Source organism: Neolamprologus brichardi, chromosome 5 (genome assembly GCF_056152115.1).
Source record: "Neolamprologus brichardi isolate AB-2024 chromosome 5, ASM5615211v1, whole genome shotgun sequence".
In the NCBI taxonomy this organism is placed as follows: domain Eukaryota; kingdom Metazoa; phylum Chordata; class Actinopteri; order Cichliformes; family Cichlidae; genus Neolamprologus; species Neolamprologus brichardi.
The window spans coordinates 5,866,517-5,987,164 of record NC_142108.1 but is presented as its reverse complement, the minus strand read 5'-3'; the positions used below and the strand labels follow the sequence as shown (position 1 = coordinate 5,987,164).

General features: G+C 41.0%; 1 protein-coding gene across 7 annotated transcripts; it reads right to left on the bottom strand.

Annotated features, from left to right (window-relative positions):
- Window positions 1–6,174: 6,174 nt before the first annotated feature.
- On the bottom strand, window positions 6,175–66,373 carry sema3fb (sema domain, immunoglobulin domain (Ig), short basic domain, secreted, (semaphorin) 3Fb). 7 transcript variants are annotated; one of them, XM_087840544.1, is made up of 19 exons: window positions 65,949–66,373; window positions 63,849–64,030; window positions 28,168–28,328; window positions 27,750–27,812; window positions 27,151–27,270; window positions 25,795–25,884; window positions 24,007–24,100; window positions 21,048–21,167; window positions 20,653–20,792; window positions 19,518–19,632; window positions 14,599–14,668; window positions 14,353–14,497; window positions 13,901–14,123; window positions 12,735–12,823; window positions 12,566–12,607; window positions 11,768–11,925; window positions 11,335–11,402; window positions 10,947–11,095; window positions 6,175–9,045 (listed from the first exon to the last, which is right to left on the bottom strand). In XM_087840544.1, the coding sequence occupies exons 2-19, from the start codon at window positions 63,964–63,966 to the stop codon at window positions 8,593–8,595; spliced, it is 2,418 nt and encodes an 805-aa protein (XP_087696670.1). In that variant the 5' UTR covers window positions 63,967–64,030; window positions 65,949–66,373; the 3' UTR covers window positions 6,175–8,592. The 7 variants fall into 7 exon arrangements, with proteins under 7 accessions (XP_087696670.1, XP_087696671.1, XP_087696668.1 ...); XM_087840545.1 differs by having other exon boundaries at window positions 10,962–11,095; XM_087840542.1 differs by having other exon boundaries at window positions 11,335–11,418; window positions 11,769–11,925.
- Window positions 66,374–120,648: the final 54,275 nt, after the last annotated feature.

The window sequence follows — 120,648 nt, the reverse complement described above, 5'->3', positions numbered from 1 at the left end:
CACAGCACAGGAAGCTGACCTCAGTTACTGGTGTCATCTATTCAGCAGCGTGGGACTCCCAACCTAACACCCTTTACATCCTCTGCTGTACGCTGGTAGGAATCAGATAAGCAGTTGGAACAGAGCCCTGTCTATAAGGGGAAAAAGAGACGTCAGAAGTCTCTAGAGCCCAGACGCCATCTGATGCTCTCTGAATGCACTGTGATGGTTTTTCAAACAATCTGATATGTTGTTCCTTGTATCCTGAAACAAATCCACCCTGTTCTAAAAAAAGGAGCAGGCATGTTGTCATTGTCGCTTATTCAGATGCGTCATTTAGTCTAAACTGAGCAAAGAAAGTTCTTTTTGTAGAACGGTCTCAACCACCTTTGTGACAAGCACTAACAGTCAAATGTTTTAGAGCGCCCCAATTTTTCTAGTTATTTATTGCAGTACAAGTCCAGTGAATAGTTTGAAATGGTACAAAGGTAAGTGGAGAACTGCCAGCGGTTCTGCAGCAATGAAGCTTGATCAAGCCTTAAAAGCTGGTGTTCCAACTTTTCTGGAGTGCTTATGATCCCCTCTGTCTGCATAAAAGCAGTGGTGGAACACACTGTAGTACCATAGCCTCGTGAGCATCCGTTGAACATTATTGTACTGCAGAAAGTGTTGTGTTGCTACAGAAATGGCAAGAAAAAGGCAATTAACAATGGAAGAGAGACTGACCATCATAACACTTAAAAATGTAGGTCTTTCCTACAGAGAAATTGCAAAGAAAGTCAAGGTGTACAGTTCCCTTCACCATCAAAAGGCACTCAGAAACTGGGGCAAACTCTAACAGGAAGAGGTCTGGCAGATTCAAAGCCACAACTGAATCAGAGAACAAGTTTCTGAGAGTTAACAGCTTGCGTAATAGGCAGCTCACTTGCCAACAGCTTCAAACACAGCTTAATAGTGGTCACAGTAAGCAAGTCTCAGTTTCAACTGTGAAGAGAAGACTTCGAGCTGCAGGTTTGACAGGACGAGTTGCAGCAAGAAAGCCATTGTTAAGATGTCAGAATAAGGCAAAGAGGCTTGCCCGGGCCATTAAACACTGTCATTGGACTACTGAAGACTGGAAGAAGGTGTTATGGACCAATGAATCAAAATTTGAAAACTTTGGTTCATCACGCAGGATTTGTACGCCATCAAGTAGGTGAAAGGATGGCTCCACAGTGTGTGGCACCAACTGTCAGACATGGAGGAGGAAGTGTGATGGTCTGGGGCTGTTTTCCTGGATCCAGGGTCAGTGAGAGGCAAGATAATGACCCAAAACATAAGTCCAAGCTATGCCAGAACTACCTCAGGAAAAAAAGAACACGATGGTGTTTTAAAACATTTTACCTGTAGTGTACATGTATGCACTTATGTATGAACATCTGAGAGCAAGTGTTATCTGCATTCTGATCTTTTTTTTTTTTAAGTCAAAGCAAAATCTTCCACATCACTGACTTTGCTTGTTTGTTCATTATGATTTAGCTCCCATCAATTATGAACCCTTTGAGTTTGTCTGAGCATCAAAGGGACATGAAGCCTTCTTTATTTATTTACATCCTTGCTTGTCTTAGTATTCATGGGGAAAACGTTCCTACTTAAAGGTGTGCTTGTACTGTATAACACTGGCTGCCAGAGAACAACCGCAAACATCAACCAGGCTTTTAATTAGTTAAACCTCACTATGACCCTCTTGGATATTCTTTTCCCGTCAGAACTGCTTTAATTCCTCATGTCAGAGATTTAACAAGGTGCTGGGAACATCCCTCAGAGATTCTGGTCACATATTAGCATGATAGCATCACATAGCTGCTGCAGATTTGTCATCAGTTTGAGGTTATCTGAGCTTTGTGACATGGCCCGCTATCTTTCTGGAAGAAACCATTAGCAGATGATTACACTGCGGTCATGAAGGATGGACATGGTCAACAGCAATACTGAGGTTGGCTATTGCATTTAAATGATGCTCAGTTGGTACTAAAGGGCTCAGAGTGTGCCAAAACACATGCCCCACAGCATTATAACACCAGCAACAGCCCGAACTGTTGATACAAAACAGAATGGATCCATGTGGTCATGTTGTTTAAACTAAATTCTGACTCTATTCTGTCACAGCAGTGACTCATGAGACCAACATTTTACTAATCTTCTGTTCTCCAGTTATATATATAGCCTCAGATTCTTGATCTTTGCTGGTGCCCAGTGTTATCTTCAGTGGCTGGAGCCCATCTGCTTCAAGGTTTAATGTATTATGCTTTAAGAGATGCTCTCATACATACCTTGGGTGCACTGAGTCTTTATTTGAATTACTGCTGCTTTCTATCACCTCAAAGTCTGGCCATTATCCTCTGGTTTCTGGTATTACCAAAGGTTTTCACCTAGAAAACTGCTGATCAGACCATTCTCTGTAAACCCTAGAGATGGTTGTGTTCAAAAACTGAACTTCTGCAGTTTGTCCTCAACATGTCTACATACTTTAATGCATTGAGCTTCTGCCATGTGGCTGTCTGAGTAGATATTTGCATTAGTAACCAGTTGAATAAATGCACCTAAGGGTGTCCTAGGTGACTAATGCATGTATATCTAAAGCCCAGTATGTTTGTTCTTCTTAACCACAGAGGTCCACTGTTACCCAGAATGAATCCCAATGCTAACCCTGACCCACAATCACTAAGTGACAGTTTCTCAGTACATCACAGTAAATGACTTAACTTCACAAACCAAGTATATAACATAATTCATTAAGTGTGTGATGTTGGAAAACATTTTCTGTCCTTTACAAAATAATATGTTGTTTCATGCACTTTCCATGTTTTATATATTTAAATATATAAAATGCTAATTTGATGCTAATTTGATGCTAATTAGCATCAAAAAGCAGGGAAGCTGAAAAGAGGATGGATGGATGCAAATCCTGTGAGGATGCATATGAGAGGTTTTCATCATCCAGTTATTGTATTACTTGCTTTTACTTGTCTTGTGTTTGTTTGTATAGACAGTCATTTTCTGTCTTGGGTTTATTTTCTTGTCTTCTTCTATTATATCTACTTCCAGCTACCTGCCAGCTCCTCCAGTGGCTTTTACTCTTTGTCCTCTTTTACCTATCTCTGTTTCTTCCACTGCCACTTTATTCTGACCTAGATTGTTGAGAGAAAAAGCGAGTCACTGTTGGGCTGATCGGAGGTCAGCTGTGCCATTAAGGCTTTTATGAGGTGCAGAAACTCTGGTCTGATGTAACTGACACCGCTCTGGCCTGTTCCCCTTGGGTGCTGTGGGTCAGTTTGCCTCCATGAACTTCCATTACCTCGTAACATCTGAGTCATTATATGATGGAAATATTAGTGCTGAGTAAGGGGACTTGAGAGAGCTGCATTTAATGAACGATTGCACAACAGATGAACACAGAACAATGGCAGCTCATAATGCCCTCATGTGGTCTGAAAAATAAAGGGTACAATTCTAGATGAAACCTTTTCTCAAAGGGCAAGAGAGTCATTTCTGATTATTACTAGTGACCAAAGATTTCATATCATGTCATATGAAGTTTGGCCACATCCCTTAAAATGTCTGAAAACCAGTGATGGAAATAACGGCGTTACAAGTAACGGCGTTACTAACGGCGTTACTTTTTCCAGTAATGAGTAATGTAGCTAATTACTATTTCTATCGTTACAACGCCGTTTCCGTCACTAACAACAAAATGCGGTGCGGCCGCGTTACTATTTTTCAACAAACAGACAGTTGAAGCTGTCTTCAGCTTACCGCACCTTATATCAGTTAAGCGGAAGTTGCTGTCTATGTAAGTAATCCGGGCGCTACAGCTTTAAGCAGCTGCGCGCGCTCCCGCGGACGGCAATCGCTTTCTGCCCAACGATCACTTTTTGGCACAACACCTGGAGCTAAGGGGGAAAAACAATCGCATGAGTGCTGCTGTTTGATTGAGGAAGAATAAAGTAGTCATGGTAAGCCAATCACACGACCACTTTAAGACAAAGCAACAAGGTGAGATGTACCAGTTTTTAAATTGTGTTGATAGGCCACGTAAAACCAGAGTCATGATAAACAATATATACTCAGCGTTTTTTTCCTCAATAGTTTCGTCAAGTTTACCGTCTAAGGACAGCGCTAGCAAGCACTCTATGCTTATGAGCAAAAAAACCCCAAACCTGCCCTTTCGTGTTGGTGGAAAAATGCACCATGTCGACCAATCAAAAAATGATATGGCAACATGACATGACTCTGTTTAGGAAGAGGTGGAAGTTTTAGGAGTGACGTGTTGTCTTGTGTAGTTAGTGTGTAGTGTTGTGGATAGTTTTGTGTTGTGTGTCAGAACAATGAGGCAACTGCTGTCTCCAGGTAGAAAACAGGAGTGATACACCTGCTTGTGATGTTGTTTGCAAAACTTGTGCATATAATTTTAAAATTGTCAATTTATATTTGCATTTAAAGTTATGAAATATGATTCATTAAACATGTTTGTGGTTGTTACAGTAAAAAAATATAACTTTTTATACTCGTATTTTATGTTTTTTGTCTGATTTTAGATCAATTGTGTTATTACAGTATGTCAAAATGAAAACATAACTGTAAATTCAGACACGTGAGGTTGTGCTGAAAAGGATGAAACAAGGCAAAGTAAATAGTTTTCAAAGGTGAAATGTAGAGGTAAAATCAAAAGTAGTTAAAAATGGCCAATTATACCCTGGACCCCAGAGGGTTAAACTTTTTTTTAAAAGTAATGCAATACTTACTTTTCAAGTAGTTAATTACTTTTAGAACCTTGTAACTCAGTTACTAACTCAGTTACTTTTTTAAAGAAGTAACTAGTAACTATAATTAATTACTTTTTCAAAGTAACTTGCCTGACACTTTGACAGTTGACTCAAACATGATCTTATCATTACATGATGAGCTCACTGTATAAGGTGAAATCTTGCTGCAACTTATTTATTAAATAGAAAGTAGTTAATAAAAAATAAAAAGGATTGCAATATACATTCTTAGATCAGTTTTTATAGCAAACAGCACTATGTTACAGATATTTTAAGTCCTGAACAAGTTCATGTTTTGAAATGAGAGAAGTTAGCTCTTGGCTCTCAATAGTTTTTCTGCCATGCCTTCCTTAATGCAAAACGTTTTCTCTCCATCCTCCACAATGTTAGACATGAAGCAAGATCCAAGCTGTTGTTTAGAAGAAAAAGTATGATGACATCTGTAGATTTTTGTCTGTTTTCTCTTCATATTTCATATTAGTTCAGTTTACTTTTGCTTCATAGTTTTGTATTGATCCATTGAAGACTACAGCTCTAAAGAGAGAGACCCAGACCCACTCGGTCTCTGCAACCTTCTTGGATAAAGTTGGACTAAGCCTTTATCAAAGCAGGTATTCTTGTTCAGCTCTATTTAAGCTTCTTAACTCAGAGCAGTATCACAATGAGCCGCTGAATCGGCTAAATAGAAAGCAGCCATCATTAAACTGTTCACACATCTGCTTCTTTCTACAGTGACACATCAAAAGCGCTATTTTAAACAAGCAAAGTGGTGGGTTTTCTCATTTAAGTTCAGATATTATTGTTTGAAAAGTCTAGTTTTAGTTTACTGGTTGGTTTCAGTATTAGTTTCAGTCTTTTTACTTGTAATATGGGGGTATTTGTTAGTGGCAGATTTAAGAAGTTCAGAAGCCATGTTACAATACAAATAGACACACTTTGTAAAGGCAGTTGACTCAGAGTCATGCAGGCTTCCTCAAGTCTCAATAAACAATTTCACCAAAGCCTCCTCAGGTAGGTTGTGCTCACAGATGTGACCAAAGCCTTTAACTAAGGCTATTTCTGATTTTCCTCTTTCACCAAAATAGATTACATTTTTATTTTTCCTAACTTTAATAACCTTGTTTTGGAGTGTCTGTCTTTCTCAGGAAATAAGCATTGATTATCAACCCCTTAAGGCGCTTGCAGTGTTGTTGACTGTCTAGCACTTTGTTAATGAGCCTTTAAGTACCGATCGAGCCTGGACATATTAACCGATGCGGATTAGGAACTTGCATAATCCATACTTATTAGGCCCTGAGGTACAGATGCACAGATATAAACAGAGAACAAATGTACTTCATTGCAAACTCAAACGAATTGCGTACATTTTATAGAAATGTGCATACATATCTCTTTTACAGGTACAACTTTATTCCAAGGATCCAGAGGGTTCTAGGCAGAACATGGAAAACATTCAGTATCAAGCGAATCACAATGAAGGGGGGGAGCATTCCATTCTTATAAAATATAGAGCTTTAATTTATTAGTCAGCAACAACAATGGAAAGGGAGGATAAGAGTAATTTACACGAGTCATTACAATAACATCACCTTTGTGCATTTTCTTTTTCTGTTTTTTTTTGCTTAATTTTTTTTTCATAAAGTCTGGATGATGCAGAAAGAAAAAAACATACAAAACAAACAAAACACTCAAAAACTAAAGACACTTTTAAAAAAACAGAAATACTCAACAAAAATGGTACAACCTTTCTTTGCATTTTTTTCATATTTCGTCTCCTCTCATTTAAACAAGATGATCAGGAGCTTTGATTGATTCCTGGGAATACAGACAGATCCCAAATTAAGGAGCAGATACGGATACCCATGTATGAATTATAGATGCATCTTCCCCGAGGCATCCACACTGACTTTCACACTGCCTAAAAAGAAGATATACTGGAAGCCCCTTAATGTTAAAGTAACATGAAAATAATATATTTTAAACTTGTTCCAATTTTTTTTTTACAGAGGAGACTCCAATAGTTTTACTTCCTGTAGATGTGCTGTATTAATGTTTTCACCAGAACTGTCTAATAGAGGCTTTCTGTAATTAATATGATGCTTGCTTTCTATTCCCACTTAAATGACTCTCACACATATATCCTATCCAAACTTATGAGCAACATAATTTTACTTTACACTTTGACAAGATCTATAACGATGTCAATAAAAAGATGTATCGTGCTTTTTACAGGGAATATCTGAAATGACGGCATCTTTAAAGCATTTATTTTCCCCATTTTGCTGTAGTTAAGTTGGTCAGACTGCACTGTACACCCACAGAGATGAAAATAAAACGGAAGAAAAAATCCAAAACAACCACACACTATCGTATTATCTCAGAATTACAGTACAAATACAGGTTCATGCACACAATGAAAGCCAGCTTCCCAATATTCAATATTTTGGTTAGTGTCACAACATTGTTACAATGCTCTGTTGTGTATACGGGCTATTACTTTTTTTTTCCACACATGAATGTCAAAGAGAAAAAAAAAAAAGATGTCTTGTGTGCCAAGAACTGCTAACAACTGCTGCCTGATCCGGGCACTTTCCTCTAAATGCACTGCAATTGTTTCTTCCACAATTGTGCCATGCCCGAGTGTGCTTGTTGCATATGGCCCCAGCCAATGTCCCCTGAAATGTAAAAGAATAATGCCCAATGTGCAAAATCCTCAACCCCGTATTGCACCTCGGTCTCAGTTCAAAGGAGGTTTGCATCGGGAAGAAAAAGTATTTTTATTAATAGACTTGCAACATAACTGATCTGATTTTTGCCTTGTTTACTTTAAAAAAAAAACCTTGGATTCATAGCCAGAAGAAACTGCAGGTTACTGAGAGTAGAGTACAGTAAGATTGTTATCACTGCTAAACAAATGGAAATCATTTTCAGCATGATCAGTGTCTCTGCTGGCATGTAGCAGTGGTGCTGCAGATATTTTACAATCCGTCCTCCAAGGAAGAAAAAAATAGAAGAAAAAAGCAAAAACAAAAACAAAGGGCAAGCACAAGATTCCTGTAAAATGACCCAGTTACAACTTTGATAATATTCGAGTAGTCTTCTGTAAGTCTGGGTTCCTATGGAGAAAATACTGTTTCTCCACAATGACCGGGACCATAAGTCAGTGGTCCCCTTGCAATATGAAGTCTCTGTCTGCGTGCAGCCACAGGGAGCGTGCATCACAGGTGTTCCTGCAGTGTCCGCATATACAAAACTCCCGGTACTTAGTCAAAGCAAGCGAAAACAACAAAAAAACAACAGAGATCCCGTCACCTCCCGTCAGGTAGCTCAATTCCCCGTTACTCAGAGCTGCCTGTAGCTCTACCCTAACAGCTCAAGAGCCTCATAACACGTTTCAAAGAGTTGCCAAAGTCATACGATGCTGGCAGATGAGTTTTGTAATGACAGTAACAGCAACAATAAAATTAACAATATCAATAATAACAATATTTGCCCCAAAGGTACCTATACACAAAGAGCATGTTTTTTTCTGTAAGTACAAAGAAATCCACAGAATGATACTATATACAACCTACAATAAATACTGTGTATCATATATCTTACTGTTTGAATGGATGTAGTGGGTGTAGTGGGGTTTACTCGTAAGCCTCTTTTTTTTGTCAGTTTCTCAGCTTTTTTTTCCGGTTTGTGGATTTTTTTTTTTCACGCTGCTACTTTCATTGAGTCGCTCCCAGTTTTCATGGGGTGGGGGAGGGTTGTGTTTGGGGGTGGGTTTGAGGGGGGTGCTTCAGACACAAAGTCGGGCTCCTCATGTCTCTACTCCCTGCTGCTCCCTTTCCTCCTCCCCGTCCCTGTGATGTCGGCGGTTGCGGGGCTTCTTCTGCTCCTTGAGCTCTTTCAGGTCTTTGGCCTTAAGGGGGCCCAGCAGCGGGTCTCCAAACTGCCAGTAGTCCTGGCAGTACTGATTAATCAGGCTCATCTCTGGCTGGCTCAGGATGGTCAGCAGGTCCTTGTACTGGCCTGCGCTGGGGGTCCACTGCGTGCTGCCGGAGTGGAAAGAAGATGCCATCAAACCTGCACCGCCCTCCACCAGTGCACTGTTGACAGCCCGGCTTGACAACACCACCAACTGCAGCTTGATCAGCGTGTGTTTGAAATTCTTTTCTGTGGCCGTGCATTGGTACAAGCCAGAGTCAGAGGGCTGCAGAGATCGCACGAGCAGACCTTGTTCTGTCTTCAAAATCCGACCGTCTGAGCGCATCTGCAAAGGAAGGATTACGGTCCATTAGCAAAAGTAGTGCGATAACCTGTGCAAAGATACATGCGTATTTACTTGGTTCACAAAAATAGTGCTATATATATCTTAATGAGGTTTTGTTTATGTAGCATGTTTAAGTAGATGTAACCAACATCATCTAGATTGTGTCATTTGTAGTCATCAATCTTTTGTTTCATTAATAACTGTAGCTTAATTTTCCCCCCCTATTGTGTTACTTACATGTCTAATTGTCTAATTTGTAGAAGTAGCGGCATGGCCAAGTGCCAAACATGCAGTTCCTCTAGTGGCCACTTGAGGTTGCCTACAAAAGTGAGTCACCTTTAGACCTTAGCTTTAAAAAAAAAAAATTAAATAAATGAAATTAAAATTCTTTGAAAATGTAAAGTTTTGCATCATCTGGGTCTTTTCAGTTACAGGTGCAGACTATGCTGTTAACTGTCTGCCAGGCTTCACCTCGGTTACTTCAAGTCACTAAACCAGATCTTTTGAGTGTATTTGTGGTGTTGGAGTCTTTTGAAACAATTTTTCTTACAATTTAAAAAATAAGTCTATGCGCTGGTTTTGGAGGGCAAAACTCTTGTTTTATGTTTGCCTGTTACTTAGCAAAATCAATACACTAAGTTTTCTAATCAAGCCTGCTAGCCTTAGCTGATAACAATAATCACAGAGGCCAGAATTAGAAAGGCTTCAAAACAGCAGTCAACAAACCAATGGGAGACAGTCGGTATGTTCATATCAGTATATCGAACAATTTGATCTCCATCTATTGCTCCAAACCTCTGCGACTGCTGGAGGTAGTGCTATTAATGTGCTAGTTTTAGGTTTTAAGATAATCAGCAGAAATGAAGACGCTTAAATTTGAAAGCATGTTATAGTGTCACATAATAACAGCAAACTCATCTTCCTGGGACTAATAAGTATAAAATTGAGTATTTGATACTATCAGCATAACTAAATATAGGCTTTTATTAAATATTAATAGAAACAGGTCTTATCCTTTAAAATGTAACAGGTGGAAACGATCCATTATGATATGCTGAGTCTATCATGTACAACAGACATGATATCTTATTGATTTAATTGCGTTATTAATTGCATTTCTCCCTTTTGCACTTCAGGCTGAATGTGTGAAGCTGATCCTATTTATTTGTTCCAGCATTTGATCTGAAATTCACTGTTTGTATTTTTATATCAGGTGTCTTCACCATTAATGCTGGTCATGAGGTAAAAAGAAAACAAAGCCAGCAAAAATTGTGAATGAACTGTAACTACATCTGTATCTACATATAGAAATCTGATTGGATAAGAGGAGCTTTTTTTCTTTTCTTTTGTTTTTTTTTGCTCACCAGCAGCAAAGACTGCTCTGCTTTTGGGAACAGACACCATCCAACAGAATAGTCAATAAAAGAGAGGCAGCAACATTACATAGCTTCACAATAAAACTTTAACTAGATCCTGAGGGTTGTATATCACAACAGAGAGCTTTTTTTTCACAGCTCCCCTTTATGTGTCCTTCCCTCCGTGCCTCAGGACAGCTGGAGGCCTGTGCAAGAAATCAGGCATCGTTCAATCACAGCCCAAAACACTTAATCACGTTAACAGATAATCAAGAGGAAATTACACTAGAGTTATTTTTCAAATGTGTCACACTGCACATAAATCTCTCCTCTTCTCCACAACAACATAGTGAAGAAATTAAACATTGTGGTGAGCATGTCGAAAAGGAAATCTGGAAATTGTCATGTGTTACCAATGAAGGGAAATCCAAGCAAATTCAGTGCTTCGGGAAGTCTATGTGACATTAAAAATGGATAATTATGTATTTGAGTGAGCTACCCTGCAATATAATCTGCTTGTATAACAAGAAAAATTGAGAAACACACTGTTAGGCCGCTCACTTCTTTCCTGCGGTCACTGTTATCCCTCTGCACGTGCCATTTGATGAGAGCGTGTGGAGAGCGGGCCTGACACTCCAGGAAGGTACTGCTCCCCTCCACCCCGTACTGCACCATCTCCAAAGTGTTCTTACTGGCTGCAGGGCACAGAGAGAGATTTCCATGGCAACCAAAACACTCATTACCATGAGCTCCGTAGAACCAAAATCTCAGTTGTGGCAAATTAGAAAAAAAAAACATCCCGCCTTTGTAATTACTTTAACAGGTGCCGGGATACAGTTGTACAGTTAGCAGCAAAAATGAGCCGAAATGTCAACTGTCTAAATTTATTAATAAGGTAACAGCAACCCAGGAGGCACAGGAACACATGTCTTACCCTTGGAATTGAAGCCTCTGCACTGGCGGATGGGGTTCCCGTACTTGACATCCTGCCTCCGGCTACGTCTAAATGGGTCAGACCAGTATTGCCAAATAAGGAGAGAAAAACATCATAAAGCAACTGCAAGCCATTCAAAGCTGTTTGACAATACAGAAATGCAGTAACGTACTCAATGCACATTGAAATTACCACAAACCATCGTCATGTTAACATCTTTAACATCTGTGTTTTTACTTGTTAAAAGAAGATGATTTATTAGTGTCATCAGCCACAAAGACCGGGACATGAACACAACTGATAGGAATGCCACTGAAACAGCCATTCAGCCATCCAGGCAATCTCAACCGAGCGTCACTCAACACGCACGTTAGGTCAGTCAGTTAGTTATGAAGTTAGCGTAGCTCATGCTAACAGCGCTGTTGGTGCTTACCTTTTCTGTGAGGCGGAGTAACGGGAGCAGGACTTGCCATCCCAGGCGCAGTAAGGATCTCTGGCCAGACAGCAGTCAGCGCAGGCCTCGCCGTACATGTCACAGCGATGCAGAGCCAACTGGGTCAGCCCTACTGCAGATGACACATACAGCTGTTGCTGTTGAAAGAAAGAGGGCGAGAGAGGTATTTAGACTTTTATAGGAGAACTGCAAATCGCACACATCAGGTATGTTTTTTAAAAAGTGCTCTATATTTAGAAAACTACACTTCAATGTAAACGCTGCTGAAATTCCAACATTAAAGCAACAGAATAATTTGTGTGACAGCGTTTCTTTTCTTTCACATAAAGACCTAAACCCAGCTGGATGTGATGAGCATCCATCCCGCACTAAAACAGCAGCAGTCCCTGGATCATCGGGGGCAACACTGAGCTCATCTCTATCAGGTTGCCATCATAATTTTATGATCAGCTGTTGACATTCATCAGTCTGGCAGGCTTTGTGTAACCCTAACTCCGTCTGCAGACTCGTGTCATAACGTGCAGAAGAGGCCAAGTATCTGAATCATTTTGAAAGACAATACGGAGCTTTTAATGTCTTTTCCATCTTTTCTTCCTTCATTGTCTCCCAGACTTTTCTATGAATTATGAGGGAGGGGGGACAAATAACGGGAATACAGCTGTAGGCATGTAGCTTGTGACCTTTTTCGAATCACATCATTAATTTCTTTGGAGGGCGGGTTCCTTTTCTCCTCTGTGAGCAAAGGTTAGGTAAATCAGTTAGTGCAGACGGGCTTACCCTTTTGGACGAGATCTTCATTGTAGTTATAGGAGTGGGGACCTTGATGTAGAAAATGAGAATGGGGAGCACAGTGTGTTACAGTCAATTTTAGCACAACAGACACACATAGCAAAACAGAAATAAAAAGGAGGGTGACAGAGAGAGAGAGCGAGCAATCAAAGCTGACCTTGAACACCTCGACTTCCTCCAGGACCAGCTCCTCTGTCTGAAGGTCATCTCTAGGCAGCACAATGACTTTCTGTACCGTTCCCTTGTCTGTGGACCACAACACACACACACACACACACGTCAGTTACACACCGACATCCTCACGCCCCCGCCGCTTGTCAACGGGCCCTTGGATTTCCATTTTATTTTCTCAGCAACCTTTAACAGGAGATAATCCTCATATCAACAGGCTGCACTGTACTCTGTGTTTCTGTCACACGGCTCTCTTTGGTTCCCTCAGTGACACGAAGCTCTGTTCTCCTTGGAATACTGACCGCTGCCGCCATGACAAACCTTTCCCGTCATTCTTCCCTTGACCTATTCATTTGGATGCCGTGAGATGTTCTACAAAGAGTTCCTGTGAGAGGGGACACCTGAGATTTATTATGACTTCTGCTCTAGCCCCGGTGCAGGACTGAAAGGCTGCCTCTGACAGCAGCTGAAAGGACACACATTCCTCCAAAGTGGATGCCGTCACACGCAGGCCCATTAGTCTCTTCCTCATAATGCACAGACGCACAAAGAAACCGGTTAGGAGGCGTCGCACACGACATGTAAAGGCAGCATACTGAGCTGTGGCGGCTGTCACACAGGGCCTTATTAAAGGCTCACAGACAAATCTCTTTGACACCAGTGGGCAAGATTAAGGTGATGCGTATGCTCACTGTACCCCTCCTTCCTCCCTACTTTTCTGTTTCTCCGCTTTACTCCCCCCCCCCCTCCCCCTCCACCCCCCTGCTGCTGATCCACCCCCGCCCTCCAGGTACAAATCTCCTGTTGTTTACTCCACGAGAAGACAGCGAGGTAAAAACCCTTTGATTGGTTAAAGTTCCACTCAAGCACAAAAGGGGAAGAATGCTTTTCTCCTAATGATAAATGATTGCAGGGGAGCCAAGCCCTCCACTTACATGAGATATATTTCCCGGGGGCTGGGGCATTCTGCTCTCCATTATTCAGTGTCCCACTGACACTGTCAGTCACCATTCCCCGACTCTAATCAAAGGGGTCGCGGGTTCAGACTGACTTCATTTATACACATTCGTTACAAATGACCCACAAATGGAGAGCTGGCTCCACGGATCATTTCTAACACATAAAGTTATTGCACTTTTAGAAAGCACTCACCAGTTCCTAAGAAGAGCACTTCATAGTTGCCGTCTGCAGCTGCCACCTGGTCCACTGTAATAGTGGTGAACTCATAGTCCACGTTGGTCCGAACCACCAGGGGGCGCTTGTGCACTGGGTACACTGCGTTGTGCATGGCAGGGTGATTCCTCATAAAGTTAATCACTTCATCTGGATAGTCCTTAGTGGACTTCATGTTGGGGGTGAACGTACCTCCGGGGCACTGGAAGGGAAACATTAACATTCTCTGCATGAGTAACACAAGCCGAAAAAACTGATGTGAATAAATAAAAAAAATGCCCGGTGAAGAGCCTGTCCTGCAGTAATATTTTAAGTTTGCTTATGCTGATGCTTGCATCTAACTCGAGCGGTTTCTTAAGTTAGATAGAAGGCCCTGTTATGCCAGCTTGCCATGGGATTTATGTCCAGGGTCAGCGAGAGGTGAAGCTCACCGTGCCAGGTCGAGGGTAAGGTATCTTCCCGGTGTAGGCCACCCACTGGTAATTAGGTCCCTCCTTGTGGGCAAAGGGGCCATTGAAGACCATCCGGATGTCAGCCATAGAGTACACACAAACTGCCGAGCCTTTGAACACAGAGCTGTGGAGGAAACACAAAGTGAGCCAAAGACAAAAATAAAAGGGTAACTTAAAAAAGAAGCAGGAACTGAGTCTGCTCAGGATCTGCTGTGGTGCACTAACCCAGAGACAGAGAAGACTCCATATATGACAGGATTTTTTATATCCTGTGTTGGTCGTATGTAAACATCTCCTGTGATGGAAAAAGAGAGAAGTCAGGTCAGTGCAAAGCGCAAGCACTCTTCTTTACTAATATTTACAGTTGTTTCAGTGAGTCCAATCACTCTCAGCTAGTGGGGGGGCGACGCCTCCCCGGAAGAACCGATGCCCAAAAAAGATGAACTTTCAAGCAAAATGTGTACATGCTACAGGATTTGAAACCAACCAGCTTGTGTTAAAAAAAAATACACAACTGCATTTTTAGGTCTTAAGCATGGCTATAATAGTTGATATTAAGACATCTATAAAATCCATGTTAGTAGTGCACATGATGTGTTATTTTTTTATTGCATAAAGCTGGAAAATCTGTGCCGGTGCCTTATATTGCATGCATTTACACATCCAGCCTTTACGTAATCAAATAAAATGACACGCAGGAAATGAATCTAATGTAGTATTTACAAAACTGCGGGAGCATTTTACAGCTTCAAAGAACTTTAGCAACCACAATATTATAACCTATCACCTAATCATCCCATATGAAGCAATCCAAGCCCCAAACAGGCATTTAAAGTCAAGCTGTGAAAGCAAACAGTCTGGATATCTACAGTCTAGACTGGAGGATTGCTAAACCCCGAGAGATTTCCCAGTAAAATTTATACACGGTTTTCTATCCTTTTCCAGCATCCATAGCTCACGTCTTTCAATTTTAGAGAAAGGAAATATCTCTTCTCTCCCAAAGGAGAACTGCATCATACAGTATGCGTTTAGGCCAGTTTTAGAGGTATTTAAATCATAGATGCTCACCTCCAGGCCTCTGACAGCAACAAATAGGAAGTAAATGCATGATTAGTGATGAGTCTCTCTGCTCTTTAGTACCTGGCCTAAATAACAGTCCCAGGAGGCATATTCAGTCTACAATAGGACATGGCCTTCAGTTTGAAAACGACCAGGAATAAAACTGAGAAAATCCTCAAATGTGGCTGTTAGAGCTTGCAACGTGGGAGAAGATAGGGTGAACTATAGAAGAAGCTATACCAGTCAAGATTTATGCACTCTCAGTTCCATATAGACCAGCATGAGAAATTAGCTGTCAGACTGTTATGTAGATAGAATGATACATGGGTGAGATAAGCTATCTTTGAATCTGAACTGCAGGGTTTTGGGTTTGTCCACATTAGCGAGGCTGTACAGTCTTCCTCTGGGGACTGCGTGCAGCTGTGAACTCATCTCAGGAGGAAAAGGATACAGCTCAAAGATAGCGAGCACTTTGCCCTTCTTTTTGAGTGGCTACCAGTTTCACACCCATCCACACACCCACATCGCCACGCCATCTTCCGCAGCTGCCAGAGGCAGAGCAGGGAACGGTCACGGCTTTAGCGCGTTCACAGCAAGATGGGCCGTCACGGGTGTCACACAGCAGATGATCCTTGTCGTGACACCCAGCTGGCGCTGTTTTACTTTCACGCAACGAGATACAAGTGCGTGCACATGTAGACAAGACAGCACCGAGGCCAACATACAGTAGAGTTATACAGTCGCTAAAAACAGATCAAGGCTTCAGGGGAGAAAAGCTACGTGATTTCCAATAAAAGCTAGTCTGACAGGACAGGAATGAGTTTGCTCCAGGGAATGTAGCATGTTAATAACAACTAGGAAAGGATCCACATACCACAACCAGCTCTTTTTATTTTCATTTGGCAATAATATCTCAGCCGTCACGCATCCAATTTTATTTTAAAAGAAACAAAAAAAACCGAAAGGTTTTCTGTTTGAGGGAACAATTAGTATTCTTCTCTAGCATATCTCACTCCTTCACTCGTTTCCTCTTGCTCTCTGGCTTTTCTTCTCCCCACCTATTGATAAGAAATGCGTTTTAAAGCATTGCCTGTATAAAACATAGAAGCTTTATCATGGTTAACACAATTTTAGATCATTGTGGGTCATTTAGGTACAAACTGAAAGACAGAGCAAAGAAAATGTTACATGTTCCAACTGCAAAAACTCCCAAGGTCTCAGACGTGATTTGCCAAAAAGTTCTACATCAAAGACAAACAGCTGCTCTGGATGTTTGAAAAACTCCTCAGTAAATGGAACGGTACTTACGCGGGGTAATAATAAGTTATACATTCATATTTTAAAGACTCTTAGAGAATGGCAGGGTTAAGAGTCTCCTCACTCAAGGATATCTAGCTGAACTGAGAACGTGTCCCGGCTTGAAACCATTTTCAGATGCGCAGTTGCAGTACTGCTTTTATTCGACATGAGAGTGGATGTTTGTGCAAACTTTGGAAAAAGACTTTTGGCCCAATAAGATTTCATGTCACACAAGAGGTCGGCTCAACATAGGTAAATAAACAACACACTGCACAAAAAAGACATTGTTTAGATGTTTATGTTGTAGTCACAAACTTGTCTGGAAGACATTAATAATACAGTCCAGCAGTCATAAACAAAATCTGGATCTGACAAAATGTTAACAGGGACTGAATGAACTGTGGGGTTTTTTCTTCTTTCTTGCAGATGTTTGTAGGAGTCTTTCATCTGAGTTTATTACATAACTGCAACTGGATCTGTAGAGAAGTCATCTAACTAAAAGAGCTGTGCGGAAGAGTTTGAACATTTTTATTTTATTCATAGTAACAGTCTTATTCATTTACTTGAGATTCTTAGATTTATGTTCCGAGCTCTACAATAAAAGGTGCTGGGCCTTTCTGAATGGAAACGACATGTTCTCCCTGTGCCTGCAGGAGTTATCTCCTGGTACTCCAGCTTCCTCTAACAGCCCAAAGCTTAACTGTTGGATGTAGGTGTGAATGTGAGCGTGAATAGGTGTCCCTCTGTGTTAGCCCTGCAACAGATGAGAGGTGTCCAGGGTCTACATGACCCATGAAAACTGAAGAAAATGGATGGGTTTAGTATTTAGTGGTTCTAGTAAGTGGATATTTGGGCAGGCTAGTTACTTTCCCTGTTGTTTTTTTAATTATTTATTTTTCACCATTATAGAAGTGGATGTCATATTCATTCATGAGAGTTGCACAAATGTTCTCATCTAACTTTTAGGAAGAGAACATTTTGTTGTATTTCCCAATGATCTCCATTGTGCTCAGTAGTTAAAGGCCCTCTTAACATCCTAAAATTGCCCCTTTTGTCTGCAAAGACTAACTCCCCAGCTAAAGAGCTTTTCAAACATTCAAACTAGACAGTAAATGTGATGCCATTTGCATGAAAAAATTGTGTCCCATTTATTGTCTCCTCTAGGAGTCCTTGGCAGGGATGCTTGTGTAGCCGTTCCTTCTCTCTGGGCTACTCTGGCATGCCCGTCCTTGTTCATTCACCAGCCTGTTCCATTAAACATTTACAGCCTTATTCAAGAAATATCCAAAAGATTCATCATCGGCGCCAAACACTGACAGCTCCCCGGCTCTACAATGCACAGTGTCTGTTTCAACACCGACTGAACTAGGTAGAGACAGAAGCCTTATTTGTAACTGCAAAGGCAGCTCATTCCTACTTGTGATTTGTGGGGAAGAGGCTGCACAACACAAAAAGGCCACCGGGTTTTCAAGTGTCACTTTCCAAATCGTTCAGAGGTATAAAATAAATGTCAACAGTAAAAAGAAATAGGTGGGTTTTTTTTGACTGCAGTCAGGTGATGATAAAAGCAAGGACTGCAACGAAGAGAAAAAAAACTATCATGGCATATCACTGTTCTTTCTTAAAATTAGTTCAAAAGCAACAGCGGGCACACAGAAAAGCCCCCTATCAGTCTTTGTCTCCATTTCCAACCAGTGGTGACGGACAGAGGACGAGTTTCCCTCAGACAGTCTAATAGTCTCACAGTCACAGACATTCCTGCTCGGTGACCCCATTCGTCCACCATCAGGCCGCCGCCTCCTCACTCACACACACACACACACACACACACATGCACACAGACACACACACTTACTTTTGTTTTTAAAAAAAATCTCGAAAGTAAATGACAACTACAGTGGTGGGGTTATGGGTGTCAGTTCTATTACAATACGGTGAATGGGCCTACCATATGGTTCAAAGATTGATGCGTGTGGGTGTGTTTGCACTCTTGGCAGGTGCTGCAATAGAACCAAATCCTGCAGAGAACTATTGTCTACTCACTATTTCAGTTGCGATTGTACATGACAGAAAATGAAAATGAGCACGTCTCAAATAAATCCAGTCACGCCATTTTTTCCTTTGCCATTCGATACCCAGTGTCAGAATGATTCACTGCACAAAGAAGAGGCATGGCTTCTGTCAAAACGTCGGGTGTAACTAAAGTTGTGGGAGGATGCGTAAGTAATGCTAACTTTTTTCTTTTTTTTTTGTTGAAAAAGTGGAATTTCTGTGTCAAAACGACTACATTTAAACACACACATTTAATTTTTACAGTGTGTAATTAGAGCGATTACAACAATTACAACTTGATTTAATAAATCAGGTGCACTAACTATTTCAATCATGAGTTAATGACTTCCCTCATATTACTTGAAAAGTGCCAAAAGACTTACGTGAGATTTAGGAAGGTGATCCAAATATGTTTTTTTGTAACTTTTTTAAATGTGTTTTTCTGATTCACACAGCTACACTGCTGATAGAGATGCTAATCTGCAGACTAATTGCTAATAAAAAAAATAACTGTGAGTTAGCAGCCCCAAATGTGTAGGATGCAAACTGAAAAATAAGCAGTGAGCACCACCGCCCACAGAGAAGGCATTGCGGAGCTTGCAGCACATCTGATTGACAAGGAAGTCTATAAAACATCACCCCACCCCCACCATGTAACCTACTCATTTCCACATCAACAAAAAACAGTGGAAAGAAACCCAGCGTGATGTGGGTTTACAGTCCTTTGTACTCACTGAGCTCGTCGAAGTGTGTCTCCATGCCGTCGGCCCCGGGCACAGAGCAGATGAGCCTGGCCTTCAGGAAGGTGCTCCACTTGTTGACCAGACAGCAGTGACCTCCGTCGTCGTTCTATTTTTTGGGAAGGGTGGGGTGGACACAAAAATACAGTTTCTCCATCAGTTGCATCCTCATTAGCCCTCAGCCCACCCCCTCCTGATTTAAAAATAAAAAAAAGCCCAGGTGGAGCCTCCCACACATACGTGTCTCTGATTTGCAAAGACAGGAAGCTAAGGGGGGGGGGGGGGGGGGGGGGGGGGGGGGGTGTGCTGCTGATGGGGTTAGGTAAACACAGTTTCCTCCTATTTAGGCTCTCCCATCTGCGATGGAGTGAAGCCAGAATCCATACCAGGATATTTCGAGAATGTGTCACACTTTGTAAGAAATTGTCTTTTTTATAGTAATTTTTTAAGGGTGGCCATAACCTTCACTCTCTTTATGCTTTCCCATTTGGGAAGTTGAAATGTTTTCATACTCTCTACCATAAATGAACCAAGTGTAGTTTTGATGGTATGCACGGTGCGAAGAAATGCAAAGAGCATCCAGATGTGTGGCGAAGTAAGAGTGACAGGCCGGGGTCTCCATAGCCCACCGAGAGGGGGATGAGTGTTTGTCTGTCGGGTCAGCACCTGACCCCAAATAAATACAACAGTGAACAACTGAGGCGCACATTTAGTACTCCTAACCATTCTCATATTCCTGCTGTTAGGCTCACACGTACACGCAAACTTGTAAGACAGGAACGTTTAATGTGTAAATACAACCAGCTCAGTAAGATGACACAGTGTGCACGCCTTGTGATCCTGTGTCTTAGGACTACTAGTGACAATATCAGTGCAGAGGGAGATCCTGTGATCAGAGGTCAGAGGGCAATCTGACATACAGAGGGATCCATTGTTAGCATGAAGGTTAAAGACACATGTGGAGTCCAGCAAGTTAACAAGAGGTAAATACAAGTCCTTAGCCCATACACATTTAAAGACAGTAGGTGCTTCTCGCTGGGAGACTCCAGACTTTTATTAATCACGCTGCAGTTTCTCTTTTCATCAGGATCACACCTCAGTGGGAAAATGCTCCTCAGTGTATACACACCAGGCAGATACGACCGATACGGGACTGCGTCACAGGAGTCTGGCCCATCTCAGAGGACTTCTCTCGGAAGAAGAAATACAGCTTGTCATCATTTCTCTCGGCACTATCCGGGATGAGGTGTATGTGGACAAAAGTGGGGTCTGTGGGGAGAAGAAGTGGTGAGATGTTTATGTGGACAGTGATCTGGGGAAAACATCTGGTTTGAGATCTTTTCTAAACTTTCAGCCTTTCCTGTTTATCACTTGCTGAGGCTTTCTAAACATCTTCAGAAAACAGCAATCTTTACATTTTAGCTATATTTTATAAGCTTGTTTGGATAGCACGATAAGGAGCTGTGCACAAAAGGCCGCGATTAGAGTCTTGTGTATCATTTATAGGCTAAATAGGACTGTTACCGTTCAGCCATCTGGAGTTGTACTGATCTGTTCGCATGGCAGTCTTTGTCCCCATAGTACGGAAAATGGCAGAGTCTGTTCCCATAAAGTCAACATAGACCCCAGCGTACAGTTCTCCATCTGAGAAAGAGAGAAAACACTTGAGTTTCGTGAGATTCCTCGACTCTGACATTATTCCAGCACCACCCGTGGCACGAACCACCAGCTTTTATTTCAAAAAGTATATTTAGAAAAATCGTGACGCTCTTCAGTTTCACAACACAGAAGCAAAGCATAACAAAGTCATCATCTGCACATGCGAGTGGTCAGGACGTTGTTGCAACTTGAGACGTAAGCAACTGACATTTAAATGGCTGATAAACAAGGTAAGCCTCCACTGTTCTCATGGCCTCCTAATAATATGTCAGCATTTTGGGGCTGTACTGCTTTAAAACACTATAAGTAGCTTGTATTCTTGTACCAGTACAAAGCGCTCGCTTAAAGGATTAAGACAAAGAAAATTATCTTATGACACGAAGGAGATAAAGCTACTCAAGCGTTCAACAAAATTCTCATTTACATACTTTTGGGCCTCTTGTGTGGTACTCAGACTTCAGCCCACTACAAATGTCTTTTGAATTCTCTAAAATTCATGTGCTCTACAGCTTTTAGCAAACATTACTAAAATAGGAGTATATAGTTCATTTCTTGGGGATTTTTTCAGCTGCAAATTAACAATCAGTTTGCTGATCCGCTGAACACAAACAACAATCGACACTGTATCAATGGTGGTCAGATCCACTATAAAAATGTCTTATTTTTAAAACATTAAATACATTCATATTTTCTCTTATTTCAGGGTATTAACTGTGTGCTTCTATCAATACAAACTTTTCTGAAACAGCCATCAAATGCACTTCATTAAGACATGAGATATGAGCACTCCCGTGTGCCGCCGTTACGTATTTAAAATACAAAATATGAGTAACTGTATTCCGTTACAGTTTAAAAAGGTGGTATTTAGAATACAGTTACTTTGTTGAAATAAATGGATTACACAGCGGTACTTCCCTGTTTCATATTATCGCAGGTCAGGACTGTTTGGGTTTTGTTTGACAGCTACGTTCTGTTGTTCCAGGCGGCAGCTTTATGGTTGCCATGGTTACAGGGTGACGCTCTCTCTCTGCGTGTTTCCTGGGTGAGAGAGCGCCTGTTGTTGTTGTGCTAAGCTAATAGGCAGAATGCTACAGGTATAGCTCTAAAGAATGTAGCATCATAGGCAGTGTAGTCCGTGCTGCAGGGAGAATGGACTGCTGTACACGTTATGTGTCTGTGAGCGAGGGAGGGAGAAAAAGGAAAAGTACGAGCTGTCATCGAGCAAAAACGGGAGCTGGAAGCATGTAAATATAATAATAACCACTGCAGCCAAGAAGAGTGCCTGACGAGCCCAGTTGTAAGTAAGCTATTAAGACTCGACTGTACACCGTGTTCGTGTTTTCCTCCAAAAACAATAAGTTCTGTTGGAGCAGCCTTTCAACGCCTCTCTCTGTCTCTGCTAGCAAAGTTGACCCAGACAACAAAGTAAAGCTAGTTTTCAGCTACGAGCCCGACACAGAACCCACCGTATTAGCCAGAGGTCCCTTTACTACGGTTCGGAGCCGCGGACCTTCAGTAACAGTAATAAATCACAGCAAAAGTACATTCATGTAGTTGTAAACAGCATGATAATATATTAAGTAATCCAAAGTATTCAGAATACGTTACTCTCATTGAGTAACGTAACGGAATACGTTACAGAATACATTTTGGGGCATGTATTCTGTATTCTGTAATGGAATACATTTTAAAAGTAACCTTCCCAACACTGCCCGTGTGTGACGACTGACAAATGTATAAAAACAGCTTTGTTAAGCCACAGGGAGGAAAGGTGTTGGTCTGGAGAGCAGGTGTACCTCTCAGGAGGAACAGGAAACACTGTTGTACCACCATTAAACTCAATGTCATGGTCCCCGGCAGTACTATAGGGAGATTGATGATATATCATTAAAATGTCCACGGATGATAGGATGCCTAATGCGGTGGCGCATCGAGCAGTCAGCGGTCAATGGTGAATCTATTGTTGTGGTACAGGGTTCTTAATCCTTATCAACACTAACAACAGTGTCCCTTACATGACGCTAACTGGTGGATGTGGGAGGTAAATCCATCTTGGATGACAGTACTGGTTCCATACTGGTCATCTGGCACTGCGCTAATGCGGGAAAGCAGTGCCAGTGATTTACACCCGCCGCCTCGACCCACAGAGAGAAGATCGCCTTTCGCTGGTGGCAACTGTGCGGCCTGGACCTGACTAAATGACCTTGGGCAGTGGCACAGAGGACACTGGCTCCATGAGTGAAACAACAGATGATAAGACATTTCATCCAAACCTAATCTCACTGAAAACGGCTGAAACGTGAAAAAAGCGAGAGCACACAATCGTTTTGTTAATATTTTGCTTCACTGACTTTGTTTGAGGCATTGATCCCACATATCAGCACACTGCCAAATTAAGTCAAAGTTTTCGTTTTTCAAATGGTAATACAATAACTAATTTTTTTTTATTTTTGCATGTCAGACATATTTAGATCTGAAGCCACTAATTCCTCAGTGGAGGATATAAATATTAATAGTCACATATTACTGAGCCCATCGCAGTCCTAAGAAGGAAAAATTCCTAGTGATTCAGCCCATTCGGCTAAACTGTGGGAAAAAGGCAAAGTGACAAGGACACTTGACCTGACCTTGTGGTTATCACTGGCTAACAATAAAAAGCTCTTTACAAAGTATGCCAAACATAAGCCCATTGAAGATCATATAAGGAGAAATGGAAGAAAAGATGAAGAATCCATATGAGATGACACTGCTGTTACTAGAAGGAACTGTGCTGGACCGTGCCTGTGCCTGCAATCCCATGTGACCAAACCCAGATGATACTTACTGATCAAAGCTGACACGCTGTTGAGCTTCGGGTCATAGGAGCACTTTCCTTTCCCAGATTCTACTTTGCCCGGCTCCAAATGGAAGATTTCTTCCTAGAATGGAAAAAAATCATACAGAGATGGCAATAAATTCAACACTCTCCATCTTGTCACTGTGATTCCCTTGTGTGGGGAAAATGAGGCAGCATATGCGCCGCCTCTGACTCCTGCGGGACCTATAGGTCCTGATGGGGGATGAAGTATCAAAATAATGAGTGTGTGTTCACACAGAAAAAACACATGCAGGAAAAGCGATGGATTTCTAATCCATCTCCATGCCACTCCACTGTAAAAAACAATGTGCTGCGGTGCTGCTTCTCTCGGCATAATAAAGCTGCATGCCAAATATCTCTCAGCTTCTCTGTGCCTATGGGTGTGCAGGTCGACTTGTGACACCTGCAATCCAGCAAAGTGAAAACAAGTCTGCGATGGAGGCTGGATGACTGATGCTCACTGCTCATGGCATCCCAGCACGCAAGCACTGAAAGGTGATTAGCAGGAATTTGCGTATGATAGTGGGGAAAATGAAACAGTGGCATGCAATGACATGTCCTGTAGCTCCGCCGCAAAAACCAGAGCACATCCAATCCCTATTTTTTTACTCCCAGAGGACCGAGATGAAGACATCTCTGTCGGCGTCCATCAGCACTTATTTAGGAGCGCTGTGCCAAGCTCCCTTCACTAGATCATACATGCAACCCTTTACATCATCTTTGATTAAAATCACCACTTGCGCTGATAAGTAGATGCTGGCAGCTTACTCAAAGCCATTCTGGAGAAAAAAACCCAAAAACGGTCACAAATATTTATGTGTACCGGAGGGAAACTGTGCCCTGAATGTGTTTTTACAACCCTGCTATAAAATATGACCCTTGAGAAAAGGTTGAAACACATGTAGAAAAAGAATCGGCCTGAAAAAAAACCCAGTTGAAACACTTTCAAAGTGTCCCACTTCACATAAAGCCCTGTTGTCCTTCAAAAGTCCCTCTCTGCTTTTTAAAGTGCTTGGAGAGCTCAAACAGAGAAGACATGTTGAAGTATGTGACTCTTTTATTTCCTCAGCTCCATAGCTAGTTGGCTACAGATGGCTGGTGTTTGCTCTAAGCTAACAGAGCCTGCTGTGGGAGTGGGTCAGATGCTGACTAGTCTTGTCGCCTCTGTGGGAGAGCCTGAATAACATTCCTACAGAAGGCGGAGGGCTCTTTGGGGTGAAGAACTGCTGGGTGTGACACCCTCGATTGTCTCATATGATGAAGAAGAATGATTCGGAAATCTGCTCTTTACAGCTCCAGCTAAATGCTAAATAGAAATGACCGTGTCATGCATTGAACAGCAGCAAAAGCCTGTTTAATTAAACGTGGGCCGTGTATCTTTTGTTTTTTTTTACAGCCTGATAAGCCATTTCCACTTGATTAGCCAGCTCTCATGCAAAATGTGGCATTTAACACAGAGGCAAAGCACCAAAAGGACAAAGGCTAATAAGACAGGGCGCTCAGACAACAAGACTTACACAAAGGAAATGTGAGTGAAACATGGAGAAAACGAAGCGACGTGAAATGAAATGCATTTTCAAATTACACTAAAAATGTCGAGATCGTGCAGGGACTGAAAAACAGTGCATGGCAAATATTACAGAGATGAACAAACGATGGCCAGGTTAAAGATGGTATCGACAAAATGGGCACAGACACAAAAAAGGGGAGCATGCTGCTGGTGATCGGTTCGTGCAGACAGGGCCCGCACCGCACCTTGAGTCCGAGTGTCTCGTGCACCGCGCTGGGTTCAGCTGCGCGGTTAGCCCTTCCTCTGGCTTGGGCCATCTGCAGATACATGGACGTCTAAAACAGGAAAAAGCAATACATTCTCGGCGTTACACTACTGATGAGGAGGGATCAAGGCCTTTCATGACCTTGCTGCAGATTGCTTGAGCCTGTTTTGACCTCCAAACATGAGACATGAGAAACTCCCTAAACCCTGAACTCCTGAGATCAATATAATGCAAGCGCGTAGGGAAAGGATAAAGAAATATGGACGCGAGACTGTGCAGGGAATGCGGGTTTCTTTATTGGACCAGATGGTGGAAAAGGCAACAATAACAGTCCTCTATTCTGTGGTTTAGTCAGTAAAGGCTGTCACAGTATGCCGCATACACACCCCTAAAATCTGCTGGCATTGCAAAACATTTAGCTACGAGTCTTTAAGCGCATCTTAGGAATGTTTCTTGCGATGGTAAAATCTATTGATAGAAATCCATCTGAATTAAGAATGACAAGTGTTCCTACAGTATGTGTGTCAGGATATGTGTGTGTACATGTGTCCGTGCAGAGTTTACCCCCTCTTGTTTTTACAGTTGTGGTTAACTCCACAGACCAGCTGAGAAAGGTGCTCAGGGGTGTATGATTTGGACCTGTCAGTGTGACGGAGAAAATAACAGCCCTCTCATTAATCCACTAGAACTGGAACATTCCACTTGCACCCCATAATGGGAGCTCCCACTTGCAATTACCCAGCATCTCACATGGTAGAGGCTGGCGGGTGGCCTGGATGGATGCATGAAGGGGTGGAAGGATAGGTGAGAGACTGGGTGGAAGCCCTTCATTACTAACGAGCTGTATGCAGCAAGGGGCTCGAGCAAGCTGTGCTCGCTGTTGCGGTTTCTCTGTGATCACAAGGGAAAGTCAAATGGGAAATTTACTTTTTATTTATTGCCTTTTATAAAAGTCCCCTGGTCACAATTAGGGAGCGGGTGTGATATTTAAAGAAAAGTGAGGTGTTAAAGAGGAGTACGGCAGCGTAAGCGGCCTGGCTAGGTTTACGAAATTCAAGAGGTCCCATTAAAGATTGAGACTAAACAGAGTAGCTCTAACGGCACACTGGGGACAACAGCTGTGTGCTGGTGAGGCTGGTGTGCTGGCTGCTTCGCCATATGGGGACACAGGGTACCACAAGCGAGCTTAATGATGGAGCAAAATCATCATAAAGGGAGCTTAGTGTAGGGCGGATGGAGAGTAAGGCAAACCATATCATTCACGATGTAGATGGAGGAAGCTTTTAATGCTGCTAAGATCAACTTCTCGGCCTCTACATTCCTTTGTAATTCTAACCTGAGGTTTGCGTCCGCGGTTGACAAAGGTGCAGACTGGATTGTAAGCTCCTGTCCCACAGATGTACAGGTGAGTCCGGTTCCATGGCTCAATTAGACGAATGAAGTTTGCACACTCCTCCTGGAAACACAGACATTGAAGGAAATTAAATAGCAGTTCATAGTTAATCTTTACTGCCGGACCTCCTGCTGATTTACTGAATGCTCACTGATTCTTATTAAGACTTAAAAATCTGCCAGTAATAATGTGCTTCTATTTGTATTTGGGCAATATATTAAACTATCAGCCAGCAGTGCTTGGTTCCTGAACTCAAGCTGGCACAAAGAAGGATTCTGGGCTTCTCTGCTCCATTCCTGTCTCATTGGCTAGACACGAGGGAACCAGAATTTTACTGGGCCAGGTCCAACTCCGCAGGTAATACCATTTAACAGGTTCATCACATTAAAACTGATGGGAACAGATGAGGGAATTATATATTTTAAATGCAATTTATTTAAAAAAAAGATATATTCTATTTTTTTAAGCGATCAAGTTTAAGGAAACAACTTTACTCGGGCAATCCTGCTCTTGGTGTGTGCGTTTTCAACACGCATACTTACATTGGCATCTTTCCCACTCACGAGGCACTCCATTCTTCTTTGTTCAGCCACTGGCCAGTGGATCTGCAAGAGTGGGAACACAGGACATTTTATAGCTCCAGCCCAAAACGTTATACATCACTGGCATTTATTGCATATTTGGATTAAAATTTTAAAAGGGATATCCACCAAGGCTAATATAAGTCCTGTTGGGATTGTCATAGCCCAGTTACAGTGTTTTAATGAGCCGCACCAGAAACAAAAAAAAAGAAGAGTAGTCCAACAAAAACTTGATGTGAACAAACCAAAATGTCTGCTGCTGGAGCAAGAGTGGAGAACATTTCACTTTGGGTAAAACTGCTGTAAAGGTGCTGGCTTTATCCCACGGTAACAGCCCATTTTAAGGCCCAAAGGGAGAAAAGCATGGGAAAGGTCTTACAATACGTGGGTTCTTGTTGATGTCATGGAGGTCCAGGGACAGGATGTGGTCCTTGCTCCCAACATACATTCGATCATGGTCCTCATCCATACGAAGGATCCGATAGTCAGATGTGTTGATGAGGTAGGCGAAGTGATGAGCGGTACCAGTGGATCTCAGTTCTGTATGGAAACAGAAATGCATTGGTTACCGACAGCTGCAGCTACATGTGCGCATATTCGCGCGCACACGTGCATGGGCAACTGACACATTCCTCGTGCCACTCCTCCGTGGACTTACATGATGGTTTTTCACCGACACTTGTGTAACAGAACACCACTCATTAGAGACAAGTGCTACTGAGTGTCTGTCAAACAGCACTGATGGCTTAATACCTCCTGAGTGGATCAAAGGATCTAGAAAGTCACTCGTTAGTGGCAGTCTGTGGGAAGCCAGCAAACACAGAAACAGTAGACTGGCAGTTAGCCATGATGTTCATACTACATAGTTCATGGAATAGGGTAAGGCACAACATTTCATTGCATGCTTGGACACCATTCTCTGAAGGTCAGACAAGTGTGCGCTTTCAGCAACACAATGCAGTTGACACGTCCTCGCATGTCTACAGTAACCCAATCTCCCTATAGACTCTGTGCTGGAGTGTTTGTTTGATATGTTCTGCTTCGTTCAGCAACCAAGTACAGGCAGAGCAAAAGGCCACTGCTAAGACAGCAAAGGCCCCGTGTCCCACCATACATAAACACACTCCTTTGCAATCTATAGGGTAAGAGGCCTTAGACGCTGGCATTCGTCTGTTGGAGAAACAGAGAGGTTTCACTCAAACAGCAGGAAAGTTCCCATTCTCCATTTAGCCTTCTTCTATAACCGAGAGATCACAGGCACGATTTGAGGTTAACCCAGAGTTAGCCACCAAAACGTGGCAGAAGGAAACCAAAGGATAAACTGTTACATGCAGTTAGCTGCGTTTGACTGGTTAAATGTGACATAGTTGAACACTGGTGTGCCGGCGTATTATTAAAGAAGCAAACGCACTGCCAGTGTGGCATATCAGACCTTGAAGGAAACACACTGTAGCTTTATAATGGCCAGTTTAAGATTTTTTTTTTTTAACAAGCTCTGTATGTGTAGTCATGTATTGTGGGTTTGACGTTACTACGAGGTTGTTAGGTGTTTCTGAAGAAGAGGTCTGGCCACCCAAGCATGCAAAGACATCCACATGTCCACCACTGGTCCTTAAAATAAACACCATCTAGAGACCTTTTTAAACAGACTCCCTATGGAATCTGATATTGCCAGTCTTTTGAGCCAGATCTAAATTTAGCACGGGGGTTACGTCAATAAGCAAAGATTAATAGCATTAGATATTCTATATTTATACAGTTTGATTGAATAACTGTGCCCACCAATGGAACGTTTACAGGTCAGCAGAGTGATTGGCAGCTGTCAGCCCCGCGTAGAGGAGCTGCAACATGTGGCTGGACCCTGTGATTATTTGTGTTGAGTCTTAAGTTGAATGATGAGTCCCCATACACTCTAGGCCAAGTGCACACTGGATAAGAATGCATTGTGCGCACACACGCACACATATACACACACACACATTCCGAGGGCCAGTCGGGGCGCCCCCCTTCTGAAGCAGGTTGTCAGCGACTTCTCAGTGTGTGTTTGTTGTCAGAGAGAAGCTGGACGGGACCATCTGTCAGCCGAATAGGAAATGTGAACAACAACACGCCCTATTGAGAGGCGCACATTAAGAAACAAACGCGTGTACTCTAATCTCATAGTTATCTGACAACATGCAGACAGGCCAGACTGGATTCTATGTCACAGGTAGAATTCACCCCAAACGTTGTGCCTTTCCTCGTGACTTATCCTTCATATTTGCATGTAATGTGGTCTCCACCATAGACATCATCTTTTAGAAATCCAGGCGATTTAACTACAACAGAACCTGGTTACAAAAAGGCGCGCCACTCCACCTACTGGATATCATTGTCTTTTCTGTCAGTCCCTCTTAACTCAATCCCAAAGTCAATCTTCACCTCAGGCGGGGCCACATGGCATTGTGCTCGTTTGACATGTTGATCAAGGAAGTATAATGGCAGCAGACTGAGCTTGGCTGCAACTCTGCTCCAGAGGTCAGGCCGCACAGCATGTCTCTGGGCTGAGATTGGTGCCAAGCAAACACTCAATCACAATCAGCTCGAAGAGACATGCAGAGAGGCTACACTTTTGAAGAATGCCAGTTTGGAGTGTGTGTGCTTTTTCTTTTCTTTTTTGTTTATGCCCATACCTAAAAGATGAAGGGGGAATTTGTGGGGTTGGGGTGTATTTCCCAGAGAGTAACAAAATCTTATGTTTGCTGCACGACTCATTTGTCTTAATTTTCTGGCACTGAGCTGAATCTAATTTGCAGACAATCCCCCGATGTTTTTCAACCAGTCACATTTTATTGAGCTCGGATATATTAGGCTGCACACTCAATCAGCTGTTTTCCCAGACTTACTTACAGATTTGCAGCCGCAGATTACAGTTTCACACAGGACAGGCTCAGAGAGGCTGAACTACTTGTGATCTTTTGTCAGCCACATTAGAGCATGACAGCATTTTCCACATGCAGACTTATCCGAGAGATTTAAAGGCTGGGAGCAGAGTGTGAATATGTCTATCAGAGCCAGATAAACTCTTAGAGTAGCCCATTACTGCCTGTATGGCTTAGGCCCACTCTGGGGGGTCTGCACACACGCACACGCATGCACGCACACACACACACACACACACAGCAGGGGCTTTGTTTCAGGACCACACTGCTTCTCCCTTGTGAAATTGCGATGGCTCTATTAGGAGGTGAAAGTAAGCCGGTGGGGCAACCTGATCCTCAAGCTCAGTGTCTATCCCATACCTCATTCACTTGGGTTTTTACAGTAGCATGCCTGCACCTGTGCACAAATGAGAGAAGGTCACTTTATGACATTTTTCCTATTTTCAGTCTTTCTTGTTCATGAAAGAAATGCAGGTGTAGCATAAAGGCAGAAAGTTAAGCTATTTCACAGTAGTGACCTCAGGCATCTCGGTTCCTTTGTGAGTGGCGTTCCGGTCCACACTCTTCAGTCTGCTGAACACAGACAATCCGCTTCTCTCTCCAAGGAACCCAAGGTGCTCTTGGCTCAAACAGCCCACTGCCCGTTTCCTGCTACTCGCTGCACTCTGGCCTCAAGAAAGCCCTTTGCTGATCTTTGAGAAACTGGACGCTGAGCTGAACGAGACCTGAAGAAATTCTAGCTTAGTGGCATCAGAGCAACCTGCTAAAGATGCTGGAGATCTACCAACAATACAAGGCCAAAAAGCTTTTGGTAAGTTGATATGATGTATATCTTGACACGAGTACTACACTTAAACTTAGTGACGATTTAGTTGTACTGTCCCCTCTTTTTTTTTACTGCTACTATATTTTAACTGTAAGGGAACGGTGTACTTTGTACTTCACTAATTGTGTGAGACAGCTGTAGTTACTATACTTTACTTTACTTACTATGATTTGACATAATGTAGCAAAGATATCAATATAGATAACAACCTTTTTTGCATTTATACATTTATGTTGGAGCTAAAAATGGAGGATAGAATGAAGACTTCAGAACCAAATGAGATTACGCATTGACTCTAAGCGCTTGGGATTACTGGTTTCTGCATTAGCACTGGAGACAAGCAAGATACAATCACAGCCAGTTATATCTTGGATCACGGAGCCATTATCCTTACGCTCAGTATACCAAGTTCAATATACTTGGTCTATATGGCATATTACTACCAAGTAGGCCAATCACACTTGTTGTGGTCATGCAGCTGAATTTGACATGCTTGCGGGTGAATGTCAGGCTATGGTGTAGGTCGAGTCATATGGTATGCAGCAACATTACAGCGACAGCACAGATTGAACGCAGTGTTAGAAATTAAGTGGCAACCTGGGACGTCTTGTCATGTCAAGTCAAGTGGCTTTATTATAATTTCAACCATGTGCAGTTGTACAGTACACACTGAAATGAGACGGCGTTCCTCGGAGACCATGGTGCTACATATAACAGACAACTGGCACAGGACCACATAAAGTGCAAGTGTGCAAAAATGTTGTAGATATAAATTAATCATTAATTATATTTTAAATAACTGAGGTAAAGCTATCCAGCGGTTTACAAAAAACAGAATACGATTTGAAAATGTCAAAAGATTTTTGTAGCAAACTTTAGTTTTTCTTTTTTTTTTTTTTAAGTTTTGTTTTAATATATTCTCCCCTCTCTGGAGGGTCATGACCTATGGAAAACTATTGTACTTAAGTACCAAGTATTTACTTGAGTATTAAAAATATTTACTTCTACCCAAATCAAGAAAGTAAAAAGTACTATTCAGTTTTGTGTGAATTTGACATAATCAGTACAACCATCCTTGTCAAAACTCAAATTCTGTGACCATTCTGCAGATTAATATACCAAACAATTTGCCACTAGCAGTAGTAGCACTGAAGCTCAGTGAAGCTCCTGTTTGCTGTACATTTGTCAGTATCAGCCATTTAACTATTAGCAATTACCTGATACCAAAATTAACCAGCTGTTACCATTGAGATAGTGGCAAGCAGAAAAATGACTATGACTAATAACAAAATGATTTAGCAAACATTATCAGTGCTGCTGGTCAGTAATGTTAATAGTCAGTGTTAATTTAACAGCAGAGCACAATTATTTGTGCCTAATAAGTGTTCTGTTTCTTTTAAAGTTGTAGTATGAAGCTGAAAGTGTGAGCCTTTCTTACCAACTCTGTTTTAACAACAATGCCAAAACCTGAGCAGAAGCTCAGCACTACCTCAGACAGACAAAAATAAATTCCTCTGTTTATTTTTGTTTGTTTTTCTGCACTACAAACTGATATCGAGTTTATAATTCTAGCATTTTCCTGCAAAACTGCCATTGTTCAGTACTTACAGATGTTATTAGTGGTTGTTTCATCATGCAGTTCCCATCAGACTCTACTGTAAAAACTCAAAACCTTAAAGAGCACTTCATTTTCGAAACCCATCTTCACTACCAATGTGAGTCCACTCTAAAATTGGTGATTGGCTAGGAAGAAAATTGTGTTTCGTTGCACTAAAGTGCCAAAGCAAGACATATATCGAACAAAGCACAGATTCTTTATTTCTTTCTCTTTGCATTCATCAGGTTAATTAGCCGAGTTTAAATGCAGGTTGATGTGACTGATTACCTGAGTTCCTCATTCACTCAAGGTGACTACATGTTCTGCAGGCTGCAATACAATACAGTTGTTGTTCTGGAAAATAGTGGATGTACCTTGACCGCAACCCTTTCCTCAGACCATTAGAAGTACAAATGTATTTTTATAAGCTTACCTGGTTAAATGAGGTATAGAAACATAGGGGGAGAAGCATGCCTCACTGTCAGACGGAGCCAGCCCTTTTCCTCCTGAGAGAATACTTGGCTGCTGACGGTGATCTCCAGGGCTGCAGGCCTGCATGTTATAGCGTATCTCCTGATCTTAAATTAATAGCCAACGGGCCGAGTTTACTTTGGAAATATGTTTGGACAGGCATGGAGCGCACTCACGAGAGTTCATCTCCAGAAGTAAGAAAGTAAGAAAGCGCAGTGGTTAATGCCGACTTATATGAAGTGATTTCCCACCATGCCGTACACGAGGGAGAGAGGAGACGGGATTTCACATATCATATTCAGCTTTTAATGCGTCCTACCTCGCAGTGTGCTTCGGTAACATAAGAACTTCCTCTCATTAAAGCAGCGATTACTGTATCCAGCGTAGCTTAACAGTACGCGGCCCGTCCCACTCATAACTTTCCTGGCAAATTCGCAGCAAGCGTCGGATAAGTGATTGGATCATGGAAAACTTCAGACTGTGTGTTTAAACAAAACAGTGACAGCGAGCGAGAGAATTGAGGGGGTCTAAATACACATCCTGGCACTTGACAGCGCAGTGGCCACTCGCTACTTGACACTGATATGGGCGTTCCACCCCACTGCATATTTCTCTGGTTTCAAATTGGGTAAATTAAAAGTGGAGGCCACTGTGAGTGTCAGTGCATGTTGCTGCTTGAAGCCTGCAGTACTCCCTGTAGAGAAGTATGGGAGGTGAGGAGGAGGAGGAGGGGGATGATGATGGGAAAAGACAAAACTTTGCAGTCCGTCGCTTTGACACTGAGCAGGAAGGGAGCAATGAACAAAGCGGACGAGCGATGTGTGGAGCAATGATCTACTCAGTTCACAGCTCAGTGGTTTTCAATTGGGGAACATTTGTGGCTAATTAGAAACTATTGCGGCGGCCTGTGCTTCTATCTAAGGAGCGATGCATGATTAGAGATGGAAAATGCTGGTTATGATCTATGCAGATCAAACAAGTGTAAATTAAAATAAGTAGGGTTAAATAGGCTTGGATTAAATGTTCTGAGGTAGTGCAATAATAGGTAGTGCAGAAATACCCCAGTAGCTCCTGGCATATCACAAACAAGCTGCACTACCTGAGTATTGCCCTGAGGTAGTTTCCAACCCGTCAGAAAGGTGTGTCGGTTCACACACACACACACACACACACACACACACATTCGTGATAATTAGGGTGATTAAGAGGGGGTGGGAGAGGTTGCATGCTCTCACACATCAAAGGCAGCACTTGTCAGGAATCCTAGCCAAATATTTGAATGCTGTCAATGCAAAGAAGGAAAACTCCAGTTAAGACACTCTTATTACTCCTCACAAGGCACGCTTCGTTGCAATGATGGAGCGGCACAAAACAGCTTCAGAGACTTTTCTGGGGGGTGAAGGGGAAAAAAAATGCAGGGTTTCCTAGTTGGCAGTTGGGTCAACTTTTAACAAGGCGCATTAATGAGTTGAGACGCCACAGGCGACAGTGCCACAGGTTTAAGAGACTTGCTCGACATGACACAATTCTCATTAATTTGTATGAGTCTAAGTCACTGAAATATTCATAAGAACCACTCCCTGCTGAGCTGCATAAAGGTGCATTTTATTCTCGCGGGCACGGTTGTGCACCTTGTTTATTATGTTTGCCAATAAAGTGGAGATGAAGCTGAGAGTAAGAGTGGAGATTGGGCAAACAAGCTGCTATCTGTCTAAGAGGACTGTGTCAATCTATGCTCATCCTGCTGCAGCATGACCTCCTAAAGCCGCTTCTGCAGATTTCTGTTTATCTTCTCAGTCAGGAGAATATGCTTGGCTTTTCTATGAGGACGTTCATGTGTTTGGAAAGAGTTCAGAACACTTTCTGCACTTTATTTGAGCAATTACCTCTAAGCTGGAACATTACTGTTTAACTATTGACTTACGATGTGGTATTTAACTGTTTGGTGGAAAAGAATTGGCACCTCTATGCAAAATAGCCACAAACAACACATTCAGACTTTTGTTTTACGCATATGTTTAACATGGGAGTTTTTTCTGTAAGAAAAAGTCCAAGAAATGACTGAATTTGCACAGTTGTGAACAGAGTTTGCCGATATCCAGATGCCTGTATGAAAGAGCGGCCGTGTTTCCTCTCTTATCTTAATCTAGCACAACTTTCTCACAGCGATTTCCTGTATTTATAGAATAAGGAAGCCTTAATATAGGGGCACTAACATAGCGATGGAGATTAAGAAACCCTCTTCTGCTTTAGGACAAGCGGGTGCCCACTGGAGGGTCTGACTGCCTCCTGCGCGGCCGTCTTTTCAGCAGACTCACTTTAAATGAGCGACTTTCGGGGCCCAGAGCGCCTTCTCTCTCTCCTTCGACAGCCTCTTTCAACTTGCCTTCATGTCAAACATTTACACGACTTATTTGGGTTTGCGTGAGCTGCATGCTTCAAAGCCAGCAGAGGAGTGACAGAGTTGTTAAAGAATGCCTGTGTGATTACTGGAGAGTGGGTCTGAGGTGAGCTGGGCTGCTAAATGAAAAGGAACGATAAGAGCATGAGAACGCACCAGCTGCTCGTCTTGGCTCCGTCACTGTGAGGGCAGAGGATAATAAAGGCGGTCAAAGGCTTGGCCACTGTGTCACATCAGATAGGACATCATTCAGCGGCTAGCAAATATGCAAGGGCACAGAATCTAGAGATATGATCTGACCCACTGGTAATGCCAAAGAGTCTGACCCGCAGAGGAATGGCAATCTATTGTGATGGCCCCAAAGCTTCACTGCACCCTGTGCGTGTGCGTGTGTGTTTGTGGAGAGGCAGGCTCTGCAGCTTGCTACTAGGAAAGAAAACACAGACATAACAGCGTGCCTGTACAAACACCTGCCCCATATGTGCAAAGCATCACCAAAAGCGGTTATGCTTGCCATCAACTCACTTCAAATTTGAAACTGACAAGGCATGGCATTAAGATGACAAATCAGTCATTAGCAGTCATGTTATTTTTGCCTTGTTGTCTTGGTTGTCTTCTTTTCTCGTACATGTTGCAAACACCAAAACATTTTGAAAATTCTCAGAATACTTTGCACACGATCCCCGTATCATCCGATCAAGCTAACGGCAGAACTGGAATATGGTTTCAAGTTAGGACAGCAGAACAAAATTACATACACAAATTTTCTGCACTCATGTTTATAGTGTTAAATCTATTTGTGGATACAAAGACCTCAAATAGATGCAACTTTAAAGGAAAAAAGGGAATTTAAGAGACAAGTTCAAATGCGTGGCTGCCTATCGGTCATGAAAGCATCTGGATACAAAAACTAAATCCTTGCTTCCTCTCCCTGGAAAATCAAAGTTCTGCAAGTTTTATGGTGTTCTTTTGTGAATTCAAAAGCTGTTACTGTAAGCACTGTATTTGAACAACTTGATTCCTGAAAAGCAGCAGTAATCCTAAATCTTAAAAAAAAAGGTCCAGCAGCTGGGGCGCCAAAATAATACCATAAAATAACAGAAAATAACTTTCTCATAAAAATACGGTTATTTTTCAGTAATGACAATACAGTTTGTTGCCCTAATTTTACATGGGATTCTGCCTTTTTCAAGTGCTTTTAAACATTAAATTAGGAACAATTTAATGTGATTAAACAATGAAATTACCTGTAAACAAGGTCAATGAATGCGGCAATATGAATAATAACAGAAATATACAGTTAACAGCTGGTTTAAATAATAATGGATTGCATTCATAAAGCGCTTTTCGAGACCCTCAAAGCACTTTACAATCCCACTTTATAATTCCCCTCTAGCCATCACCAGTAGGCGGTAGGTGAAGTGTCTTGCCCAAGGACACAACAACCGAGAGTGACCGAGCCGGGGCTCAAACCGGCAACCTTCTGATTATAAGGCGAACTGCCAACTCTTGAGCCACGATCGCCCTAAATAACAATAATAATTATTATTATTATTTGATGTAAAAAAAGTTTATAAGAATCATGTTATATACTTTTCCATAGCATTACATTTGAATTTAACAGTTCAATCTTTCAAATAACGGACAAATATTTGTGAAATTATGATGCATTTGTGAATGTATTTTAACAATCTACATATGCATATGTACAGACAGATACATTTAAAAAACAAGAAAATTATGTTTTATTACATTTACAGTGATTTTACGTTAATTTACATTTGAAATGTAAAATCAGTCTATTTATGTAAATTCAATGGTATTCTAGAAGAACAGTACAACACTGTAAAATACACAGTAAAATACGTTTATATTACAATTTTTTTTACAGTGTAGAAACAGGAGTGTCACAAAAGTATCTGATACTCCCTGAAATTATTATTGCCATAAAAAACAAAAACACAAATGACAAATGAGTGTGTGCGGAGCTTTGGCGTGATTCCATGCCAGGGCTTGCCAGCCATTAAAACCACAACAAAGTGAAGCTACTTGGCTATTCATGGCATGCTGTTTGTATTCTGTTGCTGCGAGCTCCCTCGCTAGGGAAAAGGTGTGCCCCCCTCTTGTCTCGACATACGTTGAATGTGATCCGTCATAATGGATACGCACTAACAGCGATCCCATATCACACATCATTAACCACCACGTCTGTCCTCACAGTATCCAGAAATCGCACCGCCATCGTCTGTGTCGGCGGGAACCGTGACACCCCACCGTCGTCACCTCGTTACTACCATGCCCCATGCCCCTGTCGACCTAGGGAGGCTCACCCACTATATAATTAGGAGCCACTGTCGTGCCCCACCCCTCCTACATCCACACCCCCTCCTCGCTAATGGCATCAATTTGTATTCACTGTCAGCTCTGATGAGCTCTCATGCGGAGAGATGGCCTTATCACAGAGCCTCTGGCTCCCGTCACCTAAGCCTCTCTCCTGCTCCCTGCCAAGTCCGGCGTGCTGATGGACAAGCAGAATGGGTGAGGGAGGGGTGAGGAGGGTTGTGGTTGAGGGGAAAGAGATACACATTTATCTCCATTCTCATGTAAACTCTTGTAACAGCAGACAGATGTGCTCACGGTGCAGAGGCAATGAAGAATCCGTAAGTCTGACTCTCTGTATCTTCCCTCGAACTAGGATCTGCTTTTGGACCCTGCGTTCTCTCTCCAAACAAATGAATGTCCTTCCCTCTCGGTCTAGATGAAACACATGAAAGCAGAGCTTTGGCTGAGGATGATGTCAAATGTGGAGAACTAGTAGGGAAGGAGATCCTCTCTGGAGAGCCTTGATCTAATCGCACACATCTGCACAAACAGGGCTCTGTTTTAACAGACATGTGTTTTATTATCAGCTTCTACCTCAACGGTGACACATCAATGCGCCTGACCCGTCCTGCGCGTCAGTTCCTGCAATACTTTGGCAAGCTCTGCAGACCTGTTTTGCTCTAAATAAACTAAAACTGTCACCTAATAACTTACTGGTTACTTAAGTAGTCTGGCTTTCTGAGTTATCTCTGGGGTTATTATTCAGCAGCACAGATAAAGAAGCCCTCATTGGAATATACCTGGCTAAAATCTTTGCAAGCTCCTTCTAGCAGTGTTGCTGCAGCCTGAGCTGGGAGACGTGCAGAGGTCAGAGGTCACTGGACAGCAGTGGCAGTGCTTTATGTTCTGGTTTAATCTGGGATTAGCTCAGGGTCAGGGTTATCTCTCCACAGCCTGAGAGGAATCAGGAAACAGGGATTGCCTCGGGTAAACTGGCATTACTCGATGGCCCGTCCAGAATCTCAATGAGTCCGCTGAACAGGAGCAAATTTAAAAAAAGGGAGTGTGTATGTCGAGAATGGCTCAGTGGGCTTCGGGTTGTAACCTCTCTGCCATCACTCCAGCTTCAGCTCAGTGGAGATAAGAATTGCAAAAAGCTCTGAATTACTACACCCGGAGAACCACTGAATCACAGGGTTGTGGTCTAGCCACAGTTATGTGCATACCTTCTGGTTTCCTGAGGACATTTAGCATGGTAAATTCATTTTAACACTACTTTTTGTACAAAGGCCAGAGGAGAAGGCAGAGCACACGCATTTATAGCAGAACAACAAAGACAGCCCACTGCAGAATTAGCAAAGGAATTTAGGGCGAAGCAGCCACAGAGACTAAACGTGAAACCCTGACTGAAGGAGCCTCATTACCTTTAGCCTTACCGTATCGTAATCTGCCATACCTCAGATTCATCTCTGCCCGAGCGTTCTACTGTCTGCGGCCAGACGGTGTGTGCACCTGGGAGAAACAGTCAGCTACGAGACCAGAACAGCCTTAATGTAATGGAGATGGATCTGTCTCAGTCTCACTCTCTGTTTAATGTTGTAGAAAGTCTCTGTGAGAAGGCTGAAATTAATTTTACTGAATGTGTGCCACGCTTCACCAAAAGCAGAAGTGGAACAGAAACAGGTACTGTTAAAGAACAGCAGCCCATAGAAACTCAGGCTTCACAACACTCAGTTCTACAGACTGAAGCTCAGTTCTGTTCAAACATCCTGAAAGCTGCTGTCAAATTTACGAACAAAGAGATTTTTTTTAAAGAAGCTGAATCTGTGATGGATCTGTCGTTTTTGTAAGAATCTGCTCAGAGGTTTCACTAAAAAAATATTTACTTTTCTTGTCATGAATGACACAGTTTCTCATAAATATTATTAAATGCTTATGTGTGTAATATTTTGAGTGTGACAGGCACAAACAGTTGCATCAAAGGGCATCAAAATTCAGGTTTCAGCTGCCATGGGCTGACTTCCAGCTAAGAGGTTCTATTTTCTTTTTGCTGCTGATGTTTTTCATGCTGTGCTATAAAGTAAATCTTCTGCAGATTTACCATTAAATATCACAATCATCAGATTAAGAATAATTTATTAATACCCGAGGAAATTATGTGGTCGCAGTTGTTCCAAGACAGTAAGAACAGTAAGTCACTAAACTAAAGTATATAATAGAATATATTACAAAGTTACAAAATATAACAAAATAGCTCTATTATATATAATAGCTCAATTATAAATATTCAATTTATAACCCATATTTCCTAGTAGTTTTCATCCAGTGAGCCAATAATTTGATTTGCACGAGCAGGAGAACAACTTTGTCTTGAAAAGGGCTTTCAGAGCACAGCAGGTCCACCACATAGAAAACTGTCAGAAAGACGTCTCAGTGCAACAATTTGTCCCAGCTCTCTCAGGTGCATCCTGACAGGCTACATGAAGATTCACAGTTGAAGAGGCACAGGATATAGAAACCTAATGTATCTGACACCAGTGTCTCGCTGACATGCCCCGTGGTTATGAATGCTTTATTTGTCGAGCCAGTGTGGGGTCACCGTGTGGGAAGCCAGTTGTTCCTGCCCCTTCCTGAGAATGACATGAAGGCAGGACAGCTTGTGACAGCAGCCATTGTGGCTCTGCTCCAGGTCTCTTCCTCCCACCAGTCTCCCACTGCTCCCTCATCCTGGGTAAGTGCGCACGGTGCCACCTCAGTGCTTGTCTTCCTGTTTCTTGGGTGGGCAGGCTTAAACAGAACTTGTAGGCAGGAAAGCTTTTGCCATTTTCTTTGCCATTTGGAGCCTGTATAGTCATCAGTCACCCTCGACATGAGCCACATGATGTTGATAGAAGCAGGACGTCCCCCCCTCTCCCCGTCGCCTCTTTGAACAGGGGCAAATGATCAGCTGAGTTCCAGTGTGCCCCTGATTCCCAGGCCTTGGGGACAGGAAGTGGGATTAGTGAACAAATCCCGTTTTTCCACATGTATGTCAACAGCTTCATTGCATTTTGCCTAATCACTTACTTTCTCTATTTAAAGGGCGCTCATCTGAAATGAAGGCGATTAGCCTTTATAAACAGCTTTGTGTTTTCGGCTGCCACCGCCTCACTGGGACCGTTCACTGGGCTAAGCTTTAAATGAGCTGTACCCCCAAACACATGCACCCATGGGAACCAAGGGTCACAGGGCTAACTCCTTCTGAACTGAACTAACAGTTTGTTGGCCACTAAAGGAAACCCGCGTAGAAGTTACAAGTCAGCAAGAAGCTAAACTGTGACTTCATTATGCTCTCTGGTGCTATAAGCCTGCTGTTCCTAAACCGTGTTGTTTTAAAGGGGCTTCTAAGGCTCTGCAATCTTATCCTGCTTCTAAGTCATAACAAGATAATAGGTTCCCTTAAGACCCTAGGAATCAGTGTGGTGGGTTACGCTGTCCCCAACTGACAATTTGCATTTTACGTCAAAAAGGCAAAAAAAGAAATGAATAAATAAGTAAAACAAGTTATTATGATATCAGGAACAGTTCATTTCACGTCGCCTGGTCAATGAATTTGTACGGTATGCATGCCTACTTGGCCTGATCGACTTTTGTAGGGAGTTTGTTCTTTGCAGTCTTCTCCTACATGCTCCCTCTGAGCTTTATCTGTGTTCAGACTGTTATTTTGGCCAACCGTGCTCTATTCCCATGTAAGGTGGTGTTAAGGAGATAGCGGCTCAGAGGGTGGGTGGTGGTTTGCAGGGTCAGCGAGTTTACCAAGCCGATTTAGCCATCCCAGTTTGTCACTGGTAATCTCCCGGCAGCTAACAGGATGTTAAAATCAGCCTGATAACTGCTGAGATGGATAGAGAGTGAAGCAGACCGAGTGGGTGCGAGAGAGATGTGTTCAGCCTCCTCCCTTTGTATCTTTCAAACATACTGATAACATGTGTAGCATGCACGTATACACGACGGGCCACAACTTTGACAACACCTGGCTCAAGTAGTGTAGGTCTTCCTCTTCCCCACAAAAAAGCGATGTCATGGTCCTGGGCCATGTTGGCCCAGTATTCTTAGTTTTTGTGTGTTTTGTATTTTGTTCTTTATTTATGCCTTGGTTCCTAGGTTGTTTAGTTAAGATGTTCCTTATTTGATTACCCCCTGTGTGCCCCTCTGTCTATCTGTGAGCCCTCGTTTCCCCTCCTTGTGTTTCATTTAATGTTTTCCCCAGCCCGTTATGTCTGTGCTCTCTCCTCCTGTCTGAACCTCTGTGTACTTCCTGTTTTACTTTGACAGTCTCTCGTCAGTATGTGTCAAGTTGTGTTCACTCCTGCCCTGTCTCGTTACGATTATCAGCGTCACCTGTGTTCCCCGTGTGCTCCCACTTCCCTCATTAACCCTCTGTGTATTTATGTCTGCGTCTCCCTCCGTTCTGTGTCGCGTTCTCCCTCATGACTGTGTGCCCCTCCGCGTGTTTCCTCGTGAGTCAGTTCCGTAGTACTTCCCAGTTTAGTTTCATATTATTTTGTATCGCCTTTATCCTCTGTCAGCAATAAAGCCGTATTTTGAGTTCAGTCCTGTTTTCCCATGAGTTTGCGTTTGGGTCCTCTCCTGCCTGCACACAGCCTGATCATGACAAGCTCTGACCCTTCAGCGGATGGACACAAACATATCTCAGGGTGTCCTGTGGTGTCTCTCATCCACTTCACTGGGATGTTAGAAATCGATCTTTTAGTTTCTGGGGTTGCTGTTTGGAGCCCCAGAAGATCAGATGTGTTCTGAATAATTCTGTGCATGCTTGATCAGACTGAGATCTGGGGGTTGTGGAGAGGTCAGGTCAATAGCCTTGGTTATGTTTCTTGTGTTCTTTGAGCTCTTTCTGAGCAGTTTTTGCAGTAAGGGGAGGTGCCCTAGCCTGCAAGTAGAGGCCACTCCTGGTGTGTCATGTTGTTTCAAACATCACTGCACACAACATAATCAAACGATGCAACAACGCTGTAATGGATACAAAACCAAGAGTCTCCATTAGAGCAGTTTCTCTACACATGCAAAACCACAATGCAAACTAAGGATAAATGAGGTAACTCCAGATGGAAGGTGCTGATTAGGCGAAACCAAGAAGTGTGTGAAAGGTTCACATCAGGTCCTCTGTGGTGGAATATGGAGGTGTTTGCTTTGGCAGTGTTGACCAAAACCTCAGCCCCAGAGGCGAAAAGAGGAACGTGAAGCCAAATCATCTTCGTACTGCTCCTCCTTTATAACCCCCCCTCAGTGCGGCCTCTTTTTGCCCCACCATAAACACTTCATTTCTTTCCGAACTCAGGAAACATGCTTTCTAAATCAGGGGAGCCTTCTCCTGTTTTTTCTCACAATCCCAGCCAAACAGAATTAATCTAAAGAGCTGGGATGTTATGAGCATAACTCTACCAGTGTGTGACCTGTAATAAGGAGCTAATAAGCTGTGAACTTGAGTGGTCTTACGTTTCGCTTCCAGCCCAGCAGGACTTCATTTAGAAACGAGCTTTTATTTACACATGCTACATGAAACGTGCTTGTCAAAATATATTTAATGACTTCAGGTGCAACCAGGTTTAAAAATCACATGTAGAAACTTCAGGGGGCGAAATTCAAGTCCACAGATTGTCTTGGCTAAGCCTGACTACATGGCTATACATCTTCTTTTCAGCAATAAGTGTATAGTACAATAATCAAACGGGTGAGAAATACACACCAAGAAAGTGTGTTTTATAGATTCTGACTGAACTGAACTGCAAAGAAAACCAAAAAAAAAAAACCTGTGGTGTCCCAGGTGAATTAGCTGTAGCTGTAATTGCAGACCGAAAAAGTCCATCCCAGCAGCATTACATGTCTAGCGGAGTGCAGATATGCTAGTGGCACAAAGATCGATATTCCCTTTTCTCCTTTAAGTTGTGGTCTACCGAGCTCTCGCAGCTGAAGTACTTCTGTGATTGAAAGTCGTGCTCTGCGCTCGACCTCCCTCTGGTAAAGCCAAATCTGAAGAGACAAAACAGCCTCTCTTTCTCACATCTCTTGATTGTCCTGCAGCTCTTCCACACGCTGAAATTGGCAAGGTGACCTTGATGAGGGGAAATGCCAACTGTCAATCATTGATTACCAGGACTTTTTACACATTCACTTAAGGGCTCCCCTTTCAAGTTTGATCAATATCAGCCAAAATGTAGTCAGAGAGTAACACAGAGGACTGTCAGCACTGTGCCTCAGGTAAGAGTGGGCATTTAAAATGGGTAGTGGAAAAACACAAAAATGGGATCACACCACAAACCAAAACACACTAAACTGCACCAACGTATTTCTTTCTGAGGCTTTGCCGCAACTATCAACATAATAAAACCACAAGTGAGATAGATAATGTTGTTTTTTTGTTTTGTTTTTGTTGTTTTTTACAACCCCAATTCAGAAAAAAACGTTGCTGTGATGCTGTGAAAAATGTTAATTAAAAAAAAAGATTCACAAATCTCACAAACCCAAATTTTATTCACAATAGAACACGGAAAACAAACCAAATGTTCAAACTGAGCTCATTTTGACTTTAATTAACTTCCAGGATTTTATAAGAGTTACACTCAGTTGGAGAAAAATGGATGTACGATATTTTATCTTACTTTAAGAGCTAAATCTTCTTCGCGTGAACAAAGACCTGAGACCGTGAAGCATTTTCACAGAACAGCAGAATCCATAAATGTGTTGCTCTGGAGATATGAAAATGTGTCAGGTGAAAAGGTTGTGCCCTGTCTCATTATTCTTGGATAGAACATTTGACATGGACTCAACTGTTAATCCAGAGAAAATCCTGCAGGGTTTTCCTACCCTGATGGTCGCTCCACGGATTGGTAGGAAGTGGTTATGGGAATGCTGGGCTGTCCTACTGCTAAGCCATGAATGTAACCATCCCACTCGGGCCTCGAATCCTCTGCACTCCCCATAATGACTCATTGATCTCAGCCTCTCAATCCCTACCTGCCTTATCTCAGTTAATGGGGCGGCATCGTGTTCTCTGACAGGGCTGCAATCTCTCCGAGAGCCTGAGTGCACTCAGAGGTCGGCGCTTTTGCGCTCTTGCAGCCCCGCACCACAACCGGGAGGAAGAAAAATGTAGAATGTGAAAAGTGTTGTTTCTGAAGACACCCCCCTCCTCATTTGAGAAGTCCACAATCCCTCAAATACCCTTTGTTGTGTTTGTTGAGTGGGATGATATACAGTCCCTATAGGACTTCCTTTATCGTTTCGATTACAAACTCGCACTTCACACATCAACAATTCTTTTGGTTGCTTTGGTTGATAGCCTGGCTTTGACCCCAAACATTTGAAGCTTACAAAAGGGACTCCCCTACACAAACCCATGAAAAGGCTGCAGAATCCACAGTGATTTATAACTTTTGAGGCTGGCATGACAGCAGAAATCAGCAGGGAGTAGGCGGGAGGGGAGGAGAAGAGTGAATGAATGGTCTAAATGGAGCAAACAAGTTCACTGTACTGCTATACATGCTCCTTAGCACGCTCCCTTTGCCTGTACTCCCTATGGGCCAATACCACTGAGATTGCAAAATTGACAAAAAAAAATCTGAAACTTATAAATCTCATACTGTACAGCATCAGATAAAAACTGGAGCAGGATTTTATTTTCCATATTATACTCCTTTTGGGGTCTCTTGAACATGAGAATACATTTCTTTTATAATCATTTTATATCCTGTGGTTGTGGAAGTTTATTTAATCAAAATTTCTTTTCATTCAGCCAAAAGTCTGGATATCAGTCCTATATATGGGATACGCATTGGGAAACACGCCTGGGAGAGTACAGTGAAGTCTTCTATAGAAGAAAAAAACAACACAGAAAAGAAGAGCCGGTCACATTTCAACTCATCTATATCCCAACATTATTATATCCCTTGCTCATTAATCCAGAGGAAGCCTGTTTCTCTCTTACTTGACTGAATAGTGCCTGAGGTGACATCTCCACAACGCAGCAGACATACAGACACCTTGACAGCTGTGGAAGTATACTGAGCTTTGGCAAAACCCAAAGCTCAGCCTCCCTGGGAGATTTTTAATGACCAGTCAGGCTTTCCCCGATTTGGGTTTAAAATCGGAGACACCTGACAGCCTTGACGTTTGACTGACATGCAGGATATCCTGTTCTGTGACCCCGCAGTCGTCCTCTTGAACAGTCTTGGCAGTAGGTAATAAGCTACAGGAGAGGTCGGAGGTATGGATTGCAAAGTGGCTAAAATACTGCACTGTTGAGAGTGAATTCCTAGATGGTAAAGACAAGAAAAGCAGAGGGGAGGAAGCCGAGTGGGAAGGCTTTCACGGGATTGCTGTGAAACAGACACAAATAATGGGCGAATAATCACTGGAATAAGAAAATGAGAGAAATAAATTATGGTAGTTGGAAAACATTTAGGGGCCCAGTGTAACCGCGACATGTGTAGCTAGCAACAGCTGATTCCTGTTTGAGGCACCATTCACCTTTACTGAGTTTGAGAGCTCCTGTTTTGGAGGTTCAGCGTTTGTGAATTCAGGAATTAGTTTGAGTGATGGGTCTTTGGCTTGAAGGTTTTTATCTGAAAGCTTATTAGTTCTGTAACACAGACACTGATATTACTACTCTTCTTAGAAACCTAGACAGTTGTTCCTTAAGGTGGCACTTCTTTTGTCTTGCTGAGGTTCAGGTAAACATCCTTTTTATGGATTGAAGCGACTGCTTCTTAAAGGTTCCAGACATGTGGTTAAGGTTAGGAAGGAGCTCGGCCAAGCTTAAAAAAAACAAGTCTTGGATGGATGGGCCAAGACTGTAACGCAGTCCATCCATCCAGCTTAACTTCCCCCGTACACAAACTTTGTCGCTCTTTAATAATGTATTCTGACTTCCTTCATTGCTCAACATGATTAACGTGATAGCCGGAGCACTACGTCACTCGTGTCATTTTTGGTTCATGTTACATGTCCTGATGCTGTTGTTCTTCATGGGAGGATGCTCTCAGCCGGCATATCTGTGCAGGAAAGCGGCCTCGTTCTCACAGTCATCTGTGGCCCTGTAGCACCCGGCAATTACCCGTTAATTTCGTACGAAGCCCATCGTGGGTCACGTCCTTCACGTCCCAAAGGAGACCACATTAATATATTACACATCGCCAAAGAGAACAAGATTCAGCTCCAATTTTAATCCTGTTAATATCGTATGTTGTCATTGGCTCCACTCTTAATAATAAACTCGCAGAGCGCCATGGTGATAATTTAACATCATTTCAATCATAAGGCTGCAACTGATGCTTTTTGCATTTAGGTGACTTTTTAGTCTATTTCTTTCGCTATAAAGCCTAACTACATCCAAATATTTGTGTTTACATTTTGATAACAGCGCTCGTTGTTTACTGCGGGCAGGAGCGCGCACCTTATGCCTTTGTTTGGCTGCTAACCGCTTGAGCTCCCCGGCAACTCAGCCTCACTTCCTCTCACTCTCCCTTCATCAACACTGCAGGCAACGCACAGCTGTGAACAAGCCGGAGCCTCTAGCAATTCTCCTGGCCCTTGCCCAGCTCACACAGTGTTTCTGAAAAACATTTTAATTGACGCAGCAATTAAGCCAGACAAGTCAAAACAGAGCTCTTGCGGAACCTCTATATGAGCAGAGTAATCTGCTTCCCCGGGCAAGTTTATCTTGAGAATGTGGAGTATTCATCCAAGATGTATTGCTTGTATCTCAGCCAGGGAGAGTTCACTGCAGAGAAAATATTTGGGAATAATGTGCAGTTAACTGCAGTGTATCACCGCTGGGAGTAGTGGGAGATTAATTAGTGTACATCAGCATTAAGGGGTCGTGCCGGATTTTAACCCGTGTAAAACAAATTATGCATGTTTGACATACACATGAAAAAAGGGCAGTTAGATTATTTTGTATTTATCAGTGCTTCTTAAACCTTCTCAAGAAGGTTTTATTTCAGTAAGAAAACATGAAACAATACTATGTGAAAATTATTACGTATAACGCTCAGTTTATTTTTGAAAAACATTCAACTTCTAGATAAAGGACAACCAAACAGACTTGTTTCAGATCAGCAGGTCAGCTGCTGTAATTGCTCTAAAACTGAGGCTACGTCCACACGTACCTGGGTATTTTTGAAAACGTAGATTTTTCTATGTGTTTGCACCTTTCATCCACACGTAAACGGCGTTTTCGGTCACTGAAAACGGAGATTTCTAAAAACGCCTGCCAGGGTGGATAATTTCGAAAACTCAGTTTTTGCATTTACGTGTGGATGAGAAAAACGGAGAAAACGCAGCGTCAAAGGTGTGCACGTTTTTTGACGTCACACTGTGCGCCACGTTATTGTTTCAGTGAAATGAATTTCTACAATACTGTTACTGTTAATTGTACTCTCTGCAGTGTTTAAATGCTTACATATACACACACAGTTACTGTCCCTCCACATATACAACTCAGTTCTGCTTCTATGCCCCATCCTTGTTTACTATTTCCCACCGAGGCTTCTAGACTTCTGATTGGCCAACATTTCTACACGGTTAGGAATATATCGCCACCTGTTGCTTTGGCATGTTCCTAGCAGCGTTTTCCTTCATTTCTGCCTTTACGTGTGGACGGGATTATTTTTTAAAACGAAAACGGAAAAATCTCCGTTTTCAAAAATACCCGTGTACGTGTGGACGTAGCCTGAGGCCGGCAAACAAAAATCTTTTGTCAAGATTCGTCTCATGTCACATGTTGTAACCTTTACCTAAAGTTACCAGAGCATGAGTGTCACGATTATGTGACATTAAAAAAAACAAAGGGGGGTAATTAAGAAAACAATTTGTGTCAGTGTAAACAGCATGTTTTTAAAAAGTAGGGTAAAAGAAAGTAATAAAAAATAATATAAGGGTTCTGGTTAAAGCATACAACTCTGGTAAAGCTGCCCCTGGTCCTGCTGGAGGCTTCTTCCTGTCAAAAGGGATTTTTTCCTTCCCACTGTCACAATGTGCTTGTCATGGGGGAGAAGGTGACTGTTGATTTAAATTTCACGCCCTGTAAATAAAACTGAATTGATTGAAATTGAGTGAAAGACTTGGAAACTTACAGAAATATGCATCTATCAGTTATCTTCCCCTTAACCTTGTCTAGGTTGCAGAAATGAGCATACCTTATTTTGTCAGATGTTATTTCTCACAATAAACCTCAAGGCCCTTTTTAAATCAAAACAAGCAAGAGTCAGATTGAGAACCAAGGCTGCAGATGGAAGCTTTACTAAAAAGCCTATTTCACAGGCACTCGCTAAACCTAATTTATCAAAATATATTTTGAGCCACATTAAAGATATGAACATTATAAAGGTTTAGTGGCACAGTTTGGTAACTTACATCTCCATTGGAAAACATTTAGATTAGGGCTGTGCGATATGACCAAAATGTCATATCCCGATATTAAGACATCTATCGTCCCAATAACGATATAAATCACACAAATGTAACATTTTCTGTAAATTCAGAATCTTGGGCAGCTCGTCTTGTCTCCAGCTGCGCATCATGTAGCTGGAGTCGAATGTTTTAACAGATGCATGAAACTATACATTTTTAGACAAAGGTTGTAAAAGCCGCCGTTTTCTTTCTTTGTATTTATTACACGGCGTCCTCCAGGGAAAAGCCTGTTCTAACGTTTGAGTCTAGGGTTTATTTTTTAGCACCTGGCGGCTCTTTTTCACTTCTCATCCGTAAATAATCTGCTCTTTCACGTGATTCAGTTTATTTTGAAAAGTCTCAACAGGATCTTGAGCTTTATTGTGAAAGGTTTATGTGCAACATAAACAAGTGGACACGCGATGGTGTTACCATCATTGTTGCTAACGACAACGCATAAAAACAGGCGCTTGTCCGTCCGTAGTGTGGTTATATTAAATATAAGAGAAAGAGAGAACTTTAAGAAATTAATATAGCCACTACAGTGACCATCAAAACAATGAAAAAATATTGCCGTAAACAGTTTATTTTGCGACGCCATGAAACAAACGATAGCGTAAAATGAAACGATAGACATCCGATATATATCGTTATATCGAACAGCCCTAATTTAGATGACATTATTAGAGAATGTTAACAGCAGACCTTGTGTGTGAAGCCCTAACGACAAAAGGAACGACAATGTCTGCAGGCATATCAACAGACATTTAACAGGACATGAAAGCATCCTTCACAATGAAGGCACGGCTCATAAAGGAGAATTAAAAAGGAGAGGAAACCCAGGTGACAGGTAAAGTATCAGGTGTGTCAGTGATTGTTTGGGGTCATGACAGCTCTTTTCACAGCTCGCTCAGACTTCCCGTCTGATTAATTCATGAAAGTGAATTTTCTTGACATCTCGAGAGGTGTTGCCGAGCAGCTGAAGCACACTGCTAAGAGAAAGAAGTGTGGATGTGTTAAACCTGGAACGATACAGAGGCAGAGGTAGGCTTGAGCTGTGAAAAGACTCATCGCTGCATCTATCAGCAACTCTGGTGTCTGCGTGTTAAAAGCTGTTTCAGAACTTGATGTAACTTGGTTGTTAGATTTTGCAAGTTTCTTTGGCAAGAATAGAAAGAGAATGGAGAGCCGATAATGTGCAACTTAAACTAGGTATAATTTAAATATCCCAGGTTTTATCATCTTCTGTTGATTTTATTTCACTGAGCTTTCATGTTCTGTTGCCTTAGTTTTAGCCAAAAGACACTCCTGCTTTTCCCTTAACCATGCAAATCATAATAAACTGAGTCATGGTGTAATTACTTCTGACTGCGATTTTAGTCTCTGATGTTTTAAGGTGCAATATGAGGTGCAACTAAAATACCCTATGTCCAAACTGATGACCACAACCACCACAATAGCACATGTGCAACAAGTGCTTCCCACATCATTGCCAGTCTAAGCAACACGCAACTTTTTTTCTTATTTCTGGCGTAATACTTTTGTGGAAACAAACTGCATCCTCTAAAACAACTCAAACACTTTGCTTGAACGTAGAGTAGATTTACAGATCGTCTCCACAGAGTCCAGCACTACTGCTAATACGGCAAACACAGGGGCGAGCTTTACCACGGGCTTCAACGCAACAGTTAATTATGCCCAGAGCGTATCACCAGAAGCCCAGCATCTCACCTAGCCGTAGTTTATCTTTCCGCTGCTAATTTGTTCCGATCAATTACCTTTGGAAAAAGGAGGCTTCCAAATTTACGGGGACAGGAAGGGGCTGTTTATTCATTCCTGCGCTTTTTTGTTTTGTGCCAATCTTTTAAATATTCCCTCAGGTTGGTTTTGTGCTGGGAGGCCTCCATTAAAAACCCATCGCTCACCATGGGGTTCAGCGTGTGACAGAGAAGGGCGCCTGGACCCCCTGGAACCTCTCTCTCTGGAACCTCTTGGAACAAAGGGGAGGTTAACTGACTTAATTACAGGCTTTAAAACAGCAAACACTCATCACAGCTGAGCAGGATTACTGAGATCTGTCTGACAGCGTTTTGAGTGAAGAGAAGAAACACTTTCAAGGTGGGTTATGATATCAGTGGTGACCCACCTGAGGTGGACCTGAGAGCTTTGTCTTTTTTTCTCTAGAGGAAATACAACTACAGTGACACAGAAATGCATTCACTGCTCCCTGAATCTACACCACTGAAGCTCAACTCCAGTTAAATGACAAAATATGGACACATCCCATGGTGTGTGATTACTGACTGGGTTTTCTGTGTTTATGTTTTTTCTGTGTCTATCCTGGAGAGCTCATCCATCAAACTTTCTGCAACTCTATTCTTGACTGTGCAGCCTTACTGTGCTTCTTTTAATTCCACCCTGAAAGATAAAACATAAGCATGTCAAAACTTGGGAAGGTGGAAGAAGACAAGCGGGCTTAAAACCTGATCCACACTGTAGCCCATGAGAGGAACTTTGGACTGATTCAGAGCTCGGAGGGAAAGAAGTGGGAGTGAAATCCTAGCTCACTCTGTGCCTGCCTCTCTTCCTCTCATCCCCTTTTCTCTCTCCCGGCCTCCCTCTGTCAGAGCGCTTCATCTTGGACTCTAGGCCCGTTTGTCTTCTCACAGAAAAGAAATGCAAAGTAGGCTGCGCCGAAACTCTGGGAAACGCCACAGGACGTCCCTCGAGGGGGGAGAAATTAAATACGGCCACTAAGATCCACACAGTAAAGTGGCAATAAAGTATTCATTAACCCACCATTGAAGGGCTAAGCAGGAAAACAAGCAACTGAGTTAAGAAGTCAAACAGGGACTTAGAACACACAGTAACACCACGCTCTTTCATCTGAAGATTTACAAAACAATAAGAGGCTTGGAGAGCTCATGAGCATGTACATCTCGCCGAGAGAATCAAAGAAAAGGATGACAGAACAAAGATAGCAACACCAGGGCATTACCAAATAGTTTCACAAATATTTCCCTTACTACTCATAATCCTCTCTGCTTTTATACTGCAACACATCTCCCACTGTTGGTCTGGCAGCGTGCCAGGTGGAGTGCAGGATGTAAACAGTCTCTTTTCCTCTTGTTGATTTTCATTTTCCCATCTGAGGACCTCATTTTTCACCTCCACTCTAAATTGCTGTCCTCCCTTTGGAGCGCCACAGCGGTGCTCCTCGGACCCGGACTGAGGAATCCTATAGGAAGCATGGTAAAAGGCCTGCGGGGATCCTGTGTGCGGCATTCATTGACAAAAAAGGCCTGATGCCAGTTTGACGTCCACCCCCAGGTCTCCCAGAATGTGAATGAACTTCTATGAATAAGAGGCAAACCTACACAAACACCCCTGCAGCTATAGGACCTTCACAGGGGGAAGAGTGTGTGGGCGACGCCAAACAACAACAACAACAAGGGGACTTGCATGCCAGGGTCCCCCCTTTTTCATCTCCCTCACCAATCAAGAGGACACAACACCGCAGGGGGGACATTTACAAAAAAACAAGCCTATCAGGGGGTCACTGCCGCCCCGGCCCATCCTCAATGGGTGGGATCAAAAGTCCGTCCCCACACTCTGCAATTAACACCTACTCCACCAACATGCAAAAGAGAAATCTCCAAATCAGCATTTCAAAACCACACCACAACAAAGACATCAAAGTGCATGCATTGTATTATGCCCGAGTGCTCTTATGGGTTAAACTCTTCAGTGTGTCTTCCAAACGGCCTCATTTCCCCTTACCGACGTGGAATAATGTATGACCTCATCAGTGATCGGATGAAGAGGTGGGAAGCAGGGTCTAAACATGGTGAAAGGTTTTAGGCGGGAGGTGAACTGCTGACTGCAGTTTGTGAGCTGAATAGCGCACAGTTTCTGTGTTCTGCACTCCAATCTCACAGACGACTTTCTCTACTTTGTCCTAGCAGTATGGGTGACTGGTGATTGATAATGAACATTTGTTTGTCACTAAATGCGGATCTGAAGAGGTCAAATGGATTTACTTACTATCACTTTTTTTTAAATTTTCTGAAACCCCAATAAAAAGTCACAGCGCAGCAGAAATAATCCAGTTTCATCACTGCAGCCAACTGCACTGATACATCATGAATGGAGCCGGGGCTTCAGCTGAAAAAGATATTCATGGATGTATGCTCTTCTTGTACACCGCACTTTAAAAACTCTGTGTTATGACTTAAACTACATGGCAGCGATTACGTCAGCTTCACTAACATGACCTAATGTTTGCAAAACCTTTTTTTCAACATTAATCTCCATCAAGATTATTATGACAAAGATTAAGTAGGAGCCAAATGTAAACACTTTATTTAAAACTTTACTCAGAAAGTAGCCGCTTGCTTGTTGAACAGTCTAACTAATCCTCATATGATCAAATGTAAATATAGCGTATTGTTAGAAAAATAAATAGGTGAAAAGTAACCACCTTTAAATATATTTGCAAACTTTATGGTTTGTTCTCAAGTTGGAATTTGAGCTACTTCCACTTTCACAGCATATCAGAAATAAACATTATTTTCATTCCAGTAGATTTTATATGACAGCTTGTGCTACTAGGTGCTTTTCAGATTATTTAATTTACATGCAAAACACACAAAAATCTCAAAATACGCTGTTTTTTTAAAAATCTTCAACTAATTCCAAGAGTAAAATGCTGCCCCAAAGTCAATGAATGAGTAACAATAATCGATTTGCAATCACTTTTAATACTTAAAATATTTTTTACCTTATCATGGTTACTATACATACTTTACCTGAGCACTAACTGCGTCCTATCAGTGCTTCTACTTAAATAAATGGTCTACAGTATCTTTTAGTTGTAAAACAAATCATTTCATACTGTACATAGTAAACCTATGATTGTCCAAAGTGCTCAAGTACTTGGACCGACCTCACACACAGAGAGCTGCTATGAAAGGTAGCGGCCTGACCATCGGGAGCAATTTGGGGCCTCATTGAAACCATTGCACCATCTCAGCTATGGTGGATTTACTGCAGGGACGAAAAAAAGAGCTCATCTTAGGAGTTCCAAGTCTGCAAGAGGCATCTGAAATACTCCCCCCCAGCGTCAGAGGGTGAGAAATAATGTTGAGGTTGTAGATCAGAAGGTGACAGTGGCCTTGACCTCCCGTGTCTGGGTCACCCCCTCCCACTTGACCTTCCTGAGCAACTCCTGTTTACTTAGCGTCCTGATATGAGGGTGATATGAGATACCTCGTGAAGAGATAACGTTAAAAGCCTGCAACTACAGACATGGACTGACTTTACTGTTTAGGCTAGAGTGAGGTAACCATTCGGAAGCCTTAAGTAAGGAACAAGAGCGAACAAGTGATGATTTGGCTGTTTGCAGCAAAAAGCGAGCCAAGTGTCTTTTTGCAGCTTACCCCAGGGAAGTTTGGGGTGGTGTGCAGGACTAAAGTCACAGACCAGGAGGTACAAGGCAGGAGAGGAAAGGGACTGTTACCTTCAAAAGCTGGTATGGCAGAACTGTGCTTTGAATATGATATGAACGTCTACATACAGCCCCGGTAGGGGGTTGGCGTTGGGGGTGGCGGGGTGAATTTGCAGAGGTTGAAGACAAGGTGGTTCAGTGTTCTGGATGAGCTGCAATGAAAAGAGTGCTTTGACAGGCTGGCTTCAAGGGAAGTGTTCAGGAGCAGATAAATGACTCAAACCTGAATACCATCCACAGTTTCAAGTCTCAAAAAGCAACGACAATTCTCTGTCTGATGATCTAAGATAACAGAAATTGGTGAGTATTAGACCATGATAGGGATCAAGTCATCCATCTGCCAGATGACAAGACAAAGAAGCACTTCAAAGCAGGTGCCATTCACCTGGACAACCACTGAATTCATTTTACCCATCTCATTATCTTACTCCCACACCTCTGTGTAAAGCTTCCTGTCTTTTTTACCATGTTTCTCTTGAGTTACATTTTCCTAAAGGAAAACACACAATGCCAAATTCGAAACCGTAAACCTTTTGTGAAACTCGGGCGCAGGTTGAGCTGGATCCAAGAACTTGTGTAAGCCGTCTGGACCATTATTCTCCCTGACACCTTAATCTGCCACAAGAGAAACACTGGTGCTAAGAATATACAATGTTCAGCCTCAGCAGCAGTGCAAAGACAAAGCTAGTCTGAGTCTTCAACCTGTTCATCCGGTCTCCGCTAATGCCCTGTTTTCACAAGCGAGAAAAGACATGAAGTCCCACAGGAAGTCTTAATTATGCCACCTGGAAAGGACGAGCCTAGAAGACTGGCAGGTGTGCTAGATACCAACCAGGTAACCAAGATGTCAAGGCTGGGAATGCTACATCATTATCTATTATCAGTTTCCTCAACAAAGGAAAATGTAGTACAATGACAACAAAGGGTGACTGATGGTTTTCTCCTTTGAGAAGTTTTAGGTTACTGTTGGCAGTAAAACCTTACCCTGGCAGCTTGTTGTGATTACAGGAACTAACAAAGTACATCATCTAACCTCATTACTTGGTTTTAACATCCAAAATAATTTACGACTCCAACACATTTGTCCATACTGTGACATAACCACGTCCTCTGCTCGATTTGAGATCTCTAGTGCTCTAAACCTGCATATTTTGGCAATTTCATAAAAAAATGGAAGAGTGTACAGTTCCATAAATAGAAAACATATGTGCAACAGATACTGGTGGAAAGAAAGAAAAAATTACAACCATATCTGGACAGTTTGGTTGGTATTTTTCAGTCTTGTGAGGAGAGTCAGGGTGGCGGCATTGGGTGGCGGCATTAGATGCAGCAACATGCCCTTGAAAGACAAGATGGAGAGACAACACTGGGTCCTCATTCATTTTGAGAGACCATCTCGGTTTCACTGGCGAGTCACTGACAGACCGCGTAACCTGACTCAGAAGGCTGCTCCACAGGTGAAACCCTGACCAAAGCACATACGCCCCGCTCTCGATATGACAGATCTCATACTGCAGATGCAAAAAGAGAGCGCCGCTGACACGCCAGGAATCCAAAACACCCAAGTCCCCGTGCATTTACTGTAGTTCTGATGCCAGAGAAAGTTAGCTAAGTAGTAGAAGGAAAAAGGACATTAAGGCATAAGAGTTCGATTAGAGCTGAGCTGAAATTAATGAACAGACTATGTGGCAGCTATTTTGATATGTTATGGTTAGAGTGGAGTTATTTACCAGTTCAGGCTTCTAAAATTAGTTCAGGCTTTTCTTTACCCAATATGACCAGTAGCTAAACTGTTAATTGGTTACAGCAACCATTTTTAATTCAGTTCAACTCAACTTTGTTTATATGGCACCAAATCACAACAACAGTCACTTCCAGGTGCTTCATATTGTAAGATCCTATCAATCAGACCCCTACCCTAAAAACAATATTGTTTATTCTCATAAACATGAAGCAATAATTTTAAGAGTAAAATGCAACTGAAATATATAAAATCAAAAGTTTATTTATTCAAATAATAATAATAAATAAACAACAATAATAATCAATATGCTTGGAAAATATGCTTCGCATAAACTGCATACCAATCAAGTAAATTTCATTTGATCAGATTCCATTAAATTAATTAATATTATACAGACCTATTGTAAAATAAATTATGTATGTATGTATTCAACTAACTGAAAGAAGAAGAAGAACAGTCCTTTATTGTGATTATATGTTCACACGTAAAGAAATTTCATTTGGTAATTCTCGGCAGACATAAAAAGAAGCACACACACACACACATATATATATATATATATATATATATATATATATACACACACAACCAACACTATAAAACAATTGAATGCATACTATCCATATGAGCAGGTTTGCAGTATAAATATGTGCAGAAAGTCACAGATAGAATTTGGTAGAACTGAAAGTCAGCATGTTGGATATACTTTTTTGAATGAATGACCACTTGATGACAGTGGGAATGAAAAATCCCCCTTTTAACAGGAAGGACACTCAATGAGAGGCAGCACAACTGGTTGTGGATGGGAGTGGTGCGTGGGGGATCAGCTGTCACCTTCAGTGGTTGCCCACAATCATTAGAAGCATAAGAACAATGTTCTCTCTTAACAACTCTGCACCTGCACACACACACACACACACCTGCACACACACACTACATCCAGTAACCATATGCTGAAGAAAGAGAATCCCAGCAATGATACTACTCCCTCTTTTATCAAACCTTAGGACCACCCAAGCAGCATGTGATACTCTTTACAACCTCACAGCCATATGGCATTAGAATCAAGCAGAGGTGCCAAGCGGCTATATTCAATAACACTGAAACACAATGAGTCAATTCATGGACCATCATAAAGAAAAGCCTGTACGCATTTAACAGCGATTGGCAGTGAGAGGATAAAACACATATTCCAGGAGGCGCAGCATCAGCGCCGGGTGGGAGGCTCAGACAGAGCTAACGGTTGGCTATGAGATGACACTGTGAACGCGAGTTTATTTGCAGAAGGAAATTGGCACCGATAGAGACGGGGCATCAGCTTACTGCTGGATTCAGGGGCAACATGCTGAAAGGAGCCAACAGACTCATCTTTTCAGGGAATATCACACGTCTGTCCCACACATATACCTGACAAGTAGAGGGGTGATGGTGGCAGGAGCACTGTCTCCTGCAGTACTGCAGTCTATGGCCAACAGATGAATACATTCAATTGCAAAACTTTATGAAGATAAATTCTTAGCACATTTAAGAGCTATTATGCATTACAGATTACATTACTTTTCATTACGGATGTGAGTAAAACTTGGAGAAAAGAATAATAAGAACCTGCAACACATATTGATTCATTGCGAATCACATTAAAATATTATCCACAGACACGAATTCTAATGACGCTGTGCTTTAAGTGAAAAGTACGCTGTTATTTTTCATCTTCAGTGCATTCCAATCAAAACAATAGAATCAGTGGTCCAGAAATAAAATGTAATCACAGTACCATCAGTCATCCACCAAATAGGGGGCAGAGTTAAGGTTGCAGGGGTGCAGAGACAGACAGATAATCGATCCCAGAGTCTGACCTCTCAGTCTGAGGCCGTTGGACGTATACCGCTGTGAAGCGTTCACTGATTACCTGTGACCAGACAAGCATTCATGCCTAAAGTTGGATGAGGACTGCTGCAGACCAGCAGTCACATTTCATTTAAGCCAACTGCTGAAAAGATTTAAATGAAGTTCAATGAAGTGAAAATAAACCATGCTGTGCTCAGAAATTAGCTTGGCCAGAGAGATAAACAGATTTCAGGCTGAGCTGCATCCTATTTTAACATGAACTCAGCTTTTAATTGCTTGAGCACAAATCCCCACTTAATGTGTTTCATCACACGCGTGAAGTTATAGAAGTTATGTCCATAAATTAAAACAAATGTGTGAATTCTAAAGTCCTCAGCAGTGATTATAAATGAGAGACAAATTTTCCCCATAAAGTTTAAGGAGCGGCCGTTACAAATACAAATGTTTTGAAGTCATGTACATCGCAGCGGAGGATTAACACCGTTTCCTGGAACACCGGGCTCGGGCTCAGCCTCATTTTGCTTTAATATACACACTCTTCTCTACACCTACTCCATTAAATTAAAAGTCAATGGTTTCCAGGCCAAGTTGGACGTTACAATTAAGTGACACTTTTGACAGCTGGATCGCAGCAGAGCGCAAGTTGCTCCGGACCAAGCTACACTTGCACTTAAACCACCGTCACCACTTGGCCGTTTGCGTTTAGTGGTTAACCACAGCGCCACAAATGACTTCTGTGTGGCTGCCGAGGGAGAAGAGAGTTTTACACTAAATATAACTGAGCTTAGCTGCTGTGGAGACAAGCTGAGGTCTGGGACGTGGCCAAAGTAATAGTGGTTTTCAGTGCTTTTTCAGTCATTACTCTACTGCCGTGGGGTTATATGGACTCAGGCCTCGCAAACAGTAATTAGAGATCACAGCAAAACATCAGCAGCAGCCCCAGACGACAGGGTCAGTGGTTTCGTGGCTTCTGCATGCGGTCGGGCACCATTGCAATATTACTGCGAGGGTGAAATTCTACCAGTATGCTTGAAACAAGTCAGACGTGCATCAAGAAACTGAAAGGGAAGCTGCAGGTTGTTATTACAGTCAGCAAATACACAAGTAATAATACAAAAGATCAAAGGTTTAAACTGCATTTGTCACTGAAACAATCAATGCTGAATAAACACTTAAGGCTTCAGACTCAAACATGCACGCCGATAAGCCTGGGTTCATTCGGGCCACTAATCTATAGCTCCAAAGAAGAAAGTGACCATGGGAATGTGTTGTGTGAACAACAGCAATAACAGTTTAAACATTTACTAGACAAGTGACAGGCTGGCTGTAAAAGGCCGAGCCCAGAGTCGAAGCGATATCAAACTACTGACTTATCAAAGCAGCTACCTCCCTGCTACGCTGCTTTTTGCATGACAGTTTCAGATTTGATCCTCATCTGTTGTTACTCGATGGAATTAAAAGCTAAACAGAAACATAACCACCCCATAACACGGGTTGACACATACCAGAATGCCTGGCATTTAACCTCAAAGGGAAGTTTCTAACCCTCTACGCTGCCACCCACCCACCCACCAAAACACACATGCACTCTCACCCAATATAGACTACAGACTTTCCTGGGGGGTAAAAATAGTAGCCCGCTGTTTGCCGTTCACAGGAGGGCGTGCAGATGAGAAATATGTGGCTTAATGATGAGCCAGAGTGGCTTTCTCTTACTGCCACCTGCACTGCCTGTGGCGAGCCTGTTTATTGTAGCGGAGCTGACCCACATTCTGCCGTCATCCCGGTGGCTTTGGCCTCATGCGCAGTCAGAGGGAGGAGGTGGGGGCTAGTGTGCTGTAATCCTGATGATGTTATGGCATTTAAAGGACTTTTTACTTGCACTGACGGGCCAGAGTGGCATTGCTGAAGATAAGTGTGAGAAGCTTGTTTCCAAAAGGTGATAATTCTGAAGTGCTCTTTTGTGGTGCAAGACATGGCTCCACCCTCAGCGGTAGATTATGTTGGCCTGACTTTTCAAAGTGAAAATTTGCATGGAGACTCTTGACCCCGTGCCTCTGTTTGTTCTGAGCTGACGTTTGCCGTCTGCCTTAGCAATTAAGCAGACTAAGAAAAACTTTACATTAAAAGGCTTCTTCTTCTCTCTTTTTTTTCGTAATCACCGGTCACGCCCGTTATGTCAACAACTGCATTTAAAGCATTTGAAGAACACAGCACAGCCTAAGTGATGTTCTGCAATTATTTTAAGCGTATGAACTCACAGCAGCCCAGATGAGGCTAAAGTTCATGTGCCCAGAATAGCAGAGCCATTAGTATGGATTTAGATTTGGATCTACTTTATGCAGGAACTGAAACATGTTATAGCAGAAATGTGGGCCAACAGAAGCAGCATGACTTTTTCCCTCCCCCTGGAGTGTTTTGCCCATTTAGAAAATGCCATGTTTTCTGGAACACAGCGTGATATAAGCAGAACATTTAAAAGATAAAAAAAAAAGAAAAAATGTAACTCTTAAAAACGCAAGATCTGTTGAAACTCAGATCTTGCGTGACTTGGGAGTCTCAGAGAAAAGGGTAAAGCACATACACATCACTTCACTAATGGACACATTTTCAAACTGTTCTGTATCTGGTGTTAAACAAAGACTGGTTGCTTTATTTAAGATAACTTAGCTCAAAGATGCCAGAAAGTGATTATTACAATAGACAGGTTTTCATCTCCACAGGGTGCATGTCTCCATTAAAATCATTAAAACAGAAGAAAACGTGCATTACTGTGTGTTAAAAACTGTTATTGAAACCATAATTGATTCAGTCCCCAAACAGGAAGATATTTTAATATAAAACTTTCACTGTGTAAATAAGCTACTTATCTGATATGAGTCTATCATGCCAGTCGACTTAAAAAAAAAAGTCACTTGATTAGTTGTTATGGGTTTGCTTTGTCCCCAATTTGCTCATCTGACACTGACTACAGCTTTTTGCTGTTTAAAGTGAGGAAGGCTTCTTCAGCCAGAGTTGCCCTTTCTCCTCAGCTGATAATCCTGAACAAAGTCTACTTGCAAAGTTTATCCGTTAGACTTTTTATCCATTCGATTTTGCAAACACAAATCTTTTATCAAATGCATACGAGCAGATACATTGTTCAACTTCCCGTGTCCTCTAAGTACACTGAGAGGGTTATTTTAGCATCGTCGAACGTGTTTTCCTGCTATAAAAGCTGCACACGCGACACGGAGGAAAGGCAAAAGCAATTAGGTCCCATGATTTACTCTACCTGCTTTAATAGGGAAGTGAGGGCCTCCCAGACGGAGGTCATGGTTCTTAACCTCGCTGCTCTGCTACCAAGTTAATCAGTTTGAAACATGTGTTTAGTTCAGCACAGACAAGCAGCTTTATAGCTGCAATTTAAGATTTTTCTTCACAGGGTGACTCACTGGCATAATGATCAATAATTATGAAGTGGGACCTGAAAATTAACTCATACCCTCCTGCAGTCTCACCATAAAAAAACCTGCATATTGCCCATACTTGTCTTCAAGCTGTGTTCCATTTATGCCGCCGCTCAGAGGCAAACCGCCTTCCCAAACAGCTCAAGCAAAAAACTTTACACATCATGATGCATCAGGGGAAGTGCAGCCAGCTTGCCAAGGTAAGGACTACAAGGCCCCTCTCAAAAAGCAATTAAGGCAGAGGGAGTCATAATATTGAATGGAGAGGGGGGTGCATTCCTTTGAGAGAGGCAGTAGCAGTAGACTGTGAAATTCATATTGACTAGAGAGGCAAACATACACAGGTAAGCAGCAGTGCCCTGCTTTTTCCTTGTCAGCCAAAGAACAGCGCCTGTAGTCTGTCGCTTTCAAATATATAAGTTCAGCCATCCAAAGATGAACCTATACACAAGCTCACTGGACACAGAACAGCTTATAGAGTAAAAAAAACAACAACACACACACGCACACAAACAATTTACACAGTTCTCTCTAAAACAACACAGCACTTTGACTAAGATGATATCTGGAAAATGAAAAAACTGCTGAACTCGGGATGTGAGCTCACTGGTGTGTTAAATCCCACTTGATTAAAGCAGGAAAACGCCTTCGACAATGAACTGTGCCAGTCCACTTAATTAAGTCAACTTGTACTACCAGGGAGCGCTGGGAAACGAAGAAAGCAAAAGCAAACAGGGGAGCTGCCGCTTGCTCCCCGAGCTTTTCTCTGGATGCTAATCAAAGGCTTGATCTGCGAGCAGGACAGGCCCCGGGGATGTCGCTCTGCTTGGCTGATCCTGGCAATTTGCTCTTGGTAATACCCTCTCTCTCACTGTGCACCCCGGAGAACCCGGAAGACCATCTCACCTAATCTGTATGGCCGATGGAACGCACAAATACAACCTCCCCCCGCCTCCCAAAGTGCATCTGCTTCACCAGAGAATAATCACATAATGGCTATGGAGTTATTACATGCTCCTTATTATCCCATCTCTCTTTGTGGCTCCAATTTAGAGATTCGGTACTAAAGAAGATTGAAGATAAAGACACCGCATTTGATTAACTAAAACAATAATCATGTATATGCTCTCAAAATGAGCGAGACGTACACATTTCTCAATATGTGCATCTGCTCCGTGTTTGTATTTGTGCAATACAGGCCAGTGGGAGCATCTGGTGGTTATTATGATGCCTGGAGGTCTGAGGAAAGGGGGCAGCGTGCGTATGAGAGTTGCATGATTTGTTTGTGGTCTGCACAGCTCTGCTCTGGTGATGCTCTAAGTTCTTCCTCTGAAAAACCACCAAGAACTTATCAAAGCCACAATCACTCCAGTTGCACAACTGTCATTTCATCAGTGAGCCGGTGAGCAAACTCATGGCAGAGGAAAAACCAGCACTGACTAAAACACAGGAAAGCCAGGAGTAAACCAAGAATTAGAAGCAAGAGGGAAGATGAGGGTAGAAGAGAGCAGTTCAGGTTCCCACCTTTAAAAGAGATGAAGACACGGGGCGCGGCCAGTGGCTCATTGCTCACTTGGTTCCCAAAAGCCAAGCCGCACAGTGCCAGGAGGGTGTGGACCGTCCACAGACCGTCCAGCTGCATGGTGGACCAACCTCCTGTAGCTCCAAAGGCTGCTTTTTGTTTGTTTTTGTTTGTTTTTTTAAATCTGCAGGGACAAAAAGAAACACGTGAGAAGAGAAGATGCTGACTCTACTTTACACTTAAAACCAAAAAAGAATCTGCCACCGTGAGCCTGCTTTTCATTTATAATTTTATGTGACGCGTCAAATCTGTATCTCCCAAGGGCCCCATCACACTGCGAGTTTTGGGCGACACAGCACCGAGGTGCGGAGTTTACGCCCAGATTTCTGGGAGCTTCATTAAACTGATGAGTCCCAATGGAAAGGAGCCAGACTTTTAGAGACTTGCACATTGCTTCCATTTGGTAAAAATTATGTTTGTTTTTCAGAGCGCGACAAAATAATGGCAGGATCGCGCTGACTCCACTGAAGCTTTTCTTCTGCTCCTCTACACGCAACCAGAATGCATTCCTGCATCATGACACCACGCTGTAATTACTGGGTTCACCTAATGCCAGGCTATACCACAACTTCACACTTACTTAAGGAAAATAGCACAAAAATAACATTGTGATTGACGCATCTCAGGTCTTAGCTGTTGATAAAAAAGGCCTGCAAGTAATGACAGCCTCAAAGCTGAACAACTAAAAAAAAGGTGGTGACATTAATTGTTAATGAAGTATAGACACCTTTAAGCAGCTGATGTTTCACACATATGTGAGTGACCATAAGAAATACTCGTGTATGAGGCTACCTCTTTACCTGCAAAACTTTTCTTTTCCACCTTTGTTCCCATAAAGCCTCCCTGAGCTCACTGACCGGACACCTACAGCCTGCGTATCTCCTCTCCGCACAAACCACCGACACTTCAAACATTGGACGAATTTCCACCTCAAAAGCACCTTCAGAGACCTCAACAGAGCAGAACAGTCTTCAGACTGGTTGGCTGAAGCGAATTTATGAGTAAAAGCAGCTGTTTAAACCTCGGCTGTTTACAATTTGTAAACCATCCAGCTGTTTATTCTAAGAGAGAGGCCAACTCCTTCGCACAAGCGCATGAAATCAAACAAGGCACCGCTCACAGATGACACCGAGGATTGCGAAAGACAGCGTACCATGAAGTAAAAAAATACAAATGTGTATGCCATAGACAGTGATATGAAATATTAATACAAAAGTTTACAAAAACAAAAACAAAAAAACAAAAACACTTTTAGTCATGGGAACATCATATTAGTCCAAATAGCTTAAAAGAAGAAAAGGTCAATGCGCTCAGCTTCTTCACAGTTTATTAACTGACATGTGTTGAACAAATGTAACGCAATCATTAAAACTTACAGACGGAAACCAGTAAAATCTGGATGGACAGGGCTCAGTGGCTACAGCGCTGCTTTAATCCAGCAGACAAGAAAATAACCATCTGCATTTGCTGCCGATTAAAAACATTTTTTTTAAAACATTTCACAGTTACCGTGACACAGGGAAATTCCTCAGTGTTGTATTGTATGTAAATATAAATATAACACTATACAACTTCATCCACGTGCATGTATGAATGTGTTCTTCGGCAATGAATAATAATAATAAAACAAATTTCATGCAAAAATGTTGAATGTTGCTGAAACACGCTGAAATGTGTGTAACAGACTGGCAGTCTTGGCTACACATGGACGACAGAACTGTAAACAGTCTGGTGCGGTATTAGAGCGCACGGTAAACTGCACAGCTATTAAATAAACAGTGATAATGAATCGCGCTGGAATTGATTTTCCGATCAAAAGAAATTAATAATGATCATAATTTGCTGTTTCTGTTTCATTGTTTCAAAAAGAAAATGAGAGAGTCGGTAAGGCGTGGTGCCAATCATAAATTCAAGTATTTGACAAAAAAAAAGCGCGATCCTGTATGCAGGTAACATGTTGCGTGATATTCATAATAAGGAAATAAAGTCTAAAATAAATACATAGATACATAATCACAAAGGAACAGTCCATACAGGCTTACCTCACGGGTCTCCGGATATAAGTTCAGCCTTGCAAGTCATTGAACAAACCAATTCCAACAGATCGATCACTCCCTCTCTCTCCAAGTTGAAAGCAGTAATAACAATAGAAAATCCCGGCGCGGCTTTCTGGTCGAACCCCGTTCAGGAGTGGGGTGGAGGTGGGGTGGGGGCACTTTGTACCTGTGCGCACTGCGTGTCTATTGGCCCCGGAGTTGTCAGTGAACACAATGAGAAAAATTACAGTTGCGCGAAAATAAAAAGGGAGAAAATGTTCCTAACTGAACCTTGTGCGTGACCGAGAGTCGATTGGATGCTGTCGTCGCACGACTACAATCAACATCCCGTGGGGGGGAAAAGCCGCTCGACACAAGAAAAGTCCCCGCGGTGTCCAGACGCGTAGCGTGTGCTCTGTCGGAAAGTTGGGCGCTCCTGACTGTAGGGAGGCAGGGCGCTAGCAGGTGGATGCAGAGGCCCATTTGCCTTAAACACACCCACAGGGCGGGCAGCGACAAGCCGAGCCGCCCATCAGTGAGCCTGCCAGCCTGGGGGGGGACGTGATTTACTACCTTATCATACCACAGTGTGCTGTCAGAGAATAGACTTTATACTGTGCTCTGGTCTCGCGTAGCTGACTGAAAGTGTATTTGTATCACCATTTCATCGTGGAACATTTATTATTACACAGAGATCAAAGCAGAAAGTTTTAGGATCATCCCCCTGTGACGATTTTATCAGGGGTCCACACCTTATTTAAACAAGATCAGGATTAACGCACGTACCACTGTCTGCCGGTCTTTATTTGTTAACTATGGGCTTTCAGTGGTGTTATGACAGTGTAATAAGTCATCAGTCTTTTTTTAAAATAATTATCCTTTCATCTGTAAAACAAAGTAGAAAATAACGATTAGGGTCCTTTTTATAGATATACGTCATACAATGAGACAGCCGAAAGTGTTCACAAACTGGCAATTCAAAGGCTGTATACCAACCAGAAACAGATGTGTAAAATAGAAAACTAAATCAGACAACAATACTTTTCAAATCATTTCAAATTTAACTCAAAAGACAAATGTCGAAAAACAGCCTTTAAAAAAATAGACATGCATCGAAGCTGGAGCTAGTTCCATGCTTCAAAAACAGATGGGACAGGGAAATACAAGACTGGGGAAGTTGTGCAGTGCTCAAGAAAAAACTATGAAACACCTGTTTCAGAATCTGTCAGTAATTAAGATGATAAGTGACAGACTGGGCACAAAAAGAACTCAGGGGGGTTGAGTTTCTTAATATTAAATTTAAACAGTTTAAAATAAAGATTTGTTCATCTAAAGTTACCAAGAATTTGGGGGTTTTATCATATATGATGCACTGCACAATTAAAAGATTCATAAAGTGAATAACAATCTCTGTAGGCAAGGGACATGGCCAAAAAACAAAACTGTTTTTATAACCCACAGAGAGGTAGGATTCTTTTTGGAAATCCCATAAGAGGCTGAGAGTCACTTGAAAATCACATAAAAACTAGAAATGGAGCTGCTTTCTCCAAACTTGTCTAACACTGAGGCAAAGTGGGGAAAATGTCCTGTGGGATGACCAATCAAAAACTGAAATTCTCTTTTCCAGGTTAACGAGAAGAGGGAGCATTTGATTTACTATCACCTCACAGTTGAAGAGCCATCATCCATGACTGCACGAGGCTTCATTTATGTCTGTCCTGGGTAACCTGCAGATTCAGAGGCATCCATAATGTTAAAGAGTGTACACAGTTTTTGGAGCATCACAGACGGTCACCAGGACAGCATCTTTGGTCAGGAAGTGTCTTGGCTAGTCAGAAAGATGATCTCCAACCTCTTACTACACATACTACAACATTATGGATTTGAAGCTGAAGGGCACCCACCGAAGAGATCTGGCACAATTTTTAAAAAAAATGTAATAAAGGAAGACCTGACCAGCTAAAATCTCAAAAAACTTAGATGATGACAGATATGTTTTGATAGGTTTTACATTCTTTTGTCTGCATTGTGTTCTATGTTTACTTGAAAACCGTGTTTAATGCATTGCTGCAGAAAGTTATTTGATAATCATTAACAGAAAGCAGTGGTTAGCATTTAAAAGCTTTATTAATAAATGCAGGTAGATGTGAGCTTTGCTGCTTTTTGCGTGGAATTTAAAGCTACATTAAATGATTTTGGGCTCAAAACTTGGCATACGTTATAGTTAATTATTCCACTGGTCACCCTGAATACTTAATTTTAACTTCCAAAGCAGGCAGTTGTATTTGTAAATTAAAAATTAGTCGGCTTTTTTTAATGACCGCCTGGGTTTGAGGCACTCTGCTGGGCTACTTGGAGCCTGTAAAACACACTTGTCACAGGCCGTAAATACAAACCAATGAGATGAAAGAAAGTGAGAATTCTCTGTGGGTTTGTCACTACAAACAACACCTTTCATAGCACACAAAGTCATTTCGTCAACTGTGATATAAAATTATAAATTATGTCAAGTGTAATGCCTGAAAATAGTACAGGGAAGAAGATGACAGGCGCGTTTTTAAAAGTGGCAGCAGAAGCAACAGCAGTTTGCCAAGAAAAGACCAAATGCTAACCGAGGTAAGCAATTGTCAAGTATGACGATGTAAAGCTTTTGATACCACTTCTGTGTTTATTAATATGCAAATTAGTAAGCTGCACATGACGACTCGGAAAAAATATTGTTGTGTGAACAGCTCTGAGTCGAATTTCCCATCTCTTCAACAACCGCTATAGTACAGCAAAGAGTCTTACACAGAGGAGCTGTTAGTTTCCTTTAAATCAGTCGATTGTATTTCCATCTTCTATCTCTCTGACAACCAACGAGGCACCATCTGCCACCCACACATGAGGTGTGGAGGGAAAATTTTCAAGAGGAATTGGCCTAAATGGTGCATACATGTCTTCATTTTTCTTTCAACAAGTGAGCAACTTTAACTTAAATCCTTTTCAGATTCTTCTTCACGCCCAAAAATTCACTTTAGCTCACCTTCCTCATACTTTTTAAAGTGTTTATCAAAACGACACAAAAATCACTCCTATTAGTTTCCATTCATGAGCTAAAAGTTTTGTGCATGCAAGTTTATTACAGGGTTACACTGATTTCTTTATACTCAATATTTGACCCGTCAAGTCCATTTTTTTGTGACTTAGAGCACAGACAATGTCGCGATTGTCGAGTCTGACTTATCAGAAATTAAAACTCTTATCTTCGTTATGTACCCATTGATTTGAAAAGGGGTGAGTAATGTAATTCATTTGATGGTACATGGAAAATGACATTAAAATGGTTAATTTACTCCTCTATTCAAACACAGAGTTACCGCCTGTGAAGATATTCTAAAGCTCGTTGAGAAAATTAAACATTTTCCAGTTTTTAATCATATTCCATTCAGTGTCCTTTCACACCTGCATTATCTGCCTTTCATTCAATCTGGAGCTTTAATGGCGAGTCACCATTAAGCCTGTCGGGGAGTTTGAAAGTTTGCAAAAGAATTCAGCTGTTGGCTCAATGCTGTCAAAGGAAGCTGTCCCGCTCGACTTTTCTCGCATATGAAGCCGTGGCATTGGCTCTGCAGCCTTCATTTTGCAGCCTGACTCAACATAAAGGTTCTTTTTTAAAGTGACTTGGCAGAGGTCAAATAGAAAAGGATCAGTCTGATGAGTGCAAGTAGACTTCTTCCTCTTCAGAATAACTTCGGTATTCAGTAAAGACATGGCAGATTTTCTACGAGCCAGGACCTCATGCTTCTCCAAAGATATCCTACACAAGCTATCCAATTTGTTGAAAGGAAAAAACAATCATCTGTCAGCTTGATTGCATATATTTTATGCATGCATACCATCGAGTTTCATACATTGTTTCTAAGGGAGCCCTGAACTGCAACATTTGTGATAAAAATCTTGACAGTGCCTGATTCCAAGCGGGCTGCTGACATCTATCTTAGAGATGCATGAAGTTGTTTTAAAGTTCTGGAGAAGACTCTGCATTTCAGGTGAGGTGTGAACAGTGCCTTTGGTGGTTCTGCCTGCAGGGCAGGAAGACATGCCAGGTGTTATATCAGTATTTGTTCAGCGGCTCATCTGTAATGCAATCTAAAGTTCATGTGTGGAGAGATGTGACACACTGAATGCCCCATAGACACTTCTTTGTGGTTTTTATACTTGCTTTGAACCGTAAAAGATCTGAGGCTCCATATCTGAGATTAAAAAAAAATGTCGTGACTGTTGCTTTTACTCTGTTTTGTCTACTTTGCAAATCTTTGACCATAAATCTTCTTTTTAGTTTTATTGTGATGTTCTTATCAACCCAACGTTCGGAAAGGTTAAATACTCATCACATAACATAATGGCATTGAAACACATCAAAACATGCTACATAAAGTTGATTTACTTTATGTTTCTCACTCAACCTATAAGTAAGAGACTGTATGACTTAAAATATTTCTAAAGTTTTCACAAGTGCTCAGATCTTCTACCTCAGTGAACATAGAAATACAAAAAAAATTTCCATTACAAGTAAAAAAAATTAATATTATAATTCCATAAAAATTCTACTTATGTAAAAGAAAAGCTAATAAACAGGTAGTTGACGCTAAAAGGAACTCTACTTTTTATAAAAACAGGACTGGTTTAATAATTTATACTAATATATTAAAATGTAAGCAGCATCTTGACGTCGTGGTTAGAGAAGAAGCTACTAAACATTTGTTAAACGTCATTCACGACATCATATTTGCATCATATTGTATACACTCAGATGTGTTTTGAATGCAGAATGTTAGTGGGTAAAGTGCAATATTTCTAATATAATACAGTTTCTTTTTAAAAGAACTAAGTGCTATAATAAGGAAACAATACTCAAATTTAAATAGATTTAAAAAGACATGCAAAATAAAGGAATTATGTAACTTATCATACGTACAGCTTGTGCATTTTTCTTTCAAGACTAAATGGATTCTGTGGTGATTTTTTAAAATATTTTATATAACATTTCTTAATGCTGCTTTTTATTTCATCTGTCCATTCATTTTCTTTTGTTTACCCAATTCCTGATATCACAGGGAGACTGGAGTTTATTTCAGATGTCACTGACAGAAAAGCAGGGTGCACCCGGGACATATAATATGGCAGGGCTAACGCAGACGGCAACCACAGTCAATTTTGAATCACCAGTCTTTGGCTGGTGGGGGCGAGCTGAAGAACCTGGAGCACCACATAGATACAGGGAGCGCAAATTAACTGTCACAGAAAAGCTCCAGCGGGACAGTGGACTTGAACCCCGGACTTTCTTCCTGTGAAGCATGAGTGCTAACCGCTACATTGGCTACCCAGTGTTATTTGCATTTTAAAAAATATTTCATAAATTGTTGGAAGATTTTTAGATTTTATTGACTTAAATCATATAAACAACACTCGTGTTGTTTTCTTCTTTTTAATATTGTGGCTCTACACCAAGACGCTCATTATTAGTGTTTTTTGACTTATGTGTGCTGTCAACATATGCAGAGAAAAATGTGTCAATATCAGTTCTTCCCTGCAGGAAAAACAAACACGCTGACCACCAAATTATTGGGAATATAAACAATGATGTAAGTGCATCGTTATCACATTATAAATTGTCACTAAGTCACGTTTTTCTGCAAACTTGAAGTAGGGTTAGGGGTTAGTCCTCTTGAGAACAAAAAGGTAATGTAAATTACAAAGTGCTCTTTGTTTTGGCTACTGCTACCTAATTTTACGGGAATAATACTGATCCTTAAAAGTATTAGGTCTGCAGCTAGCACACAGTGTTACAAACACACCCGCATACTTGCACACGTACACATGTACAAAGCCTCCGAACTTAAACTGCCTTGTTTCTCCAACAACACGACTTAGCGATATTTCAAATTCAGCAGACAAGAGCTCACCTTGTGTTGCAGCCAGATAGGAGAAAAGCTTTGCTCCCAGCACTTTCTCTAGATGATGTCCTCAAAGTTATTAGCATTTAAATGAGAAAGGAAAAGTATCATATCTAGATCACAGAAGAACTCTCAACAGTGTAAAACTTGTTCAACAACTGGAAAAGTGTAGACTAAAGTTTTCTCATCTCCTGAGCTAAATGACTGAGTGTGAGTCAATTAGTATAACACGTACTTTGGGGATGGAAAGAAGGGGATTTCAAACTTTCTAATCATAATGAATACATGGATTTGACTCCTCAGACTGATGATTAAAGTTCAGTGTTTGGACCACCTTCCTCTTCCCCTACCTGTGTTTGGTGGCTTTGAGTAACACTTTCCTCTGTTGTTTTTGGCTAACTGTGGAACTCCATCCACTTCCCAGACGCTTTGGCCCTAACGATGCTTTACTGCCAGTGTCGCCCCTGCTGCCCCGGGGAACCACAACCCACAGCAACCAGAACGAAGGAAATGACTTTGATTTCCTTCCACTTTTCACACATCAAATGGGCAAGGGAAAGAAACCCATACACGGGACTTGACCTAGCTGAGTAAACAAACTTATACCGCAGTATATGTGTGTGTGTTTGTGTGTGGATGTGTGTGTGCACATTTATAACTGTGTCAGCTGAATTGTGTGTGTGTTGGGCATAATATAATGTGTGCGTTGAGGAACAGGTGAGTTCATTTTTACACAACACTGCTCTACATCAGTGTTGACATAATGTGAAAGGTAAATATTCTGTAATTGAATAAAATCACAAACCGACACATCGGCCCGAGGAGAAATAGCCAACCCAGTCTAAGATTCTCAATACAGCGTTGTTCTCCAAGACTGCCTGTCTGAGGCAGGCGACCTCTGTAAAGTTGAGTGTCAGAATTTGAACAAATAATCCATCTACTAAAGTCTAAATGATGATTTCATTCAGTGGAGTGCTGGGTTTGATTATGAAAAAAGAAACACAAGTTCTAGGTGGGTCGAACATGATTCATACTGTGTCATACTTCCCCTTCACACCAACTTTCTGGGAGGTACCATACTAGGACAGAGTTGATGTTGTGTTGCTGCTACCCGTGGGAGAGGTAAAAACAGGACTGAATCACTGAACCACTGAAGTATTGACATGTGCGTGAAACGGCAATCGTTTTCACACATACGATGATTGTATATCAGAATCTGCAGAACTGGGAGGTCCTGCTACCATCCCAAGACAATGCAGCAATAAAAGCTACAGAGACAGGGGAACGGGCCACACAGATCGTCAGCTACCTCTAACTGATGTTGCATTACCCAATACTTTGTCAGAGTGTTACACCACCAAAAGGACTATTGCAAAGAGTTTCTTATTTGAAAATGGAAATGAGGCTTGGGTTAGTGTGAAATTTGTCAGCCACTGAACTGATGCAAATTTTTTTTTACTAAATTTTTGTGCTGCTCCATATAAAAGACACATTGTTTTTAGCTCCTTATTGCTGACTCTAATCCTCTCATATCAGTGCTGCACTGCTTCATCCTAACTAATGTGATATATTTAGACATACAGTGCTTAACAAATTTATTAGACGACCTATGATAATAAAAAAAAAAAAAGAAAACGCTAAACATTTTAGAAATGTGTCAAAAACTTATATTGTCATTCATTAGGTGAATAAGAAACTGAATTAATGTATTTGTGCGCAATCAAATAAAACATTCAACATTTAAACTAATTTTCCTGTTTAGAAATGTAAATAATTGTGATTTGGCATCTTAATCATATTTAAATTAAAACAGCAATGTGCATCAAATTTGTTCAGCTTTTTTTTTAAATAGAAAAAACATTAAAATTCATGGATACGAAGAATACTTTTATTTTGACATAGCATTTTTTCTAGATGAACATAATCAGCTTTTTGCTATGTCCTTACCTGGATGACTGAGCAGACATCAAGACATTAAAAATATCATTTTGATCAAAAGGTTTGTGTGTATGTTTTATGGATACATAACAATGCCATTCATTTAGGGCAGCTGTAGCAGAAAAATTAATTATTTTTTACTTAGTTACTCACATATAGCTAAAAAGACAATCGACCATCCTGTAACATTTTTATTTATTAACAGAAAATTTTCTGTTGTTTGTTTGTTTATTTTTTATAATAAAAACAGGTAAAAAGTGAAAAACAGCTATTAATCTTTTATATACTTTTTTTTATATTTTAAATGGCCATAAGCAAGGTCTTTATCATTATGAAAGCTGTAAAACTCTAAAATATAGTTAAAAGTTCAAAATGTATGTCTCCTTCACATTTATCACAGCTGTCCAGTGGGCTGAATGGGAGTCTGTGCAGGGCCAACCCCCAGCTTTAAAGAAATAAGATAAGTGCTTAGACAATAAATAGGTAGCTTAGTCTTGAGTAGTGTAGCTCAAGTTACTTGAAAAAGTAATCGGATTACAATAACACATCTCTGGTCTTGAGTGCTTGAAATTCAAGGCAATTGGACCTGAAGTGAATTTCAATGCTGAAGGCTGCTACAACCTGCATGACTCAGAGCTTCCACAGACATTTAGCTCAGTCAGCTACATTAGCTTAGGGGGAAACAGAAAACCCGTCTATGTCCAAAGGCAGCAATATTTCCCTGCTAAACCGACATAATGAACATGATGTGTTTTGCTTTTGAATTCATAAGAGCAAAAGTATCAATTTACTGTTTTATAGGAGGTATGTGTATGTGCATCTTGGAGTCTCAGTCAGACACTTAACAAGTGCTTCCAGGCTAGAAACAGTCCCACATTTCACAACATGTAATTTTATACCTTTTTATGAGTTAAACAAACAAGATATAGCAAGTTAACTAGTGAGTTTTAGAGGAGCTGGTAGGCTGATAAAACTAATGTTCCTAGAAGATAAAAAAAAACCCACATTGCTACATCTCAAAGTTTTCACTGTTTTGCAAAGCTAAGTTAACCAGGTACTGGTTCCAATGCATGCATAATTCATACAGACAGGTTAATAAATACTTGTTGTATTGATCATTAATTTACAATTCAGATTCAGGACATGATCAGTTTGTGTCTTCATATTTTACTGATTTATTGAAATTAAACAGCAGACAACATGACACTTACTTTGCTGTGACAGTTGCATTATTTGTTAGCATAACTCTTTAATACGTATCAAAACTCATTACAGAACCATCCATGACTAACTAACAATGCCTCTGTCAGCAAGTGTAGTTACTGTCGCTATACTCTCTGAAAAGCTAAAATCTGAAAAAAAGACAAGAAAAGTAATAACAAAACTATATTAAGTGTGTCTGATGTAATAATGGACCAACATGAATGCACTAAGGGGTGGAGACCAGCGATATGAAGAACAGTCTGTGCTCTGCACCTTCTCCCAGTGTCTTGCTGTCTACTGTGGTGTTTACTTGGCACTAATCTGTGCTGTGGTCACTTCCTGAGGATGTCATGGGAATCCTAGTGGGTAATAGCACGATATTTCCTCTGGGTTGTCATTCCTTCCTTTCAATAGGATACGGGGGTCATGACCTCATCTGCTGCACTCATCATCTAATACCAGCTGATTTCCTGCCATGCTTTAATTTCAGGGAAAAAAAAACTTTGAAATAACTGTAGACTTCTGAAGATGAAGGAGTCCGTGTGGGAGGGTGGAGAATACAGGACATGGCAGTGGAGACATGCAGCTATCAATATCCAGTGATTGAACTGACACCAGCAATAATTTACAATAATTTACATTTAGTAATCTCAGACAGTATCACTGTTGTCCAACAGTGTCCAGTCAATATAATTGATCCACAAAAATGTAATAGATGCTGTTTCTTACTATGGATCCTGTTTCCCTAACGCACTAACACCAACAACAGGTCAGTCAGCATCTGATTGTCAGTAATGTTCTGTGTTCTTCTACCCATCAAGCAGGTTACACCCAAAACAAAATATTACACTTTATGAAGAGGGGTAAAAAAAGGAGACCATTTCTGGATTCCATGTGAATCAATTCAGGTTATTTATATACAACCAAATGACAACAACAGTGGCCTCAAAGTGATTTAGACTATAAGCCAAGGAGAAAAATCCAACGATCAAAGGATCTTCTTTAGACAGCCATATGCGACAAGCACCTCAAGGTGAGGGCAGCAAGAAAAGAAGAAAGAGAAGAAAACAGAAAAGGAGAGCATAGAGAGACGGGACAAAACACAAACTCAGGGAGACAGAAGACAGAAATGTACTGACATGCAGCAATGGTATGTAGACGTGGGGAGTGAGAATAGATGAGTGGAGAAGGAACAGTTAGTGCATGAGGTCCCTCAGGTATCTGAGCCTTACTAGCCTTAACTATGAGGTCTATGGCTGAGGTAAACCTGCATCTAGGGATGGGAATCCAGTCCAGTAATGCCATTCCTTGGAACTGTTAGTCTGCCTGCCTATCGATCCCTGTTATTGGTTCCAGTTGCACTACAATCAGTTTGTGCACGTTTGGAGGAATTAGTGTCGCAATCTACAGTCTACATCATGGATGTGAACGTTACTTTTATTTTAATTGCACGAAAAAGATACGAGCACTATTGTTAAGTGGAAACTGCAGCAGGAGCAATACAGAGAGAAAAACTGTTTTATGCTTCTTGCACAACTTCAGATCTTTGGAAGCAGCTGCATCAAGACACTAATGCTAAGCTAACCAAGAACTCATAATGATGTTAAAGCTGAGTGAACACTGGCCCCAGCCAAGCAGCCAGACCCTGAATTTCAGCAGGTATCAATGATTGTCAGTCAGGCTGCAGCCTCCATTTCTATCTGTTCATGTTTCTAAAATAGTAGAATCACTGTGCTGATTGCTTTGAAGTCGCTTTGTGTTGGTTTTCATCTTTGTGAGCGTGTGAATGTGTGTGTGAATGGGTGGATGACTGGATGTGTAAAGCGCTTTGGGGTCCTTGGGGACTTGTAAAGCGCTATACAAATACAGGCCATTTACCATTTACCATTTTGTGTCATGCTATTAACTTTGTGTTCATATGTAAATACTGAGAGAAAGATCATATTTGTGTCCTCCATGGGATAGGGATTTGTGTTTGTGTGTGAGGCTGTAGCCTATAGGTTTATAATAATAAATGGTAATTATGAGGCAATGTGTTTTAAGTCATATTTCAGATGAAAGTAATGTAAAGAGTATTGTAATAAATTACTTTCTCCTGGGAGTCATTAAGTAATATATTGCATTACCCCAACACTGATGACAACCAAGAGGGGAAATACCTCCAACATGAATGAACATTTGATCACACAGTGTTACCACGTTAAGGATTTGATACGCTGCTTAGCAATGGTGGTAACTCTCAAAGCAGAGCCAATGAGAATCCAAAGAGAATCAATAGAGAAATTAATATCAATGATGAAATCGTCATTGCTACATTCTTATCAATACCCATCTCTACCTGTGACTTCTTCCAACTGGCTAAATTCACCAATACATTTAGAAGTTGTCATTTTTTTCTTTTAGTTTTTCAGGTCAAGTACAGTTTTGGAAATTGTTGCACCCATCTCTACATTCTGCCTCCTTAACAACAAATTGGCTGGGTTTCATTTACAAAACATAATGAAAACACGATACTCAACCACCAGTGGAATGAATCCACCCAGCAAAACCACAAACTTTGTGCCACTTTTGTTCCCTTGAGTTGATACTTTTCTGTTTCGCCATTTCCATGCCAACTACATAAACCTGGTTGTTGAGGTGGTGCCACTGCCAGAGCTGAAGGGTTATCTTAAACTCCCTGATCCTGCAGACTCTCAATACAGGCTTGTGCAACTTGTATTGTTTCTGGAGAGACAGGATACTCCCTTCCTCTCCCACACCCTTATCCTCACCTTTCTCACCCATGAAGTCAAATACACTCCCAGTATCTCAAACTACTTTAGCCGACTTGAGTAGGCCAGCTCAAGTTAAATGCAACATTAAAAGACATTAAATACATGGCAAAATTGCAAGCTATCATTTTAGAGCAGGATTTAACAGTCTGTGTACCGAGACATTTCCAGATCAATTTTTTTTTCAGCTACATTCCACATGCACTTTAATAGACCAAATCTTAGTGTTTATGGGTGGATGTGTCAAGTGTTCACAGGTAAACTATTTGCTGTTCATATTGCTGCCTCCATCTAAATGCTGAGCCCCTTTGGAGGAAAGGTTTGATGCAAGAGTTGGTGAAGGGCAAGAGGAAATAGCTAAACTGGATAGTTTAGGTGTTTATTCTGAGTAATGTAGTGTGATTCCACAAAGAAGTGTAAAAGATTTCAGTTCATAATTTAGTAAATTGAGTGAATTAATTAACAAAATATAGTCTATATTATCACTTGTTGCCATTTTTTAAACATTTTTGAGAAATCACCAAATGTCCCTTTATTTTTTATGAAGTATTTTCCAAAGAATAATATGTAAACTTAAAAAACAATACTCAGGCAATAAACAGATCTGTAGGAATAGGCCTCCATAAAACAGAACAAAATTAGTATAATATCCAGGAAGACTGTGACTCAAAAAAGTGACTCCCTTAGTCTTGCTGGCCTCTACACCGCAAAGTGCAAGCAGAGTTAAACAGAATAAGCCAGAGCAATTAAGCGATAATCTCTTTAGCCCTCATCCTACCAAATGGGGTTCATACAGACCCCATGACAGATGTCATAGACACTGCTTCTATAAATATATGTAAAAGAATGGGTCGCTCTCAGGAGCTCAGTGAATTCCTACGTGTTACCACGATAGGATGCCACCTGTGCAACAAGTCCAGTCGTGAAGTTTCCTCACTATTAAAAGTTCCACTGTCACTCCCCACAAAGTGTGGGAAGTGGGAACGACTCAACTACAAAGTGTTGGGCTGCATAAAATCACAGAGTGGGCTCAGTGGATGATGAGGCCCCAACTTTCTAAAGAGTCAGTTGCTACAGACCTCCAGAGCAGTGGAGACTGATGGACAAGTCCGGATTTGGCGATTGCCAGGAAAACAGTGCATCAAGTTAAACTTTGGTGAAGGGAGGATTATGGAGTTGGGTTCGGCCCCTTAGTTCCAGTGTCAGAAACTACCAAAACCTTTTGGACAATTTCATAGTCCAACTTTGTGGGAATAGTTTGAGGAGGACCTTTCAGATTAATTAGAGCAGAGACTGTGAGCCAGACCTTCTCTTACAAAGTCAGTGTGTGCCCTCACAAATGCACTTGGTCATGGTCATGCCACACACGAAAAGGAGAGCAGTTACTGCTACACAAGCCTGAATCTGAAAAAATGACCTTTCTGGCAAGGAGCAAAACTCCACCTGCTTATGTAACTTGCCTGAAATATCTACATGTAAAATGTGTTACCTTTGCTCCTGAATCACAGACAGGACTGTTTGTTCCTCCTGTCACATGGCAGCATGTCCTGAGCTAAGCATGAAGAGATGTGTGTGTTATAACTGCCGTGATGTATTTTTAACTTTGGTTGTTTTTAGTTGTTTCCAGTCCCTGTACAACAGCAGTGGATTGCTGGTTTGCAATGCCAGCAAGATGTCAGATTCATATTCCATTTGCTTTGGAAGTTAGACGCCGTAACTGGGAGTGATGTCACTCCCAAGTTGACAGCGTTCCAGTAGTAAAGTGGGAAAAGCAAGGAAAAATAGGATTTGCTTTGCTCCCTAGCAAGGTAAAGCCATTCATGCATCACCGACAAGACAGCACAATGCTGTGGTTTTTGCACTTTAAAACACAGCTGCAGCTCATTCATGGTAGAGCATGAAGCATATGGTTTTTTTTAGATAGTCACAAATACACAACAGTGGCAGCACAGATTAAAAGTTTTACATATGTTTACATTCACTGTTGCCATCTTGGATTGTTAAATCAGGGTTGGGGGGCTGCTCTGAGTAGGAAATCTGAATTGAGGCATTGTTCCGATTGAAAATTCTACCTGGGAACTCAGAAATTCAGATTTTCACTTAACTTCACTTAAAACGTAGTATTTTTCTCGGGCTCCCCTTTATCACACTCTTTTTTAACATTTTTATGGACAGAATTTCTAGAGAGGATCTTATTTCTGCTTTTTGCAGATGATGCGATTGTGTTGGCTCATGCCCCTTAGATTGCACTTTGGTGGTTCGGAGCTGAACGTGAATCAGCTAACATGAGAAATAGCCTGGATGCCCACTCCAGGTTTGGAATGAGTTGCTGTCCCAGGTGGAGGAGTTTAAGTATCTCTGGCTTTTGTCCCAAAAGAAGGCAAAAGTGAACACTAACAGACAGATTGGTGTCATCGTGGTACTGATGCACATGCTATACCAGCCTGTTGGGTGAAAACTTGTCGATTTACAGGCTGATCTTCATTTCTACACCCACCTATGGTCACAAGCTCTGGGTAGCAACTGAAAGAATGAGATCAGAGGTGCAAGCGGTAGAAATGAGGTTCCTTTGAAAGAGTGTTTGTTCTCAGCCTTAGAAATAGGGTGCTTGGTCATTTAGGATGATTTCAGAGTAGAGATGCTACTACACCTGACCAGGATGCCTTCTGGGACCCTTCTAGGTGAGGTTCTTCAAACGTGTAATGAAAACCAGGCAGATCCTGGACATGTTGGAGAGATTACATATCTAGGATGGCTTACTGTGGGTTCATTTAAATTATTTTATGACCCCAATTGGCTTCATCATATACATAAAACACAAACAAAGTTTACTTGAAATTACTGAAAAGTGATACCACAGTGGAGAGGTGTTAAAGATGTTTTTAAGCAAGAGACACAAAGGATGTTAAATATGTCAGTAGGATTAGGACTGAAAGTAATTACAAAAACTTTCAAATCAAATGTAATCCAGTGTAGAGGATAAATCTGGGGTAAAGTTTCCAGACCAGTCTATTCTGGTTAAAAGCCTTTTTGTAGACAAAAGCTGACAAGGCAGGCTCAATGGCTTCCACTAGGAAAGACTCTTTCTTGGTACATTGGGAGAAAAACTGGTCAAACAGTGAAGTGGGAATGCTGTCAGGTCCCATATAAACAGATTTTACTCTTCCAAAAAGGTGTTCAAAACACAAAGGAAGGATGCTAAAGCACCATCCTTGTTTCGCTTCTCCCTGTTGATGTTTGTCTTTTTCCTTTTGCCAGCTCACAGGATACGACTACCCTGGTGAAAGGTCAAGGGTATGCCTTACATACATGTGAGGGTGATCCGCCTCGCACACCACCCAGTAATGACGAGGACTCCCTTGTTATTCCAAAAGAATATCTTGTTATGACATGGCATCCCAAAAACCAATTTCTCTCACCTGTGCCAAATCCACATTTGCCGACTAATTTTATCTCTTAGTTACCGTGCTACTGTGACTGGAATACAGTAGGTCTGAGCCAGAGGAAAGAACAAAAATGCACATATCAGCATGCCCCTTATCATCCATAAATATCTCAGCAAGATTCCAGTGAAGACTGACAGGAAGGATGTGCACAGTCATGCTCAAAATTATCTTAAACTATCTGCAACTGTAGCGTTTGCAGGGTGCGTGAATACTTTGATGTCCTTCAGCTTGAGCACAATAACCCCCCATTGCCAAAAGTGTGGAGAAAAGTTTAGAAACATACCTGCATGTGACTATCAGGAGACTTAGTGACATTGTGTTTTAAGTACTGTTAAAATTCCAGCTCTCTATGTGTGGTACTTGTGTTGTCTGCCATAGTGCTGGAGGGGCTATGGGTCCTGCATGTCTGGGCTGCGCAGCTTCTCAGTTTGTAGACTACACAGCGCCAGGAGGCCAAAGCCTGGATTGAATTAATTTTCTGGGAACTAAGTAACACTGTCAACATCGCCAAATGATACACAGCTTCAAGATTGGATTTGTCCTTAATCAGTAAAATTGACTTTTGCAAAGTTTACACAAACACGATCAATCCTTTTTTACACATTAATCTTTAGCTGCTTTTGGGTGTGAACTGTGCTCAGTGGGATTGCATGATGTCATGGGAGTGGCTGCTGAGTTGAACATTGTGTGGCCCTAGATGTCTGTAGCAACATTTGTGTTTTTCTACAAATGTATAGTTCGCAGTGCCGTGGAGGACTCAGTGATGTATGATTAAAAAGATCTAAATAAATAAAAAATGCAAGCAGTGCAACCAGACTGCCTTGAAGATGCACAGAGGTCACTTCCAGAATGATTTCATTCTCCTGTCAGTGACAATGCAGCTGTGCGGTACAACTTTGTCATGTTGTAGCTTACAACTACACAATTCTTCAGGCAGTAAATAAACAGCTTGTCCACTTAAAACAGAACAAAGAGGAACACCTTAAAACTCAAGGACCAGGATGATTGATTACTGAGTGAAAGTTCTTCCTAATAACTTAGAAGTGTGTAGTTTTAAAGGGCACTTTAAAAGCACGCTGCTGTTTATTTTATAAACCCTGAGTGAAGAAATCAAGTGCAGCCAGACTTTTCCTGTCAGGAATGATTATTTTCCATCTGCAACTATCAGAGCCACTGAAATTTTGCTCAGGTGTGCGTGGGAGACCCAGCTGCAACAGACATCATGATCAGATGTCATCCAAATGTTCATATCTTACAGATGGGCTCCAAAGGGTGACAAAGTCATGGAGTTTTATGCACTTCTAATTACTGGCAGTAATTAATAGCTCTCTACCTAGATGATATGTGAGCAGGTTGCTGTATGTGAAGGCCTGTGTATACTAGACACCATCTGTCAAGGTCTTTAATGGCTTCGAGTTTAGTATCAGCACAGCAATCCTGTCAGTAACACACTGCTGGAAATTATACTGACTTTCATTCCTTTCAAAAACGAGCAGGAGACTTCATCAAACAGTACTCCGCATGAACCTTTTGAACCGCAAACTGTTTTGGTTTCTAGGCCTGGCTGGATTTCTGTCCTTCCCTGAAAACCCTTTGTGCTCTCCTAATACGACCTTTTGGCACTGTCACCTCTAAAGGACTTTCCAGGACAAATCTTGCTCCCTGGCATCAACATTAGTCTCATGCACAAAATGTACTTTTGTCACGTTAGTATGACTCACACTTGAAAAAGAAAGCGCTCTTTTACCCGCAGTTTAAAAATACTAACTTACTTCAAAGCAGCCTCTTTGGTTTGCATAAAGAGAGAAACATATTTGTGAGACTGCCTCAGGAGTTTCTATCTAATTACGTTATAGAGTGTGAAGGGAGTCTGAGGACAATATATGCATGTCACCCAGTCGTGCCAGTGCCAGGTTGTTAAAATCAGTTTTAAAAACACGACATATTTCCAAGGGTGGATTTGTTGTTGCTAGTACTCTCCAGGCAATATTGATGACAGGATAAGCTTGCTTCATAAACGCTTTATGAAATGTAAAAGAAAAGGGATAAAATAAAACCACTGTATAGAGAGGATGTCCTGATCTCAAATTTTAAGTTATTATGTGATGAATGACCAACTCACAACGGCCCAGACTCGGGCCAGTAGCTAAGCATGCTGGTCTGGTTCTCATTGAAGGAGGGCGATCACTGTTTGCATGTCTCGGGGTGTGACTTTGAGAGATCAGTCCCAGCTTGGACAGCAATATCACTTTGAGATATGTGACATAGAAATAAAGCAAACTGGTTCCAGCTGAGGGTCTGCCATTTGGCTGAAATGTAGCATTAACTTATCTTTACTCGGAATACTGGAAATACTACAATCACCCACCACCAGAGCATAATAGTAAATATCTCTATGGCACGCAGACTATTTTCTTCTTGAACAGGAAAGGATAAAACAGTCGTTTGTTGAGCTCTGTGGTAATGGTTCTTGGCCGCAGGGAAACTTTGGTATTACATCAGAAGTTTTCTTGTGAGAAATACCTGGGGTGATTCATGGAAATTTACGGTGTCAGTAGCAACCCTCATTACCTTTTCAATGAGAAAAGCTAATGAGAGAAAAAATATAACAGAGGGGGGCTGAAGAGGAAAACACCACCTGCAACTAAAACCTGCAGCTCTCCCAGATAGCGAGTGAGGGAATGCAGCGTGGAACAGGTGATCAGATTATCCCCCTATCCCAGCAGGCAGCCCAACAGTACACTCAAGTATTAGCAAGCAGCTCTCTGATGGAGGTCTGGATAGTGACACACAGCTGAGTGATAAGAGAAGAGAGATAGGCAAAGAGGAGAATAAACCTAATATGTTTTGACAAAAGAGGTGGAAGAGATGGATGCAGTTTAAAAAACACAACATGTAATCCTTATATGGCTTATACTAGTATGGAAGAAGGCTACGCTAATGTTAGCATGCTTAAAAAGACAACGCCAACAAGTTGATGTTTTCCATATTGACCATCTTTAGTTTTGCAAGTTAGCATGCTAATATTTGCTTGTCATCAATAAAAAGAAGCAGCTGAATCAGGTAGTAATGTTTTTTTACAACTACATGACAGTTTACATAAATCTCACTGAGGACTGGATCAATCAATTATGAAAATGTAAAACTATTAAAAAAAGGTATTTTTGAACTAGAGAAGCTTCTTGCTTGTCAGCAAGTTATATCTACAAACATAATATTTTCAGATATGAACATTATGAGTTGAATGATCATTTATAGATCTGATACATGTTAAATAACCTCTGTCAGTCACCGAAGGTAGAATTTCAAAAGGTTTCCATCAATTTTTCATCCTGAGCAAGCAAACAGCTTGAAACTTCCTTGAAGGTTGTAATGAGCAAGCTGTGCAGTGAACTTTGACCCAACCAGAAGGCTCACTTTCTTTCTTCTACTCTCTTTGTTATGCACAATAGTGCAAACACAACCACATCTTAGACCACCTCACATTTGCACACACAAATAAAAACACACACTTTCATACTCATACCCACCCTGAGGGGGTTTTCCACAGTGGGTATTTACATCACAAGCTGAAGGACAGTGGTGGTCTGTTGTCAGGGAAATGTGCCTGTCACCAGGAAATAGTCTTATTTACAGCAACACACAGAGAACAGTTAATACTGACTGAGGCAGGAGGGATTTTTTGTCTTTTACCTGTGCACATGCTGGTAACTAGCCTCCTGCTGCTGCACGAGTAACATTTGAGAGATCAAAGAGTTGGGTGACCTTAACACCTATTGCGAGCTTTTACCTGGACAATCAATACATGACATGGTAGTGTTTAGTTTGAGTCGCCTCAGAGAATAACATGAATCACTTCACTGGTCAGTCATAGCAGCACATCCAGGTTTTTCCCTTATCCAGTCTGTGGTAGGACTCGACTTATGCGGTCAAAGAAGTGCAGGAGACTGATGCTGTCCAGTGTAGCAAGTGATTTATTCACCATTTTGTGACCCAAACAATATTTACAAAGAAACAAATAAGAAACTCAACTCTATAATTAACTCAGTTCAAATAAACATAACTGAACTTAAATCAACGGAAATTAAGGTCAAACTGCACACAGCTACACTGACCCGAACCTTTTATTTTTGAAACACTTGAGTCCTTCTGCTTAAATAGTCCACTTAATCAAACAATTTCTCCTCTGGACTATTCCATTCAGTAGGTAGATACGATGAACATGATTATATTCAAACCTCTACTACTCCTCTTTACTGGCAACATAAACTCTGTGGTGTAATCAATACATATTATAACAATAAATCTACTTTCTTCATAAACCTTCTAAAATCAACTTTATTAAATTATAAGAGTTCTTCCCCTTCTGCACTTGGTCTCTTCCTGTGACCTCAAATGAACCCAGAAGCTATAAAGCAGGAAGTAAAACTGCATTTCCTCCTTTTGTTTCTGGAAGACAGGTAGGTAAGGTAAGTTCTAAACAATACAAATTAACAGTTGAAATAAATAACATGTTAACTTAACAAACTTGTAGGAATTGATTTAAACCAAGATGTTATATTATATAATCTGTAAAAGTGCAAAACATAAACAAACCCGGGATAGTAGATGTTTGCCTATTGCAGATTACACGTGAAATATGGTTAAATCAAAACAAGAATGTTAACTAAGAATATGGACAAATGGTCTTCTCATCCACTTTGTCACACAGTCAAATATCACAAGATCTACTTGGTTGACTGGCACAAATCCATTCTAGATGTTTTTGTTTCCATTTTTGCATCACCACAAGGTTTGTACATGTGGGTCAAATTAATATGTTTACTGTTTGCTGACAACCCAGTATGGTAGTTTTATCGGCCTCTAATCAATGACAAAGATAGGGTCGGGAAAATAAATATGTCCGATTCTTTCAAAAGCACCCAAGCCAAGTCTTTGGTTATGGCAGGTAGGGTGATTCGGAACCGATGAGGTGTCACTGTTTGATCCGAGATGGGAAGGGAGGAAAATGAATAAACCAGACTGCAAAATCTCCAGCCTTGCCATGTTGCTCCCAGGAGAGCAACCAAGCAAAAGGAATATGTGATAAAAACAGAGAAGAGACACAGGCAGAGAAACTTTTGGTTTTGAATTATTGAAACATTCTGAGGTTGTAGTGTGTGCCTAACACTGTATTTATGCACAAAGCTCTCACGAATAAATGTGTATGAGGGTTTGTGGTAACTCATGGGCTGATACTGGAGTTACCAATGTGCCTGATTAAGACAAATCCCAAAACCTTCATAGCTCAGGAATGCCTTTAATTTTTCACCATATGCATGCAGCTCATGCATGACAAGATGAAGTTAATAACAGTCAGTTTGGTCAAAGCGTTCATTTCTGCTGCTTTGAGTCGGATTTCTGAGGTAGTGTGGCCTTCACACAGTGCCACATGGAGAGTAATTGAAATTGGTGTTGAGTCTGTGGTATCCATGGCAACCGCCCCATATTTAAAGGGAGGGATTCTCTGCTAGCATTGTGTGCAGACTGTGCAAATGTGCCCAGTTGGGTGAAGCAAGTCTGGCGCGTTTCACTTTCATGTCCTAGATCAGAGCCATGCTAATGCTACTCTGAGCAGTATTAGCAGCACTCAGCTCGCTTTTAATTGTGAAGCGTCCATAGCAACTGGTGATTGCGTATGCCAGAGAGTGATGCCAAAACCAGCAGGCCAATAAACCAGAGAGATTATAAATGATATGAAATAAAATCTTTCGTCCTTTATGGTGATTTTTCAGAGGCAAATTTAAAAATAAATAAATGTGCAAAAACAAAAAAAGATAATGAATATTTAAACTGTTTTTTTTGTTTTGCTTTTTACAAATAGTGATAAGCTGCAATGAGTGATTTTTTTTTTTTTTTTTTTTTTAAAAACACATCCATTTTGAACTTCTGCCGAACTACACCACATCATTAAATTAAATGTGAACTGTTAATGACAAAGTAAATGGGATAAGCCGGTGAAGACAGAAAAAGGTCCACCTTTAAAAGAGAAATCAGACTTTAACCAGTAAGAAGGAACTGCTCCCATAAATAACTTCTCTGTAGACATGTAAAGCCAGGAGAGAGGGTTTATGGGTATTTATAAATGTCCTGATGTGATACACACCAAATGACCTGTTCTGTAAATCACACACTCAGGATCCCATGCTTTAGCTAAAGACAGTTTGTGGTTCTAATGCTTCAAATTCACAGGGCCTGTCCTCACATGAAGACTTTATAGCCCTCCTAATAACAATAATAATTTACAGCTTGCGACTTTTAGAGCTGATGTGTCTCTCTCATAAACAGCTATTATTCACCACGCTGTCACCTCAGCAACCTGCCAAATATTCGACCTGACCGTGAGCAGACACATCCAAGAGCATGCTCGTGCTCTAATGTGCATATTTATCACTAAGATCAAGAGAAGCTTTTTGATACGGTGCTGTTATACAGTGATACACTGTTTAAAAATCATATATTTTATATGCAAACCTAAAGTGCTTTACAACATAGTATGCATCTGTGCAGACCTCCATCCATTAATAAATATGAAATGCTTAATTTGTTGCACTATGTCAACACATACAAACAAATAACATCTTGTTTGTATGTCATCTTGATTTTCTGTTGTGTTTGGAGACCTTATGACACCTCCAATTGAACCAGTTCAGTGCCTTTCTATTTTTGCTAGAATAGAAAATTCATTTATAGATTTATTCACTGGTTAGTTTTGTTTAGCTTAAAAGGGGTTCGGCTAAGACTCACATAGTATAATGCATACAATAAAACACAGAGTAACATAGGGTATTTGGTTATTCTTAGTTAATGTTTCAATCTAAATGTAGTTAACTGTTTATTTCCAAGAACGCTGACAGAGGACAACTGCTCCTTAACACGTGACACAAACTGTAGGTTACTTATGTCTCCCCAAGGGTCTGAGGGTTAAAGGATCATGTCCATGACTGAGCTGTATGAATGTTGGGCCACCTGTTCTTGTCTGCAGGCTTAGTTGTTCATCTCTTCTGAACTTAGGCCATCGCTGTGTCAACAGTGTGTTGTCACCTTTTTGTTTTCTCAGTGCTGAAACATTTTTCTTTTACCCAGATGACACCGGGATTCGGATTCATTTAAATGTACTGAAGCAGTAAGTTGCTGATAACTACAAAAGTATTTCTTTGGTTAGTAACAATACGTAATCCATATCATGTCTGAGCATGTTTAGCCAGTTTGCTCGGCTAGTGCCAACAGTGCTTCAAACAGTGCAAAACGAGCTTCCACTCCATCACATTTTGGAAGCTGCTACTTGCATAAATGGCAATAGGATTTATTTTTGCACAAAGCGATGTGGTTTCAGTTGAGCTTAAGACACAGCATGGACACAAATTTGTATTCGATGACCACAAAAACATTTGGTGGAAATTTCCAGATTTAGAGGAATATCTTTGACATGAATTATCTGAAAACAGAGAAGACCATTCTTGGCATGCTGGTAAAGCTCAAATGATAACGGTAACAAAAAGCAGACCAGATGACAACTTGACAAAAACTGAGGGAGAACACATAGACTAAATATAAACATCGAGCAAAGGGAAAATAAAGCTCGGGTAAACTCGAATAAGGCAGTATAGTGAGGGTGATGAATGGAAGGTAGAGCGTCAGTAAAGAACGCACAATACCAGACTAACCATGAAAAAATAAAGCTGAAACAGATGAAATTGGAACAGGAACCAAGAAAAACGTTGCACAGCCAACAGTGAGATGCAGAAAATGGAAATACATGAGTCGCAGGAAGGATAAGGAAGACACTTGGAGAATATATGTATAAAGGGAAGCTTATATATAAAAAAATAAAGATGAAAAAAAAGACCATGACATTTCTAGCTTATAGCAAGGTTAATGTGCAACTGCAGATTGGGTTTATAGGTGGAGGGGGTCTCTTGAGGCTCCGATAAGTATTTACCACCTGTTCCCCAGAGCCGCAGATCTTGGCATTTGATAGCAGCTCAATCAACATGGTACTGCTGGTATTTGGCAGCATTATCAAATGACAGATAATCACCTCATTGTCCTGCAACCATGTCTTGCCACCACTCAATGCCAGAGCTGGGCTGGAATCAGCCAACCGGCAGTGACCCTTAATGAAATACTGTATTCCAGCATCTCTGCTAATACAGCCAGGTATCTCATTAGCTGTTGAGTTGTGTGGTATTTGGAGCAGGTGGGTAGCCTTGCTGCAGATGCTGAGTGACATCCCCTTTTATCTTGGCGTCATTGGGTCTCAGTCTCACGCAGAGAGAGTTGCAGAAAAAGGGAGACCGAGAGTCACTCATATCTCAGCGACACCGGTGGCAGATGTCATCTTGGCGACCAACGGCGCTCTCCCTGTCAACATATAAAGGCCAGATATTTATGCATGTATGTCATTTTTGCTGAAACAGAGATATGCATGATGTGTTTTTGGTTGGAAGAGATAAACTCTACACACACGTAAGAAAACATTGAAGACAGCTGCAGACCAGCAGCGGCTCCATTATGACAAGACAAGAGCATGGAGGAGTGACAAAGAGACCCACACAGTTACATTTTTTTATTTAGGAAAATAATGTATGGACTTTTGTAGTCGGACAGCACGGTGGCACAGAGGTTAGCACTGTCCCTTCACAGCAAGAAGGGCCTGAGTTCAAATCCACCATCAGGCTGAGTTCGGATGTTCTCCTCGTGTTTGCGTGGGTACCTCGGCTTCCACCCAAAGATGTCCAGTTAGTGGGGATAGGTTAATTGGAAGCTCTAAATTACCCATAGGTGTGAATGTGAACAGTTGTTTGTGTCTATGTGTTACACTGGTGACCTGTCCGGGGTGTCTCATGCCTCTTGCCCTAAGACAGCTGGGGTTGTAATAATCAGTATTTTTGTTTTATGAATCTCCTTAAATTAAGAAAAGTATGCTTTTTGAAATGTCTTTAAATGTGATATTGTAAATTTAACGTTCTGTGTTGCCCTTTAAAGCAGCTAGCAGGGCTGAGAGGAATGTTTTATGAAAATGAGAGGAAAGAACCATTAAATACAGGGATGAATTTAATAAAAGACAATTCTTGAAATGCTGTCTGGAAAGATTGTTCTGGTGCACAGCAAGTGTGATTTTGATCACCAACACAAAGAAAGGTGGGTAGTCTAAAAGACACACAGCTCACACACAGAGTCCTGTATTAAGGTTACTATGTTATAAAAAAAAAAAGGTAACCCTGGAATTGCTTAAGGCAGTCTTCCCCTTTTTACAAAAGCCTTCTTCATGATTTTCCAGCTATAGTGTGTTATAAATATATTTCTCAATATAAAATCTGTGGTGTTAACAATAAGATTTGAGGGGTGGTGGGTCATAGCAGGTAATCTGAGGCCAGACCAGATACCTCTTTCTGACCTCTCTGGCCTTTCTCTTCAGGTTGCTCTGTAATTACTTTGACCTGCAAAGACTGCCTGGCTCTGTCCTTCATACTTCAAAAGAGATCATCTCTCACACATTTACTCTGGAGATGAGTACAGCTGTTACAATATCATCTGGAGAGAGCAAATTCCTGAATTTTCACCCTTCTCCTTGTGTGTGTGTGTGTGTGTGTGTGTGTGTGTGTGTGTGTGTGTGTGTGTGTGTGTGTGTGTGTGTGTGTGTGTGTGTTCATATAGATAGCTAGCTACATCAATACACGGGTGTGGATGAACACTGTTCTAAAGCAAGGATGTTGAATTAAATTACAACCATTGTGTTGTTTATGTTATTGTTATGTTACAACTTTCTTCATGCGCATGTTCTTTAGTCCTACTGATGATTTGCTTTGGTCTTCATTATAACAATATAGTGAAATGAAACATTCAGCCTGGGGTTTGTTTGAGTGTTATGTCAATAAATATAGAGCTTCTGTGTCTTTTTCTCTGTATTTCAGACTTTCAAAGCATATTTTTGGCCCGTGGTGATTTTTGAAGTGAAAGCATTAACTTTAACTCATCCAACATGTCAATTAAATAGAAACCATAGTACATCCAGCTACAGAATAAACCAGTGAAGAGCAATCTATTGTTTCTCATCCAGGTCGTGCTGTTTCAATTTGCTTTTTCTGGCCATAATGTTAGTAGAGAGACCATCCTTGTCTTAAAGTAACAAAAAAGCATGTATTTATCTTATATTTATTATCTGCATAAACATGAGTGTATATGAAAAATTATCTTGTTTAGACATGAGGAAACTCAAAAGGCAGATTGTTGAATTTGGTCAGAGCTTTTTCCTTCTTCACTTTCCCGTCTTCCTCAGCTGGTTGTTTATCTGCACAAGCTCAGTCCTTGTCTACTTTCACTTATGGCAGCCTATTATCACCAGGCTTAGTGTGAGCCTTGTCCAAAGGAGAAAGGATTATAGAATAATTTATTCAAAGGAGCAAGCTGATGTCATCTAAAATTACTTGTTATGGAGACTGTACGAACTAATGCTACTGTATTGACATCATTTATTCCCCCTATTCCTGGATGCAATTAAAATCCACACTTGTTCCACAAAGTTAGATGCGCAGGATACTGTGGTGACAGCTGGAAGCATTTTTCAGCAATGCGTCCCATGCACTGAAATAATGTGGACTATTAGCCTATCAAAGATGGTATCTTCCTGAAAGAAAACCATTTTTCTTTGTTGTTGTAACTCTTCAGCTTAAATGCCAGGTGTCATTCTGCAGAAAAGCATTGTGGTGACCTTCCTTGTAATTTGTAGTGACCTTACTTTGAACTCAGCTTGAAAACATCATCAAATACAGATGTGCAGGTCAACAAAAACTACTAGGCAAAGTGTAAAGCGAGTTATATTGTGTTGAAGAGATATGACATAATGGGATAGGAGAGGGACCAGTGTGGCTGGGTTGATAGCATCTCGGTTTATAATTCACCAGTGGACAATATCGCTATGACCTCTGACTAAATAAATAAATAAAAAGGAAGAAGGCCATGGTTCCTCTCAACTTAAAGGTCAGTTGACTCAATAGAATTTGAAACAGGTAAAGGGAGGTGTCTTGTTTTTAGCTTGTGACAACATTTCCCCAGTGCTTTGGATGACACACAGTGAAGTCTGTGTTCCTTCATCACAATGAGGGATGAAACAGTTTATTTTGCTTTAGTCACACATAAAATGTTCCTGTTGAAGGAGCAGTACTATAAATATCCCCTAACAAATGCCTCGCTTTGTCTTGTTTGAGTTGTGTTTGTAGCTTTCTAAAGATAATTTAATTTTGCATTTTGAAGATTTACATCTTAATTATAAAAGCAGTGGCAGTGAGGGTCAGTTTGAATCAAAAGTTTGAGGTCACAGATAGAGTTATTAAAGTTTTATAAACTGTAATTAGTTTTTATTTTTAGTTCATTTTGATTATTTGCTTTTAATTCGTTTTCATTTCAATAAGTTTCCAGAGTGAGTTTGCTTGTTTCAGTTGAGTTTTTATGAGTTTTACTCTTAATTTTAGTTTAGTTATTATTGGATGTAGGGCATATGCCAGAGTCAAGATTTAGGAAAATCAGTTTTACAATAAAAACACAAAATGCAATTGAAAGCATTTGACTCACGCTCTCGTAGATCAGCGGTCCCCAACCTTTTTTGCGCCACTGACCGGTTTATGTCCGACAATATTTTCACGGATTGGCCTTTAAGGTTTAATACAACAAAATAAAACCAGTACCGGTACCGCCCCCCCCCCCCCCCCCAAAAAAAAAAAAAAACCAAAAAAGACAAAAGACAAACAATTATTCATAACACACGGGAAAAGACCCAGGGGAACCAAGTTAGCGATAAAAACGCTAAAAAAATGCTAAAAATGCTAAAAACCATGAAAACCATGAATTTCACACCCGAACCTCAACTCTCGCAGCCCGGTACCAAATTACTCACGGACCGGTCCGCTGTCGTGGATATCCAAAATCTCTATAAATCTATCAAAGCCTGTTACGGAAAGTTTTGATTTTTTTAGTTTTGTTAGTTTTAGTTAATTATAATAACCTTGGTCAAAGGCGCACAAGTGAAAGGAGTCAGAGCAGGATTTTACAGAGCAATCTGAAAATAGCAGCAGTGCAGAGGTGCACAAGAGGATGACATTGAAGGGGTGGCCAGCCAAGCTGAAATCAGGTATGTTGCTTGATTTTCATTAATTGAGTCTTTTATGCCCACGTACCTATGGAGCAAACAGTTTATGAGTTGTTGTTGACTGAATACTATGAGGTGCTGTAAGGGACATTATTGCTGAAACGCTCTCACACACACTACTGAAACGCTCTCACACACACTACTGAAACGCTCTCACACACACTACTGAAACGCTCTCACACACACTACTGAAACGCTCTCACACACACTACTGAAATTTTAGCTCTCACACACTACTGAAACGCTCTCACACACACTACTGAAACGCTCTCACACACACTACTGAAATTTTAGCTCTCACACACACAACTGAAACGCTCTCACACACACTACTGAAACGCTCTCACACACACTACTGAAATTTTAGCTCTCACACACACTACTGAAATTTTAGCTCTCACACACACTACTGAAACGCTCTCACACACACTACTGAAATTTTAGCTCTCACACACACTACTGAAACGCTCTCACACACACTACTGAAATTTTAGCTCTCACACACACTACTGAAACGCTCTCACACACACTACTGAAACGCTCTCAGACACACTACTGAAATTTTAGCTCTCACACACACTACTGAAATTTTAGCTCTCACACACACTACTGAAACGCTCTCACACACACTACTGAAACGCTCTCACACACACAACTGAAACGCTCTCACACATACTACTGAAACGCTCTCACACACACTACTGAAACGCTCTCACACACACTACTGAAATTTTAGCTCTCACACACACTACTGAAACGCTCTCACACACACAACTGAAAAACCAAGGCATTTCAGTTGAACAGGAAGGCATTTCAGTTGAACAGGAAGGCGTTTCAGTTGAACAGGAAGGCATTTCAGTTAAACAGGAAGGCGTTTCAGTTGAACAGGAAGGCATTTCAGTTAAACAGGAAGGTGTTTCAGTTGAACAGGAAGGCATTTCAGTTAAACAGGAAGGCGTTTCAGTTGAACAGGAAGGCATTTCAGTTGAACAGGAAGTTAATTCTTGACAAAGAAACTGAAGGAAAAAGTGGTAGATTTCAAACAAACCACTACACAGATGTCTACTCAGCAACCTGCTAGTTAGGGGTGGGTTTTTATAATCGATTTATCAATTAAAATCGATTCTGGCTTGGATAACGTGAAATCGATTCATTAAAATCCTGAATCGATTTTTTAATATAAATTAATTTTGCCCGAAATGCCAGAATCTCAGGTGAAACCTCACAAAATTTCAACAACCACCAAACAGCTAAAACAGTAAATGAGAGCAGGAACAAGGATTCTGCACAAAGACGTAAACACACAGCGCGGACCCGCGGATCAGAATCAATGGAATGTCGCCTTTCTCACCCGATGGCACGGACACGGTCGGGGCTGAAAGCCATCAGCTGGCTGATTCTGATCTGTCGGCGGTCCGCGCTTTGTTTTCACGCCGTTTTTGCCTGATTCTAAAGCTGTTAGTTTGATCTCTCTCCAAACAATATTGACTGAACCAGCAGCAAAAGAAGATCCAAACTGCGCTTCACATAAACATCGTCATGAATTCCCTCTGACGTTTAATGTTTTGCTTCCACCACGATAAAATCACACGTCATGCACAGCTCTCTCTCTCTCTTTCTCTCTCTCTCTGTACTTCAAGAACAGTTTCCCGTCTAAAAATCTGTTTTCTGCATTATTCGCTTGCTTGTTACGCACAAGTCTACTGTTGTTTACAGCGCTGTCGCCCGCTGGTTTTTTTTCGTTTTACATACTTCCTAAAAGAAAATCTTATTTCTGCCGTTCAATACTGAACAAATTTAAACATTTAAAAATTATGCAAAATGCAAAACGCTTAGCCGTGTCTCTAATAAAACCGCTGGAACGTGAGAGGTAACGTTCATATGTTGATTAATGGTTTTCTTTCGTTTTTGATGTACTGCAGAATATTTTTTATAAAATCCCAGGCCAGGAAAAATCACCTTCATGTTTTTCTGTGTTTTATCTTCAGCTACTTTTACACAAAGGCATCTGCTGTGACGCTTACACCTTTGATAAAGTCTTGCGTGTGTCAGCTTCCTTTTTTTAGATACAAAAATATGTAAATGTACTGATCTGAATTATAATATTGCTGACTGTCAAAATTTCCCAGAATCAAATTGAATTGAATTGAATCTAATCGAATTGAATCAATCGTGGAACGATAAGTTAGACAGCTTAATCTTAGTGAGACAGCTGCATTACTTAAAAATATATTAACCTCAGCATAAGTCAAAATTTAGAATAGCAGGAGACGGGCATTATCCTGGTTATTTTTTTTTTTTTTTTTGGCATATGTGCTTTTTGTCTTTTTTAGCAAAGAAAAAAATATCTTAAAATCATCAATAAAACCAGGGAGAGAAGGCTTAGCGTTCCCCCATTTAACACAATGGATATGATATTTACTCAAACGTATGATGATGTTAATAATGTCTGATACACCCAATGCTAGATGATCCATATAAAAAAAATTATGATGTAATTCAAATAGTGGCACATCATTAATATTTAGGGAAATCCAATTTTTTAAGTTGCACCAAATACATTGTGTGATAGGGCATAGAAAAAAAAAAGATGTTCTAGGGTTTCATTTTCATCAGTACAAAAAGAACACTGATCCACCTCAAAGCCAAATCTCTTTTTTTAGAAATTCTGCCACAGGATTAATTTTTTTTAAAGTGTGTTTCTTTAACTTTAGGTAGAATAGGCTATTTCATAAATTTTTAGTATGCTTTATCCAGTGTATATGAAATAACTAAATTAGAACCATGCAATGTAACCATTCTGTTGTAACTATGAAATATTTTTGTCTTTGAAGAAACTACTAACAAATTTCTTATTGCATTTTTATCAAACAGCTGACATTGCCCTAGCAATAAATTTGGGAGCACTGATGAGAAATTATTGTATATCATAAAAATTTTAATCAAATGAAGCAGAGGCAGTGGGACCAGTTCACAAAATTTGTTATATTCTCTTTGAGAACAGTTTAGACAATATTTTTCTGAAAAGTCTGGGTAACTTAGAATTACACCGTTATCATCCAACAAATCTGTTATGAATATAATCTTTTTGTTCAAACCAGTCACTCTTGAAAATTGATTTTTGATTAAGTGTTATTACCCTATTATTCCATAAGGTTGAATTATGGGGAGAAGTTGTGGGTAAATCTCATTTTCCCAAAAATGCACAGTCTGTTTTGGAAAGTTTGATATCTTTATGGGGATTTTATTTACCGCAAAATCACATTTCAAAATAAAGTCTAATCCTGTATACTATTTTATTAAACAAGGATCATAGGATGTGGAGCTAAGTAGAGTCTGGCTGTGACAGACAAGATTTTAACCATTTAATTCTAAGGGTGCCATCCATAAATTCTAATTCTGGAGTTTTGATACCACCTTTATTGTATTCCTTCACAAGCTGATATCTTTATATGTAATGGGTTTTATTCCTCCACAAAAATTCGAAAATAACTGTGTTAGCCTTATTAATGCTTTTAGAGGAGATATATAGAGAGTGACAAGGATAAATCAATTTGGAGATGCCTTCAGCTTTAGATAGGATGTTTCTGCCAAACAAAGCGAGGTCTCTGCTTAACCAGTGGCTAAGTGATTTCTTCATCTCGATGATACAGTTAGAAATATTGGTGTCTTTTCTGCTAATTGGGTTTTTTAGATATTATCAGCCCTATATATTTAACTTTAGATTCAACTCTAACCAAAGCTATTGAGGAGTCAGAGCTTGTATGAATCGGGAGAAGTTCACATTTTTTGATACTGAGAGATAAACGAGAAGCTTTAGTTTTCTCTACCATGTATTTATCTTTCAAAAACATAGATGTATCATCTGTGAATTGACTTATTTTGAAGTCTTTATTAAAAATTGATATTCCTTGTATGTCGTTAGAATTTTTGATTAATAGTGTTAACAACTGAGTTGCCAATATAAAAAGCTTAGGGGAAACAGGACATAATTGCCAAATTCCCTGTTGCACCTTGAATCCATTCCTTGATTCAAGGAAGCTAAAATATTGTTAAGTAATGCGGCTGCTTCACTTAGGCTACAAGCACAGCCGTCCCCAACCCCCAGGTCCTGGACCAGTACCGGTCTGTGAGTCGTTTGGTACCGGGTCGCAAGAGTTGAGGCTTGAGTTTGAAATTCATGGTTTTCATGGTATTTATCATTTTTTTTTATTTTTATATTGTTTACGTGGCACAAAAAAGGTTGTGAACTGCTGTACTAGCAGGTTGCTGAGTAGACATCCTTGTAGTGTTTTGAAATATACCACTTTTTCCATCAGTTTCCTTGTCAGGAAACAACTTCCTGTTCAGCGGAAATGCCTCTGGTTTCAGTGGAGTGCGTGAGTGCATTTCAGTAGTGTGTGTGAGAGCGTTTCAGTAGTGTGTGTGAGAGCTAAAATTTCAGTAGTGTGTGTGAGAGCGTTTCAGTAGTGTGTGTGAGAGCTAAAATTTCAGTAGTGTGTGTGAGAGCTAAAATTTCAGTAGTGTGTGTGAGAGCGTTTCAGTAGTGTGTGTGAGAGCGTTTCAGTTGTGTGTGTGAGAGCGTTTCAGTAGTGTGTGTGAGAGCGTTTCAGTTGTGTGTGTGAGAGCGTTTCAGTAGTGTGTGTGAGAGCTAAAATTTCAGTAGTGTGTGTGAGAGTGTTTCAGTAGTGTGTGTGAGAGCGTTTCAGTAGTGTGTGTGAGAGCTAAAATTTCAGTTGTGTGTGTGAGAGCGTTTCAGTAGTGTGTGTGAGAGCATTTCAGTAGTGTGTGTGAGAGCTAAAATTTCAGTAGTGTGTGTGAGAGCGTTTCAGTAGTGTGTGTGAGAGCATTTCAGTAGTGTGTGTGAGAGCTAAAATTTCAGTAGTGTGTGTGAGAGCGTTTCAGTAGTGTGTGTGAGAGCTAAAATTTCAGTAGTGTGTGTGAGAGCGTTTCAGTAATAATGTCCCTTACGGCACCTCATAGAATACTGGACAATTTTATTAACATGCTCACACTATACAGTGGAGCTCACACTGTATTGAACTGAACTTTAATTGAAAAAATCAGCTTCTGTGTCTGATCGATAAAACCATATTTGTTTGTGAGTGCTCAGCATATTCTAATGCAAAGAAAAGCACAGGAATTTTGGGGAACAGCAGTTCCAGCAAGGCTAAAACCCAAACAACATAATTTAAACACCATACATAGATCAAAATTAGAACTAAAGTACTTGAAGTGAACCATTATTCTTTCTTGAAATAAAGGCTTTTAGCGAAGTAATCTGATGCCCATATCCACATATCTCAATTAACCCTTCTCTCTAAATCTTTACTGATAGAGGTGGATTTATTATCCCGCTTCCCACCCAAGGAATTAGAAACAGATGTAGGGAAGCATAACTGTTGGCGAAACAGCACGGCTTGATTAGGGAAAAGGGATGAATGAAAAATCTATAAATAGATACTTTGCATTCAGAGTCACTCACGAATGAAATAAAAGGTGGAGGATAGGCATCGCTGGGTGATCTGGAGCAGAGGTCCAACTATTCTACGCCAGCAGGGGCTTAATGGGGGATTTTTAAAGAAGTGAACTTTGAGAAAGGTGCCAGGTCACGATGAGGGAACGAGCAGAAAAACAGCCTTGACGGTGAAGGCCTGACCTAGCATTTAGATGAGTTAGCCTCCACGTCCTTTCATCAGGGTGTGAGCGTGAATTCCACACTGTGTGACTGGAAAGAAAGAAGAGCCAAAGCAGGTCTCGGTGTTTAATGTTGACAGAAAAGGTGACCACTTTTTTTTTTTTTTTTTTAGTTCATCATATTACAGTGCAGCGGATATCTGCCTTTTTAGACACTGACCTTTGGCTGCAGCCTGTAGAGTTAAACTCAGTAGATGTAGAGCAGAGCGGAGCTGATTTTAGTGTAAGCTGGTGGCAGCTGAATGTGCCGTGACAGGCCTTGGTTCCTGTTCCTTCTAAAGACTTGTCAGACCCATGGGTCCGGGTCTGGCTAATGCACTCTCACCCACTCACACAAATGCACAAACAGAGAAAACACACATGTACACAAAGACCTTTTCACTCTCTCTGTGGAAATGAAATCATTCACCATACTCTTCAAATTAAAAAAATCTCCATGTCTCCTATGCAACCTCGGAGATATTTACCAAAGAATTACATATATGGTGCTGTGCTAAATAATGCATATTTCAATCACAGATAAAGTAATGACATTCCCAAAGCAAACAGAAAACAAGGTGTCTGAGTTTGCTCACAATTGTGTGAAGGTTATTCCCGGAACAGAACTGACTGAAAAGTGAGTAAATGCTCCTAGTTTGCCGAGATGAGTCTCTATGACTCAGGTGAGGTTGCAAAACTCCAAACTGGGACTACAGGGTTTTAGCTATCACAACCGCCATCTCTCCAACAATCTTATCAGTCAGGCGTGCTCTGAAAGCAAAACAACTCAAGACTAAATCCAACTCACGCTACTATATTTATGCTGCTTGGCATGCAAAGTTCAATCACCTCCACCTTCCTAATGATCTGGATGGATTCTTATTCTAAAAATATTGTAAGTTTTGTACTCTCTGATCATAGATAATTTTGCTATAATCTGAGATGAAAGAATAGCAACTTCAGTTCTTCAGTAGTTTTGAGTGCAAGGCAGCAGACCGTCGTTTCATAATGTTGTCTGTATTTCATATACTGTAGCTCTTTTTAATGGTTGCTCCTTCTTTTTGATGACTCTTGGGAATTATTTTGTCATGGGTGGTCTTTGCAGGTGTACAAATGTCCATCTGTTGTAATTTGAGCTAATTTATCCAATTTAACATTATTAAATAATAGAACTCACGGGGATGAAAACCAATCCACATTCCCCAACCTGCAAAAACAACACAAACATGTTCAGTGATGCAGATTTTTGAGTACCTGCATCCTCCAACATATCTTTAATGGTGACAAAGTGACAAACGCAGGGAAAAGAAGGTAGAAAATGGCTTAATAAATGCAGCTTAGGCTGCGGCATGCAGGTTTTTTACAGTGTCATGAGGCTGATGATTTCAGTATCAAATTTTGCCAATGTGTTCTACTTTTGCTCTTGATACCCAAAGGCTGGTCAGACAGAAATTGTGAACACATCTCAAATGGCAAGTGGACTACAAAAAGAAGCACAGTGCTTTTGTCTCGCTGCTTTCTTGCATGATGTAATTCGCAGGCAGGTAGAATCTAGACAAACAAAGCTGCGTGTGTGTTACTGGCTGGTCTTGTGTTACCACCTTTCACAATTCCAGCTACCTGTAGTGGCGACATCATTCCCTATTACCTTAGCCATGTCTACAGTTGTACACAGCCAAGCCATAGAAGAAAACTCAGTGGCTGGCAGGATGCTCTGTGCTCACATTGCTCAACTTAAAAGTAGTGGTGGAACCAGTGTAAGACAGTCAAAACAATTCAAACATGCTAGGCATCATCACTGATACAGTGTTGGTTTTTGTGCCTCACGAGATACACAATTAACTCTTGCGCACAACGCCACTCACTCATTCACTCACCTGTTTTCACTCTAGTACACAACTTTAAAATTAATCATTAATTATTATTAATTTCTTGCTCCACGGGGGACGAGACTTTTTTTTGTATACTTCATACTTATTCAAGCATGTATACACACTGTTTCTTGCACAGGGTGCAAATGAATACTGCCCTAGCGTACATTATAAACCATAGATGTCCAAAAATGGACATTTTTGGACATGGTTTTTACCTTTCATCTGTATGGTGGGCTGCACCAGCAAAGAATCTAACTACTGTTATGCACTGTAAGCTGCCACTGCTTCATTGCACAGTAAACTGAAGACAGGCTTCTGCAAAAGCAGACTTTCCTGGCACTTGAGCATCACCAAATGTGAATGTTTGTACAACGTCTGCTTAAAGCAAATAAGCAACCTACTCCATGTCTGAGGTCTGCACGATATCAAAACACTGCGATTTGAGCTTGTGTGAGTAAATGAACAAAGCACAGCTCCATTTGAGCGGGCCTCCCGCGTGACCACTTGGTGTTTACACCCTTCATGCCCCGTTAATTACCTGCATGTCTCCAGAGTCGTCAGTTATATCCCTCGTGATAACTGGCATTAAACAACCATATTTCATAAATTGATCTTATCATTTAATCACCTTAATTGCCTGTATTGCTTTGAGGATTACCTGCCTTGTTCACAGCGAGCCTTAATCTCTGGACTTCAAAACAAAAAACAGACATATGTAAAACAATGCCTGACATAAAAGAGGGGAGGCTTCTCCCCCACTGTGGGTCGAGGCATCTTTACACAAGTCCTCCGCACGGAATACCAAGTGGCTGCTGGGAAAACCTTTGTTGTGCCATGATAGGGAATAGGGGTATTTGACTTAGATCTCCATGATTGCTTGTGGGCTGTGGCTACACACCATTTGCAGCAGCTCTCAATCGCTTTCTGCTGTGGAATGCATGGATCAGCATTGCTTTCAGCACAAGCATTATTAATTTCCTAGCCGAGCATACAGTATACCACCAGCGTTGTTATATACTCTAAAATTAAACTTTGTTATACTGAAAATAGTGCTGTATCTTTACAGCTCTTTTAGATCATCCTTAATTGTTATATCAGACTGCCTGTGTATTCTTCTATGAGTTAGGCTTATGTACTACGGCTGATCCCAGCTTTTTAGTCACACAAGGAACCAGTGCTCATCATTACTGTCGAGGTGCCCACAGATAGATATGTCTCATATTCTTTTTGTTTAGACGGTTTTACACTTATCACTTGCACATGCAGCCCTGTTTGACTAAAGCACTCTTACACAGGTTTCAGGCCTCACATATCCACAGAGCTTCTCCGTTATCTGGCTTAGAAGCTAACTGTATGTCAGTCAGATGGGGTCATGTGACCGCAAGGGTTTTTGCCACATAGTACATCATCTTTACAGCACACTTTTTTGTTTTGTTTCAGTACATCTGCTTTTCATCAGACAGCTGTTCAAGCTTGATTTTTTCACAGAGTTTCACAGTATCAGGTCACCATTCAACATTTGCAAACGGTGTTTAACAGATTATCAGGTGGAAATAAAAGTCGTATGCGGATGATTGAAAAAGTGTGGTTCATGGCAAACTGCTGATGAAGTAGTGTTTTTGAACATGAAAAAATAGGAAAATAGCCATGCTGAACATTTCCAGTACAACATGTAATGGAAGCTGGGGATGTTACATGTCTGCTTCTTATTTCCTACTAATACTGTGCATACAGTATTTATAGCTTTAGTGCCATGCATCAATCATTGTAAGCTCAGAAAATTTTATGACAGGAAAAACACTGAATGTTTGAAGCGCGCAGACTCATTTTTGTAGGGTCTTTACCATTCAACATAAAGCAACTTGAAGAAAGTGTTGTTGTGATTTGGCGCTATCCAATTAAACAGAATTGAATTGAATTGGATTTGAATCTATAGCAATTATCACACTCTATAAATACAGGGCTATCCCGGTTTATTGGGTTGCATGTAACACCACGCAATTTACACAAATGTGCATGTTTTTATTTTTGTCTGTTTTCTTTTGAGAACTTTGGTCTTTGTAAAACATAAAGTAGTTTATTTCTGGGGGGTAGGATGGGTGGGGGGTGATATCACCTCCATGCATCATTGGGGTCGTTACTCAAAACAAGTGATGAATTACGCATTACTCATTACTGTAGCGGACGACCAACTCCTTCAGGTGGGGGCTATGTAGTGGGCCAAGGGGAGGAGCCACTAGCCGAAAGAATCATGGGACTGTTCATGCTGAAGTTCATGTGTTAAGTTACAGTATTATAACAGTTATTCCAGTTATCTCATGTTGATTTCTCCTTGTTATTGTTAATTTATAAGAAAATTGCAGCTGTTTGTTCTGTATTGAGCGGGGTTAGCAATGGTCACCACGAATGAGACTGCTGTACCACTGTTTGTATTTTGGGGTGTTATGCTAATAAAGCTGCATTCCTGTAGCCGAACAGTGTAGGGAACACAGGAACTGAAGTCAGAATAGAGATCTCTGTCTCCTTCTTATGCTTAAGCTTGCCACATTACTTTTTTTAAATTACTTAATTAGTCCCCAAAAATAGTAATTTGTTACACTACTCATTACTTTTGCATTACATTGTAACACGACCTGAAATGCACATGATTACAAGTTAATAATATAAACATTAGGATCAAATTCCTATACTAATGGCACACGTGTTTAAATTCGAACACAAAGCTGAGAACACAAAGTAAAGCTTAAAACCAGCCTGAAGATACTTCAAAGTGATTTAAATTCTAGTGTAGAAATATGTGTATGTACAAATGGAGGCTACAATGCTATGAACATTACTGTTCATCATTGTCTTAACAAAGGCAGATTCGACCGATTGTGGTTCGGTTTATGTGACCCAGGCATAGAAAACAGGTCTGGCCCAGATCCGGCGTCAAGCTGGCACTTCAGACTGACTGGTGTCATGGTAGAGTGTATGTCAACCAGATGTGGGCCAGGTCTGGCAATGATGGCACTATTTATGTTCCTATTTTCCTATTTTAATTAGAAGACCCAAATGTTGTGTTGCAATACTGTGCAGGTTTGACAGGTTTGTGTGTGTACACTTTATCCAAAACCTGGTGAGGGTTTACTCATCTTTGCCAGTGGGAGGCTGTAGCTCCGGAGGTAGAGCAGGTCACCTACTGATTGGAAGGTTAGTGGTTCAATCCCTGGCTCCTCCAATCTGCATGTCAAGAGTGTGAATGTGTATAAATGTAGTTAGGAAGCACTTAGTTTAGAGAAAGTGTGTGATTGGGTAAATTTGGCATGTTGTATAGAGTAATCTGGGATAGTAGAGAAGCGCTATATAAGAATCAGTCCATTCACTGTCTGAACAGAGTTGCTTTTGCACTATCATGTTCCAGCACATGTTGTTATTACATAGCTTGATTAAGGTACACATTAGGCTGACATCTGGGGCCAGAGCTAAAACTGTTCTGGGCCAGCACAGGGCCAGCAGTGTGTCTGCAACTGGCCCATGACTGCACACAACTTACACATGGCCCACATACCGCAAAGAATGACGGCCCTTTGGTGACCCAGATCAGGTTTGCCAGAGGTAGTCCACACATGGGCCAGCACAGGACCACCAGTATGTCTGCAACTGCCCTTGTGCTGGCCCATGTGCGGGCCACCTCTGGCAAACCTGATCCAATTTTGCTATGTGGGTAAAATGGTTTAGCACTGAGCATGCTAACACTTCCAAAATTACCAAAAAACACCCCACCACAATAGCAAATCTGTGGCTGATTGGAATATGAAAGGTGACAAGATTATCAAAGTTATATGATATATTCATACGATACATTTGCATATTTATAGCACTTTTAGTGCTAATTAAACCTACAGGTGTTCAGATATTTAACCCAAAAGCCCAAATGTTAACTTAATGAGAGGTTCTAGGGGAAATATTGGGGAAATATAAACATCTGTTCTTCAGATAGACCATCCAGTTTTTGTAGATCTAACGAACCAGCATGTTTCACCAGGTCTAATTCACATTTTCCAAGTCACGTACATCAATAAATATTTTACTGTTTTCATCTTTCTTGCTTTACTTTGAATAAACAGTTTCCTATTTCTCTAATAATATCAGTATCCTGGCACATGAAATGCATAGTTTCAATTCTCAAAGCAGATAGTAACTAATCTCTCTGGCCATTATTGACTAAGACCAAAATAGTGACGTGTCTTTTCCAATAACAGCAGTGTGTAATACATCACATACTATCTAGATGTGATAGTCTTAAAACAATAGGTCAGCCCATCCAAGTTTCATTCTGATCATCCAATTTCATGTCACAAGTCTATTTAGGGGCACCAGCTGTAGCCACATCATTGGCCCTTACAACAGACAGCAGTGATAACGTGGTACTGATAAATCCACTAGTGATAGCAAACAGTGAACCCTACACCCTTAATTGTTGTCTGGATGTGGAAAGCCAGGGAACATGTTTGACTGACTTTCCCATCATTAATCACGCTGTCCAGCGTGTGCCTAACATACAGCCACCATGCAACAGTTCAGACAGTACACAGATCATTTCTAATCAATGTTTGCATGCTAATGAGATATGAGTAATCCAAACGGTCATTCCTGTCCAGTCCTTGCTGGTTAACACTACTGCTTTTGACTCAGTTATGTCGTCCTGGATAAATGTTGGCTATGTGCTTGTTTTTATTTTGGATATATATTAAAGAGGTCAGCTACGAACCTCTAAATAACTTCAGAATAGTTATATTATTATGGTCAAAAGTACACAGTCTGGTATGTTTAACCTGGTCCATAAGCGCATAGACCAGCAAGGTCTACCACCAGGTCCCATTTCTTTTGGAGTATTTTCAAACTACCATACTTGGAAACCAACAGATGAACCCGCCCTCCCTACAACGTTGCATCTGCCCTTGGGCCATCATTGACAGGATACCCACCATCCAGTGTAATATGAGAGGTTTCAACTTGGCCACGGGAGAAAAAGCTTGAGCGGTGGGCTATAAGAGGCTTCAGACGTCACCTAATGGGGGACTTCATGCAGGGAAAGACAGACAAGTGAGAGAGAAGACGCCACGAAGATCAGGGCGGCCCTTTCTGAAGACGGAGCAGCCGCTTGCCGGCAAGGAGATTGGGTTTCCCCGCAACTTGTTGCCTGGTGCTAAATAAACCACTGGCATGTAGTTTGGAGACACCCTACACCATGGCTGAAAGGGTTCCTTACCAAGAGTTGTTCCCGGTACCCACTTTCTGACCCTCCTTGTGCCCTTTTAACCCCTTGGTTCCCTTTTCTCTTTGAGACCTATCGTTCTGTCTTGCCCAGTGCCGCTGACATGTTTGACCTGCCAACAATGACTTGCTAACTGCAATGTTATGGTCATTAACAAGGATGCAGATAAGTAATGGGGAAAATATGAAAGAATGAACTTTGCAGATTTGCTGAGAAAACACATCAGCCATTGCAATCCAGTACTCATAAGCAAAATTAAAGCAAAAGTTCTGCCTGTTGTATATGAGGAAACTACTGACCCTCCTCCCTTTTGTGCCACTCTGCTTCAGCACTCAAGGCCAGCTGAAGACAACACACTGAAAGGTGCCTTGGATTTTCCTTATTCTGAACACCAAAGATATTTTTCTCATTCTTTACCGAAACCATTTTACAGGGAAAAGGTCTGGCCAGTCCTACAGACCTCACTAACTGGCTTCCGTAGCACAAAGGGAATTTATCATTAAAGAAGCAATCAATATCTCTCACCCCCTCCAATAGCAAAGCCCGGTGCTGAGCTCCAAGAGGGGAATGTGGGGTGCCAGAGGAGCTAATTAGAGAGTGAACGTCGGCTATCTTGTTAGCCCACATCCAGCTGTGGGAATGGTGCTAATGAGACGAGCTGTACCAACATAGACAGGCTGTTATTGCAACATGGAAGATCACTGCACTTCCTAATCTCATATGCTTGTATAATCATTCAAATAATGCATAATTAATGCTTTTATTCCCTTCTGGAGATACACGTTGGGAAGCAGAGGAGTGGTTTTTTTTGCCGGCTACATGGACACAACACGCAAATCATGTCTGACACCATGTAGGCATGTCAGAAACACTCCAAATATTCATAAGGCATGCAGAAGGATCATCTCAGAAACATTCACGGAAGCCTATGTTTGCATATATAAATGCTCACAGTACACATTTACATGTGATAAAACCAGCATCGCTGGCTTGTTTTATCTTGTCTTATCATTAACTATGCATTGCTTTTGTGCTGGCAACTAGTAGAAACACAGCAAGCGCTCAATTCGAAACTTCCACAAGTTGAAAGGTACCTCTTTTGCTGATTAATCTAGTAATTACCAATTAGCTTTGGTAATGGCTTGCATCCAGGCAGACTTCAGTGCAGCGTGCCTGTTTTATCTTCATTAGAAAGATGGAGGCTGAGAGCAGTGAGGCACATTTTTACACCCCCCCCCCCCCCCCCCCCCCGCCCCCACCTCTCCTGGGATATTACTTGGCAGCAGGTCAGGCTTCATATCATACTAAAAGTAAATCTTCTTTTTTTCCCCCCTTTTCTTGTATGTATTGCACATATTTCTTGAAAACTCTCTTGGGAGATATTAAATAAAGCGCTGTTTTAAACTTTCCAAAGCTTTTTCCTTTCATTCATTAAAAAATCCTTGTAAGCATGACATTAGCTGTTCAAATCAGCCTAATCAGCTCAAAGATTTATATCATAAAGAGTTTATCACTACATCTCACCCCACTCAACACTCAGCAGGGACCTCTGTAATGTGAAATCACTATAGGGGGCACTATGAAAGTACTTATCAGAAGCATAATGCTCTCTTCACTTAGTCTCCTCCGGCTGTGGGCTTCAGCTCAGAGCATGTTCCGCCAGTTCTGAAACCAGCCCTAATGGCTGCCTCCCATAGTTTGGGTTTAGACTTCCTCCGAGCCTTTTCTACAAAATTGGACCGTGCTGCATAACAACAGTGCGTTTTCAACACGACCTCTGAGACTCAAAACACCGGGCTAATTCAGAGGCCAGAATCTGCTGCTCTGTCAGCGTCGCCATCGACTGTGCACCTCCCTCAGTTTCATAGGCTCCTCACCAGGGTAAATATTTACTAATGTGCACTCAGTAACATCTGTTGTGGTTTGGGCTGAAGCAGCACAGCAGAGCAGTGGAGATGAAGCTCATCCTGAACTCATGGGAACGTACACAGTCTCAGGTTCCATCCGCTCATCGTGAGGCTTCAAATGCCACAAACAACTGGTCCCAGATGTATGTCATGATGAAACACAGATGAATTAAAAGCTCAGGGGATATCTTAGATTGTTTAGCCTAAGAAGTAGATAAGTGGCAGTTGGCAGGATTATTATAATGTAATATAGATCACCAGATGGGACTCGTGAAACATCTGTGGAAACAAGGCATAATCCATGTGTGAGTCAAATTTATGCAAATTTTAATTAATAAAATAATATTATTCAAAAAATAATTCCTTTTGTCAACAATTACTTCCAAATACAACAATTTGGATAAATTACAAAGAATTGCCATATTAAATATTTCCCAACTTTTATAGAAAGTATGTCAAGTACGTCAAAATAAAGCCCCACTGAACAATACCTACAGACATTTTAATATGTTTTTTAAGGCAGCAGGGTTGCTCGATTACCTGCTAAAAATTATGAGACTTTATAACAAAATATTCAAAAATATCAAATATTTATATTTTAATCTGATTCTATAAAAATAGAAAAAATGCTGGAGGTTCCTCTTTCTACTTTAATTATAAGACAGTTGTAACACAAGTAATGTCTGTAGCAGGTGCAAAAACAACTAAATCCTGAAACAAATGTCTTCCAACATCAGTCTTCAGCCTGTCTTGAACTGGCATATTTAGCAGATTCTTTCAATGACCACATACATACACTTCACAGACACAAACACACGCAAACAGTCCAGCATACCCCTCAACAGGTGCATGCACACATCTTGCTAAAGGCTTTTTCATGCTCTACCCTGGGAACCTAATTGTATATATGTACATTCATGAGAACAGGGAGGTCCATTCAAATGTTAAGCTTTGATGGAGTGGACACATGGGACATAAGAGACTGCTGGAAGAAGAGACACCTGCTAGGATACACGCTAAGCTGTGTCCTCTTAACTCACACCAGTAAAATGTCCTGTTTCCACATAAATCACTACATAAAATAATGTGCCATAACTGCATATGTGGGTAAAGATGAGATTTACGGTGCGAATAACAAACTAAATGGCGACAAATTCCTTAACAATGTGGTTGCAGTTACTTCTATTGCAATGCTGGATTTAATTGTTAAAAACACCTTGTTTTGCTCTGTATTTCACAGATGCACAGAATCTCGTAGTAGAGTCGTTTCAGCTGTGTGGTGGCTGAAAATACCTACTTGTCACCTTAGTAGAATAATATGTATTAGCATGGCAGGCGGGAGGTGGGGCAAAGCCAACACATATTTTAATGTTCTCTTTGTTATTTTTATTTTATCATTAATTCTGCAGTGCAGTTCTTAAATCCTGGTCAACTTTGAAACTGAAGTCATGTTTAAGCTAACATCTAAGTTAGCATATAAGCTAACCTTTTAGCTAATAATACTAGCATATAAGCTAACTTTTTAGCTAATATACTTATATGATGAGTTAGTGTATTATCTAAAAGCTCTTTGTCTGTAAGTGAGAAACAGCCTCACAGAAGTTTCTTACTTCCTTTGGTCTGTAACCTCCCACTTCATTTATGTAACAAATATTAAAAGCTGAACTATGTGCAACTTTTAAAAATGAAACCCTAGATAATCCAGGGATTCCCTTGTCTTGCTCTTATAATGAGCAAAAATAAAATAACATTCCTTGCTTATGATGTTTAATGACTCTTAAATTGAAAATGTGGACAACATAATAAAAGGCATGTCTGGGTTTTGGTCAAAGCTGATTCATTAACCAAAGACCAATGATTCAGTGGTGGACCGGAGCAAATACAACTAAAAGTCTAAGATGTGGATTTGTCAAGCCCACTGATGCATTGCTCACATACATCCTGGCTGAATACATCCATTACAGGGAAGAGATGAGCAAGAAAAACTATGGCTTACCATCAAGACAACTAACACGCATATAAATCATCGTCTCTGTTTGTTTTAATTAACACAAAGACCAGGAAAGTTTGAGTTCCGGGTTGTGAGCAATTTTCTGTGGCTGTATGGATGTTATAAAGGTCATGGTCTCTGAGGCACCCTCCTCCAACTCCTTTGGACAATACACTGTAAAAACTTCCACATAACCTAGGCGTCGTTCCCACGCTGATGTGAGCAGGGGCCCCTGGCACCAAGGACTTATAAAATGAAGCCCAGGTTGGACCCCTCCAGCAGCATGACAGACAGTGTACCAAAATGCTCTTACCACCCCCCGAACACACCAAACACAAATAAAGCCTGTGTAAGTGAGCTGTGTAGCCCCCACAGCTGCTGTGGCCATGTTTTTTTATGAGTCGTGCTATGACACTGTGCCCCGTGTGAGCCGTAATGAGCCCTCCTACCACTTCTTGCTTATTGGATCAGGTAAGGGTGGGAATGTTTTGCCTTTATTGGGTATTCTGCTTAGTGTCGAGTTACTCCACCGTTAAAGTGAACGATGTTAATTAGGTGTGGATGGTGCAGGCCGACTGCTGAACAAACCTAAAGTCAAATAAAAGACTGAAAATTGTTTTCAAGGTATACAACAGGATGACGGCTGAATTAGGAGGATTAATTATTGAAGAAAATCATAAAAATGTGGTCTCCACACTCATTCTTCTGGTATTGTATGTCACTTACAGATCTCAAGATTTAATACTATCATAACGTGTGGTTGTTGAGGGGGTTACTTACTAAAGTTGATATAATTAGAGTAGACCCATATACTATCGCTGACATGCTTATAGTAAACGGTAAACTTTAACCACATCCCTCCATACTGCATGACAGGCTTTAAAGAATGAAAAATGAGGCAGCACAATATAGAAACCAATGTGCTGGCTGACATCTATAATCTATAAAAGTCATTGTTAGCAGACACTAACGGGAATTGTATACATCTTTTGTGAGAAAGGAAGGAAAATGTTTGAACAAACTTGTTAGTCAGTGCACTGGAAGAGTTGAGGTAGGAAGCCGGAGCCTCTATTCTCCCTTGGTTCCATTAAAATCACACAAGCACAGCAAATGCCCTCCAACTTGTGGTGTAACATTACAGTCAAGCCCATGAAACAAACCTGGCTCCACATTAACCGATGTCATATGTTTGTCGGGCGATGGGCTATTCTGTCCTGAAACATCTTAAAACCTCTACATGACTCAAAGGAAGTGCGTGAAGCCTTATAGACTGATTTGATGAGGCACTGGGAGCTAGGTTATGTGAGTTTGAGAAGTTATTGTTTGTCTCTGTCAATATGAGGTGAGCCAACAGTAAAATGTGTCCTACAGGGTGAAAGTTTAAACTTTTTTAGCTTTCGCTGCGTTCATATGAGTAAGGATCTCTAGACACGCTGCTCATCACTTTTATGAGGGTCAAGTAGCTGTGGCTGTGCAAAGGAGACACAGGAGGAAGTGGCTAATGACTCCATGTTTACTCATGGACACACACACACGCTCCATTCAGACCCTCTTTGCACCCCACTAACCCTGTGACATAGGACAGGAACAGTTTATAGTATATTGACCTGACTCGCTATAGACCTTTTCAGACATGGCACAGTGGTACTGCTAGTCTCTTCAAGCTAGCAAAGTGATAGCATTCTTTCAGACACTGGTCACTTTTGTTTTAATGTGCCTCACGGTTTCATTTAAACGTACAAGAGTGACAGAAAAACTCACAGTATGAACAAAATCTTAAAATGGATTCTAGCAAAATCGAACCAGACCTCTGAATGTTTCATTGTCTCCTCTGTCACTAATACTGGGGTAAACATTCATGTGAAACTCAATACACACCATGATTCAAAGGCTTGTATAACCACCTTTAGCAGCACTAACTTAAAGTAATCTTTTGCTGTATGACGTCATCGAGTCTCTCACATTGTCGTGGAGGAACTCTGGCCCACTCTTCTTGTGCTGCTTCAGTTCATTGAGGTTTGCTGGCTTTCATTTATGCACAGCTCTTTGTCAAGGTAAATGGTAAATGGCCTTTACTAGTCCCTAAGGACCCCAAAGCGCTTTCAAAAAATTCAGTCATCCACCCATTCACACACTGGTGATGGCAAGCTACATTGTAGCCACAGCCACCCTGGGGCACACTGACAGAGGCGAGGCTGCCAAACACTGGCGCCACCGGGCCCTCTGACCACCACCAGTAGGCAACGGGTGAAGTGTCTTGCCCAAGGACACAACGACCGAGACTGTCCGAGCCAGGGCTCGAACTAGTAACCTCCCGATTACAAGACGAACTCCCAACTCTTGAGCCACGATCGCCACAGCAGTGGTTCTGGACCATTGCAACACCTTCTTCCCCCATTCTGCTGCTTTTAGGGTCATTATTCTGTTGCATGACTTTAGGCCAAACTTTATGCCTCATGTATGACTATGGACTATTTTGGTATACAGAGGAGTTCAAGGACAGCCCAACAACTAAAAGATGCCCTGGTCCTGTGCTGTAAAACAAACCCAAATCATCACCCCTCCAAATCCATGTTTGACAGTTGGTGTGAGGTGTTGATGTGCTGTGGTTGGTTATCTCCAAACAGCACTCTGCATTAAGGCCAATCATCTCTGCTTTTGTCTCATCTTTCTAAAGGACATTATTCAAAAAATCTTGGTTGTTTTGTTTTTGCCATGTTGCCATGTTCTTTTCTGAGATAAGTTTTTTTCACACATTGATGCTCTGTAGTGCTACAGCTCTATTTCAGTGTCTTCTTTATGGCTCTACAACTTGTGAAAATGCTAACATCTACCTTGTGATGGGGTGAAAGGGTTTTAAAGTCATATAACGTGGTAGACCAACACACTGCCTCACTTCTGTTTTGCAGCAGGAAATTGTCAATTATTTGAGAGTGGTTTTGTGTGTGTTTCCCAATTGCTGTGGGCAATGGATGTGCTTGGGTTAAGTTAATCAAAGGCAGGTGTATTTGATTGCACTCATACTCAACACTGTGGCTTAAGACGTAGAGCAGGGCATATTCTAATCAGAAGGTTGATGGTTTAATCTGGCTGCTCCAGTCTGCATGCCATTGTATAACTGAGTGAGATATAGGGCGCTGAGTTGCCCTGAGTCATCAGGGTGTGAATGTATGAAAATATCAGATAGAAAGCACTTAGATGTAGAAAAAAAGTGCTTGTATAGATGTGTGGGTTAATGAGACATGTTGTATAAAGCATTTTGAGTCCTATACAAGAACCAGTCTATTTACCATTTCAAACTGCAAACACTGATGCCACATTTTCCTGTTCCTCTGTGCAGGTATGTTGTATAGATTTAAGATGATTTAGGTTGTTAAAAATTTCATCGTAGACATTCATTCATGTTTCTGTGAAGGAGCATCATTAAGTTCCAGCTGACTACTTGGACATGTTTCTGTTTTTCTGTGCAGGCCACATACAGGGTGGTCCATCAGGGAGGACAGCAACTGACGTTTTCAGGATACTGAAGAGTTTAGCCAACCTGGGGCAAAAGCTTGCACTGACCTTAGACTTTGTGTTTTCTCACTTAAGTTTATGCATCAAATACTATACCTGGGACTATTTTGATTAGTGAAATTTATATAATAAATTATATTTAAAAAATGTAAAATAACATATAATATTTAATATATATATTTTAATAACTAGACATAATCTTTTCTGACAGCTGAGGCTGTTGATCAGACCTAAAATCTGTATGTTAAACTTAGAAAAAGGATGATGTTAAAGATCAAATGAAAACTGATTTTCATTCAATTTCAATTAGCTAATACAGTAAAACCTCCCTGGACCAGTTATTCTTTTGTAAGCCTTCTCTCTGATATCAGGAACTTTCAGTTTCTATTTGGCGCCGCTGTCATGGTAAACTGAGTTGTGCTCTTGGCTAGACTGGACAGTTTTAATGTCATGGTGCGTGCACATGTGACACAGAAAGGTGCTTTTTATATATGAGTCGGAAATGCAACCAACCCAAATGCCTGATGGTTTGAAAAGGCAGCTATGGGGTTTGTTTTGTGTCACATAGCTGTTATTTTTACATCTGTCAAATCAAGAGAGGAAACGCTCATTTTGACAGACATCAGGCTCATTCCTCCCATTGAAATTACTGGGAGGCACCACAGTATGCATTTTAAATCAGCAGCATTTAAAACAGGGCAAGCTGTTGGCAGGTTCTATGAGGTCACTATGAGTGACAATGTAAAGGGTAAGAGGTCAGCAGGGACTGGGTACCTTTGGCTCTTTCATTTCCTCTGGGGTGAAGTGCCAGTCCCCTCCTGCCTCCTCGTCTCAAGCCGAGAGACCCCTGATGAGACCCAGAGCGAGGTCAAGCCACAGCACTGACACAGAAACTTTCAGACAAATTCTGCACATACCAGACTCTGTGCAACCACAAATAGGGCCAGTGCACTTGGTCCTCTTTATCCCGTCATGTCACAGGACCCATCAGTAAGAAAGCAACACTGTATATAATGTGTGGTCAGGCGTTGTTATTCTTTCCTGGCTTAATCTACAAGATGACAATGTGTGTACCAGTGCATATAGATAATGCCAGGAAGTGCTCTGAAGCACGAAGACTTAAGGATTTCGTGCAACATAAATGTTCCATATCTGACACGAGGCCTTTATGCTGCACTCCCTCGCTTTGTCTCAGTAAGACTCAAGGATTTCCTTCCATGTTTTTCCCTAAACAGTATCAGTTCCAGATCAAGCGATCAGAATGTCCTGCCTGCGAGACCCAGACTAGTCCTCGGGACTGCTGAAATGAAAGATTTGTTGTGATTTTCATCATCCTTCCTCCAGATAATAACCTTCTTCTGGTGTCTGTGTTTTGCAAAGCGGGTAGAGGAGCACAAGAAGAACAAATAGATGAGTGAAGATGAATAAAGGTGGTTGTTCCTTGGGCACTGGTTCATACAGTGCATGCTTTGTATGTAATGAGAGGAGAGCAGTGGAGAGGGAGGAACACTGACAGACGTACAGGTGTGGCTGCTGTCGATGAGCGGTGCTGCCAAGTATGAAAAGACAGATAACGGTTCACTAACAGATGACAGAGGGAAGGAAAGGCATGATAGGAACTGTTCATTGGGGTTGTTTTTATTATTTTGAGGCAAATTGTGAGATAAATATGTCTTTATAACTTATATGAAAACTGTTTTGTACATCTTCAAGAGAAAACTTGAAGCATACAGCATGTTTGCACCTTTTCCCACACAAAAACTAATATTTATAAAATAATCACAGTAAGAATGAGTCAGTTAGACCTCGGACCAGGAATGCACAGTGATAAATTAGTGGTGCAAACCACAACCACATCTACCAGGTGATGTGAAGACACAATGTGGTTGACTCTACCTCATTTGTTGTTTTTCCTGCTGACAGGTCTGAGTGGTAGAGCTGCCACAACGCTGTTTACATGTTCATTTGTGGCTGATTGTGTGAGTGCAAGCAAGGGTAGTGAATCCACTGACATACATAAAACCCCACACAGATTTATGCATCTGGACCCTGATGTAAACATGTACATGGAGATCAGTTTTTTTGATAACCTGCTGAATTTGTAAATTTACTCACAAAGAAATAAACAGTCTCTAATTTTTATGATACTTTAATTTTAATAGAGACAGACAGAATATCAAACAAAAATCCAGAAAAACACACATACAACAAACTTATAAATTATTTGCGTGTCATTAAGTGAAATAAGTACTTGGTTTCCTTGAACTCAGCCACAATTCTGGCATGCGATTGTGGCTGTACCTTCTTAAGCATCTAAATGATTCAGAGAAGGCTTGGTTTGAAATGCTGTGGTCAAGTGAAATCAGAATCAAGTTCTCTGGTGGAAAAAACATCATCCCCTCAGTCAAACACAGAGGTGCAAACATTATGCTTTGGGGGTGTTTTTCTGATAACAGCTAAGGACCAATGGATGGGGCCACGTACTGTAAAGTCTTGGACAATAACCTCCTTCCCTCAGCCAGGACACCGAAGATGGGTCATGGATGGGTCTTCTAGTGTGACAGTGCCCGAAAACACACAAAGGAATGGTTAAAGAAGAAGCCCATTAAGGTCACTGAGTGGCTCAGTCAGTTTCCGGATCTCAAACCTGGAGAAAATCTGTGGAGGGAGCTGGAGCTTTGAGTTTCCACTTGAGAAAGTTTCTTTTATAGCAAAGTGATTCTTTAATATAGAGCAAAAACTCTACAAGTACGAAAAATCCCACTTTAAAGGATCAAGCGTGTACAAAGGGTAACGAACGCACATTTAATTATGAGTTTTCGTTTACAAAACATGTCAGCTCAGTGTTATGAATTTCCAGCCTGTGACACACATTAAACTTCTGCTTGCACCTATTTTCACTGGAAAACCTGGAAAACCTATATGTTAATTGCCCGTCCAACTCCAAACAGAAGACAGTTGATGTTTGCAACTTGCTGCTCAAAATAATTGGAACATTTAGTAGCAAAACAGAGCTGACCAAAGAGAAATATATGAGACAAAAATTCAACAGATCTCCAGAAACAAGGGGGGGGGGATTCATAATGCGGTTATTTCCAAGAGATTTCATTTATTTAATTCATTGTATTTAATTACAATTTTATTTTATTTAATGATTCAAATTATTTTGTTTTCCTTATCAGTACAGAAATCCAGACTGAATGACTACAACTTTCAGTAAATGTTACAGGCCTGCATCCATCAATCCAGCATTTAGCCCTCAACAGGCAGGTATGTTAAGATCTTTGATCTGTTCCTTTGAAGGAGAACTTGTGACAATCGAAAAACACGACTACTTCTTCTCACGTGGAAGTTCCAGCCAATTAAAACAGCTACAGCTGCAGGCAAACCTTTACAATCTCTCGTTGAGCGAGACCTTCAACCTGTCAAGACCTGCTTGGTTTTCAGTGGCCACAGTGTGTCCTCTACTGCCACATTCCCACAGCTCCACACAGAAAAGCCAGCATTTGCCAGAGTTTCAGCGGAGAAACAAAACCTCCCCTTGCCAGCTTCACATGAGAATGCTCTAAGATCCTCATGTGATATTGATGAAAGGCTCCGCCCAGACGGGTTATAGATTTTCTCAGCCCGCTTTGAAGAACATCAGAATCTCTTGTTTTTGTTCAGAGATTTATCAAGAATAGAGATGAAAACCTGCTCTCTGGGGATTTTGGTCGAGATCAGAGATATGTGCACTCTTTTCTCTCAAACTGTGATGGAGCCACGTGGTGAGGAAGTCTCTAAGACTTGCTAGGGTTAGCAAAAACTCAAAAAATGATCAAACAGAACTGCAAACTCTTGAATTGAGAGAGCTGTCCAGTTGTCAGAACTAAAAAGTCTGAATTTGAGGAAGGAGTATTAGTTCTTTAATGCGTTCATCCCAGAGATAACAGCTATGATTTCTGTGCCTGGATGTAACAGTAAAGATGTAAAGATGTAAAGATGTAACCTTAAGTATTTCCTGTCACCCTCAGTCCACAAACGCTCATGGTGGCAGGTTACAAGCTGAGGTTATATTGTCTTAGACGTTTCCCTCTGAAAATGAACTTTTTGAGGGATTTTCAGCATAGCATTTCTAAACAAACTAGTTTTCTTTACAAAGCATGAATTATTATTTGCACACAGTAACAAAATAATTTCAGAAAAAAAACAACGAATTATCAGGGCACTTGATGAACTGGAGTGAGACATAACATCCAGAAATTCAAAGAGTGCCACACATTACTGAACAAGCCTAGAACTCTACACAGGAATGGACTATGAGGTTGCATGCTGAGAAAACTCCCCGTCTGCAGAAGAGACCCTTTTAGGCCAGACTAAAGTATCCTAAGGAAAACCTGGAGAAAGATATTGCGTACTAGAAGTGTGTCCTTTGGCCAGATTAGACAAAATTAGAGCTCTTTGGTCACAGAAACCCTGCTCATGTTTAGAACAGAGAGCCATACAACGAGCACGGTCCCCACTGTGAAACATGGCGGTGGGAGTATTATGCTGTGGAGATGGTTCAGTACATTTGCAACCAGGAACCTTGTCAAAGTTGAATTAATCATGAAGAAAGAAGGATGTGTGAAGACTTCTAAAGAAAACTTCAAGCAGTCAGCAGCAAAACTTCTTTTGTAGCCCAACATGACAACGGCCCAAAACATACATCAAACTACCTCCAGAAGACCTGAGTGAACATTACTGGCTGGACTGCACAAAGCCCTAACTTGTATCCCTTTGAAAATCTGTGGGGTGAACTAAAGACAAGGTCCATGTCAGATAACCATCAAATCTGGAGGAGCTTGAAAGATTTGCCAAAGAAGAATGGGCTGGGATTGCTCAGGAGGTGTGTTGAAAACTATAACAAATCACTGCAGGCTGTTATCCAGTAAAAAAAATGAAAAACAACTTAAAAGTTTGGTAACGTTTCTCCAAAGTGATGTTTGAGGTTTCACTGCATTTTTTTTTTTACATTTCCAGAGGTTGTCCTGGACAACGTGTACAGTGTGTATTATAGTGATGAAATCTGTTCACTATGCCAGAGTGATATATAAAGCATGAAAGAAAGAGAAAAAAGCCATATAAATGTACGTGGTTTATCTATGAGATAAGGATGTTGGTCTAGCTAAAATAGGACTAAAGAATTGGGGGAAATTAAACTTCTGGACCCAGCCATCCCTCTTAACTGTTGATGTCCTCTTCAAACCCCCCAAGGGAGATGTTTACCTCTGTATGCTCTCCTAGTTTAACCACCTAGTGACTGACAGTGAGTGGGTAGTGTTACAGTGGGGTTTCACAGATATTTAAACTGCCCAAAAACAACTTTATGACAGATTTGGTTACTTAGTCTCTCAGTGAAGCTCTATAAAGCCTGGGGGGAAAGCTTTTACCAAAATATCAATTATAAGCGCTGCAGCTCCTCTTAAACCACTGTGTCCTGGCAGGAGGATCCTCCCTTGAGGGACACACATGAGGGATGTAAATGTGTGAGTGTTTTAACCACTGAGTCTCTCCTTAGTGCTTCTCTACAGAGAGTCCTCCACGTGCCTGACTGCATCCATCCCAGGAGCCACATCTGGAAACCACATGTGTTCAGGACCTGGGTGGAACCAAGCCAGGACCCAAAACAGCTCTGGGGGACTTTTTTTTTTTTTTTGCAAAGGCTGGATTGAAGGATTAACCTGGCTGCCTGTCAATCATTTTTAATTACCAAGACTGCCCAGTAAAGTGAGTTCCTTCCCCATATTTTTATATTTTTCCTCATCCAGATGAAGTCATTCTGGCTGAACAAAAATGTGGAAATTTAGCTGGTAGCAGGGGGTACAACACACTACCTCTGCCATGGCTTGACTGAGCTCTGCTTTGATAAATTACACTCTAATTGCAGCTACAGTATGCAGCCAGTTTCTGAGCAACAAATGCATTTTCCCAAATCCTAACATGCTTGTTCGCAAAGCACAAATGATAAATCACAAAGAAGTTTCCCAGTGTGCTTAGCAATTTGTATTTGCACGATGAGCAGAGAAAAACATAGATACTCTAGTGAAAACAACTTTTTCTTTCTGCATAAAGCAGTGCTACTGCCTGTTTAAACAACACATCAAAAATTCTTTATATTCCCATTTATTCTCCAAAACTTGTAATATATTTACAAACTTGTGTTTGTGTTTTTTGTGTTTTTTCAGCCTCGAAAGTAGTTGTTGGTTTCTGTTTTATTTGATTACTCTGAGGAAATGAACTTGCAGAGGCCTGCTGCAAATTGCTCAAACCAGGTAAATTATTACAGTTAATCCATTTTGCGCCACGTTTGTTTGACTCGTGGTACACTTATGTGCCAAGAGAAGCTTTGGAATCAGAGAGAAAATGCAGGCCCAGCAGATACACCTAATAATGCATGTAATAAAAGGGCCCAGTGAGAGTGTTAAAATGGTTTGGGGCAAGTGTTATAATACTTTTATGCCTGAATTACAATAAATAAGCACGTGCAAGTACCAACAGTGATAATTCTGGTATTCCCTGCTCAATAGATAATTTTAGTGTAGTCGTTTACTCCCATAAAGCAAGCACCCATTATCCAAATCTGTTGACTATTTATATATAAATGCACTTTAACATTCAGACTGCAATGTAGAAAGCAGTAGCCTCTATTACTGTTGTAGCACTTCACTGTATTTATTTTGGGTATTTTTTTAATCCAAAAAAACCCACTGGCAATAAGCTGTGTGGTGAAAATATAGTTATTGTAAAAAGAAAGTAAATCTCTTTAAATTCTATGGTTTTATGTATAAGAACATAATGAAAATAATCCGATCCTTAAAATTAGGTGGTAAAAATAGGTACATCTTGAGGTGAAGCACAACACATGGCATATTACACAGTGTCATTATTTGTTCACCAAGAATTCAGACAAAGTGCAGAAGCGGTGTGTGCAAAAACTAAGAACAGCCTTACTGTTTCCATAGAAATTACAAGGATAAG

What these genes read in the sequence shown, in the direction of transcription:
- sema3fb (XM_087840542.1), bottom strand. Translation starts at nt 63,966, where the DNA reads ATGCAGCTGGACGGTCTGTGGACGGTCCACACCCTCCTGGCACTGTGC. An exon ending in ACCGCGGACGCAAACCTCAG is followed by an intron (nt 25,885 to 27,150) that starts GTTAGAATTACA and finishes TTCCTGTTTTAG; the next exon opens with ACGTCCATGTATCTGCAGAT. An exon ending in AGTGCTCTTCTTAGGAACTG is followed by an intron (nt 12,824 to 13,900) that starts GTGAGTGCTTTC and finishes TGTGGTCCACAG; the next exon opens with ACAAGGGAACGGTACAGAAA.